The sequence below is a fragment of the Pongo abelii genome, chromosome 12 (assembly GCF_028885655.2).
Source record: "Pongo abelii isolate AG06213 chromosome 12, NHGRI_mPonAbe1-v2.0_pri, whole genome shotgun sequence".
Lineage (NCBI taxonomy): Eukaryota > Metazoa > Chordata > Mammalia > Primates > Hominidae > Pongo > Pongo abelii.
Window position 1 is genome coordinate 46,392,832 of NC_071997.2, and position 138,462 is coordinate 46,531,293.

General features: G+C 48.6%; 9 protein-coding genes across 23 annotated transcripts; 4 read left to right on the forward strand and 5 right to left on the reverse strand.

Annotated features, from left to right (window-relative positions):
• Positions 1-8,432: 8,432 nt before the first annotated feature.
• Positions 8,433-17,629, forward strand: SFTPB (surfactant protein B). Of its 2 annotated transcripts, XM_024242836.3 has the most exons (11): positions 8,433-8,535; positions 8,846-8,973; positions 9,467-9,538; positions 9,836-9,961; positions 10,640-10,828; positions 11,056-11,145; positions 12,583-12,766; positions 12,939-13,084; positions 14,315-14,395; positions 14,888-14,969; positions 16,731-17,550. In XM_024242836.3, the coding sequence occupies exons 1-10, from the start codon at positions 8,433-8,435 to the stop codon at positions 14,948-14,950; spliced, it is 1,182 nt and encodes a 393-aa protein (XP_024098604.2). In that variant the 3' UTR covers positions 14,951-14,969; positions 16,731-17,550. The 2 variants fall into 2 exon arrangements, with proteins under 2 accessions (XP_024098604.2, XP_054403948.1); XM_054547973.1 differs by lacking the exons at positions 14,315-14,395; positions 14,888-14,969; positions 16,731-17,550 and adding an exon at positions 17,555-17,629 and having other exon boundaries at positions 8,469-8,535.
• A 9,542-nt stretch (positions 17,630-27,171) lies between these two features.
• Positions 27,172-71,854, reverse strand: USP39 (ubiquitin specific peptidase 39). Of its 6 annotated transcripts, none has more exons than XM_054546116.2 (14): positions 71,518-71,854; positions 55,990-56,059; positions 53,731-53,825; positions 51,193-51,329; positions 49,279-49,431; positions 44,012-44,237; positions 39,102-39,179; positions 37,783-37,850; positions 35,861-36,049; positions 35,308-35,450; positions 31,364-31,499; positions 28,437-28,523; positions 27,600-27,692; positions 27,172-27,436 (listed from the first exon to the last, which is right to left on the reverse strand). In XM_054546116.2, the coding sequence occupies exons 6-13, from the start codon at positions 44,151-44,153 to the stop codon at positions 27,645-27,647; spliced, it is 891 nt and encodes a 296-aa protein (XP_054402091.1). In that variant the 5' UTR covers positions 44,154-44,237; positions 49,279-49,431; positions 51,193-51,329; positions 53,731-53,825; positions 55,990-56,059; positions 71,518-71,854; the 3' UTR covers positions 27,172-27,436; positions 27,600-27,644.
• On the forward strand, positions 62,608-67,980 carry C12H2orf68 (chromosome 12 C2orf68 homolog). Of its 3 annotated transcripts, XM_054547984.2 has the most exons (5): positions 62,625-62,824; positions 62,916-63,034; positions 63,129-63,305; positions 65,113-65,264; positions 65,632-67,980. In XM_054547984.2, the coding sequence occupies exons 1-5, from the start codon at positions 62,718-62,720 to the stop codon at positions 65,752-65,754; spliced, it is 678 nt and encodes a 225-aa protein (XP_054403959.1). In that variant the 5' UTR covers positions 62,625-62,717; the 3' UTR covers positions 65,755-67,980. The 3 variants fall into 3 exon arrangements, with proteins under 3 accessions (XP_002811870.1, XP_054403959.1, XP_054403960.1); XM_002811824.5 differs by lacking the exon at positions 63,129-63,305 and having other exon boundaries at positions 62,608-62,824; XM_054547985.2 differs by lacking the exons at positions 65,113-65,264; positions 65,632-67,980 and having other exon boundaries at positions 63,129-65,011.
• Positions 71,855-71,889: 35 nt separating the features above from the next.
• Positions 71,890-76,049, forward strand: TMEM150A (transmembrane protein 150A). Of its 5 annotated transcripts, none has more exons than XM_002811826.4 (8): positions 71,890-71,992; positions 72,530-72,710; positions 73,111-73,158; positions 73,486-73,572; positions 74,181-74,248; positions 74,580-74,707; positions 74,896-75,073; positions 75,281-76,049. In XM_002811826.4, exons 2-8 carry the CDS (start codon positions 72,646-72,648, stop codon positions 75,520-75,522), a joined length of 816 nt encoding a protein of 271 aa, XP_002811872.1. In that variant the 5' UTR covers positions 71,890-71,992; positions 72,530-72,645; the 3' UTR covers positions 75,523-76,049. The 5 variants fall into 5 exon arrangements, with proteins under 5 accessions (XP_002811872.1, XP_054403953.1, XP_063569644.1 ...); XM_054547978.2 differs by lacking the exon at positions 71,890-71,992 and adding an exon at positions 72,184-72,298; XM_054547980.2 differs by lacking the exons at positions 71,890-71,992; positions 72,530-72,710 and adding an exon at positions 72,775-73,035.
• A 962-nt stretch (positions 76,050-77,011) lies between these two features.
• Positions 77,012-79,743, reverse strand: RNF181 (ring finger protein 181). 2 transcript variants are annotated; one of them, XM_003775886.3, is made up of 5 exons: positions 78,717-79,743; positions 77,943-78,073; positions 77,661-77,770; positions 77,414-77,488; positions 77,012-77,147 (listed from the first exon to the last, which is right to left on the reverse strand). In XM_003775886.3, the coding sequence occupies exons 1-5, from the start codon at positions 78,800-78,802 to the stop codon at positions 77,088-77,090; spliced, it is 462 nt and encodes a 153-aa protein (XP_003775934.1). In that variant the 5' UTR covers positions 78,803-79,743; the 3' UTR covers positions 77,012-77,087. The 2 variants fall into 2 exon arrangements, with proteins under 2 accessions (XP_003775934.1, XP_024098606.1); XM_024242838.2 differs by lacking the exon at positions 77,661-77,770 and having other exon boundaries at positions 77,414-77,639; positions 78,717-79,673.
• A 1,450-nt stretch (positions 79,744-81,193) lies between these two features.
• VAMP5 (vesicle associated membrane protein 5) lies at positions 81,194-90,218 on the reverse strand. Its single transcript, XM_009237127.3, has 3 exons — positions 90,092-90,218; positions 82,718-82,855; positions 81,194-81,636 (listed from the first exon to the last, which is right to left on the reverse strand). Exons 1-3 carry the CDS (start codon positions 90,092-90,094, stop codon positions 81,427-81,429), a joined length of 351 nt encoding a protein of 116 aa, XP_009235402.1. The 5' UTR covers positions 90,095-90,218; the 3' UTR covers positions 81,194-81,426.
• Positions 90,219-92,503: 2,285 nt separating this feature from the next.
• VAMP8 (vesicle associated membrane protein 8) lies at positions 92,504-97,268 on the reverse strand. The gene is made up of 3 exons (NM_001131329.2): positions 97,210-97,268; positions 95,700-95,858; positions 92,504-92,959 (listed from the first exon to the last, which is right to left on the reverse strand). The coding sequence occupies exons 1-3, from the start codon at positions 97,210-97,212 to the stop codon at positions 92,819-92,821; spliced, it is 303 nt and encodes a 100-aa protein (NP_001124801.1). The 5' UTR covers positions 97,213-97,268; the 3' UTR covers positions 92,504-92,818.
• A 12,442-nt stretch (positions 97,269-109,710) lies between these two features.
• On the forward strand, positions 109,711-122,155 carry GGCX (gamma-glutamyl carboxylase). 2 transcript variants are annotated; one of them, XM_063713204.1, is made up of 15 exons: positions 109,711-109,862; positions 110,255-110,425; positions 112,167-112,325; positions 112,637-112,802; positions 114,978-115,056; positions 115,648-115,754; positions 116,935-117,098; positions 117,747-118,012; positions 118,174-118,305; positions 118,677-118,828; positions 119,253-119,422; positions 119,624-119,754; positions 120,149-120,296; positions 120,477-120,666; positions 121,095-122,155. In XM_063713204.1, the coding sequence occupies exons 1-15, from the start codon at positions 109,820-109,822 to the stop codon at positions 121,285-121,287; spliced, it is 2,271 nt and encodes a 756-aa protein (XP_063569274.1). In that variant the 5' UTR covers positions 109,711-109,819; the 3' UTR covers positions 121,288-122,155.
• A 3,790-nt stretch (positions 122,156-125,945) lies between these two features.
• On the reverse strand, positions 125,946-132,053 carry MAT2A (methionine adenosyltransferase 2A; the record flags this gene model as incomplete). The annotated part of the gene is given in 9 exon segments (NM_001133297.1): positions 125,946-127,551; positions 128,187-128,320; positions 128,476-128,658; positions 128,850-129,068; positions 129,251-129,394; positions 129,478-129,590; positions 129,846-129,968; positions 130,063-130,140; positions 131,843-132,053. Coding segments are annotated over 9 exon segments (1,188 nt in total). The 3' UTR covers positions 125,946-127,448.
• Positions 132,054-138,462: the final 6,409 nt, after the last annotated feature.

Here is a 138,462-nt window from a genome sequence, read left to right on the forward strand (position 1 = left end):
TCAGATATTTCTGGCTTTTGAATAAAATATGCAAGTGCCGTGTTGAGCAAATTCTCACATTAAGCTTGTCCTGAATGGGGTTAATATATCAGGGCTACTTGAAATCAGAAAATATTTTTGAGCCCCCGCTATGGACAAAGCCCCATCAAGGGTGTGATAAGAGCCGAAGATATCATTAGATGCAATTTCTGCTCCAGGGGTCAATGAGGAACAAACCTGCCTTCATGAACAGCACCCACTTAGGAGGGAAGCTCCTGGAAGCCAAGCCCATTATCTGGTTGGTTTACTGCTGTATCTCCAGTGCCTAGATTACTGCCTGGCACATTGCCAAGTATATATTTTTATAATTGAATAAAAATAATAGAAATGAATAAATAAATGGAACCATTACTTCTTTAGGTTATAGCAATGTGGACTTAAAAATGGAGTCAATGCCAGAGTCAAACAACTTGAACTTCAAAAGGGTCCCCTTGAAGTTGTTAGTGGAACAGATTTCTTTGTTTTCTCTTTTCCTGGAACCCAGGCTCTACTTGAAGGGGCAGGGCTGGGCTGGTAGATGACAAATGCCATAAAAAGCTCAGCTCCTGGGTCAGGCACAGTGGCTCACGCCTGTAATCCCAGCACTTTGGGAGACCGAGGAAGGCAGATCACCTGAGGTCAGGAGTTCAAGACCAGCCTGGCCAACATGGTGAAACCTAGTCTCTAATAACAAATACAAAAATTAGCCGGGCATGGTGGTGCACCCCTCTAATCCCAGCTACTCAGGAGGCTGAGGCAGGAGAATTGCTTGAACCCAGGAGGTGGAGGTTGCAGTGAGCTGAGATCACACCATTGCACTCCAGCCTGGGCAACAAGAACAAAACATTGTCTCAAAAAAAAAAAAAGAAAAAAAGCTCAGCTTCCTTCCTCTCTTCTCATAACTGGGGCTTTGTCAGAGAGTCGAACTGGTCAGTCTGACTCTCTCGTCCCTTAGGGAGCAGATTCTCCTGAGAGGCTCCCCGGCCCCCATGCTCCTTCCCAGCAGGCTACTACAGCAGGAGGACACCGGCCAGAACCAAATGTGTGTGCACCCAGGAGGGGGTTTGGGAGAGGCTCAAGTTGTAGCCTCCAGGCCAAATGAACACCCAAATCAAAGCCTGGCAGGTGTTAAGAGCTCTACCCAAAGGACAGATAGTACAATGGCAAGAGGGAGGGGATTGGGTTCCAGGTCTGGGGAAACCGGGAGACCTCCTTGGAGGATGTGAAATTTAACCTGCACAAAAAGGATGCAAAGTACTAACTAACTTCCTTTCTTCCTTCCCTCCCTCTTTTCTTTCTCCTTCTTTCTTTCTGTCTTTCCTTCCTTCTGCCTTTGATTGAGATTATTTGGGCTGCACATAACAGAATATCCAAGTAGAAATTATACAAACAGAACAATAAGGGCTTGGGATTGGTTAAATCAGCATCTTGGCCATGTCAATGCTCTGAGCTCCTTCTCAGTACTTCTTCTGTCTCCCCATTCTTGGGGCAAGATGGCTGCCATGGTTTTGACATCCCAGCCTTGCATGAGAATGTCCAAAAGAAGAAAGAGGCACTTCTCCTCATCTGTCTGCTTTAACCAGGATGAAAACATTCCCCGGAAGGATCCCCCACCATGCTGCCCCCAGCCAACTTGCGTCAGTCTGGTTGACCAGAACCCAAACACATGCTTACCCTAAGTAATTACCGGCAAAGGGAGATGGCGTGGCCAGATCATGGTGCGTCCCCAGGGGGAGGCCACAGAATCAGCTCTCTGCACCAGAACAAAACTTGGGTTCCATTAACAAGGAAGAAAGAGGGAATGGCAGTTGGTTGATTAGGCAGCCACTGTGTTCCCAGCACCATGCTGGGGCCGGAATCAGCCATGAGCAGACAAGCACATTTCCTTCCTGCAGGGAGTGTCCAGTTAGGGACAGAGGGAAAGGACATTCCTGGCAGGGAGGATGAGCAGATGAGCTTTCGTCAGGGACCTGGGGGAACGGACATCTGACAGGTGGTGAAAGAGGACAGCCCTGATGCAGGAGCCAAATGTCACCCATCTTGGACACTTACTCAAGGAATATTTCTGCACTGAGATTCAACACTCAGATCTTCCCCAAGGCCTCTACTGCAATCACACGTTTTGGTCATAGAACTCACGCACAGCAAGAGTGACTCGAACTGTGCCTGCCCCAAACCCAACATGTCCAATGTTCAATTTGGATTTGGAAAACAGAGCCTCACATCTTGGTGTAGGGAAGGGGAAACACGGATGGGCTGCAAATACGGTGGGCAGCTGCATGCATTTCCTCGGGCTGCTGGAACAAAGCACCACAAGCTGGGTGGCTTCAAGCAACAGAAATGTGTTCTCTAACGACTATGGAGGCCAGAAATCTGAAATCCGGGCCGTGCACCCTCCGAAGGCTGTAGGGAAGAACCCTTTCCTGCCTCTTCTTGGCTTCTGGCGGTTGCTGCAATCCCTAGTGCTCCTGGGCTTGCAGCTGCATCACTCTGATCTCTGCCTCCATGGCCACATGGCACTCCCTCTGTGCCCCAATCTCCCTTTCTTATAAGGACATCAGTCACTGGATTAGGGCCCACCCTAATGACCACATCTTAAATTGATTACATCTGCAAAGGCTCTATTTCAAATAAGGTCACAGTCACAGACGCCAGGGGTTAGGACATCAACATCTTTTAAGGGCACAATTCAGCCCACAACAGCAGTGTAAAGAAAAGGGAATTCGAGGAAGTTCAATGTCAACATTGCCAGTTCCTCCCACCAGCTGTTCTTAATAGAATCCAGCTGAGCTTGGGGAGACAGAGGGAGGAAAAGAGATGATCCCAGTCCCCAGAGATGTTCAGGGCCAAAGCTATTCGGGCTGCTAAGAGACAGACCAGGGAGCAGGAGATGTGGGTTTGGCTGTCACTCTCTACCAAGCTCCCCAACACTCTGAACCTCTATTTGTGGTGCAAAGTGGTGAACGCTCCCTGCACCAGCCCCATGCTCTCTCTTTTCCTAGGCCTTCACATGAACTATTTATCTGCCTGGAAATCCTCCTCAATCAATCCCGCCCCACCATTTGACCAGGCCAATTTCTATGCCTCCCCAAGTCTCCCCGTAGCTGCCCCATCTCCCCCAGCGTCTCCTCTCCCTCTCCAGGCCTGGGTAGTATTCCACTCTGATTATTGGTCTGTGCCCTCATCCATAGATATTAAATCCACTAGGGCAGTGACCATTGTCATCCCAACTCCTAGCTCATTAACCATTTTTTTGTCAAACGAATGAATTGTGAAAAGTCTTTATAAACTGTAAGTTTCATTGCCAAGGGCCCTACCTCCCTACCCCTTCCCACGGAGAAATTCCTTCTTTTGAAAGAAAGTAAGACATAAGATAGAGCTATGCTAGGAAAGGCTGCTACCATGAGGCCTCTTGAGGTGCACTGGCCTTGTATTTCTCATGGGTTGGTTCTACCCCAGAAACAGAAACTACACTCAAATAAATTCAACTACAAAGAGTGGGGATAGGAGAGGGGAGGAAAGTCATGGGTTCTTAGGCTCAGGCCCCAAGCAGTGTCAGAAGAATGCAGCCCAAAATACAACAAAAGGAACTAAAATGAATTCTGCTCTTCCGTGCATCTCTGCAAGGACATAAAAGAGATTTTAATATCAACTGTCCCATTTGGCTGATCTCTTTTTTCCCAGCCCCAGGTGTCTCAAGTCCCACACTTGGGAGTCTCACATTTTCCACAGTCAAGAAGAAAAACAAGACTCTTCTCCACCCGCAGCCTGGCTGGTTTCTCTCTCTTCCCCTTTCTTTTTCAATTGTGATGAAATATACAAATATAGATAACATAATACCGTCTTAACCATTTTTAAGTGTACAGCTCGGGGACGTCAAGCACACCCACATTATACAACCAAAACCATCGTTCATCTCCAGAACTTTTCATCACGGGATGAAACTTTGTTTCCATTAACCAGTACCTCCCCGTTCCCTCTTCCCCAGCCCCTGGTAACCTCTGACCTACTTTCTGTCCCTACGAGTTTGACTACTCTGCATACTTCCTATAAATGGAATCACACAATATTTGTCCTTTTGTGACTGGATTATTTCACTGAGCATCATGTTTTCAAGATTCATCCGTGTTGTAGCATGTGTCCAAATTTCTTTCCTTTTTTTTCCTCCCCCTACCCCCCCAGACGTAGTATTGCTCTGTTGCCCAGGCTAGAGTGCAGCGGCGCAATGTCAGTTCACTGCAACCTCTGCCTCCCGGGTTCAAGCGATTCTCCGGCCTCAGCCTCCCGAGTAGCTGGGATTACAGGCATGCACCAGCAGGCCAGGCTAATTTTTGTATTTTTAGTAGAGACGGGGTTTCACCATGTTGGTAAGGCTGGTCTCGAACTCCTGACCTCGTGATCTGCCCACCTTGGCCTCCCAAAGTCCTGGGATTACAGGCATGAGCCACTGCACCCAGCTGAATTTCCTTCCTAAAAAGGCTCAATAATATTCCTTTGAGTGTGTACAACACATTTTGTTTACCCATTCATCCGTGGATGAACACTTGAGTTGTTTCTACCTTTTGGATATTATGAATAATGCTGCGATGAAAACCGACATACAAATATCTGTTCCAGTACCTGTTTTCCATTCTCTTGAATACATACGTAGGAGTGGAATTGCTGGGTCTGAAGGTAATTCAAACTTTTCAGAAACTGTTTTGTAAAAACTATTTTCCACACAGGTTTCCACAGTGACTGCACCATTTCACATTCTCAGCAGCAAAGCACCTAGGGTTCCAATTTCTCCACATCCTCTTAACACGTATTATTTTCTGTTTTTTTGTAATAGCCGTCCTAGAGGGTGTGAGGTATGGTTTTGATTTGCTCCATTTTGCATTAAGTGGCCAAGGATCCCCTTGGAAATGCACCATTAACTTGACTTTGACCCTTCACCCCACAACCAGCTGACTTGGCTCTCATCTCCTGATTTAAAAATCCATTTGGTTCAGCCAAGCATGCAGATGGACTCTTTTGGGGTCTGGTGTGTCTACCTCTGGTCCAATCGGCTCTGGCCAGGGGGATGAAGGGAGGTGGTCCATGAGGCTTCCCTTTCCAGGGATGTGGTGCGTGGCTTTCTAGACAGTATTACTGGGGCAGGCGAGGGCAGACTTGTGTGGTGTAGACCCATGGACACAATGCTAGGCGGGACATGTGTCTTCTATATTGTGATGACAAGGAACTGGCTCTCAGAAACATGAGTTTGTCCACACACCAAGAGAGGAGGCATCTCCTGTGAATAAACTTGAGTTAATCAAGTTCTCCATCCCCAGAGTAGCTATCAGAATGTTCTTTTTTTTTTTTTTTTTCAGAATGTTTCTTTATTCATTTCCAGTGAGAAGCAGGTGGGCCAGGAGAAGAACCATCAGTAGAGGCAGATCCGTGCAGGTTCCCCCTGCAGCCACACTTCACAGGAAGCCCAATTTTAATCAGAGACTGTGGTGAGGATGGCATCAAAGCAAGGGGTGCCGGGAGACTGCCCATCCCAGGGACCAGGAGCCAGGACACCCTCAGCTCAGTCAACAGCTGGCTTTTTGTGTCTCCTTTATTGGTGCTCTTGGATGGCAGCTCTCAACAGTCAGATGCCAATCCCTCTTTGAGGTTCTGATAAAAGCCACGGGCCCACTACCTAGAAAACCCCGCATAAGCACCTGGTTTTGCATTCAGCATTATGGCTTTTAGACAACACTATGTGTCCACCAACTCCATCTCCCTTCCCTCCTGGGCATGCAGGCACATTGCACTTCCCAACTTTCCCTGGGGTTAGTGAGGGTGTGAGACTGAACTGAGAGGGAAGAAATGATGGACACCACTCCCAGGCCTGGTCCCTAAAACCTCCTCCACCGTCTTCCACTCTTTCTCTCTTCTTCCTGTTGGCCAGATGCAGAGGACCCAGGGGAGGACTCTGAGCCCTCCAAGCAAGCAGAAGGGGGAGTCCTAGAGCCTGAATGACGGCGCGGACTTGAGTCTAACCACCCGGGGCCAACCTGTGCTGCACTGTAACCGAGTAAGAAGGAAATATGTGGGCCAGGTGCAGTGGCTCACACCTGTAATCCCAGCACTTTGGGAGGCCAAGGCAGGCGGATCACCTGAGATCAGCAGTTCAAGACCAACCTGGTCAACATGGTGAAACCCCATCTCTACTAAAAAAATACAAAAATTAGCTGGGCGTGATCACAGGTGCCTGTACTCCCCAGCTACTCGGGAGGCTGAGGCAGGAGAATCGCTTGAACCCGGGAGACGGAGGTTGCAATGAGCTAAGACTGTACCACTGCACTCCAGCCTGGGCGACAGAGTGAGACTCCATCTCAAAAAAAAAAAAAAAAAAAGAAGGAAACGTGGCCAGGCACAGTGGCTTATGCCTGTAATCCCAGCACTTTGGGAGGCTGAGGCAGGTGGATCGGATTGCCTGAGCTCAGGAGTTCGAAACAAGCCTGGGCAATATGGTAAAACCCTGTCTCTACCAAAAATATAGAAAAAAATTAGCTGGACATAGTGGCATATGCCTGTGGTTCCAGCTACTCTGGAGACTTAGGTGGGAGGATCACTTGAGCCTGGGAGGCAGAGGTTGCAGTGAGCCAAGATGATGCCACTGCACTCCAGCCTGAGCACCAGAGTGAGACCCCATGTCAAAAAACAACAAAAAAAAAAAAAGAAAAAGAAACTTGCATGAAGCCCATAGACTGGAGGGCTCTCTGTTATGGTAGTGGGACCACCCTGAACAATACGCCCCTGGAGGCAGCCAGCCACAAATCCCCACTCTCTTGCGCAGCCTGTCCTGATTGTATCCAAACGAGATACCACTCGCTCATTTGTTTAACACATACTGAATAACAAGCACGTTTCAGTTCCACCTTCCTGAGGTTCTACCAAGGTCATTCAGTTCCCAATCTTTGATTACACATTTTTACACAGTGGTGGTGGACTCCCATGATGGCAGCTGTGTTTGTTGTACTGACAAGGGTTTGAGGCCAACAGAAACTACATAAATCCTTGGGTAACCTTGAATGTGTCATTAGCCACCTTGTATCCAATTCTTTTTTTTTTTTTTTTTGAGACAGAGTCTTTGTTACCTGGCCAACATGGTGCCGGGAGACTGCCCATCCCAGGGACCAGGAGCCAGGACACCCTCAGCTCAGTCACATGTTTAATGGCCTCACACTCCCAGACCGGAGTGCAGTGGTGCAATCATGGCTCACTGCAGCCGCGACCTGGTGGGCTCAAGCGATCCTGCCTCAGCTTTCTGAGTAGCTGGGACCAGAGACATGCACCACCACACAAGGCTAATTGTTTAATTTTTTTGTAGTGATGGAGTCTTACTATATTGGCCAGGCTGGTCTCAAATTCCTGGGCTCAAAGGATCCTCCCTCCTCAGCCTTCCAAAGTGCCAGGATTATAGGAGTGAGCCACCACGCCCAGCCCCATCTCTTTTCATCATGGTACTAATTCCTGCCCTGTCGACCCACAAGAGCACTGTAGTGCTTCCCGAGTATAGAGGCCTGTGAGCCTCCACTAGGGAGAGGGCTCCTGCAGAGATCAGATAAATTGATCACAATGGCCGGGGTGGTGGCAATGTGCTAATGCTCTCTTCTTCCACTCGAGATATCCTCTGTCTCCCTCAGCCTGTGAGCTTTTTCTCCAGTGTGCTCTGCCAGTGGGGGCCCTGCCTGAGAGCCCCTGCAGCTGCAGAGGACAGTTTCTTTCTGCTGAACCCTCGCAGCTATGCCCCAGCCCCTAACCTGGAGGGGTCCCCAGGGGCCATGGGCAGCACCTCCTGTATAGGGCTGTCTGGGAGCCACTCCAGGGCCACAGAAATCTTGTCTCTGACTCAGGGTATTTTGTTTTCCGTTTCGTGTAAATGCTCTTCTGACTAATGCCAACCATGTGTCCATAGAACCAGAAGATTTTTCCAGGGGAAAAGGTAAGGAGGAGGTGAGAGTGTCCTGGGTCTGCCCTTCCAGGGCTTGCCCTGGATTAAGAGCCAGGCAGGAAGCTCTCAAGAGCATTGCTCAAGAGTAGAGGGGGCCTGGGAGGCCCAGGGAGGGGATGGGAGGGGAACACCCAGGCTGCCCCCAACCAGATGCCCCTCACCCTCCTCAGCCTCTCTCCCACGGCCTGGAGAGGTGGGACCAGGTATGGAGGCTTGAGAGTCCCTGGTTGGAGGAAGCCACAAGTCCAGGAACATGGGAGTCTGGGCAGGGGGCAAAGGAAGCAGGAATAGGCCATCAGACAGGACAGGTGGTAAGGCGGGCAGGAGTGTTCCTGCTGGGAAAAAGTGGGATCAAGCACCTGGAGGGCTCTCCAGAGCAAAGACAAACACTGAGGTCGCTGCCACTCCTACAGAGCCCCCATGCCCCGCCCAGCTATAAGGGGCCATGCCCCAAGCAGGGTACCCAGGCTGCAGAGGTGCCATGGCTGAGTCACACCTGCTGCAGTGGCTGCTGCTGCTGCTGCCCACGCTCTGTGGCCCAGGCACTGGTGAGTCTCCCCCAGCCTCCCCTCTCTTAGGCAGCTCCACCACTCACTGAGCACTGCTTTGTGCTAGGCATTATCCCAAGGCTGTCCTCATTTTAAAGACAAGGGAGCTGGAGCTCAGAGAGGGTTCAGAGCTTATCCAAGGTCACACAGCTGGTGGGTCCAGGAGCAGGTGGAACCCAGAGCTGTCTGACATCCACATGTTTAATGGCCTCACACTCCCAGAAAAATTGGGTCTAGAGGTTGGGTGAAATCATGATGCCAGGTGTGTAGCCTGGATCCTGATTAAGGTTGCTCTGGCCCCGAACCACAGCTGCCTGGACCACCTCATCCTTGGCCTGTGCCCAGGGCCCTGAGTTCTGGTGCCAAAGCCTGGAGCAAGCATTGCAGTGCAGAGCCCTAGGGCATTGCCTACAGGAAGTCTGGGGACATGTGGGAGCCGTGAGTACCACCAAGGATGCATGGCAACTGGGGGTCTGAAATGAAGGGTGCTGGGTGGGCTCTGGATGGGCAAGAGGAGAGTGGAGCCCCCATAGGGGATGGATGAGATGAAATGGGATGAGATGAAATGAGATAGGATGAAATGGAATGGGATGGATGCGATGGGATACGATGACATAGAATAGATGGAGTCGGATGAATGGGATGGGATGGGATGGATGGGAGGGGAAGGGATAGGATAGGATGACATAGAATAAAGATGGATGGGATGGGATGGGATGACACAGAATAAAGACGGATGGATTGGGATGGATGAATAGAAGAGATGGATGGGATGGGAGGGATAAAATGATATGGATGAGATGGGACTGGTAGACAGCTGCTTGTGCCTTGGAGTGCTCTGTTGGCCTCTTCCTGAGAGAACCTCCCCATTGGAGCTGGGAGCCTGCCCCCCACTCATGTGTCCTCCATCTTGGGGCCCCTCCCTCCCCAGGATGACCTATGCCAAGAGTGTGAGGACATCGTCCACATCCTTAACAAGAGGGCCAAGGAGGCCATTTTCCAGGTAATGAGGCCCAGATCCTGGATGAAGGTTGGGGCCCAAGAGATGAGGGACAGAGCAGGGAAGAGCTGAGCCCCCTAAAGGGGCCATTTCCAGGCTGAGGAGGAGGCCTGGGTGCCTGGGAAGTCCCAGCTCCTCCTGGCTGGGAGCAGGTCCTGGCCCTGAGCTCAACAGCACAGCCAGAGATAGTCTTCCCTGGGGGATTAGGGGTCGGTCTGCCCTGGTGGGGCCTTGTGTCCAGGGACTTGGATGGGGTAGACCTCAGAGAGGCCCAGCTGACGGCTCCCTCTGGCCTCCCAGGACACGATGAGGAAGTTCCTGGAGCAGGAATGCAACGTCCTCCCCTTGAAGCTGCTCATGCCCCAGTGCAACCAAGTGCTCGACGACTACTTCCCCCTGGTCATCGACTACTTCCAGAACCAGATTGTGAGGGCTGCAAGCTCACCTCCTGCCTGCCTCCTCACGCAGACCCCTGTGCCCACCCATGGGGAGTCACGCACACAGCACCCCAGCCAGCCAGACACACACACACACACAGCACCCCAGCCAGACACATACACACACAGTACCCCAGCCGGCCAGACACACACACACACACAGCACCCCAGCCAGCCAGACACACACACACACAGCACCCCAGCCAGACACATACACACACAGTACCCCAGCCGGCCAGACACACACACACACACACAGCACACACACAGCACCCCAGCTGGCCACACACACACACACCCTGTCCACAAAGGGCCCAGGAAACTATGTGCCCTTCAGCCATGCACCCGACCACGGGCCCCCAGGTTCAGGTGCACACGGTGGGCCCGTACGCTCACACACCCTTACACCCTCACTCTCACACACATGCTTACACACTTATTCATTCTCATATATATGCCCATGCTCACACAATCCCGGCCACCTGCCCTAAAGTCCCCACACAGCCCTATCTTTGCCTTTTGTCCCCCCACATAGAGTTCTAAACCACAGCACCCCCACTAGGCCTGCTTCCTCCCATTCCAGTGGTCCCTGAGCCCTTGGGCCAGCCTGAATAGGGGTGGGCTTCCCTCCCAGACCCTAACACTCCCACCCTGTGCTGTGCCCCAGGACTCAAAGGGCATCTGTATGCACCTGGGCCTGTGCAAATCCCGGCAGCCAGAGCCAGAGCAGGAGCCACGGATGTCAGACCCCCTGCCCAAACCTCTGCGGGACCCTCTGCCAGACCCTCTGCTGGACAAGCTCGTCCTCCCTGTGCTGCCCGGGGCCCTCCAGGAGAGGCCTGGGCCTCACACACAGGTGAGGGAGGCCCCCACAGCCAGTTAAGTGGAGATCCAGAGGGCTAGAGCCGCCTCCGAAGCCCATGGGCACTGGGCCTTGGGAGAGGCAGAGCCGGGAAGGTGATAGGAAGCTCCAGGCAGGGCCTAAGGGAGGAGGGAGAGAAAGGGAGGAAGAGCGAGGGGAGGAGAGCCTGGAGGACTCTTCTCCCAGCATCCAGCCTGGCCTCCACCTGATTCTTTCCCCAGGACCTCTCCGAGCAGCAATTCCCCATTCCTCTCCCCTATTGCTGGCTCTGCAGGGCTCTGATCAAGCGGATTCAAGCCATGATTCCCAAGGTGAGGCATCCAGGTCCTCACAGAGCCCAGGAGCACACACACACCTGTAGCTCCCCTGCAGCTCCCACCTCTCTCCCAACTCACACCCTCGTCAGGACCCAGCTGGCTTCCAGAAGTTAGGAGGGGAGAGAGCCACTTGTGCATTGCCCCCACCCAGGGGGGCCCTGGGGCTCAGGCTCAGGCCTGGTAGGTGCCAGGCCTACAGTTCATGCAACAAACATTAAGCCCCCACTGTACAGAGGTGCCACGCCAGGAGCCAAAGTACAAAAACGGACAAGACGCAGCTTTGTCCTCCAGCAGCTCACCATCTGATGGAGAAGGATCCCCAGAGGTCTCTGTAGAAAGGTTGCTTTGATCTTTCAAGAGGGGAATTTCCACAGATAGATTCTCCATCCCTGCCTGAGTCTAACTTGGAGTCTTCCAGACCTGCAGTGGCTGTTGTCCAGTGGCCCCGCCAGCCCAGGGCTACCCTGCCCAAATTGGGGCCCAAATGAGGATGCCCCCTCAGCCTTTCCCAGATAGGGTTGCGTGGGCCACCGGGGGCACAAGGCAGCAGGTGAGGTTCCTGCTGAGGCAGGTGGTTCACTTGAGCCCAGGAATTCAAGAACAGCTTGGGCAACATGGCAAAACCCCGTCTCTACTAAGAATACAAAAATTAGCCAGATGTGACAGGTGCCTGTAGTCCCAGCTACTCGGGAGGCTGAGGCAGGAGAATCACTTGAACCCAGGAGGCGGAGGTTGCAGTGAGCCGAGATCATGCCACTGTACTCCAGCCTGGGTGACAGAGCAAGACTCCGTCTCAAAAAAAAAAGAAAGAAGGAAAGATCACTGCAGAGATTGCAGTGAGAGGCAGTGGGACAGGGACGGAGCTGAGGGCTGGCCTGGGGATGCATTTGGGAGGTGGGCCCACTGCTATTGGGCATAGATGGGCCTGGAGCATGAGGACCAGGGAGGACTCCAAAGTGACTTTTACACACTGGCCAGAGCAACCAGCCCTCTGTAATGCCAGCAGCTGAGATGGGGAGACTAAAGAAGAAAACAGGTTTGAGCAAAAAAACAGAGAGCTCCCTCCTGGCCATGTTGAGTTCAAGATGCCTGTGTGAAGTACAGGAGAGGAGAGTCAGGCAAGCAGCTGAATCCCAAGCACTGGGGGAAGGTAAGGTCCAGCATGTCAGTCTGAGAGTCACTAACTGTGGGCCAGAGCCTTTGGGGCCAGACGTAGGTCTGAAGCTGGCTCCTATACTCAGTGACCCTGTGTGAGTCCCCTGCATCCCCTGGACTCTCTGATCCCCAGTGTCCTTATTTGTGAATAGCCTTGCCCTCCCTTCTAGAAGAGAATGAGGGAATGTGTAGGAAGTGCCCAGCTGGGTGCTGGGCGGAGAGTGGAGGCTTGCCGAGTGAAGGTCCCATGCTGGCCTCTCTCCGCCCCTGCCCCAGGGTGCGCTAGCTGTAGCAGTGGCCCAGGTGTGCCACGTGGTACCTCTGGTGGCGGGCGGCATCTGTCAGTGCCTGGCTGAGCGCTACTCCGTCATCCTGCTCGACACGCTGCTGGGCCGCATGCTGCCCCAGCTGGTCTGCCGCCTCGTCCTCCGGTGCTCCATGGATGACAGCGCTGGCCCAAGTGAGCCCACTGCCCCCTCCTTAGCCCAATGCCTGCTCTCTTCCTCCCCCTACCCTGCCCCTGCATGACCCTCTCCCTCTCTGGTCCCGCTGCAATGCACCAAGGAGGACAGAAAGCAAACACCTCTGCAGGGTGGCCTTGCCTGCTTTCCCCCTAACGCTTGCATCTCCGGGGTCGCCGACAGGAGAATGGCTGCCGCGAGACTCTGAGTGCCGCCTCTGCATGTCCGTGACCACCCAGGCCGGGAACAGCAGCGAGCAGGCCATACCACAGGCAATGCTCCAGGCCTGTGTTGGCTCCTGGCTGGACAGGGAAAAGGTATGGGTTGGGCACATGGGGACTCGTGGTCAGGGCCTGTTCAAGGCAGAAGGCTGAGCCCAGGAAAGGCTTTGCAGCCAGAGACACCTAGGATGGGCCAAAATGGAGCACAGACAGGCAGACAGGATGTGGGGCAGACAATGGTGGGACTGTAAGTTAGGGCAGAGCCTGCTAAGGGTTAGGAGTCGCCTCTGGACAAAGGGCTGTGGGCTCCAGAGGACCAGCAGGCCCCCTTCACGGGCTGAGTGAGCACCAGGCAAGGCTTCAGAGGCCTGGTTATCTACCAGGAGATGAGTAATGTCAGGGCCAGTTCAAGCCAGGAAAGGGACTAGCCTTCCCTCCAGGGTCCTGATCCCATTACTGCCCCCGCACTCCTCAAGGTGTGACTCACTCAGGACAAACCCATCGGCAAAAGGAGAGGGCTGGGCTTGAAGGTCCTAGGGCCCTTGCCAATGCTCAGTCAATGACAGGAAATCCCCTTCTTTTTTTTTTGAGACGGAGTTTTGCTCTTGTTGCCCAGGCTGGAGTGCAATGGCGCAATCTTGGCTCACTGCAACCTCTGCCTCCGGGTTCAGGAGATTCTCCTGCCTCAGCTTCTTGAGTAGCTGGGATTACAGGCATGTGCTACCAGGCCCGGCTAATTTTTGTATTTTTAGTAAAGACAAGGTTTCACCATATTGGTCAGGCTGGTCTCGAACTCCTGACCTGAAGCGATCTGCCCACCTTGGCCTCCCAAAGTGCTGGGATTACAAGCGTGAGCCACTGCACCCGGACAGGAAATTCCCTTCTTAAAGCGAGATCCTGTCCTGAGGAAAGTCAGCTGATGCTCTTCCCAGGAGGCAGCTGTCCACACTGTGCTCCCTGCTCAGCAACTCCCAAGCCTCCCCACTGCCCATCACATCTGGTCTCAAGGACCAGATGAACGTTAAGGTTCCTTCTAGAACTGAAATGGAGGTGGAGGGAGGGGAGGGTGGTGGCTGAGATTCCACCCCTCTGCCTGAGTCCTCCATCTCCAGCATCGCCTGCTTTTCTGATGGAAGTCCTCCATTTCAGCTGGCTCCGGTTTGTTAAGGGTTTTAACTGCAGCCAAAGCTGTTCCATGAGGGCTGATGGAGGAGTCAGGAGGGAGCGCTAGAGTGATCCAGAGAAGTGGAGAGGCCAGGACCACACGACAGGAGAGTCCTGCAAAGGGCCTGGGTCCCCTCCACAGCTATGTGTCTCCTTCCTCAGTGCAAGCAATTTGTGGAGCAGCACACGCCCCAGCTGCTGACCCTGGTGTCCAGGGGCTGGGATGCCCACACCACCTGCCAGGTACACCCACCCCTCCCAGTTGGTCCTAGGACTTCCCTCGGCTCCCAGAGCCCCCACCCTTTGGGCCCGTGATCCTCAGAGGCCTCACTCCCCTGGGTCCAAGGTGGTCCCAGGTGCACGGGCCAGGGACTGGGAGGCACCCCTCACTGTTTCCATGTAAAAAATCATGAAAGCATGGAAAGGGGGGATGGGAAGGGAGGGACGGCCTGAGGAGTGGGGCTGGATGTCCATTATGGGATGGGGTTGTGTTCCCTGGCCAGTGTGTGCTGGTGGGGTGGGGTACAAAGTGGGTGTTCTGGAGTGAAAATCTCACCTCCTCAGGCTCTAAACCCTAAGGCCTGTGGCTCAGGGAGTGGCCCGAGGGGTCTACGGAGTCACACTGGGAGCACCAGCTAGGCAGGAGGTGGAGTGAGTGCTGTTCTTTCCCGGAAGAGCTGGGTGTGGGGAGCTGAGGGGGCCCAGGCCTCAGCCCTGGTGCTGTCCCTGTGACAGGCCCTCGGGGTGTGTGGGACCATGTCCAGCCCTCTCCAGTGTATCCACAGCCCCGACCTTTGATGAGAACTCAGCCATCCAGGTGAGTCCAGGACCCCAGTTGCGGGGAGGGAAGGGGGCAGGTCCTGATCATCAGGGCATGGGAGGCCCTTCTGCTCCCCAAGCAGGAAGAGGCGGCCACTCCTGCCGGCTGCTCCATCCTCCCTCTCACCGCACAGCTGGAGGCTCCTGAAGGCTTCTGGCCGGCCATCAGGAAAACGCCCTTTCCGGACTCCGAGCACTGCCCTGCCCAGAACCCCAGTCACCGAGTGCCCAACCCCCAGCTCCCCACCCCTCACCCCCACCCCCGCCCAGTCCCAGGTATCCCCCTCAGACCTTGCCCCAGGGACTCTCTGGCCCTCAGGGTTCAATGTATTCTGACCAAGACCAAGCTTTCCTGGGGCTCAGGGGAAATCACACTTTGCTACCCGAAGCTGTGTCCCCTCAGATGCCAGGAAGGCCGCGATCATCTGACTCCACCCTCCTGAGACACATTCTTTCCCTGACTGTCTTGTTCTAAGTCAGTAGAGCACCTTAGGATGGAGGGGTGGAGGCAAGGCCAGATGCAGCCTCTGTGAACAGGTGCCTGGGGGCTGGGAAATGACCCTGAGAGGGCAGGACACAGCAACCGTGGGTTTAAGGTGACCTTGAGAGCAAGCTTGGCCCACTTTACAATTCTGTTCAGAGCCAGCCCCTAACATGGTGGTCATTTATTCATTTGTTCCCTCATTCTAAAAAATGTAAGGCCAGGCACGGTGGCTCACGCCTGTAATCCCAGCACTTTGGGAGGCCGAGGCAGGCAGATCACCTGAGGTCACGAGTTCGAGACTAGCCTGGCCAACATAGCGAAACCCCGTCTCTACTAAAAATATTTTTAAAAATTAGCTGAGCATGGTTGCGGGCACCTGTAATCCCACCTACTCAGGACACTTAGGCAGGAGAATCACTTGAACCTGGGAGGTCGAGGGTGCAGTGTGCTGAGATTGCACCACTGCACTCTAGCCTAGGCGACAGAGCACAACTCCGTCTCAGGAAAAAAAAAAAAAAAAAAGGTATTTCTTTGCCGGGCGCAGTGGCTCACACCTGTAATCCTGGCACTTTGGGAGACCGAGGCAAGTGGATCACTTGAGGTCAGGGGTTCAAGACCAGCCTTACCAACATGACGAAACCCCGTATCTACTAAAAAACTAAAATAAAAAATTAGCTGGATATGGTGGCACACACCTGTAATCCCAGCTACTTGGGAGGCTGAGGAGGAGAACTGCTTGAACCTGGGAGGCGGAGATTGCAGCGAGCCAAGATTGCGCCACCGCACTCCAGCCTGGGCGACAGAGCAAGACTCTGTCTCAAAAAAAAAAAAAATGTAGTGAGTGCCTGTGGCCAGGCCACATCCTAGGGTAAGGGCTATGGCTGAGCCCTGCCCTCCTGGAGCTCACAGCCAAGTCCACTTCTTCCGTCTAACGCAGGGAAGCCAGCCCTGTTCCTGAAACCCTGAATCACAAGCCCCTGTGGGAGGCAGTGGGGAGGGGAGGTCCTCCCCCACTCAGACCTGACCCACAGGGACCAGTTTAATGTGTCCTTGCCCCACTGATGACAGCTGGGGACCTGGGGGTGGGGAGTCACCCAGGACCCGGGCAGTCGCCTTTCCCCAGCTCCCAGGGCTCCCGGCCTTCCCTGCTGAAACAGCAAGACCAGTGGGTTGGCGTGGGAGGCCTGGGCTTCAAACCCAAATCTGCTATCACCTGGCTGTGGGTCCCCAGGCAGGACATACACACAGTCCCTCTCTGGCCCTCATCCTCCTCAGCTGCAAAGCAAAAGCCAAGTGAGACGGCATCCGGGACCATGGTGACCAGGCTCTTCCCCCTGCTCCCTGGCCCTCGCCAGCTGCCACGCTGAAAAGAAGCCTCAGATCCCACACCACCCTCCTCGCCACCCTTCCTTGGGAGTCACTTCCACTGGTGGACCACGGGCCCCCAGCCCTGTGTTGGCCTTGTCTGTCTCAGCTCAACCACAGTCTGACGCCAGAGCCCACTTCCATCCTCTCTGGTGTGAGGCACAGCGAGGGCAGCGTCTGGAGGAGCTCTGCAGCCTCCACGCCTACCACAGCCTCCCAGGGCTGGGCTCAGGAGAAACCAGCCACTGCTCCACAGGACAGGGGGGTAGAAGCTGAGCCCCGCCTCACACCCACCCCCATGCACTCAAAGATTGGCTTTTACAGCTATTTGCAATTCAAAATTCAGAAGAATAAAAAATGGGAACATACAGAACTCTAAAAGATAGACATCAGAAATTGTTAAGCTTTTTCAAAAAGTCAGCAACTCCCCAGCGTGGTGGAGGGTGGACACTGCACGCTCTGGCATGATGGGATGGCGACCAGGCAAGCTTTCTTTCTCGAGATGTTCTGCTGCTTGAGAGCTGTCGCTTTGTTAAGATACAAAAAGGGGTTTCTTTTTGTCTTTCTGTAAGGTGGACTTCCAGCTTTTGATTGAAAGTCCTAGGGTGATTCTATTTCTGCTGTGATTTATCTGCTGAAAGCCCAGCTGGGGTTGTGCAAGCCAGGGACCCATTCCTGTGTAATACAATGCCTGCACCAATGCTAATAAAGTCCTATTCTCTTGTATGAGAAAGAAAAAGACACCGTCTTTTAAAGTGCTGCAGTATGGCCGGACATGGTGGCTCACACCTGTAATCCCAGCACCTTAGGAGGCCAAGGCAGGAGGATCACTTGAGGTCAAGAGTTCGAGACCAGCCTCGCCAACATGGTGAAACCCTGTTTCTACTAAAAATACAAAAAATTAGCCAGGTGTGGTGGCGTATGCCTGTTATCCCAACTACTCAGAAGGCTGAGGCAGGAGAATCGCTTGAGCGCAGGAGAATCACTGCAGCCCAGGAGGCGGAGATTGCAGTGAGCCGAGATCACACCACTGCACTCCAGCCTGGGTGACAGAGCAAGACTCCATCTCAGTAAATAAATAAATAAAAAGCGCTGCAGTAGCTGTGGCCTCACCCTGAAGTCAGCGGGCCCAGGCCTACCTCACTCTCTCCCTTGGCAGAGAAGCAGACATCCACAGCTCCTCTCCCTCACAAGCGCTCCCAGCCTGCCCTCCAGCTGCTGCTCTCCCCTCCCAGTCTCTACTCACTGGGATGAGGTTAGGTCGTGAGGACACCAAAAACCTAAAAATAAACAAAAAGCCAAACAAGCCTTAGCTTTCTCAAAGGCTGAAATGCCTGGAAATGTCCCTTTATTTATAAAATAACTTTTGTCTTATTTCTTATACATGTTTCTTGTAAGAAATTCAGAAACTACAGAAAAAAAGAGAGTGGAAATTACCCACTGTCATGCTTCTGAGCCCAAGCTAAGCCATCATATCCCCTGTGCCCTGCACGTATACATCCACATGGCCTGAAGCAACTGAAGATCCACAAAAGGAGTGAAAATAGCCAGTTCCTGCCTTAACTGATGACATTCCACCATTGTGATTTGTTCCTGCCCCACCCTAACTGATCAATTGACTTTGTGACAATACACCTTCCCCACCCTTGAGAAGGTACTTTGTAATATTCTCCCCACATCTCCTACCCCCCCACCCCCGCACCCTTAAGAAGGTATTTTGTAATATTCTCTCCGCTGTTGAGAATGTACTTTGTAAGATCCACCCCCTGCCCATAAAAAATTGCTCCTAACTCCACCGCCTATCCCAAACCTATAAGAACTAGTGATAATCCCACCACCCTTTGCTGACTCTTTTCGGACACAGCCCACCTGCACCCAGGTGATTAAAAAGCTTTATTGTTCACACAAAGCCTGTTTGGTAGTCTCTTCACAGGGAAGCACGGGACACCTACAATCCCACCTAGCCCCGGAGAGAGCTATTGCAGGGTGTGTATTTTGACACTGAGTTTGGGGCTTTTTCAATCTTCTCCCTGCAGCCTCTGGCTCCACACCTCCACTGTTGAAGCGCCAGAAAGAGCTGTCTATGCAGCCTGCTCTTGGGCTAGTGATGAGACACACAATTCATTGGCTCCTGGATTTTAACTTTTAAGTAGACATTTGTAAATCTATAGCTAACTACTGTCCTTAAAACCATTGTTTCAATTACAAAATCCAACTCTCTGAGAGAAAAGGGTGTTTTAAATTTAAAAAAATAAAAACAAAAAAGTTTGATTGAGACAATGAAGAGCCAATGTTTGAAGAACTAGAGGCATTAATAGTTTATCCCAAAAATAAGAGTGGGAATGAGTGCCTGATAATGAAAAAGGAGGCTTCACTCAAAAGGAGGCTTCACTCAAAAGGAGGTCAAGAGTTGACAGACTTTGGGAGGCTGAGGTGGGTGAATCACTTGAGCCCAGGAGTTCAACACCAGACTGGGCAACATGGCAAAACACCATCTCTATAAAAAATATAAAAATTTGGCTGGGCATGGTGGCTCACACCTGTAATCCCAGCACTTTGGGAGGCCGAGGCGGGGGAATCACTTGAGGTTAGGAGCTCGAGACTAGCCTGACTAACATGGTGAAACCACATATCTACTAAAAAAAATACAAAATTAGCTGGATGTGGTGGTGCATGCCTGTTATCCCAGCTACTCGGGAGGCTGAGACAGGAGAATTGCTTGAACCCAGGAGGCAGAGGCTGCAGTGAGCCGGGATTGCGCCACTGCACTCCAGCCTGGGCAACAAGAGCAAAACTCCATCTAAAAGAAAAAAAAAAAAAAAGATACAAAAATTAGCTGGGCGTGGTGGCGTGTGTCTGTGGTTAGGAGGCTGAGGTGGGAGGATCGCTTTAATCCAGCAGGTCGAGGCTGCAGTGAGCCGTGATGATGCCACTGCATTCCACCCTGGGTGACACAGAGAGATCTTATTTCAAAAACAAATAAATAAATAATTTTAAAAAAGAGTTGACCAGCTGGTAGAAGGACAGAATTGGCAGGAAGTGGCTACGCTTGAGACTTCTAGGGTCCCTGAGAAGTGTCCAACATCCTGCACCTCTGCTCTTAGGAGAGAAGTCCCAGGAGGGATTATAGCCCAAGAGGAGCAGACTTATTCTTCACTTTCCAGGGTGTGGGCTTCTAAGAGAAGCCTGCCTCTCACAGGACATCAGAAAGGGTGAGGACGCTAGCCTGAGGGATGGAGCTAGGCAGCTGGCCTGAGGTCTGCCTCACAGAGTGTCCCCAGTGTGATGTGGTTGCAGAAGAGCAACCTCAACCCACAGACCTAGAGGCAGTCAGAATTGGCTCTGGACAAGATGGTTGCACCTGTAAGAGCCCATGGTTGGGGATGAATCTGTGACAGATTTAGTGGATCTTGAGATGAGCAGAAATCAGATGTGTAGCAGTGATGGCACAAGAAGATGATGATCAGGCAAGACGAGAGACACTCCAGAGAGACCTGGATGGCCAGGGAATGCTTAGTCCTAATCCCTCACCACAGGGCAATCTGTAAATCATTCCCAGGGAAAGGGGAAAGAGGATTCAGTGGTTAGTCAGCCAAGAGAGGCTGAGTATTAAGAAGGGAATGAGTTACTCCGAAATGGAAATAATATGTTTTGAGGGCTCATGAGCCAAAATGAGTTCAGTTATAGAGAAATAAAGACAATTACATTATGTCCCCCTAATGAATAACTGAAATTTTAAATCCACGACATAATCATTATTAACATGTTATTATCTATAATTCCAAAGCTTTCTGTGCACATATACAAAAACAGATACAGCAGATCTACAAAATGGAAACATCCTATACATGCTGCTTTGTAACCTGCACTGTTAATTTAACAATAACTTTTTCAGGTCAATAAATGTAAGTATCTGCTATTATTGCTAATTGCCACATGACAGCTCTGTCTCCCAGGCTAGAGTGCAGTGGTGAGATCACTCCAGGGTTCAAGAAATCCTCCTGCCTCTGCCTCCCTAAGTGCTGGGACTACAGGCGTCAGATACCATGGCTAGCCCTTACTTTTTTTTTTTTTTTTTGAGACAGAGTCTTGCTCTGTCACCCAGGCTGGATTGCAGTGGCGCGATCTCAGCTCACTGCAAGCTCCGCTTCCTGGGTTCATGCCATTCTCCTGCCTCAGTCTCCTGAGTAGCTGGGACTACAGCGGCCCGCCACCACGCCCAGCTAATTTTTTTTTTTTTTTTTTTTTTTTTTTTTTTGTATTTTTACTAGAGACGGGGTTTCACTGTGTTAGCCAAGATGGTCTTGATCTCCTGACCTCGTGATCCGCCCGCCTCAGCCTCCCAACGTGCTGGGATTACAGGCGTGAGCCACCGCGCACGGCTGGCCCTTTCTTTTTTTAAGCAACTATTAGAAATGATTTGCGAAAAATAAAAATCCTTGCACTTACATCTTTGTTTGTCTGACTATCTTCTTAGAATCAATTCCAAGACATGAAATTTGGGGGACACCTTTACTTTTAACAGAGGCTGGGTTATCAATCTGGGCCTCTGTGCCAGCTGTACCAATTTCTATCCCAACAGAAAACAAGTGCCTCTTTCCACTCTCACCAAACTGGGGTATTAACAATCTTTCAAACTTTGCTAATCCAAAAATATATATATATTTATATATACAGGCTGGAGTGCAGTGGCACGATCTTGGCTCACTGCAGCCTCTGCCTCCCAGGTTCAAGCAATTCTCTTGCCTCAGCCTCCAGAGTAGCTGGGATGACAGAAGTGTGCTACCATGCCTGGCTAATTTTTGCATTTTTAGTAGAGACGGGTTTTCACCATGTTGTCCAGGCTGGTCTCAAACTCCTGACCTCAGGTGATCCACCAGCCTTGGCCTCCCAAAGTGCTGGGATTACAGGTGTGAGCCACTGCGCCTGGCCTATCCAAAATATTTGTTTTGTTTTGGTTTTGTTCCTTGTTTTTTTTCCCGCTAATCCAAAATATTTTTAAATGATGTCTCATGGTTGTTCTAATTTGCATTTCTTTAGTTACCAAATAAACACCTTTTCACATGTTTATTGGCCATTTATATTTCATTTTTGTGAAATGCCTACGTGGGTTTTTTGCCCGATTTTCTGTTTAGGTTTCTTTTTCTTATTGTTTTACCAGTAAAAATAAACTAGGTATATTCATTTATTTACTGTCCTATACATTGCAAATTTTTCTCTATCGTATATCTGGGGTATTTTTTCCGTATCTATCTTTTCCTCTGTGATTTCTGGCTGTGGGGTCATGCTAAGAAAACATGAATTGAATTTCACTTCTTCCCCATGTGTGGTTCAAACTCTGGCCAGACCTTGAGGTCTCCAAAAGAGGAAGGGCACGCTGGGATCAGCTTTGAAGACATGCAGGCCAGGCCCCCAGCCCAGACAGCAGTGGTGGAAGCAAGCCATGTGTCACCCACAAAGGACCTCGAGATCACACAGGATATGACAGTCAGCTCCAAGAAATAGTCCCTAAACTTTTAAGTGATAATACCTATTTTCACCATCTTGGAAAGGTATAAAGAGACAAAATCATTTGTGCAAAAGGACAACACAGAGAACACAAGCTAAGTACTAAAGCATTTACTCAAAAAATACGGGTGATTGGCCAGGCATGGTGGCTCATGCCTGTAATCCCAGCACTTTGGGAGGCCGAGGCGGGCAGAACACCTGACGTCTAGAGTTCAAGACCAGCCTGACCAACATGGAGAAACCCCGTCTCTACTAAAAATACAAAATTAGCCGGACGTGGTGGCACGTGCTTGTAATCCCAGCTACCTGGGAAGCTGAGGCAGGAGAATTGCTTAAACCCAGGAGGCGGGGGTTGCGGTGAGCTGAGATCATGCCATTGCACTCCAGCCTGGGCAACAAGAGCAAAACTCCGTCTCAAAAAAAAAAAAAAAAAAAAAAAGCGTGATTGACTTCCAAGTGCCAAGCATTTCCCTAAGGCTGGGCACAAAAGTTTCTATCTATCCTTTGTAACTTGAGAGTTTAGTTGGAAAAATAGGCCTTAATCAAAGAATCACAGAAAACAAATTCTTCAGGTGCAATAAGGGCTATCAATTCGAGATATACAGGGTATTAAGGATATGAGAGGTCATGGAGGAGAAAGAATTAAACGGGAAACAACGCGCATCCCTCACAGAGGAAGCAGATGGTACAGCGGCCTCATGTCATGTGGTATATCTGAGCAACAGAATGAAGCTCAGTGAGCCTGGGCTCAAGAACAAGCAGGGGCCAGGTGTGGTGGCTCATGCCTGTAATCCCAATACTTTAGGAGGCCGAGGCGGGCAGATCACTTGAGCTCAGAAGTTTGAGGCCAGCCTGGGCAACATGGTGAAACACCATCACTACAACAAAAATCAAAACAATTAGCCCAGTGTAGTGGTGCAAGCCCGTGGGCCCAGCTACTCAGGAGGCTGAGGTGGGAGGATGGCTTGAGCCCAGGAGGCGGAGATTGCAGTGAGCCAAGATCATGCCACTACGCTCCAGCCTGGGTGACAGTGCCATACCCTGTCTCAAAAAAGAAAAAAAAAGTAGAAACTTCCTGATAAATTAGGCTAGCAGCTGAGGATTTCACTTGCTATCCTAAGAGCCAGTGAATTGTCTTTAAGCATGAGATCAAAGTATGGGGGAGAAATAACTCAGGTTTGTGTTTTAAAAGATTACTCTGACTAAAGCATGGATAAACTGGGGGTAGGAGGCAAAGAAATGTGGAGAGACCTATTGAGAGCACTGCAAACAGAAACTGGCAATAGCTTAAACTAAAATGATAGTGGCAAAGGGCCGGTACAGAAGTCTGATGGATCTTGGAGAATGACCGTGGACTATTGTAAACTTAATCAGAGTGACTCCAACTGAAGCTGCTGTCCCAGATGTATCTTTTTTTTTTTTTTTTTTTTTTGAGACAGTGTCTTGCTCTGTCACCCAGAGCTCAAACTCAGCTCACTGCAGCCTTGACTCAAGTGATCCTCCTGCCTCCCATGTAGCTGGGACCACAGGTGCATGCCACCATGCCTGGCTAATTTTTTTTTTGTAGGGATGGGGTCTCACTTTGTTGCCCAGGCTGGTCTTGAACTCCTGGGCTCAAGCAATCCTCCTGCCTTGGCTTCCCAAACTGCTGGGATTACATCTGTAAGCTACCACGCCCGGGGCCAGATGTAGCATCTTTACTCATATACAACAGCTCTTGGCACTTGGTATGGAGCTACCAAGTTAGAATCAAATTGGTAGAATCAAATCTACCAAGTTAGAATCAAATTTCTCCATACCAATTTATAAGGATCACCAGAAGTAGTTTGCTTTTACCTGGCAGGGCCAACAGTATACCTTCACAGTGTTACCTCAGGACTATGTCAGTTCTGCTCTCTAGCATAATACAGTTCACAGAGATCTTGATCATCTTGACAATCCACAAAATATCACAATATGCTGTTGGATCTGATGAGCAAAGTACCAAGCACTTTAGATGCCTTAGTAAGACATAAATAAGAAGTTGGGAGTTAAACCCAAAAACAATTCAGCGGGCCAGGCGCAGTGGCTCACGCCTGTAATCCCAGCACTTTGGAAGGCCAAGGCGGGAGGATCACGAGGTCAGGAGATCGAGACCATCCTGGATAACACGGTGAACCCCCGTCTCTACTAAAAATACAAAAAAATAGCCGGGCGTGGTGGCAGGCGCGTGTAGTCCCAGCTACTTGGGAGGCTGAGGCAGGAGAATGGCGTGAACCCGGGAGGCGGAGCTTACAGTGAGCCGAGATCGCGCCACTGCACTCCAGCCTGGGCGACAGAGCGAGACTCTGTCTCAGAAAAAAAAACAAAAACAAAAACAAAACAAAACAAAACAAAAAAAACAATTCAGGGACCTGCCACCTCAGAGACATTTCTCGGAAGTCAACAGTATAATGTCAAAATATCCTCTCCAAGGTAAGACAGGTGGCTGTACCTCATACCACCTCACACACACACACACACACACACAATGTTTGATAGGTTTTACACACACACACACACACACACACGTTTGATAGGTTTTTCTTGGCTTTTGGAGAGCACATATACATTTGAGCAGCACAGGCACCCAGTAGCTCCACCTGGCACTCTCCTCCCTGGACAGTTTTGTAGCAGAGGCCTCCAGGGAGACACCTGTGAATGGCTTTCCTGAGTACACTACAAAGCAGATTTTTAACGAGGTTCAGAGGGCATATTTTTAGCAAGGTCTGGATCTCAGCTTTGGACACTGTCAGCCCCAGAACTAGTGGCAGCTCTTTGTATCTGTTATTCCTACATTCTTTACTTTACTTGTTACTAACTAAATCCCGTTTCTACAAATCCATTGTAGTTAATAATTATTGAAATTAAACTTTCCCTGAACAGATTATTATACATGAATTTCTCTAACTGGATAAATAGTGTAATCTTCACCTCAAAAATAGCCAAGTTTGAAAGAGAAACTCATGGCAGGGCACGGTGGCTCATGCCTGTAATCTCAACACTTTGGAGGCCAAGGTCGGCAGATCACCTGAGGTCAGGAGTTCAAGACCAGCCTGACCAACATAGTGAAACCCCATCTCTACTAAAAATACAAAAATTAGCCAGGTGTGGGGCGCACACCTGTAGTCCCACCTACTCGGAAGGCTATGGCAGGAGAATCACTCGAACCTGAGAGGCAGAGGTCGGCAGTGAGCTGAGATTGCACCACTGCACTCCAGCCTGGACAAGAGTGAGACTCCGTCTCAAAAAAAAAAAAAAAAAAAAAAGGGAAACTCACAAGCTCAACTTTTTTTTTTTTGTAATGACAAGGTCTTGCTCTGTTGCCCAGGCTGGAGTGCAGTGGTGCAATCACGGTTCACTGCAGCCTCAAATCCTGCGCTCAAAGGATCTTCCTGCCTCAGCCTCCCAAATAGGTGGAACTACAGGCACACACCACCATGCCCAGCTAACTTTTGTTGTTGTTATTGTAGAGATGGGGTCTCGCTATGTTGGCCAGGCTAGTCTTGAATTCCTGGCCACAAACAATTCTTCCACCTCAGCCTCCCAAAGTGTTAGGATTACAGGCAGGAGCCACCACACCTGGAAAGCTCAGTTCTAAACAATGTTAAGTTTGAGTTTACTTTAAAACACCCAAAAATAGGGCCGGGCACCATGGCTCACGCCTGTAATCCCAACACTTTGGGAGGCCGAGGCGGGTGGATCACTTGAGGTCAGGAGTTCGAGACCAGCCTGGCCAACATGATGAAACCCCGTCTCTACTAAAAATACAAAAATTAGCTGGGCACAGTGGTGGGCGCCTATAATCCCAGCTATTCGGGAGGCTGAGGCAGGAGAATCACTTGAACCCAGGAGGCAGAGGTTGCAGTGAGCTGAGATCGCGCCACTGCACTCTAGCCTGGGTGACAGAGCAAGACTCCATCTCAAAAATAAAATAAAATAAAATACAAAAATTAGCTGGAAATCACTTGAACCTGGGAGGTGGAAGTTGCAGTGAGCCGAGATTGTGCCACTGCATTCCAGCCTGGGCAACAGAGCGAAGTTCAAGAGTTTAGAAAAATCTGGGATTAAGGTGTGTTTATGAGTCATTTCCATAAAAATGCATAGCTGAAATGGCCTAGGGAAAAAGTAAACAGCAAGGAGAGTGACGCTAGGACTGAATCTTAAGAAATACCAAATTTAATGGCTGGATAGAAGAGATAAGCCTCCTAAGGAAATACTGGAGCTTCCAGAAAGGTAGAGGAAAGTGAGGACAGGGTTGTGTCCAGGTAAAGGGTGGCACCACAGGAGTGCAGGGCTCCTGTCTCCCTTCAACAGAACTTGCTGAGGCTGACTGGCTGCCTCCAGCTGCTTCCCATATCTTTGGACCTGCCACAGTGCTCATGCCAAGGCCACCCTTCTTCTAGGCTGCTAGAGCCCACAACTGAGCTTGATGGGAGCCATTTCTGCTGAATTGTCCGACAGGGAATCTTTGCCCTGGGGCTCCACACTGGACTGGCTGAGACCACCTCAGAATTGCACTGTAGTGAGAAGCGCTTCCTATTTCCTTTCTTTTCTCTTCCCTTACTCATTCCTGCACTGCAGCTGGAAACTGCCCACCTCTGGCCTTCTAGTTAAGCACAATAATAATGTATCCCCTTGACTCAGGTATTTTTTTACTTAGAAACAAATGCATCCTAACTGACACACCACCCACAAGCTGACAGGAAAGGGCGAGTGTGATGTCCACCAGATGTCAGACTGTAGGGTAGAGAGTTTGTGAAGATTAAAAAAGAAAATATTTTCCTCAGCCAACCACCAAAGGAAAAGATATAAAACAAGAGGCTGGTTTAAAAACAGGAGAATATTTAATCCATCTAAAAATACACATCAGGAAATGAGGGGAATCACAGGAAAATCCTCCACCTCTAACAGAGCGAGGTTACTGGCTTTCTGCTTGCTCCAAGAATCCCAAGGCTTGATGTTTGGAAGAAATTATCTGTTCTTCAACTACTCCCAGATACTCAGACATAAGTTACACACATCCGGAGAAGTGTTCTGCCCTGCTGAAGCTAGATGGAAGCTCGATGCATGGGAGAAAGAGCATCAATCTAGAAAAAAATGATCAAAGAACAACTGAGTGACAGTGTGGGGCCATCCCAGGCAAGTGGGCTCCTGGTGCTCTGGTGTAGCCAGAACCCATACAAGCTGGGCTGGCCTAGGGAGCCCACCAGCCAGCCTGTGTTCAGCTACAGCTTCTGTGTTCTTATTTACCATCATCAGCCACAGCCCTTGGGAGCAAAGCCCTAGACACCTCCTTCAAGCCCCCTGCTGGTTGGTTTCATCATTATCTCGCCTCTTCCAAATCTGTAAGAAATGAAAACACAAACTGAAGTCTAGGAGGCATTCAGTCAACAGACACTTGTCAAATACCTATTCTGTGCCAGGCCATGGACAACTCGTCACCCCATTTACAAATCTGCTATACCCCATTTGGAAATCTGCTACAGTGGCTACAGCCACTGAGGAGAAAAAAGTTATCTCTATAAGGAGAGGTATCACTTTCTTCTTACAAAGCTATGGCTTTTGTCTCAATCTTCCTTCTTTTGCCAGGTACGAGGGCAGTTACATAAAGAGAAGACAGAGATGCTCTGTGCTCCACGGGTCAATCCAATGGAGAGGACAGACAGGCAAAGCGATATGGTCGGCACTAAAACAAACATCAAGTAGAAAGCATTGTGGGGTCACAAAGCTGCCTGGGGCTCTGGGGAGCACTTCGTGGTCGACTTCTAGCCAGCCTCCCTGATGAGTCTAGGTTCTTCCTCCCCGAAACCAGACCGCACACTTCTGCAAAACTAACCTGGCCATAATCACAACTTTCTTTGCTCACTCATACATTTTCTACACTTCCTTATACTTCTTTTCTGAAAATCTCTGCTTGACTTTCAGGGCCATACATTCTGGCCCCAACTCACTACTAAGTATTTCCCAATAGGTACCTGGCCCTCCAACCAAGGTCCTAACTCTATCCCTCTTTCTGCCTTGGCCCACTCCTCTCACTGGCCCCATACCCCACCTATTTGTGGCTCACTAAGCCTGTGGCCAACCCACCTGAATGTAAGCCTCTGACAGCGTGATCATCTGGGGAAGGATGTCAGTCACCTGGAGGTCTTGTAATTCATACCATTTGCCTGTCCCCTGCAGAAAGTATGAAGAGCTGGGTTAGTCTGCTCTCTAAAACCAAAAGGGTGTAGAAGGAAAGGATCATAGCCAAGACTAGAAAAATTAGAAGAACAGCCACTAGACATCATCCAGCAAGAGTCATAAAGAAGAGGGTACATGACTTCTGCTGGGCATGATTCAATTAATAGGACTTTTGGTGTGTCAATCATGGCAAACTCAATTCCTGTTGGGAATTTTTTTTAAGTACTGTTTTTTTGTTTGTTTTGTTGTTTGTTTTGTTTTGTTTTTTGAGACAGGGTCTCACTCTGTCACCCACGCTGGAGTGCAGTGGTGTAATCACAGCTCACTGCAGCCTTGACCCTCTGGACTCAAGTGATCCTCCCCTCAGCCTCCCAGGTAGCTGGAACTACAGGTGTGTGCCACTACACTGGCTAATTCTTTTTTTAATAGAGATGGGGTCCCACTGTGTTGCCCAGGCTAACTCCTGGTCTCAAAAGATCCTCCCGCCTCAGCCTCCTAAAGTGCTAGGATTATGGGTATGAACCACTGCGCCTGGCTCCTTGAAGTACAATGGAGTCTGAAACACTTCTGTACATCTTTTTAAAAGGAATTTAGTGGACACTAAAGATGAGAAAAGAGGAAGCCGTCTAATCATCACCTATGATGTCTCCTTCCTGCTCAGAAATGACAGACTAGACATTCTCACTTATGAGGTACACAGTGTCAACCACTGAGAGAACCTTAAATATGGACATTCCTGGCTGGGCGCAGGGGCTCACGCCTGTAATCCCAGCATTTTGGGAGGCCGAGGCGGGTGGATCACTTGAGGTCAGGAGTTTGAGACCAGGCTGGCCAACACGGTAAAACCCCGTCTCTACCAAAAATACAAAAATCAGCCAGGCCTGGTGGCAGGTGCCTGTAGGTCCCAGCTACTTGGGAGGCTGAGGCAGAAGAATCACTTGAACCCAGGAGGTGGAGGTTGCAGTGAGCCAAGATCATGCCACTGCACTCCATCCTGGGTGATAGAGTGAGACTCTGTCTTAAAAAAAAAAAAAAAAAAAAAAAAAAAGCAACAGGTCATCAAGAAAAGGTGTCCTTGGTGGACACTGTCTATCACACTAACCTGATTCCTTTGGCCTAAGAAACTAGTGCTACAAATACAGCAAAATGTATCTCACTTCATGCTTCCGTGAACAAGGAAAAAATGTTTCTAGATTAAGGCAGAGGCACCTCTGGCTGCCCACCTGCCTTAACCAACCAAAGTTCTAAGAAATGCCAAAGACCACTATTGTAGAATATAAATATTCCAGATCCTCTGGCTACTACAATAGTTGAGAATATAGGAAACATAAAGAAAGCTCAGGATCACATAAGCAAGTTCCCATTCCTGCTTCAAGGACGAGTTAAGAACATGGGCTTTGAAGCAGAGTACCTGGGTTCAAATCCTAATTCTACTGACTTGAGGTCAATTACTGAAACTCTGAGCCTAGGTCTCCTCCTCTGTAAAAAAGATGATACTGACATCTGTCTTGGAGGTGTGTTTTAATGAAAGAAATGAGATTAATGTACATTAAGTAACTGGCGTACTGCCTAACCACAGTAAAGCACTTGATAAACAGAAGCTAGTTAAGATTAAACCCACAGTTCCAGAAGAGACTAATCAAATGAGAACAATTTATGCTAATAATCTATGTGATATCAAATATATCTCAAGTACATATTTTATCTGTTTTCAGCTTGAGACAAATTCACAACATTTTTAAGATGAAAGGGAGCCTCTAAACCAGTGCTTCGCAAACTTTAATTTCTTACAAATCACAGGGTCATGTTAAAATCCAGGTTCTGATTTAGTAGATTTGAGGGGCCTGAGAGTCTGCATTTCTAACAAGCTGATTTCTAACAAGACTGATGCTGATGTTATTGGTCCAAGGACCCATCCCACTTGGGTGGTAAAGCTCTAGTCTAGGGCAGAGGTTCTCAACCTTGACTGCACATCAGGGTCTCTCAGGGAACTTCAAAACATCAAATGCCAGCCAGGCACGGTGGCTCATACCTATATAATCCCAGCAGTTTCAGAAGCTGAGGCGGGAGGATTGCTTGAGACCAGCATGGGCATCATAGCACAACCCCATCTCAATTAACTTGAAAAACAGAAAAGACATCCACCTCCAGACAATCTAACACAGTCTTTAACCTTAATGCTGACTGATGTTTAGGGCCAGATAATTCTTTGTGACAGGGGCTATCCTTCGTGTTGTAAAATACATACCAACATCCCTGGCCTCTGCCCCAGTTGAAAACCACTATTATAACCAGCCTGGTGTGGTGCCAGGCATTGGGATTTTAAAAAGCTCCCGGTTGGTGCGGTGGCTCACGCCTGTAATCCCAACACTTTGGGAGGCCGAGGCGGGTGGACCACAAGGTCAGGAGTTCAAGACCAGCCTGGCCAAGATACTGAAACCCCGTCTCTACTAAAAATACAAAAACTAGCCAGGCGTGGTGACGGGCGCCTGTAATCTCATAATCCCAGCTATTCGGGAGGCTAAGGCAGAGAACTGCTTGAACCCAGGAGGCAGAGGTTGCAGTGAGCCAAGATCACGCCACTGCACGCCAGCCTGGGCTACAGAGAGAGACACTGTCTCAAAAAAAAAAAAAAAAAAAGCTCCCAAGGTGGGTCCAATGTGTAGCCAAAATTGAGAACCACTGCCTTAAACTAACTACTGACAGCACTGTTACTTGCAGAGTCCCAAAGCCAAGGCCAAGCAAGGACAAACTGAAGGGAGCTGCCCTCTGAGATGCCAAAGAAACAGCTGTTTTTGCCACTCTGTGCCAGGAGACAGTCAGCAGCCACTCACATGATGAAGCACGTGGATCCGGTAGGAGCCCTCGGAGGGCTTGCCGTCATGCACGATGTTGGCAATGAGGTCATAGGTGGTATTCTTGTGTACTGCTTGTACTTCTTCAGACAAGTATTCTCTCAGATCCACATTTCTGTTAATGGTGAAAATAAAGCCGGAATAATCAAACAAAGGCTGTGAGGTTAAGGAAACTGTCCTACACAAACGGACCACTAAGTTGTTCAGCCCTATTTTAGGACCCTTGGTCTGGGTAGGCCTGCAGAGTCAAGAAGGTCCAGCTGTGTTAGAATTCACAAAATATGCCAAAATGAATGACAGGGTTACACAGCTTCCCATATGATTAAAAAAAAAAAAAAAAAAAAAAGAATGACAGGCAGTGGCTCATACCTATAATCCCAACACTTTGAGAGGTCAAGGTAGGACTGCTTGAGCCCAGGAGTTCAAGGCCAGCCTGGGCAATGTAGTGAGACCCCTACAAAAAAAAAAAAAATTAGCCAGGCATGGTGGTACATGCATGTGGTCCTAGCTATTCAGGAGGCTGAGGTGAGAGGATCACTTGAGCCCAGGAGATTATGGCTAAAGTGAGCCAGGACCACACTATTGCACTCCAGCCTGGACGACAGTGAGACCCTGTCTCAAAAAACCCCCAAAAAGAAGAAGAACTTTCAAATAGTTAAAAAGGAAAATGCATAGACAGTTAACAAGAATATTAAGAGACTATTTTAAATACATAATTTTAGGAAAAATATATCATTTTGGAGTCTACAAATACTTATAAAAACTTAAACAATACAAGGTAAAATAAAAAAAAGACATTGCATCATAAAAGTTGTCTGAGTGCTACCACTCATCACATGAAACAAAACCGTGTTGTCACTGGAAGAGTTCACAAGAAACAGCTAATGGTGGCCACGTCCAGTTATATATCTCCCTTTGAAGTTAGACTGTGAACATATTAACTGTTCAAAATTACAGAGTTTAAAATGTAAACCATGCGGTAATAAACAAACATACAACTTTGTTATAATTATTGTATGTAGCTTTCTATGTATTGGTGACAGCTATTTGTTTCTACAGACTGACAGTGTCCCATATATGATGCAGTCAGACTGCAATAAATATTCACTGTTAAGAAAATGGAGGCCAGGCACGGTGGCTCATGCCTGTAATCCCAACACTTTGGGAGGCCGAGGCGGGCAGACTGCCTGAGCTCAGGAGTTCGAAACCAGCCTGGGTAACATGGTGAAACCCTGCCTCTACTAAAGTACAAAAAAAAAAATTAGCCGGGCGTGGCGGCGTGCACCTGTAGTCCCAGCTACTCGGGAGGCTGAGGCAGGAGAATTGCTTGAACCCAGGAGGCGGAGGTTGCAGTGAGCCGAGATAACGCCACCGCACTCCAGCCTGGACAACAGAGCGAGACTCCATCTCCCACAAAAAAAAAAAAAAAAAAAAAAAGATGAGAGTCCTGAGTCCATGTGAGCTCTAGACAGCCAACCTGCCTTCCTGCTGCTAAAAGCTGACTTCTCATTTTATTTTCTCTTCAGCCTGAACAAAAGCTGACTAGACTTGTCTGAATGAGTATCAGAGAAGTCTTTTTTTGTTTTTTTGAGACAGAGTCTCGCTCTGTCGCCCAGGCTGGAGTGCAATGGTGCTATCTCAGCTCACTGCAAGCTCTGACTCCCGGGTTCATGCCATTCTCCTGCCTCAGCCTCCCGAGTAGCTGGGACTACAGGCGCCCACCACCACGCCTGGCTAATTTTTTGTATTTTTCATAGAGACGGGGTTTCACCGTGTTAGCCAGGATGGTCTCGATCTCCTGACCTCGTGATCCGCCCGCCTTGGCCTCCCAAAGGGCTGGGGTTACAGGCGTGAGCCACTATGCCTGGTCCAGAGAAGTCTTTATACTCAAGATTTCATGACTGAACCAAAACTCTCCATGTGGCAAAAGAGAAATACTACGTTTAATCATTTTGTGCTAGTAAATAAGAAAAGGAGCGAACTATTCATTTTTTTTTTTTTTTTTTTAGTAGAGACAAGGTCTTGCTATGTTGTCCAGGCAGGTCTCAAACTCCTGAGCTCAAGCAATTCTCCCACCTCGGCCTCCCAAAGTGATGACATTACAGATGTGAGCCACTGCGCCCAGCCTAAAAGAGCAAACTATACTCATCTCCCAACCACAGCAACAGACCAGTTAAGAGAATGGCTAATTACCTGAAAGTGAAACTTTAAACCTGCCCTCAAAAATCTCTATCTCCAAATAAGCAGAGGGTGCCTAATCACTATAAGTCTGATAACTCTCTGACAAAAAGAGGATGTGTTATGAATAAAACATAGAAGACAGGTATGAAAAAGATCCTTTTCAAGAAGTATCGACAATGAAATGATCCAGAATTGTATTACTCGAAGTAATTACAGCACATAAAATAATGAAAGTGCAAGTTTCCAGAATTAGTCACAATTTGATGTTCTCTAAAAGACTGCCTAGTTAAGAAGCAATCTTTTTAACTTCTCCGAAGTAAGCTTTCTGAAGGACAAACTTTTATATTGGGCCTACTCTAGGCCCATAAAAGAAACCAATGGGGCAAGGAAATTTCTGTGGCAACTGAGCAGGAAGTACCATTGATACACAGTCTTCCTCCCTCTGGAGCTGCCCTTGGAATCCAGACTGCCCCTACCTACCAGGAACAGACAGGTGACTGGCAATTCACAAGAGGCTAGTGCCAAAATAAAACCTTGATGCACGGACTTTCGAAGAAAGCACCTCTGTCATCCTACTCAAGGAGGCAGAGAACAAACCTCCATGTCCCCCCATTTAATTCTACTGTCTCACAAACAAGATGCTAGTGCAGAAAAGTGTGGGAAAAGAGAAAAAGAAATTCCCCTGTAATTCTCAACTGCAAATGTTCTCTCTCCTCACCCTCCATGGTTCTAAGAGTCCTGGCAATACTATAATAAGACGTTACACCTGGACAAACCCCTAGGGCTCAGGCCCATCTACTCCAAGCCTCTCATTTTATCTATGAGAGAACATATCCAGAAAACATGCAAACTATGGGTCTGAGGTCCCACCACTAAGACAGCCTAAAACTCAGGCCTCTTAATTTTAGATATTACCTTCTTAAACGCTACATAGAATTTAAAACTGACACTATTTTTTTTTTTGCACAGTCACACTCTGTCACCCAGGCTGGAGGGCAGTGACATCATCTCAGCTCACTGCAGCCTCAATCTCCAAGGTTCTAGCAATCCTCCTGCCTCAGCCCCTCAAGTAGCTAGGACTGCAGGTGTGCACCACCACATCTGGCTAATTCTTTGTATTTTTTTGTAGAGACGGGGTTTTGCCATGTTGCCTAGGCTGGTCTTGAACTCCTGAGCTCAAGCAATCCATCTGCCTTGGCCTCCCAAAGTGCTGGGATTACAGGCGTGAGCCACCACACCCGGCCCAACATCTTCTCAGTGTGAAAAACCTTGTCTCTTGAGAACTGAAAACCAAGAGTCTACCCCCAAAAGGATCTTGCAGAAGTTTTCTGAGTTAGAAGAAAGCAAACTAAATTCATCTAGTACAACTCTAGTGTGCAAAAAGTGTGATGGCCAGCAAATAGATGGGCAGACCCTCACTACTCAGGACATCTTCCAAACCAGGCAGAATCCTACCTGTCCTATCCTACTTGCATCATTTCTTCTTCTCTATGCAGGAGGACTATAATTTCCAGCTAGCAACAGGAGAGAAGATAAAATAGGGATTGCCTCCCAGTAAACATCCACCTTTTGTGGTCCCTGAAATAAGTGTATCCTTCCAATAAAAACTCTTATCTACTGTAGGTAGGCTCTGTTCCTTGTAATCCCCAACTAAGACAGTCCAAAATTAATACTGGTAAAAACACAAGAGAAGAAATCCAGGTTGACTCCCCATGAGAAAAGTGAGGCAGGATGTTACTTACGTAATAGGGAAATTGACAATAGTTGGATTCTTCTCAACAAAGAAGTTGTTCTTAGTGAATCTCTTGATACAAAAGATTAGATATGGAGGCAGCTTGGTAAGCTGGAAGCGCTTCAGAAAGTTCTCCTTGTAAGTCTTATATTCCTATAGAAAGAAGAGAAAATTCTCAAATTAGTGCTGAAGTTCAGTAGTATTAGAGCAGGGGCATGAGTTTTTCATTTCAGTTTTCTAAAATACAATTTTGCCTCACACTTAAGTTCACAAGACTCCTGGTCCCAGAAATTATGTATGAGGCTTAGGATGTGCAGTTTGGCTAAGGCTGTTTAAAAAAAAAAAAAGGCCAGGCCTGATGGCTCACACCTATAATCCTATCACTGTAGGAGGCCGAGGCAGGGGGATCACTTGAAACTGGGAGGTGGAGATTGCAGTGAGCCGAAATCATGCCACTGAACTCCAGCCTGGGTGACAAGAGCAAAACTCTGTCTTGAAAAGAAAATGAAAAAGTCGAGCGAGGAAGGATAAGTATAGGCAGGGCAGGTGTGTTAATGGGCTACCTTCTCAGTGATGCCATTGAACTTGGCCAGGATGTTGAAGAGTGGCACTTGGGGAATGATGAGCTGCTCCTTCTCGTCCTTGTAGAGGGGGGCAGTAGGAAGGTCCAGCGTCAGGTACATAAAAGTGGACTCCACCATCGTCTCCTGGTACTCGTCATTATGGAGCAACTGCTCTTTTTCTTCTGCTGGCTAGAAATGAATGAGAAGAAAAGAGAGGAAAGGAGTGTGAGGGGTACAGGAACAAACACAGCACCAATGTTTCACTACGCTGACATTTCCGTCATCTGAAAGAACAAAGAGAAGTGCCTGAGAGATTGGGCAGTTTGGCATGCACCATCTGGTTAGATTAACTTAAGAACCAACAGGTTTCCTTCTTTAAAGAGATTTTGTTTATATACCAGACTATCTAAAAAGCTCTGAGGCCAACTGTGATGGCTCACAGCTATAATCTTAACACTTTGGGAGAAAAAGGTGAGAGGATTGCTTGAGTCCAGGACTTCGATACCAGCCTGGGCAACACAGTAAGACTCCATCTCTACAAAAAATAAAAAATTGGCTGGGCACGATGGCTCACACCTGTAATCCCAGCACTTTGGGAGGCCGAGGCAGGTAGATCACCTGAGGTCGGGAGTTCAAGACCAACCTGACCAACATGAAGAAACCCCATCTCTACTAAAAATACAAAATAAGCCAGGCGTGGTGGTGGCGCCTATAATCCTAGCTACTTGGGAGGCTGAGGCAGGAGAATCACTTGAACTTGGGAGGCAGAGGTTGCGGTGAGCCAAGATCGTGTCATTGCACTCCAGCCTGGGCAACAAGAGTGAAACTCTGTCTCAATAAAATAAATAAATAAATAAAAATAAAAATAAAAAATTAGCCCGGTGTGGTGGTGTGCATCTATAGTCCCAGCTTCTGGGGAGGCTGAGGTGGGAGGATCACTTGAGCAGGGGAGGTTGAGGCTGCAGTGAACCATAATCAAGCCACTACAACTCAGCCTGAGTGACAGAGTGAGATCTTGTCTCAGAAAGAAAAAAAAAATCCATTAAAAAAAGAAAGAAAGTGGGCCGGGCACGGTGGCTCATGCCTGTAATCCCAGCACTTTGGGAGGCCAAGGCAGATGGATCACCTAAGGTCAGGAGTTTGAGACCAGCCTGACCAACATGGTAAAACCTCGTCTCTACTAAAAACAGAAAAATTAGCCAGGCGTGGTGGCACATGCCTGTAATCCTAGCTACTTAGGAGGCTGAGGCAGAAGAACTGCTTGAACCCGGGAGGTGGAGGTTGCAATGAGCCGAGATCATGCCATTGCACTCCAGACTGGTCAACAAGAGCAAAACTCCATCTCATAAAAGAAAAGCTCTAAGACCATCTAGGAAGCTTAGCTGAGGGCCAGGCACAGTGACTCATGCCTGTAATCCCAACAGTTTGGGAGGCCGAGGCAGGCAGATCACCTGAGGTCAGGAGTTCGAGACCAGCCTGGACCAACATGGTGAAGCCCCACCACTACTAAAAATACAAAATTAGCCGGGCGTGGTGGCAAGCGCCTGTAATCGCACCTACTCAGGAGGCTAAGGCAGGAGAATCGCTTTAACCCAGGACGTAGAGGCTGCAGTGAGCTGAGATGGCGCCACTGCACTCCAGCCTTGGCAACAGAGGGAGACTGCCTAAGAAAAACAAAAAGAAAGCTTAGCGGAGCTTTCTGAAAAAACACAGCAGCACCACCTAGTGGCCAGAACACTTAAACCAGCAGAGTACATCCAACCACTAAACTACCAAACTGAAAAAGCTGCCACTAGTTAAGTGCTTTGTTGAACCTCTTCATGGGGCAAGCAGGCTTGTCAGTTCTCTAAGCATCTCTTCATCTCCCCTAAGTCCCCTCATGCAATATAAATCAGTCCAAGACCCAGGCTCAACTAACTCACCAGATCAGGATGGGGAAGCTTTTTAGTGAAGATCCTCATGGACCCCTGGAAAACATCAGTCACAATAGCTGCACAAACAGGAAGCAAGAGACAAATTCTGTGAGGATGGAAAACATGTCTAAAATATATTTCCAGCTTCTAAATTTCTGAAATAAACCAGCATCTTCCAGCAAAAGACCCAGAGCTCTCACTAAACACAGAAGTTTCGTTTTGTACCATATACCACCAGGGTACCTTTATAATTATTTGTGTAAATAATTACTTTATTTCTCTTAAGACAACTTTTTATTCTCCATCACAGGGCCTGGTCCATAAAAGAAAAGGTAAATGTGTTCAAAATGAAGGAATGACTTACAGAGCCCGGTGGTACATGAATTACAAAAAAATTCACAAGCAAAACAAGGTACAGCCAAGGAACTTCCCATAACCATAAGCTACTTTTAAAGGGAGACAATGTCCAAACTGTAATGAAGACAAGAGGACAATGACAGACGAAGACATGGGCCAGAACAGGATCAAAGCAACAAGAAAGCACAACCAAGTTCTAGAATCCTGCCAAGACGCAAGTTAGAGAGCTCAGAGGGTTAACACAGGCTGAAGACACCTGGTAGAGACGGCAGAGCGATCCAGTGGGAAAAGCAACAGGCCACAATCCCACATCAAGACACCATCACATCTATAATCCTAGCACTTTGGGCAGATCACCTGAGGTCAGGAGTTTGAGACCAGCCTGGCCAACATGGTAAAATCCCATCTCTACTAAAAATACAAAAACTAGCTGGGCGTGGTAGCAGGTGCCTGTAATCCTAGCTACTCTTGGGAGACTTAGGGAGGAGAACTGCTTGAACCTGGGAGATGGAGGCTACAGTGAGCTGAGACCGTGCCACTGCACTCCAGCCTAGGTGACAGAGCAAGACTCTGTCTCAAAATATATATAAAATAAAATATCATTGGTACTATAACCATATTCTAGCAAAAACTATGGAGAGGGGCCTGTTCAGAAAGAACATTTAGTTTATCCATAACATAGATACTACTCTACCCCAGATAAACAGTTAACAAAAGAATGGGAAGTTGCCTCAGCCTCCTAAGTCGCTGGGACTACAGGCACATGCCACCACACCCGAATAACTTTTGTATTTTTGGTAGAGATGGGGTTTCGCCATGTTGGCCAGGCCGGTCTCAAACTCCTGACCTCAGGTGATCCACCCATCTCGGCCTCTCAAAGAGCTGGGATTATAGGCATGAGCCATTGCGCCCGGCCGCAAAGTTTTTTAAAAGGGAACAAAAGAACTCCTTTTTATAAGTAAATGACTTACTCTTCTTTTTCTTCTTTGTGCCCCCCAGAGCTGAGTGCAGAGCATTCAGAAACCAAGACAGAAAGTCGACTCCATCCCCTGGAAAAAAAGGAAGGGTGGAAAACGTTGAAGTTAAGTGGCATTAGAGTTAACTTAAACCATGCACTGGTTGGCATTCCTGGTTCTCCCCCTTCCTCTCTGGCCATGCCATCCCATCCCAATTCCCGTGCATCCTCCTCTATCTGATCATTAAATGCTGGCACTCCTCAAGGTCACGCTCTAACTCCTCCGATCTTGACTCTCTCCATAGGCTCTCTGATTCATACCAGGACTGTATTGCATCACTCAGTGATGACCAAAACAAATGAATATGACCTTTTAACATCCACTTTTCTCCAGAGTGAGCTCAGACTTCCTTCTTCCCTTCTGCAGCTCATGAAGATTCCTGTCTTTTGGGAAAGTGACTAGCACCCAGACTGAGAAGGCATACAGAACAAGGGGTTCTGGAAACAAGCAGATTGACAATATTCCATGAAAATGCTGTCTACGGAGCCTGCCACTCAAGACGTTTTCAGGGATAGTGGCTACTATTTTTTTTTTTTTTTTTTTTTTGAGACAGAGTCTCGCTCTGTCGCCCAGGCTGGAGTGCAGTGGCATGATCTCAGCTCATTGCGACCTCTGCCTCCCAGGTTCAAGAGATTCTCCCACCTCAGTCTCCTGAGTAGCTGGAATTACAGGAGCCTGCTATCACGCCCAGCTAATTTTTGTATTTTTAGTAGAGACGGGGCTTCACCATGTTGGCCAGGCTGGTCTCGAACTCTTGACCTCAAGTGATCCTCCCGCCTCAGCCTCCCAAAGTGCTGGGATTACAGGCATGAGCCACTGCGCCCAGCCAGATAATGGCTTCTTTCTCATCAACTAAGATTTGCTTCTATTTAGTTCCTCTTTGCTCACGCAATTAAAATCTCAAAGACTATAGTATATCTTCCTGAACTTCATTTCCCTAAACCCAGAGGCCTCTGACAACTCCATAGAATGATTTTCTTTTTATTCCCTGTACACAGAATGCTTTTAGGTGACAACAAACTACCACAGCAAGAAACACTTCACACATCTGAACACTCATAACCTACTAGGTCTCAGAGATGGAGAAAATTATGTTTATGTGACATCATAACTATCATAGCCAACAGTGGTATAAGAGAAGAAACCAGACACATTCATTCTCAGGGTACCCTGATTTTTCTGCACCTCTACAACCCAATTATGCCTTAACTTTCCAAGCTGCCAAAAGCTCACAGGCCCCACTATCCACCTTCAGGCCATAAGTCACCTGTGGAACACAGTGAATGCTGACACTGATCCATCCATCCATTCATGGTCCACAAAAAAATCATTCTCAACACAAATCTCTTCCTTTCTTGCAGCCTTAATATAAAACCCTGGGAGCTCAGGGAGTTGGTCCAGAAACAGAAATGTCCCTATAAACACAAGATAACCTAGCCACCTAGTTCTTGGGAATTAGATGGTCCTACAAAGCACACAAACAGTCTGTCACCTGTTGAGAAGGGTGAGGCACCCAGATTTTTTTTTTCCCGACACAGCGTCTCGCTCTGTCGCCCAGGCTGGAGTGCAGTGACGCAATCTCAGCTCACTGCAAGCTCTGCCTCCCAGGCCCAAGGAATCCTTCCACCTCAGTTTCCCAAGTAGCTGGGACTACAGGGGTGTGCCATCATGCCCGGTTAACTTTTACATTTTTTGTTGAGAGGGAGTCTCACTATGTTCCTCAGGCTGGTCTTGAACTCTTGGGCTCAAGCAGTCCTCCCACTTCGGCCTCCCAAAGTGCTGGGATTACAGGCATCAGCAAGCGTGCCTGGCCCCAGATTAAGATTTCATTGGCCATGTTGTAACCAACCCAAAGTGTATCTTATTTCCTACTAATCCTGAAACAAGTGCTCCATGGGCCCCATTCCTTACCACCTTGATTCCTCCTATTTCTCTTTAAGTACCAGAGACCCTTAAAAGCCACTACTTGACGTCCCCTCTAAGTCAATCCTCAGCCAGAATAATGTTTTTCTTTTTATTTTACAGACAGAGGTCTCACTCTGTTGCCCAGGCTGGAGTACAGTGGGATGAACATGGCTCACTGCAGCCTCTACCTCCTAGGCCCAAGCGATCCTCCAACCTCAGCCTCTCAAGTAGCTGGACTACAGGTACACGCCACCATGCCTGGGTAATTTTTAAAAATTTTTTGTAGATACAGGGTCTCACTATGTCGTGCAGGATGGTCTCTAACTCCTGGGCTCAAGTGATCCACCCACCTTGACCTTCCGAAGTGCTAGGATTACAGGTGTGAGTGACCATGCCCAGCCAGAATAATGTTTTAAAAACAAATTCATAAGTCTGATGTCACATCTTTGTTAAAAGCCTTCAATAAGGCCATGCACGGTGGTTCACGCCTGTAATCCCAGCACTTTGGGAGGCCGAGGCGGGTGGATCACCTGAGGTGAGGAGTTCGATACCAGCCTGACCAACGTGGTGAAACCCCGTCTCTACTAAAAATACCAAAAAATTAGCCAGGTATGGTGGTAGGTGCCTGTAGTCCCAGATACTCGGGAGGCTGAGGTGGGAGAATCGCTTGAACCAGGGAGACAGAGGTTGCAGTGAGCCAAGATCACACCACTGCACTCAGCCTGGGCAACAGAGTGAGACTCTATCTCAAAAAAAAAAAACAAAAAAACAAAAAGACAAAAAAACCTTCAATGACTCCAACTATTTTCAGGATATAATCCAAACTCCTTATGGTAGCTTATAAAGCAGGCCATCTGGTCCCTCCCTCAGGATCTACACCTTGGCTCTCCACTGACCCCAAGAGGCCAAGGGTCCAGCTACTGGCAGTCTCTGACTATGCCAGGCACTTTTCTCTTCTGCCCACCATGTCCTCTCTACCTAGAATGCCCACTCCCCATCCCAATCTGCCTCCACCTCCACCTAAAACTCAGGGTCTCTTCCTCCACTCTGATCTCTGATCTACCTCTCACATGTTCAGTTGAGGGGGTCCTTACTCCATGCTCCCCTCCCATAGCACAGCACTTAACATCTGTAATTACCTTTTCTTAAAAAAGATAGTTGAGCCGGGCGTGGTGGCTCACGCCTGTAATCCCAGCACTTTGGGAGGCTGAGGCAGGCGGATCACAAGGTCAGGAGATCAAGACCAGCCTGGCCAACATGGTGAAACCCCGTCTCTACTAAAAATACAAAAAATTAGCCGGGCGTGGTGGCAGGCGCCTGTAGTCCCAGCTACTTGGGAGGCTGAGGCAGGAGAACGACGTGAACCTGGCAGGTGGAGCTTGCAGTGAGCCGAGATCGCACCACTGCACTCCAGCCTGGGCAACAGAGCAAGACTCCATCTCAAAAAAAAAAAAAGATAGTTGAAATTTGCTTATTGATTTTTAAAGACAGGGTCTTCCTCCGTTCCCCAGATGGAGTGCAGTGGTGTGATCATAGCTCACTGTAGCCTTGAACTCCTGGGCTCAAGCAATACTCCTGCCTCAGCCTCCAAAGTAACTCAGACCACAGGCTTGTGTCAGCACACTCAACCTTTCTACATAACTATTTCCCCACCAGACTGGGAGTTCTTCAAAGAGAAAAATCGTGTTTCTTATCCCTGCTGCTCTAAAACCTAGCACCATGAGTGAATGCTGAATAAACTAATATGGATGCTAGAGGATACCACATGAGATTCAGGTACTAAGTTACACTGTCCGCTTTACTCATAAGACAGTAACAAATTGGGTTTGGAGAGAAAAAAACAGTCAAAATAGTTCATCAGAGGCCGGGCGCAGTGGCTCACACCCGTAATCCCAGCACTTTGGGAGGCCGAAGCGGGTGGATCACTTGAGGTCAGGAGTTTGAGACCAGCCTGGCCAACATGGTGAAACCCCCTCTCTACTAAAAATACAAAAATTGGCTGGGCATGTTGGCGGGCACCTGTAATCCCAGCTACTTGGGAGGCTGAGGCAGGAGAATCACTTGAACCCAGGAGGCAGAGGTTGCAGTGAGCAGAGATCACACCACTGCACTCCAGCCTGGGCAATGGAGCAAGATTCAGTCTCGAAAAAACAAACAAAACAAAACAAAAATAGCATCAGAATACCCTAATGTGGGACACGAAAAAATGAGGATACGTGACAGGTGTTTAATAAAAGCTAGTGTCTTTCCCAGCCTCCTGGTATTTCCCTAAGCCATACAGTTTAATTTACCAAATAAGACCGACTTTCTATTTAGCTAGAATCTCCTGGGACTCTTAGCAGGGCAGATTAGTCAGAGAAGAATGAGGAACCTAACCACACTATCCACTGGACACTCCTGGCTACTCTCAAGATTCACTGCAGCTGGGGACAGTGGCTCATGCCTGTAATCATAGCTACTTGAAGCTGAGGCAAGAGGATCCTTTGAGTCCAGAAGTTCAAGGCTGCAGTGAGCTACAAGTCCCGCCACTGCACTCCAGCCTGGGCAAAAGAGCAAGACTGTCTCCTAAAAAAAAAAAAAAAAAAAAAAAACAGCCAGGCGCAGTGGCTCATGCCTGTAATCCCAGCACTTTGGGAGGCCGAGTAGGGTGGATCAAGAGATCAGGAGTTCGAGATCAGCCCGGCCAACACAGTGAAACCCCGTCTCTGCTAAAAATACAAAAATTAGCCAGGCGTGGTGATGCGTGCCTATAGTCCCAGCTACTTGGGAGGCTGAAGCGGGAGAATCGCTTGAACCCTGGAGGTGGAGGTTGCAGTGAGCTGAGACCATGCCATTGTACTCCAGCCTGGGTGACAGAGTGAGACTCCATCTCAAAAAAAAAAAAATTCACTGCCAAGTGGAAATAAATTTGTTCATCAAACTAGTTTTGTTGTCCTGAAACATGAATGACTTGTTCTTACCTTGTTTGGTGATCTGAAAAGTCTTCTTACTGCAAAGTACAACCGCCTGAAGCATCTCATGGGGAGACACATGTGCCTTGAAATTTCGAGGGTTCCAGAGCTTTCTCATCAGCTCTCCAAAACGCTGGACCAACAAGAACATGATATCCCCTGGAGGACGTTTGATGTTCTTATAATTGTCTTCTTCCAGAAAGTAGTTCCGGAGAGGAGGAACATTAGATAGAGCCTGAAAATCAAACACTCCAATTAACCCAAAGCCCCTTTGTAGGACCCCTTGAGCCAAGCTCTTCCAACTAAAGTTCTCCTAATAGAATCTTGTGATGTGCCTGTGATAGCCTTACAGAGCCAAAAGTAAATGGACCCTTGGAGAATCCTATCCAGGCTCACATCACAGAAACATCATTAACATTAGGTTTCATATGAACTCCAGTTCTGCAGACACTTTGCTGATGTGGATACCACAAAGAAGGTTAAAACAAAACAAAACACAGGTATTCAAATCTCTATCAACTTATTCAACAATTTCCTTTTATTACTCTAATTATGCTGTGACAATACTAAATTCATAAGGCAGAAGGCTAAAATCCAAATACTCTTTCCTTCATCATCCATTTTGGCTGAAGCAAAAATAACTACCTAGGAAACATAGTTCTCCCATCTCTCAACTCCACACTAAAATAATATGAAAATTACCTTAAAATTTGATGTTTTCCCATACTAAAACCATATAATTGTACATAAAAGTAAATATAGGGAGCTGTGAGGACGCAAAGGTGTAAGAATGACACAATGATCTTTGGGGACTTGGGGGAAAGAGTGTGGGGGGTGGTGAGGGATAGAAGACTACACATTGGGTACAATATAAACTGCTCAGGTGATGGGTGACCAAAATCTTAGAAATCACCACTAAAGAACTTATTCATGTAACCAAAAACCACCTGTTCCCCAAAAACCTATTGAAATTTTTTTTTTTATTTTTGGAGACAGAGTGTTGCTCCGTTCCCCAGGCTGGAGTGCAGTGGCACAATCTTGGCTCACTGCAACCTCTGCCTCCAGGCTTCAAGCAATTCTCATGCCTGAGCCACCATGCACAGCCGAAATTTTTTTTAAAAAGTAAATATACTCTGTTATGATGGAAAATGGTCGGCCAGGCGAGGTGGCTCATGCCTGTAATCCCAGCACTTTGGGAGGCCGAGGTGGGAGGATCACCTGAGGTCAGGAGTTCAAGACCAGCCTGGCCAACATGGTGAAACCCCCCGTCTCTACTAAAAATACAAAAATTAGCCGGGCATGGTGGCACACGCCTGTAATCCCAGCTACTCAGGAGGCTGAGGCAGAAGAATCACTTGAACCCGGGAGGCGGAGGTTGCAGTGAGCCAAGATGGCACCATTGCACTCCAGCCTAGACAACAAGAGCAAAACTCCGTCTCCAAAAAAAAAAAAAGAGAGAGAAAATGGTGAAAAGGTTTAGGACAATAAAAACAAATTGGATCTCATTAAGCAGAAAGATAAAAACTAGCCATATTAGTTTCAGGAAGAAACACAGGCTCATTAGCCTGAGCTATAAAACTGGGAGGAGGGGTCTGGGCGTGATGGTTCACGTCTATAATCCCAGCACTCTGGGAGGCCAAGGTGGGCAGATCACTTGAGGTCAGGAGTCCAAGACCCGCCAGGCCAACATGGTGAAACCGTCTCTACTAAAAATACAAAATTAGCTGGGTGTGGTGGTGAGTGCCTGCAATTCCAGCTTCTCGGGAGGCTGAGGCAGGAGAATCACTTAGACCCAGGAGGCAGAGGTTGCAGTAAGCCAAGATCACGCCATTGCACTCCAGCCTGGGCAAAAAGAGCGAAATTCCATCTCAAAAAAACAAAACAAAACGAAACTGGGAGGAAGAGGACCAAAGACACCCTAACTAAAAATGCAGTATCCCCACAGGTCCCTCCCGACCAGCACTGTGCTTACCATGAACACACTTCTTTCTTAAACAAGGTCATCTATTCAGGGAGTCAGCTAGAAGTGTTTCTGCTAAATGTAATAACCCAGGCATCTCTAAGGAAGACAACTCAGAACACAGAGAGCACTTTAACCACAGAGGAGATTAGGAAAGCCCCGACAAGCTAAGCTCAGCTAAAGAAACAAGGACTTCCTGTTTGTAGAATAATTACTAAAAAGAGAGATTCACTCTCAAAACAAGAGGATGGATAAAGTTTATCCTAATTCTCAATAGTCTATCTTGTGGAGAAAGGTTGCACTCTGGCCTCAGCAACAATGCAAATAATATTGAGCATCCTCAGAGAGGAATTATCCACCCTCCAGATGGATGACCTGGTCCAGTCAACCCTATTTTAGTGGAAACATCATCATACAGGGTTTGTTCATCCATTTAGTTTTTATAAAGAGACCTTCCTACGCAATCTAAAATTCATCAGAAAGCCAAGACTAACAGCTCTGATCAAATCCAAATTCTATCTGTCCATCCTATAATAGTTTTCACTTGGCGGGGCACGGTGGCTCACACCTGTAATCCCAGTACTTTGGGAGGCCGAGGCGAGCGGATCACGAAGTCAGGAGATCGAGACCATCCTGGCTAACACAATGAAACCCCATCTCTACTAAAAATACAAAAAATTAGCTAGGCATGGTGGCACGCACCTGTAGTCCCAGCTACTCAGGAGGCTGAGGCAGCAGAATCACTTAAACCTGGGAGGCAGAGGTTGCAGTGGGCTGAGATTGTGACACTGCATTCCAGCCTGGGCGACAGAGCAAGACTCCGACTCAAAAAAAAAAAAAATCAGTTTTCACGCAGCCATGAGAGGATTTAAGAGGAACAATCTGATGAAAAGTCTCCCTCTACCTAAGAATTTGACCTTTACAGAGACTAGGCATGACACCAAGAGCAGATAACGAATGTAAAAAATATGGCTTTACAGTTTTTTGTCCAATTCTTCATGGCAAAAATATCACTTAAAAAAATTTAAAGGCCAAATAAGAACTAGCAGAAAACATTTGCAACATATGCAACAGAAAAGGGCAGAACTTTATTATATATTTCTTAAAGCTCAGTAAGATGAACTAATAGGAAAGGAGTCTGTAAGGCCCAATAACTCAAGAAAAAAATATAAATAATTAACTTTAGAAGTGATCCAAGGCTAGGTGCAGTGGCTCACACCTGTAATGCCTGCACTTCTCAAAGTCCTCAAATTTCTCCAACAGCCTCAAACTCCTGGGCTGAAGGGATCCTCCCACCTCAGCCTCCCAAACAGCTAGGACCACAGGCATGCATGCACCACCGTGCCCAGCTAATTTTTTTTTTTTTAAATAGAGACAGGGTCTCGCTATGTTGCCAGGCTGATTTCAAACTACTGGCCTCAAGGGACCTTGCCACCTTGGCCTCCCGAAGTGCTGGGATTAGAGGCATGAGCCACCATGCCCAGCCCCTCACAATTTAGACATGTTTTCCCCAATAAGCCTGTGTTTATGATTATAATTTTTTAATCATTTTCTTGGTGAAGTAAGATTATTGTTTTCTTATTATACTTACCAACATTTAAAAATTGGCTGGGCGTGGTGGCTCACACCTGTAATCCCAGCACTTTGGGAAGCTGAGGCAGGTGGATCACGAGGTCAGGAGTTCAAGACTGGCCTGGCCAACATGGTGAAACCCCATCTCTACTAAAAATACAAAAATTAGCTGGGTGTGGTGGCAGGCATCTATAATCCCAACTACTCAGGAGGCTAAGGCAGAAGAATCACTTGAACCTGGGGAGCAGAGGTTGCAGTAAACAAAGATCGTTCCACTGCATTCCAGCCTGGGTGACAGTGAGACTCCCTCTGAAAAGAAAATTTCTACAGTATGCACCTATTACTCGTAAAATTTTCTTAAAAACAACTTTTAATTGAAAATAAGGGATGGGCACGGTGGCTCATGCCTGTAATCCCCACACTTTGGGAGGCCGAGGCAGGTGGATCATGAGGTCAGGAGTTCAAGACCAGCTTGGCCAAGATGGTGAAACCCTGTCTCTAAAACTAAAACTACTAAAACTCTACTAAAACCCTGTATCTACAAAAATTAGCCAGGCGCAGTGGCAGGCGCCTGTAATCCCAGCTACTCGGGAGGCTGAAGCAGGAGAATCGCTTGAACCTGGGAGGCAGAAGTTGCAGTGAGCTGAGACTGCGCCACTATGCTCCAGCCTGGGCAACAGACTGAGACTCCATCTCAAAAAAAAAAAGAAAAGAAAATAGGACAACTTTGGTTTTCTGCCTTTCCCATTTCAGGGTTATGAGCACATGGGCAGGAGAAAGTCATTGATCAGCCAGCACAACAAATATCTACACCATTTTAAAAAAAATGCATCTGGCATGTTTCTTACTTGATACTGCAAGGCAACACAGATTCGGTCCCTCATTCCCTGGAAGTTCCAGAGGCCATGAGCCAGAGGCTAGAAAAAGCCTCACCATTTGACAGCAGCCCAGTGAGCAAAGGAATGCTCTGCCTGTTGCAGAACAATTACTCAAGTAGAGTCCTTAGCAAGACTTGGTGTCTGAGGATCATCTGACTATACTCTACAGGAAGGCAGTAATTTCTTTTTTGGGACGGAGGAGTTTCGCTCTTGTTGCCCAGGCTGTAGTGCAGTGACGTGATCTCGGCTCACGGCAACCTCCACCTCCCAGGTTCAAGTGATTCTCCTGCCTCAGCCTCCCGAATAGCTGAGATTACAGGCATGCACCACCAAGCCTGGCTAATTTTGTATTTTTAGTAGAGATGGGGTTTATCCATGTTGGCCAAGCTGGTCTGGAACTCCTGACCTCAGGTGATCCTCCCGCCTTGGCCTCCCAAAGTGCCAGGATTACAGGTATGAGCCACTGCGCCCGGCCAAAGGCAGTAATTTCTTGGCCAGTACACATACTATTTCCTGTCCCTCTCTTTTTTTTTTTTTCTTGAAACAGAGTCTCACTCTGTTCCCCAGGCTGGAGTGCAGTGGCGCGATCTCAGGTCACTATAACCTCTGCCTCCTGGATTCAACCGATTCTCCCACCTCAGCCTGCCGAATAACTGGGACTATAGGCTTGCACCACCATATCCAGCTAATTTTTGTATTTTTAGTAGAGACAGGGTTTCACCATGTTGGCCAGGCTAGCTCAAACTCCTGACCTCAGGCAATCCACCTGCCTTGGCCTCCCAAAGTGCTGGGATTATAGGGGTGAGCCACTGTGCTCAGCCTTCTGGGTGTCCTTCTCTTCCTCAATGTTCCCGTCTCGATCTTACCTGAAGGACAGCGTTGGCATAATCATTGGCCTTTATGTTATTCAGTCCCACGATACCCGGCAGGTAAGTGGTACCATCATATGCCCGGGACAATTTGGCTTGCTTGTCCAAGTTTGCAATTTGCTGCTTTGTGAAAGTGGGCTTCAACACATACTGCAAAGCAAAAGAAAATGCTAAGTTGTTTAAGAGCTGAGTTCACAAGAAATGTCTGTAACAGTAATTTCTACAAAAATAAAAAACACTTTGGCCATGAACATCCCAGCACACACAGAAAAAGAGTCCCAACCAGTAGGTGTAAAGATTGAAGTAACACAGGGTAGATCCTCTCCCATGGCTAATCTACAAGGGGATCTCTGTGTCTATCCCAAAATCACTGAATCTCAGATCTTTTTGCAGACCTCAGGTCTGGTCAACTCATGAAAACTGACTGCCAGAAACTATACAATACTCAAGTTCCTAAAGGCAGTCTAAGTCTCAGATAGAACCTCCCAGGAGTAGCACATGGACCTAGCTTTGGAGCAGGAGAGTTTCCTCCAATCTGGGTGGGACTGAGGATCTCCATGAGTCCCTGGTACTGGAAGAGCAGGATCAGACTCTTCCCAGTCACAGAGTTACCAGAGTCGTTACGTCACAGACTGGACAGAGATCATCCCAAACTCACTTTGAAACACTGAATTTAGCCCAGTTTCTCCCTCTATAAATACTGACCATAATTTTTTTTTTTTTTTTTTTTAGATGGAGTTTCGCTCTTGTTGTCCAGGCTGGAGTGCCATGGCATGATCTCAGCTCACTGCAACCTCCCCCTCCCAGATGCAAGCAATTCTCCCGCCTCTGCCTCCCAAGTAGCTGGGATTACAGGCATGTGCCACCATGCCTGGCTAATTTTGTATTTCTAATAGAAACGGGGTTTCATCATGTTGGTCAGGCTGGTCTCAAACTCCTGACCTCAAATGACCCACCTGCCTCGGCCTCCCAAAGTGCTGGGATTACAGGTGTGGGCCTCCGCACCAAGCCTGTCCATAACTATTTTAATCTCAACAATTAATAATAGGCTTATAAAACTTTTACAAGTAGAAAAAGCAGTATTTCAAAGACTAAATACCACGCTTTCCTTAAAAATAAACAGAGCATGAACAACCTAGGCAACACAGTGAGACTCCATCTCTACAAAAAATTTAAAAAATGTATCTGGGCATGATGGTAAAGCCTACAGTCCTAGCTACTTGGGAGGCTGAGGTAAGAGTATCACTTGAACCCATGAGGTCGAGGCTGCAGTGAGCTGTGATGGCGCCACTGCACTCCAGCCTGGGCAACAAAGTGAGACCCTATCTCAAAAAAAAACCAAAAACAAGAACAGAGCACTTGGCACCATGAATATGCCCCATGTGCTAAAAAGGAAGATAATAATCAAAAGCCCAACACTAATCAAAGCCCAAGAGGACTTTCCATGCTCAGTACAATGAGTGTCTCTTGGTACAGGTCACAAACTAGAGCCCACAGATGAGACATCTGTGGCTGGATGCTCTGGCCACATCGTATGTTAAAAGCAGCCAGGAGCTGGTGGGCAGCTTGGTAAATACTGTCCCTACACTGGGACCAATTCATATCCCTGCTTCAAAGTGTGGAAGAATAATTTCACAAAAACACTTTAAACTCCATCAGAATACACTCATATTTCTTCAGTCCTAGCCCTCAAAGTTACAAGTAGAAATGACAGTTAAGTTACAGACTACAGGCTGCAATTATGAATTCTGACCTTACTCAGTTTCCCCAGTTCTTCCCAAAAAGGAAAGCAGCCTCTCGATGCCTAAAGGGACTGAGATTCTTCCCGGTCCTCAGGTGGGGCAGTCCCTTGGGAGCCCTGGGATGGCTCATTAAAGAATGGACCCCAAACCAACCCTCTTAGACACACACCGTGATATCCTCCAATGAGGAATCAATGATCTCATAGTTGTCTGGAAGGCAGTAAAACTTGAGGGTGTGGAGGTTGAGGAAAACATGGTGGCTAAACTGGACACTGTGAATGTAGGCGTGAGACTTCAAACCTCGGCCTGTAGGGAAGGGTGAAAGGCTGTAATAGAAGGGCAGATACTAGAATGCGCAGATCAGGTTTGCTTTTCCTTTCATTATTTTCTACCGGAACATGTTAATATCCGCAAAAAACAAATATTATGCCATTCATAAAATGAATCCTCCACATGAAGTTCTCTCATAAAAAAATTAGCAAGAAAAACTAGCACATTAGTTATTTCATTCTTTAGATGGCATAAGACATTGATTAGGGAAACAAATTTCACTATTTTTAACATATATATAAAACATATATAACACATATATAACTATATAATACATATAACTATATATTCATATATATAGTTTCCTATATATATGAAACTAGAAATATCTATGCATACATGTGTGCACAAATACACATAAACATAAATACATATCCTATGACAGTCCATCATCACTCAGTCCTGAATTTCCAAATGCCCATATTCAGGACAATGCTGTATCTATGTAACTTTTTTCATGTTGCTACTCCTTTCTACAATCTCTTTCCCTTAACCATTCAAACTCCTATATCCTGCCAATTCAAGTCCCACCTCAATTCCTCCATGAACTCAACATAAACACTCCAGCTAACATTGATTTTTGCACATTTCAACTCCTATTGCACTTATTTTTACTCAGTGCCACAGTCCAGCAGTAATCTTTATGGTCTAACAGAACTCGCTGGTTGTTTTACATGTCAACCTTGACTCCTTATAAGAGCAAAAAATATAGTTTTTATCTCTTTTTTTTGAGACAGGGTCTTGCTATGTTAGCCAGGTGGGTCTTGAACTCTTGGCTTTAAACAATCCTCCTCCTCGGCCTCCCAAAATGCTAGGATTACACGTGTAAACCACTATGCCCGGCTGTTCTTACCTCATTTGAATCCTCCACTATACTACGTACATGGCATCTGCTTGGTGTGAATGAGTTGAAATGATAAATTTTCAGAAAAAAATGGAATAAAAAAAGTCCTTTGAGCTGAAGAATACTCCAAAAAAAAAAAATTGTAGCCTGGGTAACATAAGGCCTTGTCTCCACAAAAAAATAAAATAAAATAATTAGCCAGAGAGCAGGGTGCAATGGCTCACATCTATAATCCCAGCACTTTGGGAGGTACAGGCAAGCACACTGCTTGAGCTCAGGAGTTTCTAGACTAGCCTGGGAAACAGAGTACGATCCCATCTTTAAAAAAAATGTGGCCATGTGCGGTGGCTCACGCCTGTAATCTCAGCACTTTGGGAGGCTGAGGAGTGCGGATCACTTAAGGTCAGGAGTTCAAGACCAGCGTGGCCAATATGGTGAAACCCCGTCTCTACTAAAAAATACTGAAATTAGCCGAGCGTGATGGTGCATGCCTGTAATCCCAGCATCCCAGCTACTCGGAAGGCTGAGGCAGGAGAATCGCTTGAACTTGGGAGTCAGAGGCTGCAGTGAGCCAAGATCACGTCACTGCACTGCAGCCTGGGCGACAGAGTGAGACTCCATCTCTTAAAAAAAAAAAATTAGGCCGGGCGTGGTGGCTCACGCCTGTAATCCCAGCACTTTGGGAGGCCAAGACAGGTGGATTACCTGAGGCCAGGAGTTCGAGACCAACCTGGCAAACATGGTGAAACCATGTTTCTACTAAAAATACAAAAATTAGCCAGGCATGGTGGCAGCCGCCTGTAATCTCAGCTACTCCGGAGGCTAAGGCAGGAAAATTGCTTGAACTCAGGAGGCGGAGGATGCAGTGAGCCAACCTGGGCAACAAAGTGGGACTGTCTCAAAATAATTTTAAAAAAGTAAAAATTAAAAAAATACCTATATTAGAGATTCGAGAACCCAGAGTCTTTGAGATTAGTCTTTCATATGACTAGCTCTTTCTCCCTTTCAGATACATCCAGGTTCTGACCAGTCAGAGAACCTCTTATTGGTTTTCTTTTCTTTTTTTTTTTTTTTGAGACGGAGTCTCGCTCTGTCACCCAGACTGGAGTGCAGTGGCGCGATCTCGGCTCACTGCAAGCTCCGCCTCCTGGGTTCACGCCATTCTCCTCCCTCAGCCTCCTGAGTAGCTGGGATTACAGGCGCCCGCCACCACGCCTGGATAATTTTTTGTATTTTTGGTAGAGACGGGGTTTCACCGTGTTAGCCAGGGTGGTATTGATCTCCTGACCTCGTGATCCTCCCGCCTCGGCCTCCCAAAGTCCTGGGATTACAGGCGTGAGCCACCGAGCCCGACCTCTTATTGGTTTTCTAAGAATATTTCCATTTCCTGGGAACAAATAGAAATTATTAGATATGATTCCTGAGAACAGCTTACTTTCTTTAAAAAAAAAAAAAAAAAAAAAAAAGTCCCTCTGGAGCAAATCTGCAGCTAGCTCTACACACTTAAGTTTATAATTCCTAACATTCATTTACCTTGAAAGTACTTGCCACACACCAGACAGGCGTAAGCATTGATGTGTGAGAGGGAGATAGAACACAGTTTCTCAAAGTCGAAGTCCAGCACACTCCTAAGGAAACAAAACAGAAAAAAATAAATAGGATGGACATGTAGGAAGGCACTCAAATGAAGCAGTGTTGGCTCTGTGACCCATGATACCACACAACATCCTTCAGAAAACAGTTCACAACCATATATACACCATGGGGGACACTGATTATTCCTCACCTCCACCCACCATGCTCCAAAGCACTGTTGAAGTGTCTCCACCAGACACATAATACCCACGAGCCTCTTTCTCATTAGTGTTTGTAACCAGTTCAGGACTTTCCATTGCAGTCACTTTCTCTAGAGGGAAAGCTGCAAGTCAGACTAAGGTAACAGTACCCCAACAGCATTCTGGAGGTGGAGAGGACATAAAAAGGGTGAATAAATCCTTGCATAAAAGAAAAACATATCACTTAAGCCCAGGAGTTTGTGGCTAGTGAGCTCTGATCCACCACTGCACTCCAGACTGGGATACAGAGTGGGATCCTCTCTTAAAAACAAATAATAATTAATTACAAAATAAAAATGCATTTTTATCCATAAAAACAAATGGAAAGCCTGAAGAATTTCAGAATACCTACAAACAAACCTATTTATTCAAGTGCAAAGTGAGTACTGGGCAGTAAGGAACAAAAACCTTACCTCCACTGAATCCACAAAGAGATTTATTCTCAAATAGTAATTCTTAATTAACTGATAATGATCCCAAAGAGCTATGTTATCTAATTTATTAGAGGCCACTAGACAAAGTGGCTATTGACAATTAAAATACAGCTGTTCCTCAGTAGCCACAGGATACTGGTTCTAGGACCCCTTCAGATACCAAAATCCACAATGTTCAAGCCCCTTACAGCTGGCCCTTTGTATCTTCAGGTTCCATATCCTGATACTGAAGCTAACTGTAATTCAATTAAATAAAATTAAAATTCAGTTCTTCAACTGCAGGAGCCACTGAAGCCACAGGTAGCTCATGCCTACCATAATGAGCAGAGATAGGGTCTCGCTTTTGTCATCCAGGCTGGAGTACAGTGGCGCGATCTCAGCTCACTGCAGCCTCAACCTCCTAGGTTCAAGCAATCCTCCTGCTTCCGCGCCCCAAGAAGCTGGGACTACAGGAGTGCACCACCACACCTGGCTAATTTTTTGTATTTTTTGTAGAACTGAAGTTTTGCCATGTTGCCCAGGATGCTCAAACTCCCGAGCTCAAGCAATCTGCCTGCCTCAGCCTCCCAAAGTGCTGGGATTACAGGCATGAGCCAGAGCACCCGGCCATAGCTTTTTTTTTTTTAAGTTTTTTTAAAAGATGGGTCTCGTTGGCCGGGCGCGGTGGCTCATGCCTGTAATCCCAACACTTTGGGAGGCCAAGGCAGGTGGATCTCCTGAGTTCAGGAGTTCAAGGCCAGCCTGGCCAACATGATGAAACCCCATCTCTTCTAAAAAAATACAAAAATTAGCTGGGTGTGGTGGCGGGCACCTGTAATCCCAGCTACTCAGGAAGCTGAGGCAGGAGAATCACTTGAACCTGGAAGGCGAAGGTTGCAGTGAGCCAAGATCGCGCCACTGCACTCCAGCCTGGGGGACAAAAGTGAAACTCCATCTCAAAAAAAAAAGATGGGTCTCATTATGTTGACCAGGCTGGTCTCAAATTTCTGGCCTCAAGTGATCCTCCTGCCTTGGCCTGCCAAAGGGCTGAGTACAGGCATGGGTCACCACACCCAGCTCTTACAAGAGTAATTATATTATTGTAGAACATTCCCCTACAATATAGGTTGAAAAACATTCTACATGACACCTGGGAATCAGAGAAAAGAATGCTATGAGGTAAACTACCTCAGCTTTCAAACAAATTTCTGTGTTTTTTTTCTGCTGAATCCCAGGCACCCAAAATAGTATCCAGCACATACTAGATACTCCATAAATATTTCAATGTGCTACTGTTATTTTAGGATACTATGCATCCTGTTATCCCAACATACAAATGCAAAATAAGCTAAAAGCTCTTTTAACAACATGTGTTCTGACACTTTAAATCAAAGAATAAAGAGTAACATGGCAAGAAGCACAACTCTCTAGACAGGTTTAAAAAAAGGAAAGTTTGTCAATGTGCTGTTCAATGTACGGTCCAAAAACTTTCTCCATAGATTCCATTGTTCTTGTGCTATCCTCAGCATCTCTGTCCTACTGACCTGTTAATGGTGTCCAGGTATGGGCAGTGGCGGCTCCTCCGGTCCTCAGAATCCACTCGGCCATTCTTTGCTGAAAGGAAAATCATCACAGGCTTTGAAAATGGGAAACCTATACTCAGGGCCAACTAACAGAACAAAAAAAGAAACAGAAATGGGAAAAACTAATCAAGATGAGTTCCTATTGTTTGGGTGGCAACAATATCGAAAAAAAAGTCCACTAGCCGGGCGTGGTAGCTCACGCCTATAATCCCAGCACTTCGGGAAGCCAAGATGGGTAGATCACCTGAGGTCAGGAGTTCAAGACCAGCCTGGCCAACCATGGTGAAACCCCATCTCTACTAAAAATACAAAAATTAGCCAGGCATGGTGGTGGGTGCCTGTAATCCCAGCTACTCAGGAAGTTGAGGCAGGATAATCGCTTGAACCTGGGAGAAGGAGGTTGCAGTGAGCAGAGATCGCACCACTGCACTCCGGCCTGGGCGACAAGAGCAAAACTCCGTCTCAAAAAAAAAAAAAAAAAGAAAAAAGTCCACTAATAGAACAAGCCACAAACTGGGAGCATATATTTGGTATACATAAAATCAACAGAAGATTTGTTTGCATTTTACATAAAGAAATCCCATAAAGCATGAAAAATATGAAATATGTCACAAGCACTAAAATAAACTAATTGTAATACAAATGTACTATATAGTTGTGTTTGGTTTTTGTTTGGTTTTGTTTTTTTTGAGACGGAGTCTCGCTCTGTCCCCCAGGCTGGAGTGCAATGGCGCGACCTCAGGTCACAGCAACCTCTGCCTTCCGGATTCAAGCAATTCTCCTGCCTCAGCCTCCCGAGTAGCTGGGACTACAGGCGCACGCCACCACACCCAGCTAATTTTCATACTTTTAGAAGAGACAGGGTTTCGCCATGTTGGCCAGGCTGGTCTCGAACTCCTGACCTCGCGATCCACCCTCCTCAGCCTCCCTAAGTGCTGGGATTACAGGCGTGAGCCACTGCGCTCGGCCACAAATGTACTACATAGTTTAAAGAGTGGCTGGGTGAGTGGCTCATGCCTGTAATTCCAGCACTCTGGGAGGCAGAGGCAGGCGGCTCACCTGAGGTCAGGAGTTCGAGGCCAGCCTGACCAATATAATAAAACCCCATCTCTACTAAAAATACAAAAATTAGCTGGGCGTGGTGGCATGCGCCTGTAATCCCAGCTACTTGGGAGGCTGAGACAGGAGAATCGCTTGAACCCAGGAGGCAGAGGTTGCAGTGAGCTGAGATCGTGCCATTGCACTCCAGCCTGGACAACAAGAGTGAAACTGTTTCAAAAAAAAAAAAAGTAGAAGAATGTACATGTGTATCTATAAATCTATCACTTGTCAAAAACTTGAGTGGGTCTCAGATCTTACCCTACTTGCAAGCTAACAAGTTAGCCTGTCACAGTTTTATGAATGCTGATGGAAAGCATGTGACTACCTGGCCTGAAATAAAGGACAGTTTATTAGAGCAATGACAGTAGCCAGAATATAGCATTGGAGTCAGTTTTCCAAGTGAATTCCCACAAGGCAAAGTGAAAAGACCCCATGCACACAGTGAGCTGCCTTACAGGAGAGGAACCCTGAGCTTAGAGAATCTGAACTATTAACCATTTTTTCAAACGATGTCTCGCTCTGTTGCCTATCCTAGTCTTGAACTCTACCTCATCCTATAGAGTAGCTGCGATTACAGGTGTGAGCCACCACACCCTGCCCCAAATCTTTTATAACGGATTGTGCTCTTGTCTCCTCGTTTTGTAGGGAGACACCATTTCTATCTCCCAAGGCTGCTCACTACACGAACATCCCTAACGAGAGTCCAGGAGCAAAGGGAGTCAGGCAATGGTCGCGGTACGTGCACAAACTCAAGAGACTAATGGAGAATTGGCTCTAGACTTTATTCAGCTTAAAAAGTGCTACATAATCCATACTTTAGTGCAGGTGCCTATTGCTCAAGCATTCTGAATATCTTGATTACAGAAATTACAAGACCTTAGATGTAAAAACTGCGCACGGTGGCTCACGCCTGTAATTCCAGCACTTTGGGAGGCCGAGGCGAGTGGAACACTTGAGCCCAGGAGTTCGAGACCAGCCTAGGCAACATAGCGAGACTTGCCTCTATCTTAAAACGCAAAAAAAAAAAAAAAAATTCTTTTTTAAAATGGAAGGAAGTAACACTGGTAAAATCAGCACTGAGCCCCCACATCAGGCATTCGATAAAGGGAAGCTGCTGTTGTTAACGACTGTTGTAGTTAGAAATACCATACGGTTGGCCAGGCACGGTGGTTCACGCCTGTAATCCCAGCACTTTGGGAGGCCGGGGCGGGCGGATGACGAGGTCAGGAGATCAAGACCATCCTGGCTAACACGGTGAAACCCCCGTCTCTACTAAAAACACAAAAAATTAGCCGGGCGTGGTGGCGGGCGCCTGTAATCCCAGCTACTTGGGAGGCGGAGGTAGGAGAATCGTTTGAACCCGGGAGGCCCAGGTTGCAGTGAGCCGAGATCGCGCCACTGCACTCCATCCTGGGTGACAGAATGAGACTCCATCTCACAAAAAAAAAAAAAAGAAAAGAAAGAAAAACAGAAATACTATACGATTATTGAGAAGGGTACTGTCTTCATCAGAAGAAGTCAAACAGCAGAACCGTCGAATCTGGATCTCTCCTCCTCTCCACCCCATCCCCACCCCTCCCCCAACTCCGGCGCAGGGACCTGGCGGAAGATTACAGACAAGAAAAAAGGGCGCGAAAAAAAGAGGCTCTCGCGCCTAGCCCGGCCCGGCCCCGCGCACCTCGCACCTCCCGCTCAGGCTCCGAGTCCTCATCGACCTCGCGCTCCCGCTTCACCCGCACAAACGGGACAACAGAAGCCGGGGCCTCGCGCGCGCTCGCTGGCTCGACCTCCCGCTTCACGCGCACAGGGCTGCCCCGGGAGCTCGCCGCCTCAGGCTCCCGCTCCCGATCTCGCTCCCGCTTGACGCGACCGGAGCTGCCCCGTGACTCGGACTCTCGCTTCCCGCGGGTGGAACCGCGAGACTCCCGCTTAGACCGGCCGGACATCTCCAGTACCGGCCGAGTCGTCCAGCGCAGGCGCCAAGCACGCTCGAGCGCGCGGCACACGGCCAATCAGGAGAGGGGCTGGTAGCGAGCCCCGAACTCTCTACGAGTCGCCACTGGGGACAAATCACGCTGCAGAAAATTTGTGGGCGGTGCTGTTCATGCAGTGGCTTCCTCTCCCCTGACAACCTTCTGTGGGCCTACTGTCGTTTACTGAGACGGGAACCTTTACTGGCGACAGTTTTCTGGATAAGCCTGTAATCCCCACACTTTGGGAGGCCGAGGCGGGTGGATCACCTGAGGTCGGGAGTTCGAGACCAACCTGACCAACATGGAGAAACCCCGTGTCTACTAAAAATACAAAATTAGCCCGGCATTGGGCGCATGCCTGTAATCCCAGCTGCTCGGGAGGCTAAGGCAGGAGAATCGCTTGAACCCAGGAGGCGGAGGTTGCGGTGAGCCGAGATCGTGCCATTGCACTCCAGCCTGGGCAACCAGAGTGAAACTCCGTCATACCTACACCGCACCGCACCACACCACACCTGGGCAACCAGAGTGAAACTCCGTCATACCCACACCACACCACACCACACCACACGTGAAACTCCGTCATACCATACCACACCACACCACACCACACCGTGTGCAATTTACTGAATTCTGACTTGAGGTATATGTCAGAGGTATATGCCAGACCAACTCCATCTTGAGTGAGGGTTAGGAAAATGAGGCTGGGACTTGCCAGGCTGCATTCCCAGGAAGTTAGGTATTCCTAGCCTAGAGATGTTTACGGTTAAGGGAACAGAGAGATAATGTTTACTAAACAGATCCAGACTTGGGAGTGTCCTAATATCCCAATATCTGGAGAATAAAGGCATTCCTAATTTTGCTTTAAAGATAATAATATTTCTTCTTGCAAAATATAATAATTAATAAAATTAATCCTTTATCACAAACCCTTGTAGCAGAGCACATCTCCCCATGATCTTTTTATCCTATATATAAACAAGCATTGTAGCCATGGTGGATGCGTTCCTCCTTTTACTTTCAGGAACGCCCTATTCTGTCTATGGAGTAGCTGTACTTTCACTACTTTATTTTTTATTTTTTTTGAGACAGAGTCTCGCTCTGTCACCCAGGTTGGAGTGCAGTGGTGAGATCTCGACTCACTGCAACCTCTGCCTCCTGGGTTCAAGTGATTATTCTGCCTCAGACTCCTGAGTAGCTGGGATTACATGCACCTGCCACCACGCCCGGCTAATTTTTGTATTTTTAGTAGGCACACAGTTTCACCATGTTGGCCAGGCTGGTATGGAACTGCTGACCTCAAGTGATCCGCCCGCCTCCCCTTCCAAAGTGCAGGGATTACAGGCATAAGCCACCACACCTGGCTACTTTACTTTCTTAATAAACTTGCTTTTACTTTGCACTGTGGACTCACCCTGAATTCTTTCTTGCACAAGGTCCAAGAAGCCTCCATTGGGGTCTGAATACAGATCCCTTTCCTGTAACATATACACCCATGAAGCCATCACCACAATCAAGAGAAGGAATCTGGGCCCAGTACGGTGGCTCACACCTATAATCCCAGCACTTTGGGAGGCCTGAGGCAGGAGGATCACTTGAGGTCAGGAGTTCAAGACTAGCCTTGGCAACATACAGAGATCCCATCTCCACAAAAAAATTTTAAAATTAGCTGGGCATGGTGGCATGCTATTCAGGAGGCTGAGGCAGGAGGATCGTTTGGGCCTGAGAAGTGGAGGCTGCAGTGAGCAGTGATTGCACCACTACAATCCAACCTATGCGACAGTGAGATCCTGCCTCAAAAAAATAAATAAATAAATAAAAAATTTAAAGAATCTACCCAGCCCCAAAGATATCCTCTTCCTCCCAGAGAACCCCCACAAAAATCAACTGATCACTCGGTCACTATAGATTAGTTTGCACTTCCTAAAGTCTTATATAAATGGAATCATACAGAGTCCTTGGCCTCTTTCACTGGGCATATTTACTTTATGATCCATCCATGTTGTTGAGCTACAGATCTTCCTTTGGATTGCTCAGTAATATTCCATCGTGTGGCTGGACCACCATTGGTCCCTGTTTTTTGTTTTTGTTTTTTGTTTTTTGTTTTGAGATGGAGGTTGGACTGCAGTGGCTCGATCTCGGCTGACTGCAACCTCCGCCTCCCGGGTTCAAGCAATTCTCCTGCCTCAGCCTCCCAAGTACCTGGGATTACAAGCGCCGGCCATCAAGCCCAGCTAATTTTTTGTATTTTTAGTAGAGACGGGGTTTCACCATTTTGGCCAGGCTAGTCTCGAACTCCTGACCTCTTGATCCGCCCGCCTGGGCCTCCCAAAGTGCTGAGATTACAGGCGTGAGCCACCACGCCCGGCTCTTTCTTTCTTTTTTAATGTATTTTTTTCTTGTAGGGACAATGTCTCACTGTGTTGCCCAAGCTGGTCTCAAATTCCTCCCTCCAGCGATACTCCCACTTCGGCATCCCTAAGTTTTGGAATTACAGACATGAACCACTGCATCCAGCCGTTTGTCCCTGTCCTAATCATGAATTCCTGATTTTGACTTTTGTAAAAGGACTTGAGAATTTTACACACTATGACGTGAACCCAGTGGTCAGAAAAAATAGAAAAAAAAAAAAAGGGCCAGGCACAGTGGCTCATGCCTGCAATCCCAACACTTTGGGAGGCCGAGACAGGCGGATCACCTGAGGTCAGGAGTTCGAGACCAGTCTGGCCAACGTGGTGAAACCTCATCTCTACCAAAAATACAAAACTTAGCCGGGCGTGGTGGCATGCGCACGTAGTCCCAGCTACTCGGGAGGCTGAGGCAGGAGAATCGCTTGAACCCGGGAGGCGGAAGTTGCAGTGAGCCGAGATCACGCCAATGCACTCCAGCCTGAGCGACAGAGTGAGACTCCTCAAAAAAAAAAAAAGGAAAAAATAAATAAAAAAGAAAATAATACACCCGTAGGTCCCTCAAAAACCCTGGGTCCTCCCGCGGGGACAGTTAAGCCATCGGCGCCGTGAGCAGGAGGCAAGCCGGGCCAGGAGAGCCTTCGCGGCGCCTTCGTGGAGCCTGCGGCCTGGGCGCCGCTGTGTGCCCTGCCTGAGCATTTCAAGGACTCACAATCTATTTGAGATAGGTGCTCTAGGTGTTCCCATTTACTAATGAGGAAACTGAGGCGTGGCAGGGTTACACGGTCAGCCAAAGTCACGCAGATGGTGATGGATTGCACAGCATCCAATTACCAGAAAAAAGACGGGAAGGCACCGCCTTAAGCATCGAGTTGTGTTAATAGATGATTTGCATTTTTCTGAATGTTCTGGTATCAGCTGTAAGCCGAAGTCCTTGTTTCCTATTGATATGTTACGAAAAAACAAACAAAAAAAAACAAAACCAAAAGCCCTCTGTCCGGGGGTAGGAAGTCAAGCATACCCTACTCCACCTAACCCGACCAGACCCGAAAACTCCGCGCGCCGCATCGCTTGGCCAGGCAGGGGCCTCCCAGACCGGAAGTCAGGATGCGGGGCCGGAAGCTGAGCGAGGGGCGGCGCGGACCTCTGGGGGCGGGTGATTGTTGTTGGGGCCGTCGAGGCGGCTGCGACTCTGCGTCCCCGGCTCCGGATGGAGGCGGGGCCGCATCCCCGGCCGGGGCACTGCTGCAAGCCTGGGGGGCGGCTGGACATGAACCACGGCTTCGTGCACCATATCCGACGGAACCAGATCGCTCGGTACCGCCCCGCCCTGCGCCGCCGCCGCCGCCACTCCTGGCCTGGCCTGGCCCGGCCCAACAGTCCCTGACTCCCGCTCGGCTCCCCGCAGGGACGACTATGACAAGAAGGTGAAGCAGGCGGCCAAGGAGAAGGTGAGGAGGCGGCACACGCCCGCGCCGACGCGGCCCCGCAAGCCAGACCTGCAGGTGTACCTGCCGCGACACCGAGGTGAGGCCGCCCGCCCCGCCTGCCTCCAGCCCGCGCGCTCTTCCTGCAACGCACTCCCCTTCTCTATAGGGAAAAACCACTTCTTATTCCTAAGGTTCAGCTCACCTCGTCTCTTCCCGGAACCTCCACCTCAACGCTCCCAAATCTCCGCTGAATGATTCTCCCCAAGAACTGGGACGACTCATAAGCCCCCAGTTAAGCATCGCTGTCAGAGTATCGGGGAGCCAGCAAGAAGTTTATCTGCCGGTTTGCCCCACCGTGCTGTATTTTAGTAAGGTGCTCCGCTACCTAGCAAAGAGAAAGTCTGGCACAGCGATGAGCGACCAGCACATAATTGTGGAATGAACCCAGTAAATGGCCTTTGCCCAGCTTCCCTGCTACCTAGAGATCACACTGGTTAACATATGACACTCAATTTTTGTTAAGCATTATTACTTTTTAAAAAATGTTTTTATTTTTGAGACTAGGTCTCTGTCGCCCAGGCTGGAGTGCAGTGGTGCGATCTGGGCTCACTGCAGCCTTAGCCTCCCGAGTACCTGGGACCACAGGCGTGTGCTACCACACCGGTTAATTTTGGTATTTCTTGTAGAGAAGGGGTTTCCCCGGCTGGGCGCGGTGGCTCACGCCTGTAATCCCAGCACTTTAGGAGGCCGAGGTGGGCGGATCACGAGGTCAGGAGATTGAGACCATCCTGGCTAACACGGTGAAACCCCGTCTCTACTAAAAATACAAAAAAAATTAGCCGGGCGTGGTGGCGGTCGCCTGTAGTTCCCAGCTACTCGGGAGGCTGAGGCAGGAGAATGGCATGAACCCGGGAGGCGGAGCTTGCAGTGAGCCAAGATCGCACCACTATACTCCAGCCTGGGCAACAGAGCAAGACTCCGTCTCAAAAAAAAAAAAAAAAAAGTGAAGGGGTTTCCCCACGTTGTCCAGGCTGATCTCGAACTCCTGAGCTCAGGTGATCTGCCCGCATCGGCCTCCCAAAGTGCTGGGATTATAGGTGTGTGCCCCTACCTTTGTTAGGTATTACTTAAAGTGCTTTTAGATCTTATGTATATTAATTCATTGAGTCTTTATACAACCTCATAAGAAAGCTTCTACTGTTTCACAGTCAGGAAACAGGCACAGAGAGGTTAAACAACTTGCCCAAGATCTCAGCTAGTAAATGGCAGAGCCTGGATTTGAACCCAGGCAGAGCTCTATCCACCCTTCTGCTTTCCAGTACTTTTTGCTAGACAAATGTGCATTGTGTACCTACTGTGTGACAGGACTGTGCTGGCCTCAGAGCAGGGATGCAAAGGTAAATAAGTCCTTGATTGGCAGCACACCAAACGCTTACACTGGGCCGGGCGCGGTGGTTCATGCCTGTGATCCTAGCAGTTTGGGAGGCCGAGGTGGGCGGATCCCTTGAGGCCAGGAGTTTGAAATTAACCTAGACAACATGGTGAAACCCCATCTCTACTAAAAATACAAAAATTAACCAGGCATGGTGGCAGGCGGCTGTAATCCCAGCTACTTGGGAGGTTGAGGAAGGAGAATTGCTTGAACCTGGGAGGCAGAGGTTGCAGTGAGCTGAGATCTAGCCACTGCACTGCAGCCTGGGCAACAGAGCAAGACTCCGTCTAAAAAAAAAAAAAAAAAAAAAACACCCCACTTACACTGGACCCATAAGAAGATTGGGGCAGCTGGGTGCAGTGGCTCACGCCTGTAGTCCCAGCACTTTGGGAGGCCAAGGTGGGCGGATCACCTGAGGTCAGGAGTTCAAGACCAGCCTGGCCAACATGGTAAAACCCCATCTCTACTAAAAATACAAAAATTAGCTGGACGTGGTGGCACTTGCCTGTAATCCCCGCTACTCAGGAGGCTGAGGCAGGAGAATCGCTTGAACCCGGGAGCGGAAGTTGCAGTGAGCCGAGATTGCACCACTGCACTCCAGCCTGGGCAACAGAGTGAGACTTCGTCTCAAAAAAAAAAGAAGACTGGGGCTTTCTTAACCGTATATTTTCCTGCAGCATCTCTATGGGCAGGGCCTTCAGCAGCACCCCCCTCTTCTTTCTTACTGTGGTTCATCCTTCCAGATGTCTCTGCCCACCCACGCAACCCAGACTATGAAGAGTCCGGTGAAAGCAGCAGTAGTGGAGGCTCTGAGCTGGAGCCTTCTGGCCATCAGCTCTTCTGCTTAGAATACGAGGCAGACAGTGGAGAGGTCACATCAGTTATCGTCTATCAGGTACGCCTGGTGGAAACAGCTGCAGCCTGAAGGTCCTGGGCCATGGTAGTAATCATTGTCAGACCCTGAGCCCTGTTTTCCTCAGGACCCCCAGTGGGAAGCATCTGCTCCACATGTGAGCCTAGGCCTGGCGGGCAGTGCTTTTGAGCACAAGTCACTCCCATCTCACAGTGATTCTCAGTAGGGGAACAGGGAGGGCTCTTGGCCCCCAGTGGAGAATCACTATTACAGGGGACACCTGGGAAATGACAGGTGCTGGCAAAAAGCCTGTAGCTAAATGGAGTTCTGTGAGAGTGTTTAGGGACAGGGCAGGTCACCTTTCTGGAAGAGGCCAGGCCCTGAGCCTCCTGACTCTTCCTCCACGTAGGGTGATGACCCAGGAAAGGTGAGTGAGGAGGTGTCGGCACACACGCCTCTGGATCCACCCATGCGAGAAGCCCTCAAGTTGCGTATCCAGGAGGAGATTGCAAAGCGCCAGAGCCGACACTGACCATGTTGAAGGCATTCTCTCCAGGCTGGATTCACTGCACTCGGAAGAATTCTGCCCAGGGAATTTAGTGTGGGGGTACCAGGACCAGTTTGACTGATCTTGAGACCCCCAGAGCTGCTGCATCCATAGGGTGTTGCAGGACTACACCTGGCCTGCCTTGCAGTCATTCTTTCTTATATGTTGACCCATTTGCCCAGCCTGATATTCCGGAATTTTTTTTTTTTTTTTTTTTTTGAGAATTTTGTGTGGCTAATGTGTTCTAGAAGCAGAGACTCCAGGGAGAAGCAGAATTTATGAAGCCTCGTGCCAACATGGTGCTTTCTCACTGAGGTCATATGCCTGGCTGCTGCTGTTCCACTCAGCTCCATGAGCCATGTTTGTTATTTTATGTTTCCTCTGTGCTTTTGCTCATTTCCACCCATGTGTTCATAGACCTTTTTTCAGCCCTTTTTCTTTGTTCCTTTCCCTCATCTTTTTGCCTCAGGTAGAATCCATCAGTTCTCCTCCCCCTCCAACATGACTGTGTACCTCCAGCTGCTCAGGACTTTGGAGGTGGGGGCGGGGCCTGGGGATCTACCTTTCTAAAAAACTCTCCAAGTAATTCTGATACCAATAAAGTGGGAGACCTCCATTTTTGAGGCCTATTTGCAAGCATGTCTCCCTCCCTTTCCATGGCTTTTTCGTTTCTCGCATGTTCCACTGCTTTGCACTGTCTAGACAGGAAACCTAGGAAGATGTTGGTGCTAAACTGCAAAGATTTCTTACAGCAAAACCTGCCTCGGCCAGGGCTACAGAATTCCAACTTTCAACTTCATTCCTAGCCGTGAACAGACTGTCCTCTGCTCAGACTAAAAGGGAATTATAAAACAAGTGGGAACTTACTCTCCAGTTGTGACTTAACAGTTCTGAACATACCTACAAAGGGAAAGTCAATATTAGCAATAATTGCCTGATTGACAGCACGCCAGAGGGAATGAAATGAGGCCTTCTTTCCTACCTCCCAGGAGTACGTAACTCAGATCCTTAGTATAAAGATCCCCAGGAATACCACTGCTCTAACCCGGTGAACATTTTTTCTAATGCAGGGTTAGGCTTACGTCTGAATTCCACAAGACATCCTCCCCCTCCAGTACGGAAGTTCCAAGGCACTTGTTTTCCAGCATATCAGCCTAACCTCAGTGCCTTGAAATATGGCTTTAAGCCTTTGAGAACTGAGATTTCCTGAAACCATAGGCCCTTGCCCCAGGGGTTTCTCCACATCCGGGTGTTAAGACACCTGATGGCACTGTTGGTTTGTCCCCTATACCCCAGAAAATCTATCCTGCAAGGTAGCTACTTCAATCATGTCATTAAAATGTGGCAAGTCACAGCTCGCAATGCCAAAGGAATGCTGGGGCAGTAAGTGAGGTGGATAAGTGAGAAGGGCCTGGTGGTGAAAGCGGCCAGGGACCAGAATGCTCCAGACCTACAAAGCTGGTCAAGGTTAAGTGCCTTAAACTTACCAATCCTGGGCTCAGTTCTCCTTTGAAAGGAGAAAGTCTTTGTCCTCTACTTAGGCAACCGGGCTAGAAGTGCCTTTTGACTTCTAATGTTAACTACCCTCCAAAGCCTCCTGGTCAGAGAACCAGTCAGTCATTCCAGTCTTCCAGTCCTCAAACTGATCTGATGACTTGGAACATAGGATTTCACTGCAAGTCTGGCTTTTTAGTCTGGAAATACTTTTGAGGTCTTTTCACAGCTGGATCACCTGTTTCCTGGTTTTATTACACAATTCAGAAGGCTAGAAGAGGAGTTTGGGGGCTTGGCACATGAAAATTTAGAGCCCATTCTTAAGGAAGAGGTAGGGAGGCCAAGGCGGGTGGATCATGAAATCAGGAGATCCAGACCGTCCTCGCTAACACAGAGAAAACCCGTCTCTACTAAAAATACAAAAAATTAGCCGGGCGTGGTGACATGCACCTGTAGTCCATCCCAGCTACTCGGGAGGCCGAGGCAAGAGAATCGCCTGAACCTGGAAGGTGGAGGTTGCAGTGAGCCGAGATCACGCTACTGCACTTCCGGCTGGGCAGCAGAGCGAGACTCCATCTCAAAAAAAAAGAAGAAGTAAAAGTCAAGGCAGCATTTAATAAGTACCTGTTGTATCCTTTTAAGTGTTTGTTGTGGTAATCTTCACAAAGACCGGGACTGATGGAAACTCCTTGCTATTAAACTTTTTTTCTTGAGGAATTTTGCTTTTCAAGTGCATATACACTATTAATATTTTCTACCCAAGAAAGCATTCTAAGCTAATTTATGCAGTGTGACTGTATTAAACATTAAGCTTCCTTCAGAGCTGGCCTATCGGAGATTCTACTGCCCTTTCTACAGGTGTATCTGAAATGCCTGCTCAAGGATGGCCCTTAGCCAGTTAACAGCTTTATAGCCCATCCTCATTGCTTACTGCCACCCCTCAGCTGGGGTCCAAGGCAGTACTATCCAGTTTATTCACCAGACCTGCCTCCAGACATCTACTTCTTTCAAAAATTAGTGTTTTCCATCAAGGAGCATGTTCCAGAGCATTTCCCACAGATGTTCCAAAGGACACTGTCCGGTGCTGTGGTGTACAGTGGCAATAGCGTTAGACTAAGTGGAACTTCCCAGCAGGCTGCTTTAGAATCCACTCATTTGACTAGATACGATGTAATTGGCTGTCTTTAAAAAACACACACACACACACAATCTGATAGGCATATCTCATGCCCATTCAATATGGAATGTTTTTCGCTCACTGAATTTAAGCCTGTATTTTAAGGTTTTGTGGTTCCTCGGCCACAATGGGTGATGTCACTGATAGAACGAAGCTGAGTTTGCAAGGGTTTGGGGCTGTGCAAGAGTAAACACTAGAGCTTGAGTTGTTACCCAGCTGGCAAGCACGGAAGTCTTTGAAGAATGTAATGTAAGAAGGGAAAAGAATGTAAAGCGTTTTGTACCAAATGAGAGTTGGAGCCCAGCCAACAAATGCTTTTCCCTGTGTAAAAGTCTCTCTGGAAGGGACATTCCATCTCCATGGTGCACTCTGAGGGGCACTGTCAACTAGAGATTGGCCCCATCCAGGTGGGAGGAACCCCTTTGGGATGGTGAGTATCCAATCTGCTATGCATTTGACAGGATCTCTGAATGGCTAGGTAATGGATCCCAAGCAGGCTCACAAATTTAAATGAGGACTTTGTGTGCAGAAAGAGGAATAAGTACAGATTACTTTCCTACCACTAGATTTTTGGGGAGAGTCACCATGGAATGTTGACAATTACTTAAAATATTTTAAGCTCCCTTGCTGAATTCCTGTCCTGTCCCTGAGGAATCAGATGGTCATACAACCATAGGCACCCACCCGAAATTTCCCTAGGAGTTGGAGTAATGCTAGAATTGAAGACCTTCTGAGTAAAGGGCTTCTCTGCCTTCTCAGAGGCAGGAGAATTTGCACTGGTTGTGTTAAATGTATAAAAAGCTATATGTTCACCAGTTTACTCATTTCCAATGTGTAGATGAATAAAATGTAGTGTGCAAATTATTTGAAAATCCCAGAAGGAAGGTACTTTTCAAATACAGTATTTTTTTAACAAATAAACTTACTATTTTTACAGCACTGTTTTTGCTAAGAGTTGTGAAATAACTTGTGTACTTGGGGAAGTGGAGGTTAAATACCTGCCCTAAAGTCATTCCACCACCGAGTCAGCACTGGAAATCTCATCTCTTGCTTTGCCACACTATTTTAAGAGTTGTCCCTGTTGGAACATAACAACTAGACAGACTCATGTAGCATTAGAGTTGGAAGGCCTTTTTAAAGGCATCTGGTCCTACTTCTTACATGATACACAATTCCCCCTACCAACTACCCATGAAGAGTCCTTCTGTCATACGGAGCTCTATTCTGGGATAATTCTATTTTAGGAACTATTAGATTGTCATACTAAGCCAAAAGCTGCCTCATGTCCCAGATCTGGACTACTATGCCTTGCCCCCACATCATGTTAGAACTTGAGTAGTCCTCAGGTCTTCATCTTGGTTGGATAGGGACTCAAACCCAGCTCAAGATATAGTGTTAAGAATTGCAAAGCTTCCAATTAGGGTTCACAGCCCAATTGGGCAGATAAGGTGCCTGCTCAATGGGAATGCAGTTGGGCAGGAAGATGGTTCCTGTCAATTAGCAAGGAAGCACACCCTTGTCCTGAGGCACAAAGCATAGCCAGAGGCAGGTGGGCTGGATTTTATCCCCCACTGGTTTATTCAGCCAGGTGTGCTTGTACAGTGATCACTACACAGCCATACTTCTTGGCCCTGTTTTAACTACTTGTCCTAATGTGATTAAGGACAGGGCTCTCCCGCTGGGTGCGGTGGTTCACATCTGTAATCCCAGCACTTTGAGAGGCCAAGGCGAGCAGATCACCTGAGGTCAGGAGTTCAAGAGCAGCCTGACCAACATGGTGAAACCCCGTCTCTACTAAAAATACAAAAAAATTAGCCGGGCATGGTAGCAGGCACCTGTAATCCCAGGTACTCGGGAGGCTGAGGCACAAGAATCACTTGAACCCAGGAGGCAGAGGTAGCAGTGAGCCGAGATTGCGCCATTGCATTCCAGCCTGGGCAACAAGTGAAACTCCGTCTCAAAAGAAAAAGGGCTCTCCAACAGGTTTTCTGCTTCCATTTCTACTTTCCACTGGGTCCAAGAAGGTTTCTCCCTCTTCAAGTCATTGTGCAGTTTATTCTGCTCTACTTCTCTAAAGCACAGGACTCTGTTGTTGCACATAGCCTTTGCCTCACCAGTGTTGCCAAACTTCAGCTCCCCACACCAGGCAGCCTGCGCCTGTGCACCATTCAGGTGATGATCTGTCATCTCACAAGGGCTCCAACAGATACTGGGACCGCCTTTGAGACAGAATGCCAGGCACACTTCTGTTATGTGAAAGTATTTCCACCCTTGCGATAATTTAAGAAACATCCGGGCCGGGCGCAGTGGCTCACGCCTGTAATCCCAGCACTTTGGGAGGCCGAGGCGGGCGGATCACGAGGTCAGGAGATCGAGACCATCCTGGCTAACACGGTGAAACCCCGTCTCTACTAAAAATACAAAAAAATTAGCCGGGTGTGGTGGCGGGCGCCTGTAGTTCCCAGCTACTCGGGAGGCTGAGGCAGGAGAATGGCGTGAACCCGGGAGGCGGAGCTTGCAGTGAGCCGAGATCGCGCCACTGAACTCCAGCCTGGTCGACAGAGCGAGACTCCGTCTCAAAAAAAAAAGAAACATCCAGGAATGCACTCATAGCCTGTAAGTTTTTGGTGAAGCTGGTCAGTAATTTTTCCCACACTATCCTGTTTCCTTTTCCCAGATTCCTCCGGGTCTCTCACTTCCCCTCTTTGCTTACCAACACTGGCCATGTTAATCCATACCTACTCTACACTGACACCTACATGTGTCTATTTAGAATGGATGTCCTCTGGTCTCTGCTGCCTTATTTCAAATAAGTGTTGATCAGTCGGGAAACACGTCTTGGACACTGATTTCTGGCTAGTACATTGTGTACTTGTATGCAGGAAAGCAAAAAGTATCTAATGAAAGCAGCCCTCCTCCGGAGTTTGCTGAGCCACAGGAACCGTAAGCCAAATCCCAGGCGCTTGGATTTCTTAAGAAACAGCCAAGGCATTGTGTCTGCTTCTCTGGACCCACCGCAGCCCTGGCCAGAGGCAGGCATGGGGCGCCACGTTGAGAGAGCTTCCTAGAGGACTCACCGTTAGCCGGTGCAGGCTGCAAAATGTGCGTGGCGGCGGAGAGACGCTCCTCCAGCCATGTGCACGGCGACAATCCTAGATAGAGCTGGAATGCAGGCTGCCCCGAGATCCCCACCTGCTGACGCTTCCCGCGCAGGAACCGGTTAAACGGAACCTCTAGGCATCTCGGTTTTAGAGCGGTCTCCACGCCACAGCCCTCCGCGCCCAGGTCCTCCGAAGTTGGGACACCGCCCACGTTTCCCCCGTGACGCGGGCGCGGGGGCTCGGGAGTTGTAGTCTCGGGCAGGGCGCGGGCACCGAGGCCGGGGCTGCGCGGACTCCACGTCCCGGCGGGCGGCGCGGCGAGGCCTGGGGCCGCCAGGGGCGGGGCCGCTCGGCCCTTTAAACCTTTCAGGGCTGCTCCGAGGGCCGCAGCTAGAGTCGGCGCCACGAGGGGGCCGAGCGGGGTGCGGCGGCGGCGGGGCGCTCCGGGGAGGTGCGTACTGGGCTCCTTCCCTTCCTCCGGGCTTCCAGGAATTACCTGGGGAGTCTCGCGTCCCGGGTCCTGGGGGGTCGCCGGCCGCAGGATCCGTCCCCAGCCGGGGTCCCCGCGCCCAGGCGAGCGGGGGCCGGGCCGGGCTTTCCGCGTGAACCCGCCCCTCGCCCAGGGCGCCGATGGTCAGGTGGTTGCCTGCGCGCCGCCGACTCGCCACCTCTCCACTGGGCCGGCACCCAGCCTCTCCTTGGCGTGGCCTCTTCGGTTGTCCAGCCCTTCTCCCAGCCCTGGTCCCTCAGAAGGAGGGTAACTCCCTTCCAGATGTTACGGTCCGCCTGCGTCTCTCAGCACGCCGGTGGCATTTGGGTTGACCGCGGAGGCCCCCAGTGCCAGAGGGTGTCCACGTTCTGCCGTGGGCTCAGCCCAAACTTTGGACGCTCAGAGACCCAACGAGAGCGCTGGATAAGGTGTTGACCCCCTTCCCCTCCCCCTTCCCGTCCAGTTACCCACTCCTGGACTTTGATCTCTCTCCACCAGGCCAGGGCAGCTGATGGTTGTGGCAGAAACATCTCAAGGTAGCTGGTCCGCCCCCACTTCCCCATCTACCTCTTGTCCTCCCCCCCACACCACCACCACCCTGGCTCCCCTCCCTCATGACCGCCTGGATCCTCCTGCCTGTCAGCCTGTCAGCGTTCTCCATCACTGGCATATGGACTGTGTGAGTAAAGCGGGGTGCGGGGGGCAACAGGAGCTTGATGATGCACACAAAGTCCCTTGTCCTGTCATAGCCAGGGTGGTACCCAGAGTCACTCTGGCTGTCTCAAAAGCCTGGCTTGGTGCCTGGGCACACAGCCCCTTGGGACAAGCTGGCACCACTGCTGTCCAGCAGGGTGGCCCTGACAAATATACTTCTAGCCAGGGCAATTTCCAGAGGGCCTCTAGCTGGGGGACATGCTGCAGCTGCTGGTGTGGCAGCAAGCCTCAGGGACCTCAACTTGAGTCCCCAGCAACAATAATGAAGCTGAATGGGGCCAGAAATCAAGGTTGAAGAGAAGGGTCGTGGGGTAGGTTGAGTGGGGCTCGGGAAGGCTGCCAGAGTGACAGTTCTGTTCCCACAGGTATGCCATGGCTGTGATGAACCACCATGTATGCCCCGTGGAGAACTGGTATGAAGGACTCTGCAGACAACCTCGCTCTAAAGCTTCCTTCATCTCTGTCCCCTCTTGGGCCTGAGGCTGCCACGAGCCAGACTGCAACCCTGAGTCTCACTGCTCTTCTCTGAAATTGGTCCCCAGGCATGGCTTCATGCCACCTACCCACTTACCACCATCCCTTTGCCCCTTTGGTTACTGCTTCAGGCGGGCACTGGGGAGTGGGATCTTCTGTCCCTGTCGGGGAGGTCTGGGAGAGAGTCCTCTTTGAGGCCTGAGGCTATAGGCCAAGGGCCTGGGGGCAGTCCCTTCCCCCAGTCTACTCCCTGTCCTGCCTGCCAGGTCCTACAACGAGTCCTGCCCTCCTGACCCTGCTGAGCAAGGGGGCCCCAAGACCTGCTGCACCCTGGACGATGTCCCCCTCATCAGGTAAGGCCTGGACATTGGGCAGGTCAGGGAGATCTAAGGGCCTCCCAGACAGCCCCTCAAGCAAAGAGCTGTCCTTGGGTCTCAGGAATAATAAGTATCCTAAGAGCCACTTAATAACAACACTACTTGCCAGTTACTATGGGGCAGGCACTCTGCTGAGTGCTTTATATGCATTGTCTCTTTTCATCCTCCCAGGAGTGAGGCAGCTATTGTTTTCACCATTTTATAGGTGAGGAAACAGGCTCAGTCTTACTCATCCAGGTCACAGAGCTAATAAGTGGAGGCACCTGGATTTAAGCTGGAGCCCTCAGATTGCCCAGCCCGTGTTCTGGCTCAAGGATAGCCAAACTAGCCGCAGGGCTCAGCAAAGAATATCAGGGTTGCCTGAACACTCCTGGGCACTCCCTTCTCTCTCACACACATGAGCTCTGCTTTGGGGGCCCAGCCTGGAACCAGTTGTTCATGAGGGACCCTGGATCTTCACATAAATCAGTGGCCTGCCTGCTAAGGAGCAGGTGCAGGTAAAGCAGGGGAGAGCCAGTGAGCCAGAATGGGGGCCCCCCGGGCCTCCTGCCCCCCTCTTACTCTGTCCTTCCCCCTCCTCGCAGCAAGTGTGGCTCCTATCCCCCAGAAAGCTGCCTCTTCAGCCTCATTGGCAACATGGGTGCTTTCATGGGTGAGTTGTACCCTTAGCCCTGACCCTGCGTGCCCAGCCCAGTGCTCCCTACACAGAAAGGCCCAGGAAGCCCTTCCTCTGTGCAGCCCTCCCCACCAAGGGCTAAGGCAATAGAGGCAACTTCTCTCCCCTTCCTTGAAGGCCAAAAGCTGACTCCCACACAGCCACCTTGCTGGCTGGAGCCTGAGGAAACCTAGTTCACCACCCGCCTGTCTGTTCCCTTCTGCCCCTCAGAAAGGGCAGGAGCACCACCGCGTCTGGGGGAAGCTGACAGGCTCGCTGGGCAGGGCCAGGGCTGGAGGAAGGCCTCAACTGTGCTCTCCTCCCCCAGTGGCCCTGATCTGCCTCCTGCGCTACGGGCAGCTCCTGGAGCAGAGTCGGCACTCTTGGGTTAACACCACGGCACTCATCACAGGCTGCACCAACGCCGCAGGCCTCTTGGTGGTCGGCAACTTTCAGGTGCTTCCCCTTCTCCCCCGCCAACCTTGAACTTTACCTAACAAGGCCTGGCTGCCTGCAGTGTGGCACCTCAGGGTTGGGGCTGGAAGGAGGGAGAGGAAGGAAGAGGGAGAGAGGAGATTCATTGAAGGAGGGGTGGAGAGGTGGGGCCATGGCCACATCACCAACTGGCCCTTCTCTGGGCCCAGGTGGATCATGCCAGGTCTCTGCACTACGTTGGAGCTGGCGTGGCCTTCCCTGCGGGGCTGCTCTTTGTTTGCCTGCACTGTGCTCTCTCCTACCAAGGGGCCACCGCCCCACTGGACCTGGCTGTGGCCTATTTGCGAAGTGTGCTGGCTGTCATCGCCTTTATCACCCTGGTCCTCAATATCCTTTCAGGACGGGGCAGCCAGGAACTCATCCTCTAGCTCAACCTTTCTCCTTCCCAAGAGGATGGGGGGTGGAGGCCTAACACTGCCATGTGGGGGAGAGGACTAACACCTCTCCCTTTGGAGAGGTGAGGCCTGAGACTGCAGAAGGGGTGTTGCCAGGTTTCCATATGTCCTACTGAACATTTCCTTAGCCTCATTTTAGGTGGAGTCTTCTTTGTCCATGAGAGTTCTCAGCTGCAACATGGGGCAGCCCTGTGTGAGTGGGTGTGTGTCATCGATATCCTTATTTTCTATGGCACCTTCAGCTACGAGTTTGGGGCAGTCTCCTCAGACACACTGGTGGCTGCACTGCAGCCTACCCCTGGCCGGGCCTGCAAGTCCTCCGGGAGCAGCAGCACCTCCACCCACCTCAACTGTGCCCCTGAGAGCATCGCTATGATCTAAGGGCTGGGGAGGGTGGCTGGCCCGGCCTCCGCAGCACCCCACCCCATATCTTCTTTCCATTTATTTTGTACCAAAAACAATTTTGAGAAAGTATTCTGTTGGGATCTGGGCTTCCTCACTTCTGGAGAAGTGGCCATCCCATGCCCACCTGTGCCATAGAGGAGTGGGCCCTGCCAGCTGCCACAGCTGCATGACCTTCCCCACCCCACGGTGTCGTTTTGTTTTTAAAGGTCACCTGTCCTCACTCACCCAGCCAGCCCTTCAGGTGCCTTCTACTCCCAGTGCCAAAGCCAGACCACTGGGGTTTCCTGCTGCAGGAATTGGGGGCTGGGAACAGCAGAGGGGATAGAAGTCTGGTGGAGGTGGAGTGGGCACGCCTTAGCCTACAGAAAGGCCCATTTCTGGGCCCACTGAGCTGCACTGGGATTCTTCACTCTGCCCCTCACTTCCTTTAGGGCAAATAACACAGCAGAACCACGTGGGTATTTTAGTACTTTTTTTTTATATTAAAAGAATTCTAATTTGCATGTTTGTAGCCTGTTCTGGAGAGTTGGGGGGCCTGATCTGGGATGGCTTTCCATAAGCCAAGGATGGGAGGAAGCCCTTGCCCCCCAGGAGTGCTGAGTGCACTCTGTTGCCAGAAACAAAGGATGCCAGGTGCCACCCAAATACCCCTTCAAAGGGCTTGAAACCCTTCTGGGCCTCTAAGCAATCTAAAGAACTGACTTGGTCTGATAATCTCACCCATCCCCCACTCAGAGTCTGGTTTGAACTTTGATTTCTTAGGAGGCGTGGGGGGAAGGTGGGGGTGGTACAGAGAGCAATTTTAAAATATTAAAAGTGGCTTTCTCAATGGAGCGAAAGAAAACCTGTGGGATTACAAAGTTAACTAGACATTGCAGTGGGAGGAGGGTGCAGGCTAGTTTATCAGCTTTTTTTTTTTTTTTTGAGACAGAGTTTTGCTCTTGTTGCCCAGGCTAGAGTGCAATGGCATGATCTCAGCTCACTGCAACTTCTGCCTCCCAGGTTCAAACAATTCTCCTGCCTCAGCCTCCCAAGTAGCTGGGATTACAGGTGCGTGCCACCATGCCCAGCTAATTTTTGTATTTTTAGTAGAAACGGGGTTTTACCATGTTGGTCAGGATGGTCTCGAACTCCTGACCTCGTGATCCACCTGTCTTGGCCTCCCAAACTGCTGGCCTTACAGGCGTGAGCCACTGCACCCAGCCTAGTTTATCAGCTTTAAGTAATTAACTGGGTAACAGACCCTGACACATTTTGCCTTCCAACCATGAACACGTAGGCCCAAGCCCTGGCTGATGCAGTAATCCAGTTCTTTACCACTGCCATGAGTCCAGATGGGCCAGCAGGGAGGAAAACCACAGCCTGGTGCCTTCTGTGGTTTAGGATCACCTTCCCCAAAAGAAGTAGAGACCTGATGGAGGATGCAGAGCCCCTGGCCAGGTCTGTGATCAATACAGCCTCAGGGTGGGTAAAGAAACCTTTAATGAGGATTTAAGGTTAATAAGGAAGACGCAGAGGGCTAGCACTCAGCCCCAACCTCCTCACGTGTACATGGCTCCATGGAGGTTCTCCAGTCGGTGTTGCTGCTGCTGTTTTCGAGCCTGAAGGAAAGAAGGCACTCTGGGCAGGGGCCAAAACTGAAGGCCTATGGGTGAGGGGATGGGCAGCTATTATGGGGCTGGCTCTGTTTTCAGGCCTCTGGCGTCTGCATTGCTGAGGCTCTTACCACAAATCAAAGTCACTAAGAAGACAGCCAGAGCCAGGGATTCTGAGGCCTACCCAGTCCTGCTGAGGTGGGAAGTGATGGCAGCAGGGACAGGACTGAGGGAGCCCATTACGACCCCTCCACTTAACCATCAGCCCCTACCTTATCTCGTCTGTGCTCCTCGTAAGTGTCGTCATCAGTGGGCAGCTCATGGCGGCACAAGGGACAGGAATTTGTCTGAGAAAAGTAGAGTAGTGTTCTAGCCTTGGTCTGATCTTCATAAGCTGATAACCACCCTCCCCTGCTCCCATCTGCCACTCTTCTTCCATCCCCCAGCAGTCCATGAACAGAAAGAAGCTTGAGTACTGGGCCCAGGGCAGGGTGAGAGCTGGAAGAAGAGAAGCAGTACCTTGCTTAGCCAGGGCAGAATGCAGCTGGAATGGAAAAGGTGATGGCAAGGCATCTCAATGGCAGTCTCCTCCTCCTCAAATTCCAAAAGACACACGGGGCACTTGAGCTCTTTAGGAAGGAGTGCTGATCAGGAGAGCTGCTACAGGCTCTGCCTCCCAAGCTCCCACTCCTGAAGGACACTTGCCCCCACCTGACCTGGAAAACTGAAGGACCAGACCACAGTCTGGCTTGGGGAAGGGGTGGGTCTGGCCCAAATAGCAGAAAGAATTAGTGTCCTCACCAGCCTGAGAGCCTCTGATGACTGTCCTGGGGAGGTTCTCAACCACAGTCTTGGCAGCTGGTGGAGGCAGGTGGTGGTCCCAATCTACTACCAACCCCAAGTCTTCAAAGTCCATCCTATTGAAAAGTGACCTGGGGAAGAGGATGTAAAGTCAGAACAAAGGAAAACTATGCTTTTTCTTTGCCCCCATAATCCACTATACATTAATAAACACGCTGCCCAACTAGTAGGAATAATAGCTACCCTTAGTAGTTAGTAGATGCTCACTAGATAAAAAGCACGATGGGAAATAGTTTACAACTGCTATCAGACCGCCCCAGCACGTAAAGTGTTTATTCCCATTTTACTCATGAGGCAACAGACTCAGAGAAGTTACTCAGGCCACGCTGAATAACCTGGTAGAGCCAGATTCCAAGTCAGCAGTGCCTGCTGTTACTGATGAATATAGCCACTCACAGCACACGGCCCCAACCCCGCCCCCATGCCTCACCTTCTCTGAGACCTCCCATAGCCTGCTGTCCTTCCGCCCCCACGCCCACCACTCTCCAGCTCCAATCTTTCCCGCAATCCCCTTGCCCAGGCCAGCCCAACGGACGGCCCAAATTATCGAGATGCTTGTCCCCACACCCTTCAGTCTCGCCGCCCGGACTAACACTCCAGATTACTTATCTGTCCTCCCCCAGAATCCGCTGCCCCTGGTAATCCGCCTTCTCCAGCCAGCCCCAGCCCAGAAACCTGCTGGTTGGACCCTATCCTCAAGCCCCGCGCACCCACCTTGCGAGCTCCAGCAGCATGTTGGTTCGCGTCTCCTGCTCAGGGTCCGACGGCTCGCAGTCGTGTTCATCGAAATAGGACGCCATGGCTGCCCAGCCTTCTGACACAGCCCTCTGACCCTGCTCGATAGCGGCCTAGCGGCGCTGGCCAATAAACTGACGAGCTGAGAGAGGCTGGCCAATCAGAGTATCCGAGGGACTGGCATAGTGGCTTGTTAAACAGCACGGAAAGCGGAAGTACTAAATCGGCCCCCTCTCATTGGCTTGAACAAGTCAGGTGACCAGAGACTAACGCCAATGATGGAGATCAGGCTGGTGAGGAAACATTTGTTTTGGAATCGGAGCCAAGACTGAATTCCCGGGGATTTCTGGCGCGGTCGCGTCCAAGTGTCTGGTGTGTAAGGCTCTTCAGTCTGCCCTGAAGCTCGGAGGGCTTCGACAGTACAGATGCTAGAGGCCTCTGCGAGAAAAGGCGGCGCTGGTCCAGGGGTTCAGGTTCCTGCGCGCGTTGGGCCACGGCGCTTCCGGATGCGCTGTCCGGATCGTCGCCGGACACTTTTGCCCCGCGGCGCTCTAGTTGGTTCAGGAGTTTGCGTTTGATTGCTCCCCAACCCCGAAAAAAAAAATTCCTGCTCATTTCTTATGTGTTAGGCATAATAATAAAGGGTGGGGCAAGCCTCCCCAACTGAGAGAGAGAGATCTCTCTGCCGGAGAACCTGGGGCCTCAACCAGCTCATGGGACTGTTACCTTCAGCCCGTTGCTATCCCTAGCTTCTGTAAAACTGGTGGCTTGTACTAAGACCTTTCCATTCCTGGCTACACATTAATTCCCAGAGGAGAGAATGGGCGCGGAGGAGCTTTAGAAACACCCGTGTCTGATACCTTCGAAGATTCTGATGTAACTGATCTGTGGTGGGGCCTGGGCAATGGCACTTGTATAAATTCTGCAGGTGAAGCAGGTTTAAGAACCACTGCACTCAATGATTTGGATGATAGGTACTATTTAGCATCTAGAACTGTTAGTCTGATGGATGTTTTACACGCTCCATCATCCCCTCAATAGACCCAGGAGCTAAGCGTCATTATGCCCTTTTTACCTCAGAAGTGGCTTGCCCAAATTTGCAGTCTGTAAGTGGTGTTGCAGACCAACTGCAGGGCCAAGTGCTTTCCTCCATCTTTCCCGAGAGAGGAAGACGCTAATGCGCTCAGTGAAACTAACACGCTCTGTAAGGGGTAAAGCTCCACACAACTCAGGCTTATTCTGGTTTCTGTCAGTAGCCCTCACTTTACCCAGCAAGGAACTGCTTATTTTACACACTTGACCCTGAATTCCCCTTGCCACTCACACTTGAGTTTGAGCTGCAGTTAAGTAGCCCAGGCAGAGGCTGCCCTGTTTCCACAGTCTTGGTGTGGCTTTATTTCCTTCTTCCATGCCTTTGCCCAATGATCTTTGCTATGGCCCTGAAGGCACTGACTGCCTGGCCCTATATGGCCCTGTAGCTTTGAAAAGCCTGAATTCAGGCTGGGCATGGTGGCTCACGCCTACAATCCCAGCACTAAAGGCAAGAGAATTGCTTGAGCCCTGGAGTTCGAGACCAGCCTCAGCAACATAGACCCCGTCGAAAGAGGGAGGGAGGGAAGACACAGGAGAGACCCCGCCGAAAAAGGAAGGGAGGAAGGGAGATGGGAATACCAAGGAGCGCTTTAAGGTCCCCATCTCTTGCTGTCACTTTCCCCATCTGCAGTCTGATGTAAAGCTTGAGGTAGATAGAATGTGGAAAGAGAAATTGAGGAGTGGGAAGTGTTCAGAGGGGAAACCATTTATTTGAAGGTGAGAGCCTTATAAAAAATTTTTTGGGCCAGGCGCGGTGGCTCACGCCTGCAATCCTAGCACTTTGGAAGGCTGAGGCAGGTGGATCACCTGAGGTGAAGAGTTCAAGACCAGCTTGGCCAACATGGTGAAACCTTGTCTCTACTAAAAATACAAAAATTAGCCAGATGTGATGGTGGGCACCTGTAATCCCAGCTACTTGGGAGGCTGAGGCAGGAGAATTGCTTGAACCCAGGAGGTGGAGGTTGCAGTGAGCTGAGATCGCGCCATTGTACTCCAGCCTGGGCAACAGAGCAAAAACTCTGGTCTCAAAAAAAAAAAAAATGGTGAAATGCTTTCTTCTTTGTCATCGCATCTACAGTCTCATTGGTTCTCTAAGCATCCCCAAGATGACAGAAAAATAATAGATTTCATTCTCAGAGAAACAGGCTCAGATGGGGAGGACTGGTTCAAGGGTCTGGTTTGGGGGCCATTGTGTTCTTGCATCCACACTCCCTGTCTGTGTAGGGTTGGATCAAGTAGGGAAGGGAGAGGAAGGAGCCATCTCCCAGGGGTGGAGTCCTTTGGGTGATGGGCTTTTTAAGCAGCCCTAGGGGTAGAGACAGATGGATTAACCAACCTGGGGACCTTCACACACAGATACCAGCTTTTACTCAAACAGCAGCTTTTACTGAGCTCCAGGTGGGGCTGGCCCAGCATGGCCAGTACAGCAGGCTGCCCTCGAGGGCCAGTCTGTGGCATGACAGGAAATGCAGGGGTGCACATGTTGGGGCTGCCCTTTGGCACTCACTGGGGTGGGTCAAGGGAGAGCAAACACCAAGGTCCTCTGGAGACCAGAATTGGCCAGTGCAGCCATTTGGCTTCTTCAGAACCAGCTGGGTCAGTCCCCAGGCCCTGAGGCAGTGCCTGCATCCTGGGTCCGTGGGGCACTACTGCTGTCACTGCTCTGAGGGAGAAAGACGACCAGCAGCACAATCAGGATAATGAGCAGGACACCGACCACCACCAGCCCCACGCAGATCCGGTAACGGACGTTCTCCCAGCGCTTCTTCTGGGCCAGGGTCTTTGTAGTCTTGCTGAAGGTTGAGCTCTGTGGATACCCCCAGACACAAAGTGGGAGTTAGCTGGCACCCCCTTGGCCTAGGAGCCAGCTCCTCCCAACCCCATCTCAGTAAGGCTTAGTCTCCTCCTCTATCCTCCCCATCTTGTCTACTTTCTTTCTTTTTTTTTTTTTTTTTTGAGAAGGAGTCTCTCCCTGTCACCCAGGCTGGAGTACAGTGGCACAATCTCAGCTCACTGCAACCTCTGCCTCCCGGGTTCCAGCAATTCTCCTGTCTCAGCCTCCCTAGTAGCTAGGACTACAGGCACACACCACTGCGCCCGGCTAATTTTTGTATTTTTAGTTGAGATGAGGTTTCACCATACTGGCTAGGGTGGTCTCGAACTCCTGACCTTGTGATCTGCCCGCCTCGGCCTCCCAAAGTGTTGGGATTACAGGTGTGAGCCACCACGCTCGGCCTTGTCTGCTCTCTTTCTATACCACCTGCCGTGGAACCCTCCCAGCCTGACTCATCTCAAACACCGGTGTGGCCCTTGACTTTCAGCCCTAGTGTCTCACCCTCAGTTAACAATGCCAGTACTCAGGCTGGACACAGTGGCTCATGCCTGTAATCCCAGCACATTGGGAAGCCAAGGTGGGAGGATCTCTTGGATCTAGCAGTTCATGACCAGCCTGGGCAACATGGTGAGACCTCATCTCTACAAAAAATCAAAAATTAGACAGGCATGGTGGTGCATGCTTGTAGTCTTACTTCCTCAGGAGGCTGAGGCAGGAGGATCACTTGAGCCTGGGAGGTAGAGGCTGCAGCAAATATGATTGTGCCACTGTACTAGCCTGGGCAACAGAGTGAGACTCTGTCTCAAAGTAAAAAAGAAACAAAAAACAATACCAGTCTTCTACCTTTAGGAAGGTCCACAGCTTCAAACCAAGGCCTTCTTATCTTGTGGGGTCTATCTGTTGCATGTCTAGGCTATGGGTGCCTGAGGAAACCCAGAGGCCCCACACTGGCCCTCAAGAAGGCCTCAACCCCACCAAGGAGATCCTGAATACAGCCCAAGAGAGACTTTCCTAATCCTCTCCCCTCCCCTCCGTGCTCCCCCAGGCCTCACACCATATCCAGGAGTTGGTCTGAACGCTGCTCCAGTTCGGCCAGCTTCACACCACGCTCCAGGACTTTGCCAAAGTTGTTACGCATAAGTTCCGTCACCTCGTTCGCCTGCTGCTGGCACCGCTCCAACTCTTTTCCTGCCTGGACACCAAGCCCGAGGTCAGGGCTGCATGAGGCCCCCACCTGGCCCACATCTGCCCCGAGATCTAGAAGCCTCCTTCTCCCCCTGTAGGTGGGTACAGCATGAGAGTAACAGCATCCTTCGTGTAAGGGTATGATATGTGCGGAGTGAAAGTCTGGCCTTCGGGGTGCGTGCGGCACACCTTAGGTCTCACAGGCTCCTCCCCTTGCACATCAAGGCAGGGCCTAGGGTCTAGGTAAGCCCTGGCTTCCAGCACCTCAGCTTCCTCTAAGCTGTCCCAAGGTGGGATCTTCCCAGGACCCCACCCTCCCACAAAGCTGATTCTTTTCTCACCTGCTCCAGAATGGCCTCTACCCAATCAATGCACAGCTGCCCTAAGGTTTCCCACTGGCCTAAGAAGGCAGCAAAGAATGGGTAACCAAGCTACCTGGCTGGAACACACAGGGAGGAGACCTACCCTATAGGCTAGAAAGGTAATTTTGAAGCAGCACACATCATAGTCTCTGCCTAACCCCTCTATCCCCAAACTGAGAAGCTCAGATCTTCCTCCTTGGGCCTCTGACTGGTCAGGCCAGTTCTGCCTCCTGGCCTGATCCTGCTCCCTATATCACTGCCCCAACTTCCCTCTCTGCCTGGGAACCTCAGTGGTACCGGCCTCTGGCCTCCAGCCTTCCACTCAGCTGGGGTCCTCACTGGGTCCAACTTACAGATATGAGACTAACTCTTGGATTTCCCAGCCTGGGCGGCAGCTTTGCCTAACAGAAAACACCAGCTCATTTCAGAGGACTGGGAAGGGAGGTCTTGGATCCAAGCTGGGGAAGGTTGAAATGACAGGGGAGAGAGAAAGTCTGGGTCATGTGCAAGAAAGACACTGGGCTTTGGGTGCACGTAACAGAGAGAGACCCCAGGCAGGAGGCCCTGGTATAAGCCAGAAGCCTAGGAGCAGGGACATTTCAGGGAGATGAATACCAGTGGATTAGCAAACCACAGAAACTCCTTCCTCTTAGCCTAGTTCCCCACAGCCCATCCCTGTTCCCTTCCCCTCCTTACAAGAAGGGCAAGCTTCTTTTCCTGCCAGCCCACGTCACCCATTGTCTACAACAGACATTTTGGCACTTGACTGAATTCCACTTAAAACCAGAAAACTTAAGTGTTAGAAGAGATCTGGTGGTCACAGAGGGCCACCTCCCACTCAGCCAAGAATCCTCCTTCAGGATCCTTGCAGCTGCTTGGTACACAGCCTCCAAGAATTCCCAGTGTATGAGTCCTATCTCCCCAGCTGGACCACAAACTCCCAGAGGGAGGGCAGGGAGCAGTGCCCTGCCTTTGTCCACCACCATCCCGCCGGGAGGCCAGCACAGTGCTGACCATTGCAAGCAAGGACTCAGTGAGTGGGCCAATTACGATACAGCCTAACCAAAAGCAATTCTTATTCTCAAGAGATGTTCTCCCAGCATGTTTTTCTAGCCCTGCATGAGTTTCGAGGGGCAGGCATTTGAAACCCAAATAGGTCAATATTTACCCATGAGGTAGAAAAGCAACCTGCTTCAAGAGAGGTCAGGCAAACCACTGTAGGGGACGGTGCGCTCACAGGCTGGAGGAAGCAGTAAGCAGGAAACACAGGAACAACGAAGAGAGCAGGGAAACTGCACTCTCACCTTTTCCTGAGAGTCAGCCATCACTATTATTACCACTATAGCATTCAACAAGGCTCCATCATTCAATCCTTTGAACTTCCCCACATTCAAATACTCCAAGGCAGGCTGGGCACAGTGGCTCACACCTGTAATCCCGGCATTTTGGGAGTCCGAGGCAGGCAGATCACTTGAGGCCAGGAGTTCGAGACCAGCCTGTCCAACATGGTGAAACCCTGTCTCTACTAAAAATACAAAAATTAGTCAGGCATGGTGGTGCATGCCTGTAATCCCAGCTACTTGGGAGGCTGAGGTGGGAGAATCGCTTGAACCTGGGTGGCAGAGGTTACAGTGAGCCGAGATCACACCACTGCACTCCAGCCTGGGCAACAGAGCAAAACTCCGTCTCAGCAAACAAAACAAAACAAAACAAAAAACAAAATTAAATAGTCCAAGGCAAAAACTTGAGAATGGATAAAGACTCGAAAATAAGAGTCACTGCTAGAGACTGGGAAAATGCTGGATATTATCTTTTTATTTTCTATTCTAAATGCTACAGCTGTTGTTACCTTATTCTTCAACAAGGGGTGATATTTGGGTCACATTCTCCAAAGAGCTGGCTGTGCTTCCAGCTGTAATCTGGACCAGTCTCCCCCAATGCGAAGCCAGGCCTGCCTGGAGCCAAGATGCACCCAGGCCTAAAAGAACACATTCGCTCCAGGGAACACAGAGGCCTTAGACTCAAGTCTCGGGCCCTCCTTGGCCCCCACTCAACCAGAGGAAAAAGGACACTGACTATATACACAGGTCTCTGCTGGCACTGTGAGAAATAAAGCTCCAGGGACCCTGGAAGGAGGTAAGCAAGAGGACAAGGGCCACACTGCCTTACGCCACACTGTAACTCAGCATAATATCTGCGGACAGCAGAGATGTGATAAACAGTTCCTGAATGAATGGTGCCTATATTTTTAAAGATGGGGTCTTGCTATGTTGTCCAGGATGGTCTTGAACTCCTGGGCTCAAGCAGTCCTCCCACCTCAGCTTCCCAAAGTGCTGGGATTATAGGCATGAGCCATCATGCCTGGCCTAATTGTGCCTATTCTTAAAGAGACCACTTTGCCCTGGGTAAAAGACACATGTAATACAATTAGAGAAGAGTAAAGAGTTACACTGTGCGACACAGATAGTAAGTGTCAGAGCTGCCACAGAGAGGGTGCCATGGGGGGGGTGGTGACCCCTTGAAGGATGACATGGAGCGGGGACATTCTGGCACTGAGAGCTAGGGATACACCCTGACAGTGAGGACCAGGCAGAGGATGGGAGGGACGGGGCAGGACAGAAGGCAGAAAATGTCAGGTAGAGAAGACTGGCTCCAAGCGATTGATAAAACTTAAGAGCTAGTGTGGGTTTTTGAGCCAAGGGTGACAGTGAAGAAGTGCTTCAGGATAATTTCTCTATTGGTGGTAGACAGGCACAGGTAGAAGTAAGAAAATGGCAAAGAGGCCAGCCAGAGGGGTGGAGAAGTACCATCAGCAAGACTGTGAGGAGATGGCCACCAGGCTGGAGAGGGGTGACAAGCAGAGCGTGGAGAAAGGAAGAAGGGTGAGACGGGCACTTCTGAGACCTGAGGCCAGAAGCCTTCAGGGCTTGGAATTTTGAGCCAGGGTGAGAGGGAAGCAGTGGTGTAATTGCCAGAGAGTGGCAGTTACACAGGAAATGTTCTTGACAGACTGTTGCCCCCTGTACAGAATATCCCCTCTATGACACTCAAACCTCTCAGGTTTTTCTGGGCTCAATCTCTTTGATTCCTCCTATGAAAACGCAGTTCTCAAAACCACACCATCTGGGCCAGGCACGGTGGCTCATGCCTGTAATCCCTGGACTTTGGGAGGCCAAAGTGGGCGGATCACGCCTCTACCAAGAAATACATAAATTAGCCAGGCAAAGTGATGCCTGCCCGTAGTCCCAGCTACTCGGGAGGCTGAGGCAGGAGAATTGCTTGAACCTGGGAGGCAGAGGCTGCAGTGAGCCAAGATTGCACCACTGCACTCCAGCCTGGACAAAGGAGTGAGACCCTGTCTCAAGAAAAAACAAAGAAACAAAACCAAAAACCCTCCCTATCCTAACTCTCCTTGTCTCCCCGTCTCCTGTCTAGTATCCAAGAAACTGTTCTAACTGTCATCAGATGAATGGGCGCAAGTACTGGTATAACATTGCCTCCCTAAGTCAGCACTCAGCTCAGAGACTAGGAGCAGGGCTCTGCTTTGCACCCCTCTGATCTGCCACTCACCAGCTGAGTGACTGAGACTGAGGATATGACCTTTCTGACCTCCACTTCCTCTTCTGTAAAGTGCTGATAATAATGACTTCTCATAATGTTAGCTAAGGATTATGTGACATATTGTAAATCAAAAGCTTAGCACAAAGCCTGGCACATACTAAATGCTCAATAAATAAGAGCCATTATATTGATGTGGCCCACATTTCCCTAGCTCCTTTTTTTTGTTTGTTTGTTTGTTTTAGCAGTCAGATCTCAAGAATTGTACAATATGGCCAGGTGTGGTGGCTCACGCCTATAATCCCAGCCCTTTGGGAGGCCAAGGCAGGTGGATCACAAGGTGAGGAGTCCGAGACCAGTCTGGCCAATATGGTAAAACCCTGTCTCTACTAAAAATACAAAAATTAGCCAGGCGTGGTGGCGGGCACCTGTAATCCCAGCTACTTGGGAGGCTGAGGCAGGAGAATCGCTTAAACCTGAGAGGCGGAGGTTGCAGTGAACTAAGATAGGGCCACTGCACTCCAGCCTGGGCGACAGAGCGAGATTCTGTCTCAAAAAAAAAAAAAAAGAATTGTGTAATACATGTGGTCAATAAAACCTCTTTGTTTTACAAAATGCACAGCCAAGCAAGCTCTTCCCTATGGCAAACTTGTACACATAGTACACATAATTGTTTCTAACCTGTGGCTCAGAACTTTATATGGGCCTTTGGTAACTAGCATCTAGTTTATTTTCTTTCTTTCTTTTTTTTTTTTTTTTTTGAGACGGTGTCTCACTCTGTCGCCCAGGCTGGAGTGCAGTGGCGCGATCTCCACTCACTGCAAGCTCTGCCTCCTGGGTTCACACCATTCTCCTGCCTCAGCCTCCAGAGTAGCTGGGACTACAGGCGCCTGCCACCATGCCCAGCTAATTTTTTGTATTTTTAGTAGAGACAGCGTTTCACCATGTTAGCCAGGGTGGTCTCGATCTCCTGACCTCGTGATCCACCTGGCTCGGCCTCCCAAAGTGATGGGAGTACAGGTGTGAGCCACCGCGCCCGGCTGCATCTAGTTTATTTTCATCTGGCACTGCAGGCTGTTGAGGTTTTACATCTTGAGCAAGAATAACAGCCACCATCCAATGGGCACATACTCTGAGGTAGGCACTATGCTGCTTGCTGTTCATTTTCTCTGTCTCATTTAATCCTCACCCAACAACCCATTGAAGACCATATTATTAACCCAGTTATTTTGTTTGTTTGTTTTTGTTTTGAGACAGCCTTACTCTGTCATCCAGGCTGGAGTGCAATGGCGTGATCTCAGCTCACTGCAACCTCTGTCTCCCAGGTTCAAGCGATTCTCCTTCCTCAACCTCCCGAGTAGCTGGGACTACAGGCGTGTGCCACCACACCTGGCTATTTTTAAATATTTTTAGTAGAGACGGGTTTCACCATGTTTGCCAGGCTGGTCTTGAACTCTTGAACTCGTGATCTGCCCGCCCTGGCCTCTCAAAGTGCTGGGATTACAGGTGTGAGCCACTGCGCCTGGCCTTTTCCGTTTTATGGGAAACTTTGGCTCAGAGGTGTTAAATCACCTGTCCAAGATCACAGAGCCAGTGAGTAGAAGATCTGGGAGCTGAACCAACACAGACTCCAGGCACTACATTCATAACCCGTGTGCTAAATTAGATGCAGGTACAAGGAGGTCAGACACTTTAGCTGACTGGCTAAAGAATCACCAAAACTTTTGATGCTACCAACTTAATTTGTGTGCATATGAGGGAGGCCCGTGGCTCAACACACACATTCTTTGAAGAGAGGATCATCTACAAGATTAATGAATTCAAGTAATTACTCATTCCATTTCCATCTTTCCCATCACTGCTTTGTTCCTGCTCTGTCCCCTATACTTGTCACCATGCTGGCATGAAGGACATTTCCAAGAAATCCTTGTTGGTTGAATGAGTCATAGAGAAGAAAAGAAAAGTGAAAGGAAGAAGGACCAGGGAGGGAAAGGGGATGGGTGCAAGGAAGGGAAACAGCTAAAGGGGCAAGAGTGAAAGAAGAAACAGGAAGAGGCTAGGAGATGGATGGGTGGAGGAGCGACCTCCCCAGCCTCTGCTCCACAGACTGCCTCAAATGTACCCGTGACAATCCCCAGGTTTCCCAGTATCTACCTCCCCCAATAAATTATCCCGCCTTCAGCCTTCACTTCAGGAACTTCTCCCGAAGAGCGAAGGGCCGGCTGAAGCCCACCCCGCGCCTGACCCCTTGCCCCGCACACCCTTAAGTGGGCTCTGGGTTCTGCCCTATTCTCAGAGCCTTCCTCAGCTTCCTGGCCTGGCCTCAGAGCTCAGTGCTACCTTCCTGCCCCACTTCCTCTTCCTGCCTCCAAGTTCCCTGGAGATGAGGCCATCCAGGCATTGACCCCTAACCAGGCCACATCCATCACACCTCTGTCAGTTTCTCCAAGGCAAAATCTTAAAGCACCAAGCCTACTTCCTGCCCAGTCCATCTTCCCAGGAGCCCTAGGGAAAGGGAGAAACTGGCACCAGCTGTTCCTGACATCTTCGCCTTGGAGATGGCAAGTGAGGACAGAGGCCAGGATCTGCAGCAGGAGTGGGGATGACTCAACTCAGGAATGTGTCACTAGGTAGAGGTTAGCAGGGAGTCAGGCCTGTGCCACACTCTGATAACTTCAGTGGAACTTTCAGAGTAAACATCTCCCTTTCTCTTTCTCTAGGGGAGGAGTTCGCCCTCCAACACCCTGCCATGGGGCTGGAATGGCCTCTGCCACCCCATCTGCTCAAGTTTCCAACTCCTGAGCCAGGCTTGGCTCCTCACAGCTGCGGAAAGGGCTGACGAGGTCGTTACATTTCCTACCACTTCTTAGCAGTGGGTTCTGAGTGCCAGGCGGCTCTCTGCCATTGTGTCTCCTTTAACCTCGCAAGGACCCAACAAGGCAGGTATTACTGACCCCACTTCACAGATGCGGAAAAGGAGGCTCAGGGAGGTTAAGTGACTTGTCACAGAGCTGGGATCCCAGCCCGGAGTCCGACTCCAAAGTCGGTGCTCTTAACCACTTTGCTTCAGGAGAATGGGGAGCCCGAGCCCTGCTCGCTCTGCGCGGTGCAGCCAGGACGGGGCTCACGCGTTTCTCTCTCAGGCGGCGCGCGGGGTGTGGAGGGTCCGCCCCGTCCTGCTCCAGCTGTGGTCACCGCCTCAGGTCTGACCCGCGTGGGCCCCAGGGGAGGCCCCCGCCCGCGGACTTTGGACTCCTCTCTCCCACCCCCGCCACTCGCCCTCTGCCCGTCGCAGGGCTGGCCAGCCCCGCCCGGGCCCTCACCATCGCTGCTGCCGCCGCCGCCTCGCCCGCTCCCGGCTTCTCTGCCTGCGGAGCGGCCGCAGTGCCAGTGGCCCCGAAGGAAGCGCAGGGGCGGGGCGGGGCGGGCCGCCGAGCGAGAGACCGAAACCAAGTCAAATCGAAAGCGATGGGCCACAGCCACCTGGGTCCGTAGAGTCGCCTCCTCCCGGGCCCCAGGAGCCTGAATTCGGATGACACCGCAGCCTGGTGAACGGGCACACCTCGGGGCCGGATCTGTGGAATGGGCACAGTGGAGTGAGCCCTGGAGTCTTCTAGGTCGAGTTTAGCTGAAGAGGCATCATTCATTCACTCAACAAACACCCTACGAGTGCCACGGTCAGGCACCATACTAGGTCCTGGAGATGCCATCAACAAGCCAGGCAGGGTCTTTATCACTTTGGTGAGTGCATCTCACCCAGAACCAAAAACAGGTACCCAAAAAGTTTTGAAACTAAAGACAAGTGGTGGTTGCACAACATTCTGAATACATGTCACTGATTTGTACACTTTAAAATAATAAACTGTATGTTAGGTGACTTTCACCTCTATTCAAAAAGAAAGCAGCCCCACATGGGCAAAGTACTAGCTCTAGCCTTTCTGTATGTCTTTCCTCACCATGAGGGCAAGTGCAGCTCTGTGCTGGCATGCACCCGCCATGCACCTGCTCCTCAGTCAGAGGATGTGGGAGGCTGGTGTATCTGCTACCACTTCAGAGCCTTCCTGAGCCAAATCTACCCATCCTCTCCTCTCACTGCTGCAGAGAAACCACCAGCTACCTGTTCTCCACCACTCCAAGCTGCCTCGGACATCTTAAAATAAGGTCCCTCTTTTTTTTTTTTTTTTTTTTTTTTTTTTTTGAGAGAGACAGGGTCTCACTATGTTGACCAGGCTGGTCTCGAACTCCTGGCCTCAAGCAGTTCTTCTGCCTCAGGCTTCCAAAGTGTTGGGATTACAGGTGTGAGCCACTGGGCCTGGTCCCTCAAATGAGGCCTCTCTTGACCAACAGAGTTGAAAGTTTCCCTCTCTGGGGCTGAGCGTCTGTGAATACAGAAGTTCCAGACCACGAGGGTTTCACAGACCCTCACCCCCACCTTGGACAGCCTGGGTCCCAAGGCAGAAGCTTCACTTCAGTTCCTTACACCTTGAATCCAGGAGAGAGAGGATTAACATAGTTGTAGCAAAGACTACCCCAAGGCTGGGCACGGTGGCTCACACTTGTAATCCCAGCATTTTGGGAGGCCAAGGTGGTAGGATTGCTTGAGCCCAGGAGTTTGAGACCAGCCTGGGCAACACAGTGAGACCATGTCTCTACTAAAAATACAAAAATTAGCCAGGTGTGGTAGCACACACCTGTGGTCCCAGCTACAAGAGAGGCTGAAGCAGAAAGCTCTCTTAAGCCCAGGAGGTGGAGGTTGCAGTGAGCCATGATCACACCACTGCACTCCAGCCTGGGCAATGGAGTGGGAACCTATCTCTGAAAAAATAAAAATATCACAAGGGTCTTTTCTGACCTTTCCTCCTCCCTCCCCAAATTTCAGAGCATGATTCTTCCAGAGCCTAACTTGCCAATCTAGTCCCAAATCCTGACTCTCAACCCTTCCCCTTCTTCCCAACGACAGGTTGTTTCCAATTCTGGAAAGCCTATGGAGGAAACAGGAACAGAGATAGCAAGAACCCTCCCTGCAAACCAAGGCGGACTGGGCACTGGAAAAAGTGACAGTGATGGTGGAACCTGGTAGGGAGGAGGGGGGCCTGAAGACAGAAAGGCTTATTGTGCACAGAGGGGAAGAAGGGCCATTGGCCCTGTCCTGTGACACTGACTGACTGACAGTGTCCAGCCATGGAATGCCGAGGAGAGATGCTTGCCCCCGGAGGCCTTGCTAAGTCCCAGAAGACAAGGACAGAGAAAAGACAAACAGAACATGCAGAAGCACAAGGAAAGGAATAGCAGTCCATTTCCTCCATCCCTCGGCTCTAGACTACAGGGTCGTTGAAGAGAGATGGCTCTGGTGGAAGAGGCAGGAGGCCTTCAACCAGCTTCATGCCTCAGGCTAACAATTCCAGAAGAAAAGTACTACATGGCCATGGCAGGACCCAATGGGAACACTTAAAAATCTTGCATACCACCCCAAAATGCTATGAAGGTTTTGAACTTTCCATATGCCAAGACTCCCAGAAAATTCTTGTTCTTGAGACCTGTGACAATGAATGGAACCGGGAGGAATAAAGATGGGGAGGGGGGGGGCTCCATCTTTCTTCTCCAAACATATACTCTTTGCCCTTCCAACAACTTGGACCTCAGATGAGAGAATTTCAGCCAGAAGGTATCCTCGGGAAGAAAAGAAATAGAAAAGCCAAAGGCAAAATGGGAAGAGAGAAAGTGCCTCACACATATAGGGATACTGAAAGGTCTTTATTGCCCACTGGCCACCAACAGTTTCCCAGCCACATGCTGGGCCCTTTAGGTCTCTCCAGCCCACTCTAAGGACCCAAGAAATGCAACCACAGTCCATATCTCTTTTTTCTCTCCTTCCGGGGGACCAAGGTACCTTCTGGGGCATACAACGTGGCAGCAGGGCCTTGGGGAGAGGGGTAGGAGGACCGAGCAGCATTCTCTGTAGAGGAAGATAGGAGAGGAGACCCTCTTGGCACACATTTATGGAGGGTTGTCCCTGAAGAGAAGGGCAGGTGGGAGAGGTTCCCTGTTACTTAAGAGAAGGCACCAGTGGCAAAAAGCACAATGAAGAGGATGATGATAAAAACAATCACGCAGATAAGGACAATCATCTTCACGTTCTTCCACCAGAATTTCCGAGCCACCTTCTGCGATGTCGTCTTGAAGTGCTCAGACTGTTGGGGAAAAGGCAGAGTGAGTGACCCAGTGGCTCCTCCCACTGGAACAAGAGTATAAGAGTATAAGTGCAGCCCACAAGCCATACTTTTTTTTTTTTTTTCTGAGATGGAATCTCGCTCTGTCGCTCAGGCAGTGGCTCGATTTTGGCTCACTGCAGCCTCCACCTCCTGGGTTCAATTGATTCTCCTGCCTCAGCCTACTAAGTAGCTGGGATTACAGGTGCCCACCGCCATGCCCAGCTAACTTTTGTATTTTTAGTAGAGATGAGGTTTCACCATGTTGGCCAGGCTGGTCTCGAACTCCTGACCTCAAGTAATCCGCCCGCCTGGGCCTCCCAAAGTGGTGGGATTACAGGCGTGAGCCACCGCGCCCAGCTTACAAGCCAGACATCTGTTTGTTTGCTTGCTTTTGTTTTTTTGAAACGGAATTTCACTCTGCTGCCCAGGCTGGAGTGCAGTGGCGCAATCTCAGCTCACTGCAACCTCCACCTTCCGGGTTCAAGTGATTCTTCTGCCTCAGCCTCCTGAGTAGCTGGGATTACAGGCGTGCACCACCATGTCCAGCTAATTTTTGTATTTTTAGTAGAGATGGGGTTTCACCATGTTGGCCAGGCGGGTCTTGAACTCCTGACCTCAGGTGATCCACCCGCCTTGGCCTCCCAAAGTGCTGGGATTACAGGCGTAAGCCACCATGCCTGGCCTTGTTTGTTTGTTTTTTGAGACAGTGTCTGGCTCTGTCACCCAGGCTGGCGTGCAGTGGCACAATCTCAGCTCACTGCAGCTTCCATCTCCAGGGCTCAAGCAATTCTCCCACCTCAGCCTCCCTAGTGCTGGGACTACAGGCACATGCCACCACGTTCAGCTCAAGCCATACACCTTAATACTGACACTGTAAGCTGAGGTAACAAACTGCTAAATAAAAGATGCTCTGGCCGGGTGCAGTGGCTCACGCCTGTAATCCCAACACTTTGGGAGGCCGAGGCAGGTGGATCACCTGAGGTCAGTAGTTCGCGACCAGCCTGGCCAACATTGTGAAACCCGCTGTCTACTAAAAATACAAGAAAATTAGCCGGGTGTGGTGGCAGGCGCCTGTAATCCCAGCTACTTGGGAGGCTAAGGCAGGAGAATCGCTTGAACCTGGGAGGCGGAGATTGCAGTGAGCCAAGATTGCACCATTGCACTCCAGCCTGGGTAACAGAGCAAGACTCCATCTCAAAAAACAAACAAACAAACAAAATGCTCTATCTGCCTACCTTGACAAATGTACCTTCCTAAAAATCTGGAAGGCCGGGTTGAAATTTAGAATTCTCAGGATCCTAGGAGGTCTCCACCTAGATATGACTAGGGGTCCCCTCTCTCTTCTTACCCCTGCACTGTCATGCACACTGAAGGGTCCTCGACACCTGCTTACACCCAAGGGTACAACACTGGCAGCACAATCTGCCCTTGGGAGGGCAGACCCTGGGACTGAGGGGTGCAGGCTCCAGGTGGGCACATCTCCCAGCTCCAGGACTCCTTGCCCCATCGGGACTGCTGAGGCTGGAGGAGGGACCAGGACAGTAGAGAGGGTTGGAAGTAAGGGAACTCCTCCTCCTCCACCCACTCTTCCCCATGCCCAGCAATTCAAGTTATAGACACTAAATTTCCTGGGGCTTGTCCAGGCATGGTAGCTCAAGTCTGTAATCCCAGCGCTTTGAGAGGCCAAGGCAGGTGGATCACCTGAGGTCAGGAGTTCGAGACCACCCTGGTCAACATGGCAAAACTTCGTCTCTACTAAAAATACAAAAAATTAGCCAGGTGTGGGGGTGCACACTGTAATCCCAGCTACTCAGGAGGCTGAGGCACGAGAATCATTTGAACCCAGGAGGTGAAGTTTGCAGTGAGCCGAGATTGCATTCACTCTAACCTGGGCAACAAAGTGAGGCTCTATCTAAAAAAAAAAAAAATTCCCGGGGCCATGCTACCCAAACTAAGCTACAGTTAAGCTACAGAAACAGGCAATGAGCCCCAGGGAGACAAGGGAGCAATACCCAAGAGCCAAGAGTTCACAAAGGACTCAGAAAGCCAGAGCCAGCCTCCCCGCTGAACACAGAACCTGAGGCTCCAGACTTTGCTCAACTTTGGAGTTACTTCCTCCCTGAAACAGCTGGCCTCAGCCCCTGGCTGGAGAGAGAAAAGAATGAGGTCTAGCAAGATGTGTGGGAGATATTATTTTAGCCTTCATCTAGCAGGGGACCCTGGGATCAAAGCATTTCACTGCTCTTTCCCCCTTCTTTTTAAAGCCAACTCAGCAAGATGCCAGCAATTTCCCACCCCTTGTCTAATAGCTCCTAGAAAAGGCTAAAGGCCACAGGGGGGGTTTCCTCAGAGCCAATATTTCTGCCCTGGGAAGGTCAGATCCAAATGATTGTCATGGGCAGGCTTCAAAGGGAAAACAAGTTTCCTGGGAGAGAAGCCTGAGAATGCATGGGCTGACTGAGCTATCGGTCTCAGAACATGCCGCTATGGGCGAGCTGCCACCTCAAGCCCCAGTCATGGGATCCATTCCCTGGGATCCATAACAATCTGTGGATCAGAGTAGATTCAGAAGTGGAGACTCAGCTCACATCAGCTCCCAAACCAGGTGAAAGGCAACAGAAATGTCAAACTTCTGGCCCTCCTGTCCATTTTGCCCCACCAAAAAGAAATTCCCTCCCTCCCTGTTTTCCTCCAGCCCCCAGTGGGCTCCTTGTCTCACTGTGGCTTCCAGATCCTCTGTCTTGTTGCGGAGATGTTCCAAGTTTTCCCCTCTGGCCAGGATCCGCTCCACATTCTGGGTCATAATATTCTTAACTCCCTCCACCTCACTTTGCAGATTCCGCACACGATCATTTCCTCCACCTTCACTGGCTTCCTCCTGTGCAGCAACATGGGGTTAATTAGACCAAGTGGTGGGGGAACTGGAGACTTGGCCTCAGAGGTCTGGGGAGGGTAAGGCCTCAGGCAGACTTCAGCTTTTTGTAAAATGCTTGAAATGTTTACAAAGAGAATGTTTTCATGTAGTACTTCTGTAATCAAAAATAAATGCATTTGTAAGCCCCAGAAGGTGAGATGTGATGCTAAACAGACTAGATCAAACTTCTTTTGGGGTTATTAGGGCCCCTGACAAGGAAAGGCAGCACATCACTAAATACCTCCCCACTGCTTCCTTGCTCCCTAGAGAGGGCCGTAGAATACAGCAGGGCCAGCATCTCACAGTGTTCCCTTCCAGGGCAGAGCCTACCACTATCTACAATTCCCAGAGCCACCCCCCTTTCCTGATTTCTTGGGATCCTGGTTGAAAGTGTCTGTGCTGGCCAGCAGAACACCCTCACCCAGCCCCACCCATCTGCCCCTCTAAGCCAGCTGCTGGAGCACGGCCCTGGCCGCAATGCCGTTGCTGTGACCCAGAACAACAGGCAACCAAGTACCCCAGAAGGCGCCTGGAGCCGTTGAGCCACACACTTCTGCTTTCCCCACCACTGGGCACCACGTGCAGGCACCAAGCAACTGCCTGCTTATGCAGATATTAAATAAAAATACCCGCCTGGGTGTTGGGGGAAATGGAGGACTAGTCCTCCCTGGCTGATGTCTCATCTCGGAGGCTTCATGACAAGGTTTTTGAACAAGGAGAGAAAAATATTATTAAGCTCCTCTCTCCTTGACCTCCAAAAACAGGCTAGTGGCATGGGTCAGAACTAGATTATCACAGAGAACCAACTTCTGGTTCTCTTATAAACCCTTAGTTCTCTTCTCCATGTTAATGGAGAAAGGACACCCAAAGGACTCAGTGGACACACAAATCCTTTGTGTTTCTGTGTGGGGATAAAGTGAAAGGCCGGAGAAGAGAGCTCCTGCCGCTGAGCTGGAATCTGAACCGGGAACTGCCCAGGCGCTGCCTGGTGGTGTCACAACACCCGCCTCGGGCTCCCTGGAGGAGGAAAGCACAACTCTTTGCCTGGAATTCGGAGCCCCCATCGGCGCTGGCACGGAAGCCCAGCTCCCCACCAGCACAGAGGTCAGGGGAGGGAGGGAGAAGGAGTAGAAACACCTGCCAGGACGGCTCAGAGCTATTTGCAGCCAAGTTGTCAAAGACAGGCCACAGCAGCACTGGCCCAGCCCTCTAACTTTGCCACCAACTCTCCTCCCCCTACACAGCCAACCCCCAGTCCCGAGCCCCCTCTGGCTCCTCTTTAAACCAGCCCTTTCCTAGTTCCCAGTTCACTCACCATGTCTCAGAGCAGCCCAGGCCAGTCAGCAGGTGAATTCGCCTAGTCGGCTTCCTCCCAGGGTGGCCCTCGGCTCACTTCCTGCTTGCTCCAACTTTCAGCCTGCCCCCGCCCACCTCGCATCTCGAGTCGCTCCAGCCACACCTAACTCAGGTTTCCCCAGGTAGGCGGGCACTCTTCACTGTCCTCCCAGTGGCTTCCCAAACTAGAGCTTAAACTTAAAGTAATAGGGCTCTCAGAAGCCAAAGGTCTTCTAACTTGTTAGGAATTAGAAAAAAAAGATCAAGCAGCCCTCCGAGGTTTCCTGAGGCTGGACCTTCTGATCTAGAAAGGGCAGCCACCTCCTTTTTTTTTTGTTTTTAGAGACGAGGTCTCACCATGTTGCCCAGGCTGGTCTCAAACTCCTGGGCTCAGGCGATCCTCCCACCTCAACCTCCCAAAGTCCTAGGAGCCATGATGCCCCACCAGCCATCTCCTTTTAATGTCTTGAATGTCTGACTCCAGTTTCTAGAGACTGAGATCAACCATGCCAGGCCTAGCTCACAGGGAAACAAAATGCAGTTATGAAAATGTATTACTGGATAACACTTGTTCCCAGGTCCCTGGGTGGCAGAAAGCACTAAAACCCCTGAAGTCTGGAATACTGTGATCCTGGGCTCTGATTCAGAAAGCTCTGGGTTACTAGTTACAGGCCCCTCAGGGAACCTTTTCACCTCTGTGGAGTTTGCAGGTGCTGATGTTCAGCTCAGATGGTGCTGGTAAGAAGCAAAAAGAGGCCGGGCGTGGTGGCTCATGCCTGTAATCCCAGCACTTTGGGAGGCCGAGGCGGGCAGATCCCAAGGTCAGGAGTTAAAGACCAGCCTGGCCAACATGGCGAAACCCTGTCTCTACTAAAAATACAAAATAATTGCCAGGCGTGGTGGCAGTTGCCTATAATCCCAGCTACTCAGGAGGCTGAGGCAGGAGAATTGCTTGAACCGGGGAGGCAGAGATTGCAGTGAGCTGAGATCATGCCATTGCACTTCAGCCTGGGTGACAAGAGCAAGACTCTGCCTCAAAAAAAAAAAAAAAAAAAAAAAAGAGGCAAAAAGATAGCATGTGCAGTGCAATGCCACTAGCACAGTGTCTATAATGATGGCTCACCAAACCCCTCCTTCCCTTCCAGAGTTCAGCAATTCTGCATTTCCCTTTAGGGGCTACCGCAGAGATAATTGATTCCAGTCGGTCATCAGAGGACTGCCCCAGTGGACCAGAGCAGGGGGCCCAAGGCAAAGGATTTTTCCACTAACCTGGCTCCAGGCCAGAGAAAATCTGTTCTTCCTTGACAGTGTTTATCAAGACAGAAGAACAATAACAGGGACATTCTGAAGGGAACGGACATTCTTGACCCATTCCAGAAGAAATCAGTTCCAAGGAGGAAATGTCAGCTTCTCCAACAAACACTTTTTTTTGTGTTTATTTTGTTTTGGTTTCTTGAGATAGTCTCCCTCTGTCACCCAGGCTAGAGTCCAGTGGCATGATCGTAGCACACTGCAGCCTTGAACTCCTGGGCTACAGCGATTGTCCTGCCTCAGCCTCCCCAGTAACAAACTACAGGTGCGAACCGCCATGTCTGGCTAATTTATTTTAAAACTTTTTGTAGAGATGGGGGTCTTACCATGTTGCCCAGACTGGTCTCAAACTCCTGTTCTCAAGTAATCCTCCCTCCTCGGCTTCCCAAAGTGTTGGGATCATAGGTGTGAGAAAGCCAAGAGAAAGAAAGAAAGAAAAGAGAAAAAGGAGACTAATGGAGAAAACGGAATGAGAAACTAAGAGAAAGGGAATATTACCATCTGAAAAGGCAACCAAGCAAACTTTCAGGTACATAACCCTTGGCATATGTCCCAGTCTTCTGATTTATGCCCCAGGTGGGCAGTTTACTCCTATATCTCAGAGGAAAAAGGCTGGAGAACAAGGAAAAGGTACATTCAGGAGGCTCAACTGAACCTGATTCCTGAAGGATCATGAAGTTCTCACTACTGCCAAGGTTCATTTCTGTCTCCAAACCTCTCTGTAGCGTGTTATGCTGCTGGCCATCCCTCCTGTCTCCTAATGTGCCCTTTTCCTCTCTGAATATGCCCCTAGAACCCAGCGATTCTGCCCTTGGCGATCTTTCTTTTTCTTTTCTTTCTTTTTTTGAGACAGAGTCTTGCTCTGTCACCCAGGCTGGAGGGCAGTGGCACTATCTTGGCTCACTGCCACCTCCGCCTCCCGAGTTCAAGCGATTCTCCTGCCTCAGCCTCCTGAATAGCTGGGACTACAGGCATGTGCCACCACGTCCGACTAATTTTTTATATTTTTAGTAGAGACAGGGTTTCACCGTGTTAGCCAGGATGGTCTTGATCTCCTGACCTTGCGATCCGCCTGCCTCGGCTTCCCAAAGTGTTGTGATTACAGGCATGAGCCACCGTTCCCGGGCCGTTGGCAATCTTTCTTCCATCTTCTGAAGAGAACCACTCCGTTTTAGAGCAGTGTTTCTCAGTGGGGTGATTCAGGGGTCATTTCACAATGTCTGGAGACTTTTTTGGTTGTTATAGCTGGGGGTAGGGGTGCTACTAGTGTCTGGTGGGTCGAGGCCAAGGATGTTGCTAAAATATCCTACGATGCAAAGGACACCCTCTCACAAGAAAGAATCTGGACCAAAATGGCAATTGTTTTGAGGCTGGAAAACCTTGGTCTGCCTATATGGAAGTGCAGTGCCACTACGGCTTCAATAGCCATTTATGAAAAATCCCCAAATTTATTATCTCCAGCCTGGTCCTCTCCCTCAACTACCAATGCTGCCTCTCCAATGCCCTGGACAGTTCACAGACACCTCCAACACCCAAACCAAACCCTTTATCTTTTCTCCATGTTCCTCCTCCTGGGTGGGACTCCCATTCTACCCACTTCTCAAGCTAGGAACCACAAAGCATCCTCCACATGCAAGGTCGTCACCAAGCCTTAGTTCATACTTTTTTAAAAAAATTTTTTACAAGGGCACAAAAATCAGGCAATTGGTTCATTCTTGGTCATGCCTCTCATATCCACCACCTCCTTGGTCCACCAGCTCCTGCCTCCTGATTAATGCCAGCAGCATGATCTCTTCCCTGGACAATTCCAATCCCCTCTAAATTCACCTTTCTTTTCCCATCTACCCCTCTGTGGTTGATTGCTATCTTCCAGAAACACATATTGTATGCTCCACCCTGCCTCCAGGATAGAGCCCAAACTTCTTAGCATGGCGTTCCAAGACTGTTCTCAACCTGCTTTTCTGAACTTCTCTCCCATTAGATTCACCTCCCATCCCTCCAGTCAACCAAATTGCATGTCCTTTCTCAAACATCGTACACCATCCACCTTCTATATCTTTCCCTAAGGCCTTCACTCATCACTGCTTATGACAATTCTATTCACATTTAAGACATAGCCTCCATGAAGCTTTAGAGATTTCCCCTCTGAAGCTAACTTGTTCCTGTTCTGATCTCCATCACATTTTATTTCTTTTAAAGAATCTTTCACATATTTGTCATACATATTTGACCCCCTCCAACACTCTAAGTCCTATAAAGGCAGGCAGGGACTGAGTCCTCACTTTGGTACCCTTTGTAGTATATGACATATGTCCTAGACATGTAGGCAACTCACTAAAGGTTTCAGATATTGAACTGAGAAGTCTGAAAGAAAGCTTCTTTCTCCACAATACAGAGAAAGATGATTTTTGTTGGAAAAGATTTATAGAGAAATTTCTTTCCTAAACTTTGGCCTATTTTATGGATAAATGAATGCTAAATATCACAAATCTTTGTATATTGGTCCTGAAAGGAAAAACTGGAGGTACTGAGTTAGCAAGCTCATTTATTAGCTGTATTTTTCTTTTTTTTTTTTTTTTTTTTTTGAGACGGAGTCTCACTCTGTTGCCCAGGCTGGAGTGCAGTGGCACAATCTCGGCTCCCTGCAACCTCCACCTCCCAGGTTCAAGCAATTCTCTACTTCAGCTTCCCAAGTAGCTGGGATTACAGGCGCCCGCCACCATGCCTGGCTGATTTTTGTATTTTTAGTAGAAACGGGGTTTTACCATCTTGGCCAGGCTGGTCTTGAACTCCTGACCTCGTGATCCACCCGCCTTGGCCTCCCTAAATGCTGGGATTACAGGCGTGAGCCACCGCACTCGGCTATTAGCTGTATGTTTCCTATACAGAATACTCTTGTTCACCCAAGACTATTAAGAACTTTTGATCTCCAGCTGGGCGAGACGGCTAATGCCTGTAATCACATCACTTTGGGAGGCCAAGCCAGGAGGATGCCTTGAGGCCAGGAGTTCCAGATGAGTCTGGCCAACATAATGAGACCCCATCTGTACAAAATATTTATTATTTTATTTTATTTTAGAAGCAGAGTCTCGTTCTGTCGCCAGGCTGGAGTGCAGTGGCGCGATCTCGGCTCACTGCAACCTCCGCCTCCAGGGTTTGTTGTTGTTGTTGTTGTTGTTTTTGAGATGGAGTCTGGCTCTGTCACCCAGGCTGGACTGCAAGCTCCACCTCCCAGGTTCACGCCATTCTCCTGCCTCAGCCATCCGAGTAGCTGGGACAACAGGCTCCCGCCACTACGCCAGGCTAATTTTTTGTATTTTTAGTAGAGACGGGGTGTCACCGTGTTAGCCAGGATGGTCTTGATCTCCTGACCTCGTGATCCGCCCGCCTCGGCCTCCCAAAGTGCTGGGATGACAGGCGTGAGCCACCGCGCCCGGCCCGCCTCCAGGATTTAAGTGATTCTTCAGCCTCAGCTTCCCGAGTAGCTGGAACTACAAGCGCCTGCCACCACGCCCAGCTAATTTTTGTATTTTTTTAGTAGAGACTGGGTTTCATTATGTTGGCCAGGATGGTCTTGATCTCTTGACCTCATGATCTGCCCACCTCGACCTCCCAAAGTGCTGAGATTGCAGGCGTGAGCCACTGCGCCTGGCCGATTTTATTTTATTTTTTTTTAATTTTATCTTATTTTATTTTAGAGATGGAGTCTCACTCTGTCACCCAGGCTGGAAGGCAGTGGCACAATCTCAGCTCAATGCAACCTCCACCACCTGGGTTTAAGCAGTTCTCCTGCCTCAGCCTCCCAAGTAACTGGAATTACAGGCATGCACAACCATGCCTGGCTAATTTTTGTATTTTTAGTAGAGATGGGGTTTCAGCATGTTGGCCAGGCTGGTCTTAAACTCCTGACCTCAGATGATCCACCTGCCTTGGCCTCCCGAAGTGCTGGGATTACAGGTGTGAGCCACCGGGTCTGGCCAAAATATTTTTTAAATTAAAAAAAAGTTTGAAAAGAACATGATTTCCCTCTCTCCTTTCAAAACTGCACTCATCCTTCAAAGCCCAAGTGAGACCGGGAGACCCTGTCTCAAAAAAAGCTTTCCTGATTTCTCTAGTGTAATTCATTTCTTCCTCAATGCTCCCATTGCATTCATTTAATAGTATTTATGACTTTCTACATTCTATTACTGTTATTACTATCCTATTATTTCTAAATTATTTTATTATTTTCATGTTTCCTTACCATTTAACTCCTAGAAGACAGAGGCTACAATTGAGTCATTTTCCCCTCTCTGTAACTTGTTCAGTCCTTAGCACATAACAGACCATAAATGCTGAACTTAATGGAAGCATTACTATTGAGCAGTCCTAGAAGAGTTGATACAAATTTCCTAAGCCAAACTGAATTTGTTTGGGCCAGTATTTGACAGTGGATTAAGAAATACGTCTCAGACTGGGAGCAATGACTCATGCCTATAATCCCAGCACTTTGGGAGGCCAAGGTGGGAGGATCACTTGTGTTCAAGAGTTTGAGACCAGCTTGGGCAACATAGTGAGACCTTGCCTCTCCAAAATATAAGAAATTAGCCGGGTATGGGGGTGCACGCCTAGTCCTAGTTCCTCAGGAGGCTGAGGCGAGGAGATCACTTGAACCCAGGATGTCAAGGCTGCAGTGAGCTGTGATCATGCCACTCAGCCTGGGTGACAGAGTGAGAACCTGTCTCAAAAACAAAAACAAAAACAAAAAAAGCCAGGCATGGTGGCAGGTGCCTGTAGTCTCAGCTACTTGGGAGGCTGAGGCAGGAGGATCACTAGAGCCCAGGAGTTCTGGGCTATAGTGTACTATGCCCATCGGGTATCTGCACTAAGTTCAACGTTATTATGGTGACCTCCGGGGAGCAAGGAACCACCAGGCTGCCTAAGGAGTGGTGAACTGGCCCAGGTAGGAAACAGAGAAGGTCAAAACTCCCGTGCTGATCAGTAGTGGGATCGCACCTGTGAATAGCCACTGTACTCCAGCCTGGGCAACATAGTGAGACCCTGTCTCTAAAAAGAAAGAAAGATGGGTCTGGGCATGGTGGCTCACACCTGTAATCCCAGCACTTTGGGCGGCCAAGGCGGGTGGATCACTTGAGGTCAGCAGTTTGAGACCAGCCTGGCCAATATGGTGAAACCTCGTCTCTTCTAAAAATACAAAAGTTAGCCAGGCGTGGTGGCAGGTGCCTGTAATCCCAGCTACTCGGGAGGCTGAGGCAGGAGAATCGCTTGAACCCGGGAAACAGAGGTTGCAGTGAGCCGAGATCGCGCCACTGCACTCCAGCCTGGGTGACAGAGAGAGATTTGGTCTCAAAAAAAAAAAAGTGACTTGACCTGCCTTGCCTGTTAGAATAACCTAGAAGCGAGCTATATCCTCAACAGCAGGAACACAGTTTGCCTGGTGATTCCTCCTGCTAGAAATCCATCTGGTACCAATAGTCCCTTTTATGTGTCTACCTCTGCCATTCTTTCCCTTTAGGACAATAGTTCTCGGTGTGTGGCCTAGGAACTCCTGGGGTCTTTGAAGACAAAATTACTGTAGTAATACTGAGATATTTACCTTTTTAATGGCTAGCATTTGTACTGATGATGCAAAAGCAATGGTGGGTAAAAGTGCTGGCAACTAAGCAGGAATGAAGACGATGGCATCAAATTGTAGTAGTAGCCATTGTATTCCTCAATGCCATGCACTTGCAATGCCACTTTCTATTAAGAACGTCCTTGATGAAGCCGGGCATGGTGGCTCATGCCTGTAATCCCAGCACTTTGGGAGGCCAACACGGGTGGATCACCTGAGGTCGTGAGTTCGAGACCAGCCTGACCAACATAGAGAAACCCCTTCTCTACTAAAAACATACAAATTAGCTGGGCATGGTGGGTGCGTGCCTGTAATCCCAGCTACTCAGGAGGCTTAGGCAGGAGAATCGCTTGAACCAGGGAATCGGAGGTTGCAGTGAGCCAAGATCATGCCACTGCACTCCAGCGGGGCGACATGGTGAGACTCGATCTCAAAAAAAAAATGAATATCATTGATGAAGCAGTACAAATTATTAATTGTATTAAATCTTGACCCTACAGTACATGTCTTTTTAATATTTTGTGTGAAGAAATGGGAAATATGCATATAGCACTTCTGCATATAATAGTTGTCTCATGGTTTGTCAAGAAAAAGCACTTGTGCAATTAAACTAACCTTTGGCCTGGTGCAGTGGCTCGAGCCCATAAACCAAACATTTTGGGAGGCCAGGGCAGGAGGATTGCTTGAGATCAGGAGTTTGAGACCAACCTGGGCAACATGGAGAAACCAGATCTGTATAAAAAATTAGCTAGGGGTGGACACCTCACCCGGCTACTTTTTTGTACTTTTTTGTAGAGATGGGGTTTCACCATGTCATCCAGGCTGGTCTCAAACTCCTGACCTCAAGCGATCCTCCCACCTTGGCCTCCCAAAGTTTTGGGATTATGGGCGTGAGCCACTGTGCCCAGCCCCTCTGCCTATTTTTATTTGGGTTGTCTTTTTCATTGTTGAGTTGCAGGAGTTCTTTACATATTCTGGATACTAGACCCTCATCAGATATGGTTTTAAAATACTTTCTCTCATTCTTTTCACTTCCAAGTATCCCTTTGATGCACACACCCAAAAAAGCAGATAGTGTCCAATTGCATTCTTTGATGAAGAAGAATACAAGCAGTAAGTCAATTACAGCCTATTTTTTTCTTTTCTTTCTTTCTCTCTCTCTCTCTTTCTTTCTTTGAGACAGGGTCTTGCTCTGTTGCCCAGGCTGGAGTGCAGTGGCACAGTGACAGCTCACTGCAGCCTCGACCTCCTGGGCTCAAGCAGTCCTCCCACCTCAGCCTCCTAAGTAGCTGGGACTCCAGGCATGCGCCACTGCGCCTGGCTAATTTTTGTATTTTTTGTAATTTTTTGTAGAGATGGGGTTTCACCACATTGCACAGGCTGGTCTCGATCTCCTGAGCTCAAATAATCCTCCCTCCTCAGCCTCCCAAAGTGCTGGGATTACAGGCATGAGCCACTGTGCCCAGTCTACGGTTGTTTTTAAATTAACAGACTAGGCCAGGCGAGGTGGCTCATGCCTGTAATCCTAGCACTTTGGGAGGCCGAGGCAGGCGGATCACGAGGTCAAGAGCTCAAGACCATCCTGGCCAACATGGTGAAACCCCGTCTCTACTAAAAATACAAAAATTAGCTGGGCGTGGTGGTGTGTGCCTGTAGTCCCAGCTACTCAGGAGGCTGAAGCAGAATTACTTGAATGTGGGAAGCGGAGGTTGCAGTGAGCCACGATTGTGCCACTGCACTCCAGCCTGGCGACAGAGCGAGACTCCATCTCAAAATAAATAAATAAATAAATTAATTAATTAACAGACTATTTTGGGGGGACAATTTTAGGCTTACAGAAAAATTGAGCAGAAAGTACAGAGAATTCCAGGCTGGGAGCAATGGCTCATGCCTTTAATCCCAGCACCGTCGGAGGCCAAGGAGGGAGGATCACTTGAGCTCAGGAGTTTGAGACCAGGCTGGGCAACATGGTGAAACCCCGTCTCTACAAAAAATAAAAAAAAATTAGCCAGGCACAGTGGTGCACACCTGTAGTCCAGCTACTTGGGAGGCTGAGGTTGAAGGATCACTTGAGCCCAGAAGGACAAGGCTGCAGTGAGTCAAGATTGCGACACTGCCCCTCCAGCCTAGGCGACAGAGGGAGACTCTGTCTCAAAAAAAAAAAAAAAAAAAAGACAAAAAAAAAAGAAGAAGAAGAAGAAGAAAGTACCGAGAGTTCCCATATCCCCCTTCAGGCTTCCCATTTTTCCTATTATTAACTTTTTGCATTAGTGTGGTACATTTGTTACAACTGATGAGCCAGTATTGGTATATTATTAACATAGGCCACCTGGGCGCAGTGGCTCATGCCTGTAATCCCAGCACTTTGGGAGGCCAAGGCAGGTGGATCGCCTGAGGTCAGGAGTTCGAGACCAGCCTGGCCAACATAGTGAAAACCCATCTCTACTAAAAAATTAGCTGGGCATGGAAGCGGGTGCCTGTAATCCCAGCTACTCAGGAGGCCGAGGCAGGAGAATCGCTTGAAACTGGGAGGCGGAGGTTGCAGTGAGCCGAGATCGCATCATTGCACTCCAGCCTGGGCAACGAGAGGGAAACTCCGTCTCAAAAAACAAACAAACAAACAAACAAAAAAATTCCATATTGATACATTATAATTAACGAAGTCCATAAGTTACATTAGGCTTTACTCTTTTCCACACACAAGTATGACATGTATCCACCATGACACTATTACAACATCATACAAAATAGTTTCACTTCTGTAAAACTCCCCTGTGCTCCACCTACCATCCCTTCCTCCCCCCAACTCCACCTCCCTGGCAGTCACTGATCTTTTTATTATCTCCATAGTTTAGCCTTTTCAGAATATCATACAGTTGGGGCCAAACGCACTGCCTCATGCCTGTAATCCCAGCACTTTGGAAGGCTGAAGCAGGAGGATTGCTTGAGACCAGAAGTTTAAGACCATCTTGGGCAACATAGCAAGACCTTGACTCAAAAAAATACATATATATGTCATATAGATGGAATCATAATTTGTAGTCTTTCCACATTGATTTCTTTCACTTAGCAATATGAATTTAAGTTTCCTCCATGTTTTTTAATGGCTTGATAGTTTTTTTTTTTTCCTTGAGATGGATCCCATTATGTTGCCCTGGCTAGTCTCAAACTCCTGAACTAAGTGATTGTCTTGCTTCAGCCTCCAGAAAAGCTGGGAATAGCTGAGACTACAGAAATATGCCATTTTTTTTTCCTTTGTAGTACAAGTTAGAAAGTTTTTTTTTTTCTTTGAGACGGAGTCTTGCCCTTTCACCCTGGCTGGAGTACAGTGGCACAATCTGGGCTCACTGCAACCTCTGCCTCCCGGGTTCAAGCGATTCTCCTGCCTCAGCCTCCCCCGTAGCTGGGATTACAGGCGCGTGCCACCACACCCGGCTAATTTTTGCATTTTTAGTAAAGACGAGGTTTCACCATATTGGTCAGGCTGGTCTCGAACTCCTGACTTTGTGATCCACCTGCCTCAGCCTCCCAAAGTGCTGGGATTACAGGTGTGAGCCACCATGCCCGGCCTTTTTTTTTTTTTTTTTTTTTTTTTTTGAGACAGAGTCTTACTCTGTCACCCAGGCTGGAGTGCAGTGGTTCGATCTTGGATCACTGCAACCTCACCTCCCGGGTTCAAGTGATTCTTCTGTCTCAGCCTTCTGAGTAGCTGGTATTATAGACGCCCGCCACCACACTCGGCTCATTTATTTTGTATTTTTAGTAGAGACGGGGTTTTACCATGTTGGCCAGGCTGATTTCAAATTGCTGACCTCAAGTGAACCAGCCGCCTCGGCCTCCCAAAGTGCTGGAATTACAGGCGTGAGCCACCGCGCCTGGCCTCAAAAAAAAATTTTTTTTTTTTCGATACGGCGTCTTGCTCTGTCGCCCAGGCTGGAGGGCAGTGGTGCGATCTCGGCTCACTGCAAGCTCTGCCTCCCGGGTTCACACCATTCTCCTGCCTCAGCCTCTCGAGTAGCTGGGACTGCAGGCGCCTGCCACCGCGCCCGGATAATTTTTTGTATTTTTAGTACAGACGTGGTTTCACCGTGTTAGCCAGGATGGTCTCGATCTTATGACCTCGTGATCCACCCGCCTCGTCCTCCCAAAGTGCTGGGATTACAGGCGTGAGCCACCGCACCCGGCCAAAAGAATTTCTAATACGGCAAATACTGAAAAATATAATCCACATAAACAAAGCTTTTAGGGTCTTCTATAATTTCTAGCACTGTAAATGGTTCCCAAGACCCAACTGTTTGAGAACTGCTTCTCTGGGATGCCTTCTTCTTTTCCTGCTGGCTAATCCCAGTGGAGAGATTTAGGTATTCAATTCTGTTCCAGACTCGCCTCTGAGAACCTTCCCTGATGGGCCACACTCTACTGACTGCCCTTGCTCTGTATCCCCTTTTCAGTTATGTTGTTCCTGTTTCCCCGGCTGCTTTTTATTTTCTTTCTTTTCTTCCCGCCTTTTCTTTCCTTTCTCTTTTTCGTTTTTTGTTTTTTTTGTTTGTTTGTTTGTTTTTTGAGACGGAGTCTCACTCTGTCGCCCAGGCTGGAGTGCAGTGGCGCGATCTTGGCTCACTGCAACCTCCGCCTCCTAGGTTCAAGAGATTCTCCTGCCTCAGCCTCCCGAGCAGCTGGGATTACAGGCGCGCGCCACCATGCCCGGATTATTTTTGTATTTTTAGTACAGACGGGGTTTCACCATGTTGGCCAGGCTGGTCTTGAACTCCTGACTTCAAGTGATCCGCCCGCCTCGGCCTCTCAAAGTGCTGGGATTACAGGCTTGCTGCCGCATCCGGCTTGCTTTTTTTTTTTTTTGAGACGGGGTCTCACTCTGTCCCCCAGGCTGGAGTGCAGTGGTGCGATCACAGCTCACTGCAGCCTCGAACTCCTGGGCTCAAGCGAACCTCCCACCTCAGCCTCCCGAGTAGTTGAAACCACAGGAGCGCGCCACGACACACAGCTAACTTTTTTTTTCAGTGTTTTTTCTTTTTTTGTTGTTGCCTTTTTTTTTTCTTTATCGATCCTCCCGCCTTGGCCTGCCAAACTGTTGGGATTACAAGCGAGAGCAGTGCCCGGCCCCTACTGCTTTGAAACCTCGGTTCTTTGCAGGTCCTGGAAAAGAAAGTGAAGGGGTCGTACAATAGCTCAAAACCCAGGTAACCCTTCCAGGCGCGTCCTCAACTCGGCGTCACTCTTGACAAAAAGTTTGCCCTTTGCGCCCGATCCCTCACACCAGAGAGCACCGCAGGCACGGAGGGACGGAGAGGACTAATGGGACCTGGGAGGACCCAAGGAAGTTGGGGAACTCGGACTCTTTTCAGTGTTTAAAAAGCAGAGGCCCGCTCGGAAGGCATAACAGGAGAGTCTAGCAGTGCGCCTGGACATCAACGGCACTAGGAGGTACCTTTGCCCCGCCCCAAGGCTCCTCGTTCCGCCCCCTGCCGCCAAGCAAGGAATCCGGCGCCGCCGGTCGGGGGTAGTATTTACGACAGTGCTGGCGCTTTGCGGCCGGCCGCACAGCTGCTGACGCGTCGGGAGGTGGAGCCTAGGGAAGCAAATTCTCCTGGCCGCCTCAGTTCAGACGCGGCTACTGTGACCCACCTGCCTCCTCCGCAGAGCAATGGCGGTGTCTGCCCGGTCCGCGCGGACCTCGCCCGGCTCAGGTAGGCTTAGGACCCCGCCCTCCGGCGGAGAGTTCCTAGGAGCGCTGCTCTCAGAGGGGCGGGGGCGGGAGGACGCCCAGTGTCTCCAGGTGAGGCGGGGGGGGGGCCTGGGGGGCGTGCTGTGAGACATTTGTAGCCCGCGGCTTCTGGATGATGATGACATTTGGGAACACTTTGCTGTTAGGGGACTGTAGTCTGAGGGGTTCTGGGACATTAGGGGATCTTGGAGAAGGGGCTGCACTGCAGGGATGTTTCCTATAGTCAGATCATTGAGGCAACCTCATTGAGCCAACTCGGGTGGGCGGAAGCTCTGGGCTGTTGCTGCTGTGATTTCTTTGATTTGAGGTGGAGCCCACCCCCGCACACACATTTTCTCCATTTATTGGTTGCAGATAAAGTACAGAAAGACAAGGCTGAACTGATCTCAGGGCCCAGGCAGGACAGCCTAATGGGGAAACTCTTGGGTTTTGAGTGGACAGATTTGTCCAGCTGGCGGAGGCTGGTGACCCTGCTGAATCGACCAACGGACCCTGCAAGCCTGGCTGTCTTTCGTTTTCTTTTTGGTGAGTCCAGTTTATGGGTGGGAGCAATTTGGTTGGGAGTGAAGAATGACAATCTCTATTTTTTGGTTGCAAGTAGACTTAGCTCCCTTTTCCTCAGAGCTGAAGACATTGGTATAAAAGAAGAGGTCTTTGCGAAGTTAGGATTAAACCTGCTTTGTCTCCTACAGTTAGGATTTACTTGGTGGTCAGAAATGCTTTTTTTTTTTTTCTTGGACGGACTTTTGCTCTTGTTGCCCAAGCTGGAGTGCAATGGCGCTATCTTGGCTCACTGTAACCTCCACCACCCGGGTTCAAGCGATTCTCCTGCCTCAGCCTCCCGAGTAGCTGGGATTACAGGCGCACACCACCACACACGGCTAATTTTTTATTTTTTTTGTGTGTGTGTGTTTAGTAGAGACGGGGTTTCACCATGTTGGTCAGGCTGGTCTCGAACTCCTGACCTCAGGTGATCCGCCTGCCTCGGCCTCCCAAAGTGCTGGGATTACAGGTGTGAGCCACCGTACCCAGCTAGAAATGCTATATGATATGTAGAGGCAAGGCAGCAGTGACCCATTTTGCTTGTGGCATGAAGTTGCCCAGAAGACTCAGAGAAACAGAGCAGGGGGCCACAGGGACCATACATTTTGGCTGTGACTCCCTAATCAAGAGCTTCTTAACTGAGGCCGCAGCATGGTGTGCTTGGAATGGTTTACAGATGTGCGGAGATACTAGTCCCCTTAGCCCAGTAGTTCTCAACTGGAGGGAGTTTTGCTCCCTGGGAGACATTTGGCAATGTTTAGAGACATTTTTAGTTGTCACAACTTGGGGGAGGAAGAATAGGTGGCTGCTGGCATCTCTATAGAGGTCAGGGATGCTCCTAAATGTCCTGTAGTGCATTGGATAATCTCCCTCAATAAATAATTAACCAGCCCAAAATGTGACTAGTCCTGAAGTTGAGAAACCCTGCCTTATCTCAAGCTGGCTTCCTGATCTGAGTAGCCTCTTCTGTTTATTCCCAGGGTGTTGACGAAATGCAACTGTTTTTGGAGTGTGCCAGGAAGCAGAAAAGGTTGAGAAGCACTCCCAGAGCACTTTCTTTCTTTCTTTTTTTTTTTTTTTTTTGAGACAGAGTTTCGATCTTGTTGCCCAGGCTGGAGTGCAATGGTGTGATCTCAGCTCACTGCAACCTCCGCCTCCCAGGTTCAAGTGACTCTCCTGCTTCAGCTTCCCGAGTAGCTGGGATTACAGGCATGCACCACCACACGTGGCTAATTTTTTTGTATTTTTAGTAGAGACGGGGTTTTTCCATGTTGGTCAGGCTGGCCTTGAACTCCCAACCTCAGGTGATCTGCCCACCTCAGCCTCCTAAAGTGCTGGGATTACAGGCGTGAGCCACCATGCCCGGCCTCCCAGAGCACTTTCTGAAGCTCAATAGGATGGATCTTTATAGCTGTCAAGACCCTAACGGTTTTTATAGCATTTTGTGCATTTCTGTAATTTAATCCTCTTTGTAGTCCTGTGATGTATTCCCCTTCTCACAAATGGGGAATTGGTTAACCAAGCTGCAGGGGCTGTTCTAGATGGCACAACAGATGTAGTACTGTGCAGAGTAGGCACTCAATAAGTAATACTGAATAAATGGCAGAGCCAAGATTAGAAAAGAAGTCTGACCCTGGAGCTGCACACTGTCAACTGTGTTCCACTGTATTCTACTGCTTCGTTAGCTGAGGCCCAATGACCAACTCCCCTATTGCCTTCTTAGGGTTCTTGATGGTGCTAGACATTCCCCAGGAGCGGGGGCTCAGCTCCCTGGACCGAAAATACCTTGATGGGCTGGATGTGTGCCGCTTCCCCTTGCTGGATGCCCTACGCCCACTGCCACTTGACTGGATGTATCTTGTCTACACCATCATGTTTCTGGGTGAGGGGAACTGTGGGAAATATTGACTGGCCTGCCAGAAACACAGAAATAGAAGCATGCTGGTGAATGGTCAAAGTCTTTGGCACCTTATTTCACTTCTGCTGTGATCAATTTCATGCTGTTGACCTGTGTGTCACTTAAGCTGTGATCCCATAATTCTTTTTAAAATATTAAAATAACATTTAATTTTCATTTAGTTTTATCTGATTATACAATGCTTGATTTTTCTTAATTCCAACCATATCCTGGTCCAGGGAAACTGGGCCTGTGGTGATCTCTTGACCTCTTAATCCTCTCCCTACAAATCCCAGGGGCACTGGGCATGATGCTGGGCCTGTGCTACCGGATAAGCTGTGTGTTATTCCTGCTGCCATACTGGTATGTGTTTCTCCTGGACAAGACATCATGGAACAACCACTCCTATCTGTATGGGTTGTTGGCCTTTCAGCTGACATTCATGGATGCAAACCACTACTGGTATGAGTCTGGGGGGACAAAGGGGAGGGGTTGTCTGGGTCAGAATGGTTATCAGAGATAGGGGCCCAGTGAGGTTCTGGAATTTTTCAGTCATGCTTTGCAAAGTATGGTTACAAGGTCACTTTGATCTAGGTGGATTTGGAAGGGGAAAGGGCCAACTAGTTGGAGCGCTTGGGATGACACAAAGCAAAATGGCTCCATCCCACCCCTTCAGTCTTTCCATATCTCCCCAGGTGCCTTGATTTATTCACCTCTTGTAACCCTCTTAGAGAGAAAAACAGAATACTAAAGCCAGACATGGCTGTTTTCAGATACTTTAAGGGTGGTTATGTAGAAGAGGGAGCAGACTTTCTCTGTGTGAGTCCAGAAGGGCAGAGTTAGAGCCAAAAGTAGAAGTTGCTGTGAGGCAGAGATCATGTCAGGAGAAGAGGGCCCACCAGGGTTGCTCAGCGTTGCTGTTCTGGGAGGAGGTAACCCTTCCCCATTTCTGGCTTAGGTGACTGTCTCTAAGGGGAGGTGGAGAAGGGATTTGGAGATAAGGTGGTAGGGCATTTGACCTTAAGGATTCTTTATATGTTGAGTGAAAAGCAATAAAATAGGTGTCAATAACATGAGTATGGGGAAAAAAATCTCAAACATTGAATTCAGTAACAGTCATTAAGTTTTATTTATTTTTCTTTTTATTTATTTATTTTTAAATAGAGATGGGGTCTCACTTTGTTGCCCAGGCTGGTCTTGAACTTCTGGGCTTAAGCAGTCCTCCCACCTCAGCCTCCCAAAGTGCTGGGATTACAGGCATGAGCCACTATGCCCGGCCTATTTGTTAATACACACATATAAAACCCCTTTGGTAAAACTTGAAACTCATTCAGAACGGCCAGCTCTGATCATAGAGAATTAAGAGGCAGTTTTGATGGAATATCTCTGAAAAGTTTCATTGTGGGGATATTTGTTGAGATGGCGTCTCACTGTGTCGCCCAGGCTAGAGTGCAGTGGCGTGATCATAGCTCACTGCAGCCTCAACCTTCTTGGGTTCAGGTGATCCTTCCATCTCAGCCTCCTGAGTAGCTGGAACAACAGGTGTATGCCACCACACTCAGCTAATTTTTAAAATTTTTTGTAGAGATGGGATCTCACTATGTTGCTCAGGCTAGTCAAAAGTTCCATTTTTATGACTATGCATTTTGAAAAAATCACTTATCATTTATTCAGGGTTTTCCACATCGCAGGCACTGTACTAAATATTTAGAGTTTTTCCTCATTAAAACCCTATAAGGTTGATGGTGCTGTTCACATTTTATGTTTTTTGGAGTCAGGGTCTTGCTCTGTCTCTGAGGCCAGAATGCAGTGGTGCAGTCATAGCTCACTGCAACCTCAAACTCCTGGGCTCCAGAGATTCTCTTGCTTTAGCTTCCCAAAATGGTATTATAAGTATGAGCTACTGAGCCTGGCCTGTTCACATTTTAAAGATAAAGAAGCTAAGTATTATCGACGAGTGAAGAATTTGCCTAAGGTCAGCTAGCAGTTAAGAAACAGAAGTGAGTCCGGGTGTTCATGACTGCAGAGTCCAGTGCTCTTGACCACAGTGTCAGCTGCCCCTTTCCCAGCTTCTACTTCTTGAAAACTTGCTTTGCTTCTGCTTCCCCCGAGTACATCTGGTGTTAGTAGCCTGGGTCTATCAGTTCTCTTCCAGAATACAAGCTGTTAGCAGGGACCCTCTTATACTGGATCCTGGCATCCAGGTCTATGAAATGTTAGTTTATGTTGTGTGTTACTCTGCTGTTGAGTGTTTTGATTTTTTTTTTTTTAAATAATACACTGCATATTTATTTACACACACATAGCTTTTCAAACACTCCATCAAATTCCTCCCCTTTTTCAATAATTTTCTAGTATTGTAGTCCTTTTTTCCTGATTTGATCCATTAGAACAAACTCAACTGGGAGCTAACAAGAAATACTGAACTTTTTGCTGTTATAACTTAGTAGCAATATTTCTTCTATGACTTGTATAATCACGTAAATTTGCTCATATAATTCTAAAAGGTCTCAGAATAACCAGGGAGGATATGGGAGATGTGCCCAGGATAGATAGGATTATCGTGTATAAACGGAAAGATGGAGATGTAGCTGCATTAAGCAGCTCCCCCCTCAATGTTTACCTCCCTCGGTATAGGTCTGTGGACGGTCTGCTGAATGCCCGTAGGAGGAATGCCCACGTGCCCCTTTGGAACTATGCAGTGCTGCGTGGCCAGGTACAGCATTTTAGGACAGAGGGAGGAGCTCCTTGACAGCCATGTGATCAGCATGGCCATCCCACTGCCAGACTACACTCTCCGCTGCCTCCCTGGATCTTCTGTTTTTAGTTTTTACCCTTTGCTGGAAAGCTAGGCTGGCTTCTCATTTTTTCCAATCCCTTAATCTCTGAATTCTCTTATTTGTCAAGGAAAGACTAGAGCTTTGTCCCTGCTAGATTGGAATCCTCATGACAAAGAGAAAGGATTCAGTCTGTGCTTTATGACTTCTTCCTTGGTGCCTGATACTGTCGCTGGCATTGTTTGGATGTCAATAAATGCAGTTTGGATGAGGTGAATTTCTGAGATGAATGAGTAGAAGACGGGGTCTATTCTTCCTTGGGCCCTGGAATCAGATCAGTATTTATTTTATTCATTTAAAAAAAATATATAAGTAGATTATTTGGGTCAAGGACTGTAATATTTGGGTCAAAGACTGTAACTCAGGAGCATGGATTCAAGTTGTCCTAACTATATGCTCCTTATTTTATTCTTGCCTATCTGTAGAAAAGATTCTTTTTGCTTGAACTTTGTGTCACATTTTATTTTCAGATCTTCATTGTGTACTTCATTGCGGGTGTGAAAAAGCTGGATGCAGACTGGGTTGAAGGCTATTCCATGGAATATTTGTCCCGGCACTGGCTCTTCAGTCCCTTCAAGTGAGTGGCAGTCATGGTGGAGGCCTCTTTGAGGCATGGGTACAGAGCAGGTGACTCATCTCTCTCAGTAATGGCACCTGTTCCTACTTTGCCTGAATTTGCCATGTGCCTTCCTTTGTCCACTCATCTCCCTATTCAGCAGAAGCAGATTCAGTGGTATCAAAAGATTGAGCCCTAGCTGCTCTTGGGAGATATATGGTATAGGTGGGCAAGAAAGGAAAAGAAATTTAAAAAGGAAAGGAAAGAGCCAGAACTGGCTGACTTGGTGAGTGAGCCAGTGCCCTCAGCAGCTGCCTTGGATGGTGCCTGTGTCCTTGCCTTGCCACTCTAGCCTCCCATCAGAGCCCTGCAGCTGATGTACTGAGAAGATGGTCACTCACTGTTCAGCCTCTGACAAAACCATTATTACCACTTCCACAAAACAAAGGGTCACCTTTCTGATTTCTGTCTTCTTCCCATTTCTTCTTTCCTCTTGTTTTACTTTATTCTCTTTCTTCTTCCCTGTTATTTTCCAGTTCCTGAAGTTTGACTTCATTATGATGTTAGCCAAGCATTCACCTTTTAATCACCTTTTAAAGTGTCCTCTCACTCATGACCTCCGTGGGGAACCTCCCTTCCACAACACACACACATCTCAGTCAAATTTTGTCCTAGGAGATCTGCCCTTGCTTATTACATAGGATATGTTAGAAAACATTGAACACCTAAAGTGTGTGAAAATGCAGAGGGGGCTGGGCATGGTGGCTCATGCCTGTAATCCCGGCACTTTGGGATGCTGGGGTGGGAGGATTGCTTGAGCCCAGGAGTTCAAGACCAGCCTGAGCAACATAAGACCCTGTCTCTACAAAAAAATTAAAAAAACAGCTAGGCGTGGTGGCACGTGCCTGTGGTTCCAGCTACTTCGGAGGCTGAGGCAGGAGGATTGCTTGAGCCCAGGAGTTTGAGGCTACAGTGCACCATGATCATGCCACTGCCTTCCAGCCTAGGCGACAGAGTGAAACTTCGTTTCAACAACAACAACAACAACAACAAACAACCTAGAGGAGTGTCTTCATGGGTGGATTATGTACCTTAGGCATCTACCCAGCCACTGGAGTAGCCAAGGCACATTCGTGCTGTGAATGTGCTTTGATGTGTTCTCCAGTGGGCTGGTGCTTGAACTTTCTCCATGTGTTTGCAGACTGCTGTTGTCTGAGGAGCTGACTAGCCTGCTGGTCGTGCACTGGGGTGGGCTGCTGCTTGACCTCTCAGCTGGTTTCCTGCTCTTTTTTGATGCCTCAAGATCCATTGGCCTCTTCTTTGTGTCCTACTTCCACTGCATGAATTCCCAGCTTTTCAGCATTGGTCAGTATCGGTAGCCTGGTAGGAAACAGGAACCACAGTTTTGCAGGAAGGGACTAGCCAGAGGCATTGTTTGGGAGTGGGAGAGGGTGGTGTGAGCAGGAGCTAAATTGAACCCAGGGCAGTCACTATGAAGTAGGCATAAATGGGGATAAGAGGACTGGGGCTTCTGGGCTCAGTTAGTATGTTGTACAGTAGGGAAATTCCAGGAAGAACAAATATCTTACAGTTAAGAGCTACTTTCTGACCGGGCGTGGTGGCTCAGGTTTGTAATCCTAGCACTTTGGGAGGCCGAGGCGGGTGGATCACCTGAGGTCAGGAGTTCGAGACCGGCCGGACCAACATGGTTGAAACCCCGTCTCTACTAAAAATACAAAAATTAGCTGAGCATGGTGGCGCATGCCTGTAATCCCAGCTACTTGGGAGGCTGAGGCAAGAGAATCGCTTGAACCCAGGAGGCAGAGGTTGCAGTGAGCTGAGATCACGCCACTGCACTCCAGACTGGGCAATAGAGAAAGACTCTGTCTCAAAAAAAAAAAGAAGAACTACTTTCCTTTTTAGTGGAACACCTGGGAGAAGTCTCCTAAGGGAACAGGGTTGAAGAGGCCCAACCAAACTCCTGAAATATGTATTTTCTCCCTGCTTTCCTAGGTATGTTCTCCTACGTCATGCTGGCCAGCAGCCCTCTCTTCTGCTCCCCTGAGTGGCCTCGGAAGCTGGTGTCCTACTGCCCCCAAAGGTTGCAAGAACTGTTGCCCCTCAAGGCAGCCCCTCAGCCCAGTGTTTCCTGTGTGTATAAGAGGAGCCGGGGCAAAAGTGGCCAGAAGCCAGGGCTGCGCCATCAGCTGGGAGCTGCCTTCACCCTGCTCTACCTCCTGGAGCAGCTATTCTTGCCCTATTCTCATTTTCTCACCCAGGTTTGTAGGGGCTGTGGAGTGTACAGCAAAGGCTGGGCTTAGAAAGGAACGGATGACAACAGTTGGGAAAGAATGGGGCTGGTTTTGCAGCCCCTTCTTGGTAGGGGATGGGGTCAGTGTGAGAAGCATTGAGCTGATTCCCCTCTGCGCTGCCTTCCCAGGGCTACAACAACTGGACAAATGGGCTGTATGGCTATTCCTGGGACATGATGGTGCACTCCCGCTCCCACCAGCACGTGAAGATCACCTACCGTGATGGCCGCACTGGCGAACTGGGCTACCTTAACCCTGGGGTGAGATGTCTGATGCTGACAATTTACTGTTCTTCAGAGCCCCCTTGTGCTTTGGGGTCTGGTTTTGTCTTACACACACCATAAAGCAAAACAAATTTGAGTCTGCTTTGCCTTTTCTCAAGAGCCAGATTGAACTGTCTTTTGTGTGGGTTGAGATAGGGCAATGCATTCATTTCCTTGAACTGAGATTAGATTCAGGAAAAGTAAGCACCACTAGCCCAACAATGAAAAATTCATTCCGAAAGGCAAGTTCCATTTTTTTCTAGCCAGAATGGGCAGCAGGCAGGGATCTCATTGTGCCATTGGCAGTGCATGACCTGTCTTGGAAGTTGATAATGATGAGGTGGGACTAATATGGGGGTTTGGGGCAGGTATTTACACAGAGTCGGCGATGGAAGGATCATGCAGACATGCTGAAGCAATATGCCACTTGCCTGAGCCGCCTGCTTCCCAAGTATAATGTCACTGAGCCCCAGATCTACTTTGATATTTGGGTCTCCATCAATGACCGCTTCCAGCAGAGGTGGGCAAGGGGAGCAGAGAGTGGGAAAAAATGAAGCACAGTTCTTTTTACCAAGATGAACAGCCCTTGCTTCCTGGTATTGTCTTGCTTAAAAAGCTGTCCTTCCTCTAGTGCATGTCCCCATTGATCTGGTTGTGGGCATAGCTGGTTGCTTCCAGCAGGGGGCACCATCATCCAGGAGAAAAGTGAGTTGACTTGTTCTTTACACAGTACCTTCTCAGGTAGCCACTAACCCCCATTATTCCCATGCTCCAGATCTCTTCTGCCTTCTCTCTCTGCCCTGGACTGGCAATAACATGCTGACACAGGCCATTTTTTCTACTTCTATTCCCTGTCCTTAGGAATGATGATGAAAGGGAGAGAACTGGAAGTTCTGGTGGGTGGGTGGCTGTGATGTCCTTAGAACATGGTTTTCTTTCCTAAGGATTTTTGACCCTCGTGTGGACATCGTGCAGGCCGCTTGGTCCCCCTTTCAGCGCACATCCTGGGTGCAACCACTCTTGATGGACCTGTCTCCCTGGAGGGCCAAGTTACAGGAAATCAAGAGCAGCCTGGACAACCACACTGAGGTGGTCTTCATTGCAGATTTCCCTGGTATGGAGGAAAGTGAGGAGAGGCTTTTCTGTCTTTCCTCCTGGCTTCCTTGGCCAGGGACATTCCATGTGGTGGGAGGGGAGAGGGAATGTTTTTGAAACCTAAGGGGATGATGGTGGTAAAGGTGTGATGTCTCTGTTCTGGCTGGGAGTGAGTTCACTCTGCAGTGGGGTGGGATGATGAACTCTGTTGGTCTGGCAGGACTGCACTTGGAGAATTTTGTGAGTGAAGACCTGGGCAACACTAGCATCCAGCTGCTGCAGGGGGAGGTGACTGTGGAGCTTGTGGCAGAACAGAAGAACCAGACTCTTCGAGAGGGAGAAAAAATGCAGGTATTTTGCTGGGATTAACAACAGCAGAAAGAACTGAGTGCAGTGGCTCACACCAGTAATCCCAGCTTCTTAGGAGGCTGAGGCGGGAAGCCAGGAATTCACAGTGAGCCTGAGCAACATAGTGAGACCCCATCTCTAACAATTTTTAAAACAATGGCAGAAAGCTTAGATGAGCCAGATTCATTTATTATAGACTGAAAATATTTTACCATAGCAGTAATACAGTGGAGCTCAAAAAACAAGGGCCCCTGGGACTGTGAATAGCCTCATCCAGGATTCTAGAGGTCAGTTACTTTCAATTCCAAAACACAATTGAGTAGAAAGAAGCCAAGAGTCATAGAGTCATGGCTAGAGAAAAGCTGATGAAATTTATCCATTTCTTCTCCCTTGTCAGTTGCCTGCTGGTGAGTACCATAAGGTGTATACAACATCACCTAGCCCTTCTTGCTACATGTACGTCTATGTCAACACTACAGAGCTTGCACTGGAGCAAGACCTGGCATATCTGCAAGAATTAAAGGAAAAGGTGGAGAATGGAAGTGGTGAGTGTATGAACATTTGGGCTGAGATAGCCTCTGGTTTCAAGAAGTCAGGGTTATGAATGATGTTCTAGCCATTCAAGAATGAACTTGAAGTCTCTAGCTGGCAGAAGGGGAGTTCTAAGGGGAGAGAGTGATCCATCTCAGTGATTCCTCTTTTTTCTGTCTTCCGGGCAGAAACAGGGCCTCTACCCCCAGAGCTGCAGCCTCTGTTGGAAGGGGAAGTAAAAGGGGGCCCTGAGCCAACACCTCTAGTTCAGACCTTTCTTAGACGCCAACAAAGGCTACAGGAGATTGAACGCTGGCGAAATACTCCTTTCCATGAGCGATTCTTCCGCTTCTTGTTGCGAAAGCTCTATGTCTTTCGCCGCAGGTAAGTTCACAACAATATTTGTCATTGCCATCATATGTTGGCAAGCTTGGTAACTTTCCCCTGGGGAGAGTAACTCTAGAGACTGTCATACAGGAAAGGACAGTTTAGCTCTAGATATCTTTTCCTGCCATTCTTCTTGATTTACTGGAAGAATAAGTGGCCTATATCTGATGGCCTGCTTTCTTGTTCTGCCTCAGCTTATCTCCAGCCTCTCTGTGGGCTGTTCCTACCCTATCCTGGAATCCTCTACCAGACTGTATAAAGAGTGGGGTACCCTTCCAGCTGGGAGATGGAGGGTCACTTGGGGGGAGATTCCCATATATGCCTGTGTGGGAGGAGTGAGGACCAGGTGCCTTCTAAGGGCTTTAGCTGAAATTCTTCCGGTGAAACAGAAGTTTGAACTTGGTCGGCTTTTTCCTGTTTTTCAGCTTCCTGATGACTTGTATCTCACTTCGAAATCTGATATTAGGCCGCCCTTCCCTGGAGCAGCTGGCCCAGGAGGTGACTTATGCAAACTTGAGACCCTTTGAGCCAGTTGGAGAACTGAGTCCCTCAAACATGGATTCTTCACATTCTAATCCTCCTGAGTCAAATCCTGATCCTGTCCACTCAGAGTTCTGAAGGGGGCCAGATGTTGGGTGCAGATGTAGAAGCAGCCAGTCACAGACCTATTCTATGCAATGGACATTTATTTGAAAAAAATTCTCAAAAGTTTTTTGCTTTTTTTGGTGGGGGGGGAGTCTAAAGCTGTTTTTAACTCCGAGATTACAACTTAGAGGAACCAAGGAAATAAAGCAAATAAGATTTAACAACCCAAGATTAAGAGGCCAGGAGGAGGTTAGAAGCAATGTGAAACTGTCCTCCTAGGATAAGGTTTAAAGTGGCTTTTTGGGGGCTGGGTGCCGTGGCTCACGCCCGAAATCCCATCATTTTGGGAGGCTGAGGTGGGCAGATCACTTGAAGCCAGGAGTTCGAGACCAGCCTGGCCAACATGGCAAAACCCCGTCTCTACTAAAAATACAAAAATTAGCCAGACGTGGTGGCGGGTGCCTGTAATCCAACTACCCAGGAGACTGAGGCATGAGAATCACTTGGGCCCAGGAGGCGGAGGTTGCAGTGAGCCAAGATCGAGCCACTGCACTCCAGCCTGGGCAACAGAGCAAGACTTCATCTCAAAATAAATAAATAAAGTGGCTCTTGGGGAAAAGCAATTTAATGTACCACGATGAATAGCTAACTGTTCCCAAGTGTTTGCTATGTGCTACACACCGCGTGAGCAGTGTTACCTGCATTATCACATTAGGCTGAGAGGTAAAATAATTTGCCCAAAGACATACAGCTAGTGAGGGACGGACTGATGGTTTGAACTTAACGTCTATTTGACTTAAGGTCCTGCACCCTGCCACTTAATAATTTTCAGAATCACTGATAATCTGAAATAATGCAGCTTAAAACGTGTTTTCTTAATTAAAAGTATAATTGGATGGTGGTCAGGTTGTAAGTGCACACAAAGTAATTTATCTTCATTGCAATTTTGGTTCCTTCTTTGTTCCTATTATCTATATACACCCAGTAAGTGTTTCACTAGCAGTTATGAGAGCAGTCAGAATAGCAGCATCAAAGTTAAATAAGGAAATCTAGATGATTGCTAGATTTTCTCTAAAAATAAGCTTAGTATTTGGTATTATTCTAGCCTTTGGTGAGCAGAAGGGGAGGTAAAGTAAGAACCAAATTTAGTAAGGGATTAGGGAATGCTTAGACATTTTGTAGGTTTGGGTGTACAAGGGTAACTCAGGAAGCTCCTCAGTTCAGTGAAAATTCAAAGGGTTGGCACTGAGCTAGGAAGCGAGAATGCAGGGTTATAAAAAAGGGTCCCTGCTTTGGGAGCTCATGGACTTGTAGCAGAGACTGGTAGTAAATTGGCAGTCTCAGTAACTTCTGTAAATGATTGCATCTCTTTGCAGGCTTCTCTTCCCATACGCTCTCCCACTCCTCTTTGGACAGTGTTCCGGGGGTTCTTTCCTAAGCAACTGCTTTTTCAGTATACATACTTCAGATGATTGTGTCTACTCCAGGATTTCCAACAATGATAGGTTTCTTTCCTGTGCCCTAGACGTATAGGTCTAAGTTCCACCTGGATATCCCACAGGGCTATCAAGCTCAGTTCATCCTAAACAGAACTTACATTCATCCCCAACTCAGACTTGCTTATTCTTCATTATTGAATGGCAGCTCTTTACCTTAGCCAAGCTGTTATCTCTAGGTCATCAGCCTTGACTCTTCCCTTTTCTTGCATTTCTTATAATTGCCAAGTCCCATCAATTTTACCTCCTGGATACCTCTTGAATCTATTTTTTTTAAAGACAGGGTTTCAGTCTATCACCCAGGCTGGGGTTCAGTGACACAATCTTGGCTCACTGCAGCCTCCACTTCCTGGATTTAAACGATTCTTCCACTTCAGCCTCCCATGTAGCTGGGACTACAGGTGCCCACCACCATGCCCAACTAATTTTTGTATTTTTAGTAGAGACGGGGTTTCCCACGTTGGCCAGGCTGGTCTCAAACTCGTGACCTTAAGTATCCACCTGCCTTGGCCTCCCAAAGGGCTGGGATTACAGGTGTGAGCCACCACGCCCAGCCGAATCTGTTTTCATTACTACCTATATCTGTATTTTCAACCTTTGTGTTAGCATCTAGTTAGGGATAGACCAGGACAGGGCTGACATGTTAGTTGTCAAGCAGATTGCCACCCTCCCCCACCACTGAGGAGGTCAAATGGGGTTTGGTGGAAAATCCCTAATTCATTCAAGGTATTATATGGGCAAGCAATGGCTGTGGCACAGGGTCCCCGATTACTTTGTAAGAATGGGTGGGAGGGACGCTGATTTTCAATGCTTTTGCAGATCTTCTCTCATAGTAACACGATAGAAGATACCTTGCCACTATGTTGTTTGCCAGCAAGTTTAGCTCTTTCCTTCTGTTTGCCAAACTCACTGTACCTACTGGACTGGTAACAAAAGTCCCAAGAGTTATTTGGGAGAAGACACTTGAAAAAGTATTTTTCTAAATATGGGCAAGGATGCTGCCCTTCCCCAAACTGTTAGTATACCACCTCTCTGACCAATTTTCCCAAGGAAGATGTTGGGGTAGGGTGAGGCGGAAAGAAAAAGTGGTCATGTAAATACTAGCAATAAAAGCTGTTCAGTGGGGTAGAGTTGGGTTGCAACTGTAGCCATTCTAAAAATGGGCTATCGATGTCCTTTTAGCCAGAAGACTTTAGTATACATCCTCATTCTACCCTCGGGATTTGGATCTTTGCCCCTGATGGGTATCCATCCCCTTTGAAACTTTTTAGAAAGGCAGGTTATATACAGAATATTCAACCTAAAGACATTCCCTTAAGTCATACTTTCATGCTTTCTAAACTATAATCACCCTTATCATCCCCTGCTGTTATGCTTTCCCTCTGCTCTCTGTGGCTTAATGTTCATCTACCACCTTATTAACCTTCAGGATACCTTTCCCCTAGGCTGGGCAGGACACCACTATCCCCTTAGTCCACAAACTCCCTGAAGGTTGGGGAATCTTTGTTTACTTAGCAAATACTGAACATTACCTTAAAGCGGTTACTTTGGAAAACTTCTTATGCTATTCTACCAACTTAGAGGCACCTATCCATGCTCATTCCCTAATGTAGCTAATATGGTTATCTGCCATGTATTGGCATCTAAAAACTCCCTTATGAAACTGCCAGACTTGTTCTTGAACACTTCAATTATATGCAAAATTCAGGTTCTCAGGTTGGAACAAGTCTAACTGATATACCTGCATAGGTTTTAACCTTGCCCTCTCCCTACTTCCCAAGAGATTGCCAAGTTTTTTGAGAAGGAGCCTTCCTCTGGCCCAGGCTGGAGTGCAGTGGCGCCATCTCGGCTCACTGCAACCTCTTCCTCCTGGGTTCAAGTGATTCTCCTGCCTCAGCCTCCTGAGTAGCTGGGATTACAGGCGCCTGCCACCACACCCAGCTAATTTTTATATTTTTGGTAGAGACGGGGTTTCACCGTTTGCCAGGCTGGTATCAAACCCTGACCTCAGGTGATCCACCCGCATTAGCCTCCCAAAGTGCTGGGATTACAGGCGTAAGCTACCATACCCAGATTTCCAAGGCTTTTTTTCAGACAGTCTCACTCCGTTGCCCTGGCCGGAGTGCGGTGGCACGATTTCAGCTCACTGTAAGCTCCACCTCCCAGGTTCACCCCATTCTCCTGCCTCAGCCTCCTGAGTAGCTGGGACTACAGGCGCCTGGCTAATTTTTTGTATTTTTAGTAGAGACGGGGTTCCACTGTGTTAGCCAGGATGGTCTCGTGATCTGCATGCCTTGGCCTCCCAAAGTGCTGGGATTATAGGCGTGAGCCACCACTCCCAGCCACCAGATTTCCAAGTTTTTAAGCCTCCATGCAAACAGGAATAAGCAAGCACTCCTTGGCTCTACATTTTCAGGACAAGAGTAAAAAGTGGACTACCATTCAGATGTTGCTAGAAATGTAATCCAAGTGGCTATTCTCTACGCATGTTGCTTCTAGGATCAAGAGCAGTGTGGTCTGCAGATTTTCTACACAACCTGCCATCAACGAAATTTAAGCCTTTGGAAATTTATAGCATTTTCAGTTAATTTGCATATTTATCTCTGCAAGATATCGACTAGAAATCATGTTTCAGAACTTCTCAAATGGAAACATACAGCCCTTAAAACTAAGCTTGTAATTTAAAAATGTATGCAGATTAATAGGCTTAACTTGCCAGGACTTGACATTACCACTTCCAGGTTAATACTTTTAGTGGTTTTTATGCCTTCAATGGTTTGAAGCCCTTAACTTTAGTTAAAAACTTAAAAATGGCATTGAATGGCTGCTGCAATAGGGACACATGAATTTTGGCCTAAGTAGACTAGGAGGACCAAATCTTGCTTAGGCTTTTAAAAAATGCCCACACACTGGGTCTAGGGATTGATGTTATTTTCCTGAATTATGGCTAATTATGGATTACAATTCAGGGTTAAAGATACACATATAGTATTCTCATGTCATATTCCTATGATAGCTTTTAAGAGCCAAAGTCTCAGTCACCCAGGCTAGAGTGCAGTGGCTTGATAATGGTTCGCTACAGCCTCCAACTTCTATGTTTAAGTGATCCTCCTACCTCAGCCTTTCAAAGTGTTGGGATTATAGGCACATACCCATGGCCCCAAAGCACTTTAACAAATGAGTAACAGACACAGTTAAGGTAGAACCTAGCATTTTATTTAGATCTTCATTAAACTGTTGGAATTGAGAACCAGACATACGTAATAAACCTCCAAAAATAGATCCTGAAAGGCACTTTCTGCTTAGGGCAAGCAGTCATGGAATAAGCATGTAAACAAGCTGGCTTCTCTGTACCACACCAGCCAAGTCAGCTTTCTCCATGGCCAGCCGCACCAGCTCTGCCCTCCCTTCTGTTAACACCAGCCAGACCCCCTGTAGGTCTAACCCAAGGTTTTTCTGTAGGACACCTTGGCCTACCTGGGAATGCTGGAAACATGTTGTTAAAGGAATCATGGTGTTGAGGAAAAAAAAATCTTTTAAAAGCTGCCATCTGAGGTGATGGCTTCTCTGTACTTACGCCATACCCCAGAATACAATAAATAAGCAATTAGAAAACGTTCAAGTATGAAGGGATTTCCTCCTCCCCGCCAAAAGCACTGCTCTCTGAAGGAAGCTGGTTTCTCTGTAGCTACACCAGCTGTTCAGAAAGCTCATTGGACCTGGTTTTGAAAATAAAACAAAGTTAAAACCCTGGGAGGAGTTATTGTGCAGTGTGGAGTACTCAGGCTTTCTTATAAAGAAAAAAAAAAGTTATCTGGTACCAAAGTGTGCAACCTACAGACCCTCAGGTACTGCCCTGTGACTTCTCTGTATGACATCACAAGGCTGCCAAGTGCCTGTTTTTCTAGAACTAGGAGTTGGTGAGGTTTGGCTAGTGCTGAAACCATGCATAGGATTGGTTTACTAAATTAAAACCTTATTACGTACGTCCTCCAAAAGACAGCTGAAAGTGGAGAGATTTTAATTTGGTGCTGTTAGAGGTGGCAATTAAGAGCATAAGCACCAGGGAGATGGTTTAATGGTAACTGCCTTTTTTGATGTCAGGCTGGAGCTCCAACTGGGAACTTGCGTTACATGCAAGATTGATTGGATAGGGAACACTCCCTGACAAAGAGCTACATAATTAGAAATGGATCAAGTTACAGGGAGGATAAGGGGAAGGCTTCACATTCATAATAGAGCTCAAGACATTACAAATTCATGCTGACAGGGCTGTGGCATTGCCAGACAGAAGCTATAAGTGGAACTACAAGTACTTTACGTGCACATTACAAGGACATTTTCAGCATCTGGTGGGAAAGTCAATGCAATTATGACTTTGGAGCGTTGGGTGATAGGGCACAAAGGTTCAATTTCAAAGCATTATTTACTACAGTGTTGTTTCTAGGCAGTTACATGGATCACCTATGCTCACTAAATTCATTATAATGGTGAACAAAACACCTAGGGACAGAATAGCAAGCCCAACTTACAGTCCCCCACAAAAGGCTAAAATTCATGTCATTGACTAGAGTGACTGCAACTGGTCAGGAGCTGAAAGAGGACAGGAAAATTTAGGAAGGAGGGCCCTTTCCCTCAGAGCTTGAAGGCTTCTCTGTAGCCTACGCCAACAAGTCTGGGGAAAAAAGGCTAACACTTTCAATATTTAAGCTTTTTGGGCACTTCCCATGGGAAGCTGTCCCTACCAAAGTGGCCATAGGCTGCAGTCCTCTGATAAATTGGCTTCTTCAGATCCAGATCCCTGGAATATACAAGTCCGTAACTTAATATGTAGCATTAAATTAAAATAAAGCAAAACAATCAGCAAGACTCATTTTCAAGAGCTCTGGCAAATGAGTTCTCTGGGATATGCTAGGAAAAAAATTTGTGGCAAAAGTGTTACTTCCCTGGTGTCCAAACTCCTTGCACAGTCCTTATTAGTAACTATAGTTGTTTTTCCGTCCCTGGCTCAACAAATACGAAAACTTGTCATTATTCTGAGAAATTTCAATTGTCAAAAAGCTCACCTGAGATCACACAATACTTACCAAGGTCCCGCCGCCCACACCCTACCATGGTTTTTACATTGTAACAAACCTTGAGCATCCCACTTTATCTCTATTTTCTTAACACCCTTAGGTAGAAGAGCACAAAGCTCAAATATCAAATCTGGAAGATTCTCTAGAGTGGTTATCCTAAAGCCATGGAGCACCGTAATTTTAAATTTCTCAAATAACTAAGTCTTCACTAAGGCAGCAGTTCAAAACTGTTCCAGAAATTAAAATGTATTCCCATTTGAGGAGTCTTCCTTCACACCTTCACCTCCTCAGCCTTAAGTATATATACACACACCCACACCCTCAATACTTGACTAGCAATAGGCTTTACCATCTTTACCTGACAATGACCCCAGGGCGGAGATCGAAATTCTTCTTCACAATCTCTAATAGCTCTCTCTCACTCTTCTGAGAGGTACCATAATGGAAAATGGAGATAGATAATGGATGAGAAACTCCAATAGCATAAGAGACCTAAAAGGATTCAAATGTCGTAAGAATCAGTGATTGCAAAGACCCACATACTTGTATAATACACTGGTATAAAACAAGTAGTTAAGTAGATTACTACTAAATACCCTCCCACTTACATGACTTTTAATCGTTCCAGTTACATAAAGAGTGTATACCTGAACAAGAACCCTCCGGCACAGACCTCCTTTAACAAGGGATTTTGCCACCCAACGAGCAGCATAAGCAGCTGAACGGTCGACCTTGGTATAATCCTTTCCTGAAAAGGCACCTCCTCCATGAGCACCCCAACCGCCGTAAGTGTCCACAATGATTTTCCGTCCAGTCAAACCAGCATCACCCTGAAATTACAGGATTTAAGTTACTTTATGCCTAGTGCTTTCCAAGTGGATCAGGTTGCCTATTCTGAATTCACTCAGCAAATATCCTCCGATGATTCACATGTAGGTTTCAGAAAGCCTGAAAAAAATGTAGTAGCCAAAATTTTAAGTAACCATCAAAAATCCAGAAAAATGCAACAAAATGACATTACCTGAGGCCCACCAATAACAAATCTGCCACTTGGCTGTAGGTGGTAGATTGTATCCTCATCAAGGTATTTCGCAGGCACAACTGCTTTGATGACTTTCTCCTTTAGTGCATCCCTCATCTCATCAAGACAAACCTCTTCATCATGCTGAACAGATATAACAATTGTGTGGACTCTGATGGGAAGCACAGCACCTCGATCCTGCATATATTGCACAGTAACCTTGAAGGCAACACAAGTCATCAGAACATTATACCAAACAATAGCTTTGTATTTGTTTCTCTACCTGAAGTTACAATACAGGAAAACAAATGCTATTTTCTTCAGTTAGCTATTATCAAAATTATGGATCTTCTGTGCTGATGTAATAAATGAGATAACCAAGCTTTATGATCATCACTTACTTGAGTTTTAGAATCAGGGCGTAACCAAGGCAAAGTGCCATTACGGCGCAGTTCTGCCAGTTTGGCATTTAGCTTGTGTGCCAAGACAATGGTTAAAGGCATACACTCCTCAGTTTCATCAGTGGCATAGCCAAACATTAAGCCCTAAAGAAGGAAAAGTCACCAATGTGATCAAGCTCCCGAATTTATTGTTAGAAGAGATTAAAACAGCCTCTACACCAAGATACCTGGTCTCCAGCACCAATGTCTTCTTCATTTCTGTCAAGATGAACACCTTGAGCAATATCTGGTGACTGCTGCTCCAAGGCTACCAGCACATTACAAGTCTTGTAGTCAAAACCTATAAGCAAAAAACACAACATCTTGTTTAGGTCCTAGAAATACCTGCTGTTTACAGCAATTATCTGGAATTCTAAACACTGCTGAAGAAATCAAATACACCTAAACCATCAGACCTTTTTAGAGAATGAACAGAATAGGGCTTAGTGTATAGGAAAATACAACTGGAGTTTAGGATTAGCAGGAACATTCTAGGAGTTTCTTCAAACCTCACAGCTGTTACTTAGAAAAAATGAGTAAAATCATTAAAACACACCTTTGGAAGAATCATCATATCCAATGTGTTTAACAGCTTCACGAACCACTTTCTGGTAGTCAACAGCAGCTCTGGATGTAATTTCCCCAGCAAGAAGGATCATTCCAGTTTTAGCGACAGTTTCTAATAAAAAGAGACATTCAACTCAAACATCACGTCTATAAAAATAATTTTTATGCTATCTTTCCACCAGCTGATAAGCACATTCTGAACCTACCACAAGCTACTTTGGCATCAGGATCCTGCTGAAGGTGGGCATCAAGGACAGCATCACTGATCTGATCACAAATCTTATCTGGAAAAGAGAAATTCCTGGCTCAATTTCTTTAACTTTAAACGAAGTATGTATGTACGTATGCAAGCTCCCTCCCTGTTACTATCTATCTGTAAAATCTTTGGAGATTTTAAAAAACATGCTTAATACATCTTAATTCATTGTATATGCACTTTCCTCCTAAAATTCAAAGTTTGCATTATAAATCTAACCACCAGAAAGGTGAATTGTTAGTCCTATCTCCTTTAAAGAACAGAATTTGCCCTATATCATATTCACTTCCACAACTGTACCAAACCCCTCTGCACCTGGGAGTCTGGTAGAACTGAGGCCACAGGTAGGCCAGTTTCCCTAATCTTAAGGAACACCAATTATAATCAGCAACAAGATAATTCAATTAAACAATTAAATGAAAAGCATTTTCTGACTAAAATGGCAATTATCTGATTTTGCTGTTAGGAGTTGCGCAGGAAACAAAAGCTCAACAGTGTAGAAAATGCTCAAACGTATTCCGAAGCCATGTCTCCCTGCTTTGTCATCTATTGTTAGGAGGAAGAAGAAACAAATATCCCCCTAATTCAAGTTCGTTTTTCTGAATTTTCTATAACCACCTAAAACAGAATCCAAACATAATGTGGAAGCCAGACTGCAGGCTCTGAACTTCGGTCTACTACTAACTGGTGTAACAGTTAACCTTCAGCACTCACCAAGATCCTGGGTTTGTCCTCTCATACCACTAAGTTACTTGTGGGATTTCATCATGGGCACAGTAAACTGACCAGACCCTAAAGCCACCAGACAGATAGCTACTGCGGTCATCCTAAGGGCAGAAACAGCCTGAAGAGCCAAATAATCATCTTTACTAGTCGATATGCTCAGGCTGAGATTTTCAGTTCCTGGAAATAGCTTTACTCCTCCTTCACGTGCCAATTGATCCCCATAATGGCGGTTGAGCGGACAAAGCCTCAAGTAAATGCGAACCCAAAGCAATAGCAGCTCCTAATTCATGCTTCCCATCCTTTTCACAAGGGGTCCAAATAAGGACTGCCTTCTTGGACATGCGCTATATTTAGTCAGAGGCCGTCACCTTGGAGGCAAGGCCATATCCGCCGAAGGGCATGCGCGTATTCTCCAGTGTGTGGTCAAGACCTAACCACTGAGGCAGTGGAGCCAGACGACGTCGCGAGGCATAGGTCCCCCACCCCTCAAACCGAGGGCCAGGACAGCCGGGGAGGCCCACGGCTCCCCCTCGCCCAGATACCACATGCGACAAACACGTGGTCGCCGCTGCAATGCGGGGCGCGCGCTCCCGAGGGCCGGACGCGAGCACGCGGGGCGGGTCGCCCACTCCAGGTTTGTCAGACGGCAGGGCCGGGAGGGGTTAACAGTGCCCTCCCTTCCCGGCCAGAACTCACTAGCGACCACAGCCCCCGCCCTTCAAGTTTTCTGGAACCTTCCGCATGCCTAGGCGCGCGACCGAATGGAAAGGGAGGGGTGGAGAAGGGAGGGGAGGGGTGGTGTGGGGAGGGGAGGGGGAAGAGGAGCGGCGGCCACGCGCCAGGCCCTGGCGGCGCCACGAGGAAAGCGCGCGGTCGCCGATCTTCCCACAACCCGGCAGACGAGGACGACCCGCGCGTGCCCCACCACCGGCCGGCCGCAGCCAGCCGGACCTTGGCGCTGCCTTCCGCCCCGCCCCACGCTTCGCTTCAGGCCGTCCCCTCACCTGGGTGGCCTTCCCCGACCGACTCTGAGGTGAAAAGGAACGTGCCCTCCTCGATGAACGCCTCGTGGAAGCCGTTGAGCTGTCCGTTCATGTTGGTGTCGGTGACTGGAAGTGGCGTTACGAAGGAGCAGCGGCGAGGCGGCAGCGGCTGCGAAATGCGCAAGCTGCGGACAGCGTTCTACTCGGAGCAGGCGGGCGGCGAGGAGCGAACGAAGCGGCGGGCGGTGCGGCCCGGTATTTATAGAGCAGCGCCCGCGCGCGCCCGGCTCGGGCCCCGCCCCTCGGCGCCGCGCGCCAATGCACCACTTGCGCGGGGGTCGGGGGAGGAAGGGCACCGCGCCCCGCGGAGTCCGGGCTGAACCACACTGCGCGGCCGCGGGAGGTGCCGTGGCAATCCGGCCGTCCAGAGACCGTTCAGCTATGTTGAGCCGCTAGAGCTGGGGGAAAAATGCAGACGCGAGGAGACCGGGGGGGTTTGCTCTTCCTTGTTTGATGTGGGAGAAAAAGCGACTGGGGCTTGCTGGACCCGCTCCCCTGTGCTGTGACATGGCACCTCCCTTCCGACCGTTGGCCGGGATAGCTTTCCCGGAGGTCGCGTCCCCCAGCGGAGGTGGCGGGAATCGCGGAGGTTTTGTGCTGCGGCTGGGGTCTTTCTGGCCGCCCCGCCTCTAGATGCCGGGTGGCAGGGAGCCGGTGGCGGTCGGCCATGTGAAGGTGGCCATCTTGGCCGGCCAGCGAGGGCTCCTCACGGCCTTCCTTCGGCGTCCCCACCCGGCTCGTTGCCGGCCCCGGGAAATCTGAGTGGCGCCGGCCCACCTTCTGGTCGTTTCCTGGTGAATGGCTCTGCTGAAGATGGCCGGAAAGCAGATTAATGAGGGTGCTGCCATCGATTTAAACATCGCCCTCCTCCCCACTCCCCTGCGCTAAAGTTTCTGAGGGATCCTCACCCTTCGTGGTTCGTGGACTTAAAGTAGAGGCAGCGCTCCAGCCTTTCCCTCCAGAGAGAAAGGAGGCCGCTCCCAAGGCCGTCCTTGCCCTGTGGCCTTCCTGTGCCTTTGAAGGGGTGGGGGGGCGGGGAATCGATGTTTCAATCCTCTATTCAGGAGAATATGGAACGAACATTTCTTTTTTGGTGGGTGGGGGCTATTCGTTCCCTTGAATGTGCTTAAGCAGATCTCTTGACGGCGTGGAATGGGCTGTTTCATGAAGCTTTCACTTTAAAATGTCCACCTGCGTTTGTCCCAGTTTTGCCCAATAAAGGAATTACAGGGGAAAAGAGCGAAACAAAACTTGAGCCAGCAAGGAGTATGGAGGCCCGTTTGGAGGGAGCCCGTCTTGGGGGCGGGGGTCTCTGCAGCTTGTTGTGGGGCTGGGCCTCGGTGCAGGTCTGGTCAGGGGCTGGTGGCCTGGTGGCCCTGAGCGGAGCGCGTGACAAGAACGCCGGGTTTAATGAGGTTCTCCGGGAACGGCCTGCTCCTAGCGTGGGATGCACTTTACGCTGGGGAGGTGAAGGAGACCCCTAGTAACAGTCTCCAGCTGCCTACTGCTGGAGGCAGTAGAACAAGGTGCATTCCCAAGAACAATCCTCTCCGCCGGTGCAGGAGGAAAGGTGGGATTTGCTAAAGGCTCAGTGGGAAACAAAGGAAGCACTTGGACTGTGCTGGGGGCATCGACAAAGAAGATAAAGGGCTCATCCCCAGACTCAGTGACCACATCCACGGTCGCTCAAAGCAGGCAGCAAGAAAAGGTTCGACCACAAAAGAGACAATAGGTCATGATATTTTTATTCGTTGCTTTTTACTTTTCAAGCTAATCCTTCATGGGAAAGTAACTGTATAAGACTATTAAATTTTTTAGTTATTTTTTTAAGCAGAATGCCAATTTATTAACTTACAATGAGTAATAAAATTGTCAACTGGAACAAAATGTGTGTGTAGACTGGTCAGTGCATTATCTCCCAGCAGAAAAATCTATATGGGAAGCCAGAATATAACTAGAAGGTTATTTTATTAGGGAGTCAGAACAAGGAGCGTAAAGTCAATGATTGGCTCATTAAATCCTGATACCCCTGTGCTACCAACTCCACAGTGGGGCTAGGCCTGCCAAGGAGATGAGAATCAGCTGTACATAGTTGCTTACCTGCTTCTCTCACTTGTGAATAGTGTGTAGGTGTAATACAGTAAGAGTAGGGGTTTGGAGTCACGACCTCTCTATGCATCAGTATCCTCGTTCTGTAAAATTGGAATATTAATAGTACATCATGGGATTGTTTCAAGGATTAAAATAGTGCAAGTAGAGTCTAGCACAGTATCTAGTACATAATTTGTTTTCATGTAAGCTGTAAAAAAATTAACTGTATTTCCTGTGAATTACTTTTCAGTGGCTTTCAATTGCTGTCGGGATACAGACTAAAATCTCTACATACTCAAGGCCCCAGTGTGATTTGGCTGCTACTTCTGCAACCTTATCTTGTGCCACACTCTCCTTTCTGTGTTCTACTTGAATTTGTTTTTTAGTTAGTAGCAGTTAATTTTATTAATTGCATAGTATCAAAACAAAGGAGGACACATTTTCATTTATTTTATATTATTCGTATTGTCCCTTCCTCCCTTCCACAAATATTTATGGGCACATCTGTGAGTCAGACCCAGGAGCAAATGCTATGACAATCCTGGTCTCTGCCCACTCGGCGCTCTAAATGTGGGGAGATGCCTGGCTAACTCTTTATCCTTCTCACTCCAGCTCAGCTACCACTTCCTGGATGAAGCCTTCATCTACACAGATTTGTCACAGGGGCCTGTGTTTTATTTCATGGCACTAAGTGCAGTTTCAAATTATAGATTTGGTGATTATTTGATGAATGTCTCCAATTCCCAGTTAGGCTTGTAAGCTCCATGATAATGAGAAGGTTTTGCTCAAGCTTTGTTACTGAATGCCTGGCACACACAAGGTGCTTAGAAATGTTCAAGAGAGAGAGACAAGAAAGGAAGGGAAGGAAACGAAAAGTGAATGAATATAAAGATGGCAGAAGGGGGCCGGGCGCGGTGGCTCATGCCTGTAATCCCAGCACTTTGGGAGGCCGAGGGGGGGTGGATCACGAGGTCATGAGATCCAGACCATCCTGGCTAACACGCTGAAACCCCGTCTCTACTAAAAATACAAAAAATTAGCCGGGCGTGGTGTCGGGCGCCCGTAGTCCCAGCTACTTGGGAGGCTGAGGCAGGAGAATGACGTGAACCCGGGAGGTGGAGCTTGCAGTGAGCCGAGACCGCACTACTGCACGCCAGCCTGGGTGACAGAGCAAGACTCCGTCTCAAAAAAAAAGATGGCAGAAGGAAGCAGAGAAATGAGAGACTCTGGCGATCATGTGAAATCAATGGAAAGAGGTCCTGCTTTGTTTTAGTCGTAAGCATTGTAATTAATAAAATTAAGACTTCTTTGTTAACAGGGAAGCACATGGCCATCCTGTTCTGACAGGAATAAGATTTCTGATTTCATAGATGAGTGTCCTAAGGGTGAACTAAACCAGGGGAAATCGTTGGTTTATTTCCTGTTTATCGTTAATGAATTTGTTGAATGTGAAATGTTGTAAAGCACGTAGGAAAAATCTAATCACTGCCTAAAGGCTTCAGATTTCTAAAAGCCAGAGAACATTAATGTAGCAGTAACCCTACAAAAAAGGCAAAGTTGGGATTGGATAAAAATGGTATTTGTGACTCAAACAGCAAATAAAATAACTCCTTATCAGCCTGTCAGTCATGGGGAGAGTTCCAGAAAACATTTGCAGTGCAAGAAGCTGTTGATGTGGCAGGAGAAAAGAGGAAGGTGACAGTAGGGATAGCAAAGAGCAAGTGAAGGTGTGGAGATGTTGAGAAGGAGGCTCCTAGGCTGTGTGTCTTAAGAGCACCTTCTATGTGAAGACAGGCCAAGAAGAAAGAAATGTAGGCCACATGTCTCCAAATTTGTGCCAGTCCTTTAGGGCCAAAGCTTAGATATCTCGGATGGCCTCAGAGGCAAGCTAGTTCCAGTGGGATCAGAAACAAGTACTATGTGAACCCCCTCATTATTAGGCTTTTTGTATTTTGTTTTTATTTCTATGTTTTTCTCTTTTGATACTTAAATCTTTTTACAGTCCCAATAAAGAAGTCCTGAATGGAAGAATAGATATGGTACAGTGAAGAAAACACTGAAGGAGATAATAATATGATGACAACAGCTACACTTTATTGTGACAGGCACTGTTGTAATATCTACTACTCACAACAGCTCTATTTCTCTTCCTGTTTTACAGATGAAGAAACTGGCATGTTATTCGTCCGTGTCACACATCAAATCAGTAGTGGAGCTAGGGACTTGAGCCTGGTCTGACCTCTAAATTCATGCCCCTTCTTATAGACAAACAATAAATACTGCATACTCCCTGAGGGCATTAATATTAACAATTTGGTTTATATCCTCCCATTCCTTTTTCTGTGAACACACACACGCACACATCTTACTATTCAGAGAAACATGGATTTTTTTTTCTTAACAATTTTCATGACTGTCTCTCCAGGATACTATGTAGAGCTGTAAATCATTTCCTTCTCTTTTACTGTGGGAAAATATACACAACATAAAATAAGTAGGTAGCTCACCAAGGAGAAAATGCAAATTGCAATAAACATATGAAAAAAATGCTCAACCTCGTTGATAGATGTGATGTTAATATATGTGTGAATTTATATATGTTTTTATCCATGGTTCCTGGCTCATAACTCCCATAGCCCTTGTTATACAGTGTTTTTGTTATAATGTTGAGAGTGTTAGGACTCAGGAGCAGGCCTCAGGAAACAGAATCTCTCTGACTTTTTCCTGCCTCTCTTTCACCTGCCCCAAGGCAGGACTCTAATCTTGCCCTGCCCTTCTGATCATGGGTCATAAGACCCTCATTCCAGAGAGGGTCCTACCCCATACCCTGGGACAAGGAATGCTGAGAGGACTGGGTTCAGAGAGTTTCTGGAGAGCTGAACAGGTGGAGGCTGACAGGAAAGTGAATAAGAACTCATCCACGTGCCAGGAGGGCGGCACACCCCAACTCCATGGTAACAGAAGCTCCTACACTTGGGACCCTTCCAGACCTCACCCTATATATCTCTTCATCTGGCTGTTTGTTTGTATCCTTTAAAATAACCAGTAAAAATGAGCAAGTGCTTTCCTGAGTTCTATGAGCCACTCTAGCAAAAAAAAAAAAAAAAATTTTTTTTTGAGGCAGAGTTTTGCTCTTCCACCCAGGCTGGAGTGAAGTGGTGAGATCTCAGCTCACTGCAGCCTCCACCTCCGAGTTCAAGTGATTCTGCTGCCTCAGCCTACGAGTAGCTGGGATTATAGGCGCCTGCCACCATGCCCTGCTAATTTTTGTATTTTTAGTAGAGACCGGGTTTTGCCATGTTGGCCAGGCTGGTATTCCTAACCTCAGGTGATCTGCCCACCTCCGCCTCCCAAAGTGCTGGGATTACAGGTATGAGCCACCGTGCCCGGCACACTCTAGCAAATTAATCAGACCTAAAGAGGAGGTGGTACCATGACTGTGGTCTGTATGGATCTTCACCTTTACTCTAGGGGCAGGAGATACTTGGGAATGCTGTCATCTGCTCTCCTTGCAGGTGGTCCGGTAGCTGGACAGACAGTGACCCTTGCTGGACAAGTACCTGGTTGATAAGATTGCTCAAAACCTGCAAATATACTACACATGGTCCACTGCTGTAGTGAAGTGCCAGCCCCCTGTACCCCAGTGACTTGAAACTTTTTAAATATCTGACAAAATCTATGGATCTCCCTAGAAATCACACACACACACAGACAAACATTTTATGTATAATTTCTGAAACTTAACCATATATTGCAAGTAAAGAATCCTTGCTAGGGCCGGTGCGGTGGCTCACGCCTGTAATCCCAGCACTTTGGGCAGCCAAGGTAGATCACCTGAGGTCAGGAGTTTGAGACCAGCCTGACCACCATGGTGAAACCCCGTCTCTATAAAGATACAAAAATTAGCTGGGCGTGGTGGTGCATGCCTATAATCCCAGCTACTCAGGGGGCTGAGGTAGGAGAATCACTTGAACCTGGGAGGCGGAGGTTGCAGTGGAGCCGAGATCACACCACTGTACTCCAGTCTGTCTGGACAACAGAGTGAGACTCCGTCTCAAAAAAAAAAATTTTTTTTAAATCCTTGCTGGTATCTCTCATAAATTTAAATTCACATTCCCTGGTATTCTGCAGTCCCACCTCTAGAAAGCTATTCTAGTCCAGGCACGGTGGCTCAGGCCTGTAATTCCAGCACTTTGGGTGGCCAAGGTGGGTGGATCACTTGAGGTCGGGAGCTTGGGACCAGCCTGACCAACATGGTGAAACCCCGTCTCTACTAAAAATACAAGAATTAGCTGGGCGTGGTGGTGGTGCCTGTAATCCCAGATACTTGGGAAGCTGAGGCAGGAGAATCACTTGAAACCCGGAGGTGAAGGTTGCAGTGAGCCGAGATCGCGCCACCGCGCTCTAGGCTGAACAACAAGAGTGAAATTCTGTCAAAAGAAAAAGATGAAGGAAGGGAGGGAGGGAGGAGAAAAGAGGAGGGGAGGGGA

Coding starts and splice junctions, on each gene's coding strand:
- SFTPB (XM_024242836.3), top strand. CDS start 8,433: ATGCCCCAAGCAGGGTACCCAGGCTGCAGAGGTGCCATGGCTGAGTCA. Junction 8,974..9,466: donor TCTGGGGACATGTGGGAGCC/GTGAGTACCACC, acceptor CTCCCTCCCCAG/GATGACCTATGCCAAGAGTG. Junction 13,085..14,314: donor CCTGGCTGGACAGGGAAAAG/GTATGGGTTGGG, acceptor CTCCTTCCTCAG/TGCAAGCAATTTGTGGAGCA.
- USP39 (XM_009237117.4), bottom strand. CDS start 59,075: ATGTCCGGCCGGTCTAAGCGGGAGTCTCGCGGTTCCACCCGCGGGAAG. Junction 56,060..58,807: donor GCCTGAGCGGGAGGTGCGAG/GTGCGCGGGGCC, acceptor TTTTCCTTTCAG/CAAAGAATGGCCGAGTGGAT. Junction 51,330..53,730: donor GTGTGGCAAGTACTTTCAAG/GTAAATGAATGT, acceptor CCTTCCCTACAG/GCCGAGGTTTGAAGTCTCAC.
- C12H2orf68 (XM_054547984.2), top strand. CDS start 62,718: ATGGAGGCGGGGCCGCATCCCCGGCCGGGGCACTGCTGCAAGCCTGGG. Junction 62,825..62,915: donor CGACGGAACCAGATCGCTCG/GTACCGCCCCGC, acceptor GGCTCCCCGCAG/GGACGACTATGACAAGAAGG. Junction 63,035..63,128: donor GTACCTGCCGCGACACCGAG/GTGAGGCCGCCC, acceptor CTTATTCCTAAG/GTTCAGCTCACCTCGTCTCT.
- TMEM150A (XM_002811826.4), top strand. CDS start 72,646: ATGACCGCCTGGATCCTCCTGCCTGTCAGCCTGTCAGCGTTCTCCATC. Junction 73,159..73,485: donor GTATGCCCCGTGGAGAACTG/GTATGAAGGACT, acceptor CCTGCCTGCCAG/GTCCTACAACGAGTCCTGCC. Junction 74,708..74,895: donor TGGTGGTCGGCAACTTTCAG/GTGCTTCCCCTT, acceptor CTCTGGGCCCAG/GTGGATCATGCCAGGTCTCT.
- RNF181 (XM_024242838.2), bottom strand. CDS start 78,802: ATGGCGTCCTATTTCGATGAACACGACTGCGAGCCGTCGGACCCTGAG. Junction 78,074..78,716: donor ATGCTGCTGGAGCTCGCAAG/GTGGGTGCGCGG, acceptor CCTCTTCCCCAG/GTCACTTTTCAATAGGATGG. Junction 77,148..77,413: donor AGGAGCACAGACGAGATAAG/GTAGGGGCTGAT, acceptor TCTTTCCTTCAG/GCTCGAAAACAGCAGCAGCA.
- VAMP5 (XM_009237127.3), bottom strand. Junction 81,637..82,717: donor CAGACCAACTCCTGGATATG/GTGTGAGGCCTG, acceptor GGGTATCCACAG/AGCTCAACCTTCAGCAAGAC.
- VAMP8 (NM_001131329.2), bottom strand. Junction 92,960..95,699: donor CAGAGGATCTGGAAGCCACA/GTGAGACAAGGA, acceptor TTTCCCCAACAG/TCTGAGCACTTCAAGACGAC.
- GGCX (XM_063713204.1), top strand. CDS start 109,820: ATGGCGGTGTCTGCCCGGTCCGCGCGGACCTCGCCCGGCTCAG. Junction 112,803..114,977: donor ATGGATGCAAACCACTACTG/GTATGAGTCTGG, acceptor CCCTCGGTATAG/GTCTGTGGACGGTCTGCTGA. Junction 115,057..115,647: donor ATGCAGTGCTGCGTGGCCAG/GTACAGCATTTT, acceptor TTTTATTTTCAG/ATCTTCATTGTGTACTTCAT.